Genomic DNA, 144,179 nt, shown 5'->3' with positions numbered 1-144,179 from the left:
GCGAAAAGACAGGCAGTGATAAAGTCAAGTTTTGGTCCTGGTGTTGAACTTTGTGAATGGCGAAACATGTCTAAAAACAACTATGATTTGTAAGCCACATATTATGTAAACACAAAGTACAAATGACCTGTTATACCTCATTTGGCATCGCAACAGGATGAATAGTTTATTTCTCATTTCCTTTTGTTTTATCTTGCTGTGGCTAACCTCTGTTTACACTTGTATGCATGACAGTTAAGAATGTTCAAATGTAATGTTCAGGGAAAAAATGCCTGGAGTATTAATTATGTTATTATGTAGGTGACAGTTTAAGCCCATAACAAACAAATTACATTTTTCACATGGGGGAGATGAAGGTGTGAATTTTGGTTTATCGATTGCCAGTTGAACCCGGGGTTGACTGAAGATTTTAGACATTCAATAATGGATGGTTGGAATATGTGCAGCTGACCACACAGGTGCCTGCAAAGGGGAATCTGCCCCAGGGAATCAGGTGGACTAGTTGGGAGAGGACCCCTCTTAAGGGGCCTGCGATGTGTTTTTTGCATCGGCATCGCCCCGAGTGCTCAGGTGAGCTTCGGTGATCAATCACTTGATTCTTCGGCGTCAGGTGAGTTTCTCCCATCAGTCTGTCAGTCAGTGAGCCGGTTGAAGGGAGAGCCTCGGGTAAGGAGGCTGAGAGATCAAGGCGAGTTCCCGCATGTACAACAACAACACTGATCCTTTGCACAGGTGGAGATTTGTCATGTGTTGCTTGAAGCTCAGTTGGGATTGAAAGACACGGGCAGACGCGCCGTTGCCTTGGTTGTTCTCACTTTGTGTAATGACCATGTAGAACAGGGATGCCCAAGCCTTTTTTTCCACTGAGGGCCCAGACAGGTCAACAGAAGACGAGAGTAGCCCCTTCACAGTCTCAAAAGCTCTTTCGACAGGCATAAGCCATTCAACAACAGTCTATTCTCCTATTCACACGTTTCAATGACTAACTATGTCACCTGTTTGGGCCAAAATGTATCATAAGAAGGACCACATACCTGAACCAGATGCTGAAAGTCCATTGTATTGAAAATGATATCACAACATACTTATTTTCCTTTTGGGTTTTCCCTTCAGGGGTCGCCAAGGTGAATAAATGTCTTCTATTGAACCCTGTTTTGGGCATAATCTTCTCTCACACCAGCTACCTTGATGTCCTCTTTAACAACATCATCTTTGGTCTTCCTTTTGGTCTCCTGCCAGGAAGTTCAAGGCTCAGCATCCTTCTCCATCCATCTCCTCTCCTCTGGACATGTCCAAACCATCTCAGTCGGTCCTCTCTGACCTTCTCTCCAAAACCACTAATACGAGTTGTCCCTCTAATATACTCATTCCTGATCCTATCCAACCTGGTCACTCCCAAAGAAAACCTCAATATCTTCATTTATGCTACCTCCAGCTCTGCTTCCTGTCTTGTCTTCGCTGGCACTGGCTCCAGTCCAAGCATCATGGGTGTTCTCAACCCAGTTTTATCCACATTTCTTTTCATATCACAACATACAGATCATGATAATGTTTTTGTGGTAAGTCTAGTGAAACAGAATGTGGTCCATCTCATTTTTTTTCCTCTAATGGTAAACACATTTTCCCCATGACTAAAGCTGTGCACTATTGGGATCTTATTTCCATGCATCGTGCAATTCTTGCACATAATTGAGGGAATGGGAGGAATTTTGTTTAATTTGGACTGACATACAATTGAAACAGTCCCCTTGTTACCTTGAAATTTAGGAGGTTTGCGCTGTCCAAACATCATGAAGATGTAGACTTGCAATTTACATTTAAAAGTACTACAAGATCTCAATATGCAGATAATAAAGTTCGCTGCTGTGGAATGACCACACAGAGGCCACTTGCATCACACTCTGATCTTAGTGTGACAATACCAGCAGTATTTTCCTGCCTTGATCAAATCCAACATACAGTGATACCTCATCTTATAAACGCTTTAGCTCACAAAATTTTTGCCTCACAAACATTAAATTCAAGAGCATATAGTCTTCGCTGACGAACTAGTTTTCGGCGGACGAACCAAATCACACAGCGCCACTGTGGCTGGCGGACTAGTTTTCGGCGGATGAACCCCAAACTACACAGTCAAACAGCGCCACGATGGCTGGCAAGCTAGTTTTTGTCACCCCCTTTCTTTGAGTGCAGACATGGTTTGTTATCGAGTGGAATACTTTTGCTATTATGAGACCGAAAAAGACCACAGGCTAGTGTTAAGCAGAAGATGACTCAAAAGAAAATTACGGTCGAGCAGAGGAAGGAGATCATCGAAAACCACGAATGAGGTGTGCGTTTGTGCGACTTAGTGTCCCAGTACCAGTACGCTAAGTCGACCATTGCTCCGTGTGGCTGAGTGTTTCTGTGTTGTCTGAGCAATGGTCTCGACAATAGAAATAGACAATGTTGATTTGAATTAAGGAAAAGCAGCTAGCAGGGGACAGTGTGAGTGAGGGTATTATCGCAGAGAAAGCACGACAACATCACTTGGATATCGGCTACTAACTGACCACATTACAACTCCTTCAGGTTCTTTTCAAGATGTCCAATGATCACGCCATTGATCATCATCCTAATGTCAGTCCTATTTATCACATTATGTTACTGTAGTTATGACTGTATGAATATAACTGCCTGTATGAACTGTTTTGATTTTTCATCACAAAGGTAAATAAAACGACTTTATTATATAGTATAGTTCATTTGTTTAATTACAATGCAATAGCACATTTATTATACATACAATAAAGTATATTTTTTGTAGTTTTAAGGCTTATTTAGTAGAAATGTATGTTTTATGGGGACCTGGGAATGGATTATTCTCATTTTAATGGTTTCTTATGGGAAATAAATGTTTGGAAGACAATCTTTTCGCTTTACACACACTTTCTGGGAACCAATTAAGTTCGTAAACTGAGGTATCACTGAACATCATATGCGCCACAATTTAAACCTACTTTTAGCTGGTATACATTTTAAACTGTTCTCTGTCACCAAATAATCGGGTACTCTGATGGAGTGTCGTAAAAAAATGCCCTCTCTCTGCCAGAACGCCCAGGGAGGCGCAACACGGTGCCGAACACGTTAAACTAGACTTGCCTCGGCACAAAAATAAACATGCAACAGTTTGTAGGTCGAGTGCACCTGCACCTGGCTACACGGAATAATTAAAGTACATATTTGATTTTCATTTTTTCATTTTAATGTATACTTAGGAAAACAGAATAAAATTACATTGATTCACCACATTTTAATTTGCAAACAATGTTCAAATTAAGCAAAGCTGAAAGAATCTTTATTTTCTTTTCTCAACATCATTTTTGAAGGAACTATATGCGTTTTTTTTTTTCAAGAAGTGCTACTATTGTTTTAAGGGATCAGATTGGCTAAATATATCCCCATATCGCCATTTTCATTGGACGTCACTTCACATTTTGTTGGCTCTTCAAATGTCATTTCTTCAGGGGAAAAATGTCAAGTGACTCATCAGGTCTTGGAAAAATACATGTATGGGTCTTTTATGATAACTTGCTTGAAATGTGAGTTTGCACATCATTCAAAATGAATCAAGGTGAGGAAAGATCAAGCCAAGAAAGGAACAATTAGAACAAAATCATTTCCCCCCCCCCCTCCCTTTCTTGTACTGTTGTTGCTTTATTTTAGCAGCATAATGACGACTGGTGCAAAAACACGTAAAGCTTCAAATTATTGGAAGAAGAAGACAGAAAAACCCCCATTTGGCTCATAGCTATGTCTGGATTGCCTTCTGCGCCCCAGATAGGAGTCAACATGTTTAGCGACATCAAAAGAAAAAACCTGATACCTTAAGTATAAGAAGATTAACACTTGCGGTGATCTCGAGCTTAGGCTTCCACCAGTACTTTTCAACACGACTCCACCAGAAGGGACAATTACTGACGAATTGGCACCGGCGCCGTTTCATAGTTATTTAACAAAATATGGCACACTGTATAAGCTCTCGTCTTTAAGTCGTTCCTTTTAAGTCTGCCCGCCCTATCGCTAACTGGCTAACAGATTGGGGCAGTGGGGTCTTGAAGAAGGGGGGGGGGTGACGTGAGACGACAGCAAGGACATCTATGGAAACACTGGGAGAAAGCAGGTGAAAAAAAAAGAAACAAAAGCCCTAGTGAAGATAAAGAAGAATGCTATCACTCTGCGGTGATGTTTCACAACTTGGGGCCTGTGTGTCATATCTCAGGGTGGATATTTGTGGTGTGTCTAAGCTCGCTGGTATGCCCTGTGGCTGTTTCCCCCACCTCGATGTGGACATCGCGTGACAATGCGAAGAATGTGACATTGTGAAAATGTCTTACCGACAAGCTGTCAGCTACCAAAATATGAACAATGCATCACCTAGCCAAAAGCAAACACACACTGAGTGTATTAAACATGTCATTGTTGTATTAAAAACCACATTTTTTTCTCCATCTCTGCGATTTTGGAGATAAATTATGTGCGCCTCACGGAGGTGTGAGGTTTGAGGCCGTTGGGTTAACTCCCACATTCCAAATACATGCACGTTAAGGAAAGTGATTAATCTAAATTATTCTTTGATGTTATTGTAAGGATGAAAAACTAAACAATAACACCAACAAAAACAGTGTAACAGTGTTTAGTCATTTCAAAATGACACAATAACAAATAACACCATCAAAATAGAAGCGTAACTGACTTGGTTAATGTATCCATCATAGCGAGATACTTTGTTTTGTAGGTGGCTAGGTTAAGAGCTAACTTGCTAGCTGCGAGTCGTTAGAGAGTTGAAAGTTTTAGGTCAGTCAATAGTTCAGTAGATGGAGTGCAAAAGAGTACAACAGTACAGTAAGGCTTTTTAAAGTGAACGGCATGCCAGGTAGATTTTTTCCGCTGCTCAACACACACCTGAAACAGATGTCGCCACAAGTTCTCGGTTAATTCTCAACACCAGCGCTACACGCTCACCACGGGGCTTCTTGAGAAGGCACTTCAGTCTTTACATATATATTATCACTTGCTATTAATCCAAAGTACATGCTGCATGCTTGTACCTACAACAGTTTCTTACAGGCTAAACTAATCCGACTGACATCGAGCCAGGGAGAGGAAGACTCCGCAGGGGAAGTCGGGGACAAAGATGTCTCCATGATCTGCCTATGCGAAACCCTAAAACAATCTTTTCTTTGTAGCTCCAAAAACATGATGCACTTTATTAACGGAAATGTGGTTATTTATTTTTGGAATCATGAACAAATGAATGCTAATACAGATGGTCCCCTACTTATGAGCATTCAAGTTACGATCAATGGTCCATACGAACATTTTTGTAGTAACAAATGGAGTATTCTCTCCAGTTGTACATGTACATATCTTTATAGCACATATATTTTATTAAATGTTTATTTTTCAGTACACACCAATACAGGTTACTTATACAAGCCTTAAACATTGTTATATAAACCTTAACTATACTTATATAAACCTCAAACATGTGTTACATACAAAATATAGCACAGAAACAACTTACGAACGAGTTCAACTTACGAACGACCATTTGGAACGTATCTCATTTGTAAGTTGGGGGGCGCCTGTACAGTAAAAGGATGCGTAGATAGTAAATTAATGACTGCCAGTAGTCGGCTTATGGACGGTAAATAACTGACTGCAAATGTTCCAAGATTCTTGAATAGCTCAATAATGTTTCCAATAAATTTCCATATACAATAAAGTCTCGTTATATCGATATTCAAGGGAGTCCGAAAAAATATCGATATAACCGGGACTATCGATATATCCGACCCTGTTTGCATGTAATTTTCTCCGTGCGTGCATAGAAATAGTATCGATATAACCGGGACTATCGATATATCCGATATCGATATAACGAGACTTTACTGTATGTGAACATTCCTAGAAACTCCCTGAGCCCCTCACGACTTTCCTTGCTACATCGGAATTGCACGTAGCGGCCAAACCAAGATCACACCTGTCAAAAACCTGAGATCATGAGTTTGATGAAAGTATGTTACAAACAGAGTTGGACCTTCTGTCCCTGCTATGAAGTCGTATGTCCTTTTGTCCCAGATGAATACCCTCTTTTGCGGAAGGAGGGCAAGAATATATTTATTTTTTTAAACTAAGCCAACGCACGGATGAAAGTGGCATTTCATGCGTTCATTTATTCGGCCAGTTAACTAGTTAAAGGACAACCGAAGCCTCCGGACAAGTTGTGTCCATAATTTTTAAAATCACTTCAAATGACTTTTACTGAGTGCATTTTACAAAGATCTCCATCTTTTTATTTTCACAAAAGTATTTTTATGGCAACACTAACACCTAGTCTAGAGTCAAGGAAAATAAACTACATAGACTACTACACGAATGTATGGAGCCAAGTAAGCTGTCTTGTCTATTGGGTCTTAAATGCCCCACCCAATGTCTCTCCTCTCGCGTCACACTTTTCTTTGTTGAAAAGATAACACACAAATTCATACCCACAAAGTTCAACCACTGGGTCAATTTGCCATTCAGGGGGCTTTGCTTCCTAAATCCAAATGTATCATTTCTAATCGACATGAACAAAAGTCAAACTGCTCAAGTCAGTGCGTTTTAAACGAAATCTGGGAGTGATCAGATGCAGACGTGTGAGACACGCCAGAGATAACAGGTGACAAGACGTGAGGCGCCACTCGCCTGTTGGATCAAGAGGCCGGCATGGGACAGCGTGACTAACGTCAGCTCCTGACACGTCTTCCAGTTGGAAGAGATGAAGAGGAAGAGGAGGAGCCGGAAAAAAAGAGTGATTTGGAATTGTTTGGAAGGGTAGAAAAAAAAATCCCTCTAGTGGTTCATAAAGAGGCTTTTGACGGATAGATGACGTCGACGTGACCCAAAAGGCGTTTTGATCATGTCTGCATCGCTTCCATTCTGTCACAGAGTCACCCAAAAATCACTTAATATTACAGAAGATTTTAGTGTTATTAGAGGGAAAATAAGCTCAGCGCTGTCGTTGCATTATACATCAATAGTCGAGTGACAAAAACAATTTGGTAACTAAACTGACAAGCTCGAGAACAAAGGGAAAGTGTGACGAGTTGCACAAGTATGTGTCAGGCAGACAGTCAATTTCTGGGTGGATCTGAGACTGGGTAAAACAGGGATTCTATTATTAATCGAGTCCACTTTCCAAGGTAAATATGGTCCTACAAAATGCTACATTTTCACAGCAGTGAAAAAAAAAATAGCAAATTATCCTGCCGGCTTATAAAGTCAACAAGCAGTGACGCCCCTCACAAATTGAAAACAAACACAGCGCTCGTTTGTAGCAGACTACATTTTAGTCTTTGTCTCTTAGTTTTTATAATGCCTTTGCTCAGTTTGGTCTTAGTTAACTCATTCACTGCCAGACATGTGCAAAAATGTGTCCACTACAGTGCCAGGGTTTTTTTCATTGTCACTTGGATTCCAGGACCCACATAATATCGAGTTTTAGGACTACATAAACATTCAATGCAACGTAAGAAACATTAGACTCTCTTCTTCAATCAGAAAAAAAGAGTTAATTCCTAAATCATATGGTCTGGAGTTATCTGGTCTTGAACTGGGGGCGGTTATACAAAATACAATGCAATACATACATATTTGTTTATATGGCGCTTTAACAACAGCTGAATTTCCAGAGGCCATGGCCAGCACTTTATCGGCACCCAAGCAAGAAAAAAAACAAAACCAGAATAAATTCGGTAATGGCGCTCTACGTCATATTTTCAATTCCTGAATACATTCACGAATGGCAGTGAATGATTAAATAACCAGTCTGCACAATGAAAGTTGGTCAATAATAGGCGGATGTACAAAAAAAAAAAAGACTCAAGAAGCCATTACTGGAAAAAAACAAATCCCAGCAACTTTGTTCATTGTTTTAAAGAGTCAGCCAAAACAAACCGAACCAAATGTAATCAATTCATGCCAGCGTGGGCAAAGCATGGCAGTAAATCTTGGTGACTTGCCGCAAAACACAAAACCTGACTAACTCCAATGCTCCCGAAGACGGTTTCATTCTGCATGATGAACTTTGGCAATCATGTCTAACATGAATAGACTCATCTAAAACGTCAAATGGACATGTCTGATATTTAAACCACACATTTTGGTCATTTCCATGAGTGATGACTGATGTCCAGAAACCCTCTCCAAACTCATGCAGAAAAGACTCAGGAAATCATTTTGCCCTTTTCAAAGATTCCTTAAAAAGAAATGAAATAAGGGCCGCAAAAATGCTGCAGACCACCCTAAAAAAGCAAGACAAACTCACTCAAACATGATAAACCGTACATATAAGGAAACAACATACTGTAAGCACTGACAACTCTCCTCCACCGCCTGTAGACTCTTCTCCTGCCGACTTAGTTGGGATTTATGCAGCCCAGTCACAGCGTCTCCATTTATTGCCGAAAGTGACACCGTGCACGGTTATTACACGATTACAACTTGACAGCTCTCATTTTTCACTGTTAAGACTGCGCAGAAACTGTCGGCATACATGATGTGACTATGGATGAGTGATACCATGGAGGTGTGTTTGCACACGAGTCCTGAAGATGGAAAGGGCCGTCCTCTGACCACCCTATACAGTCGTTGTTTGACAATAAGTAGCATCTATGAACTATGATAATCAAGTTACTTGATTTTGTTTCCCTCCTCATTGTCTAAGCATTTATTGGGAGAGAGGCATTTGTTCATTTTGGTCTCTGTGTCTGTTTGATGAAGGACCATTATTTGAAGAAATAATGTGTACCTAGGGGAGCTACAACCTGAGTCATCATAATGACAAGCATTTTTGATTGTGATGTCCTTAGCAACTGTACGCCTACTGACATTTGAGTACATCATTATGGCCTTGCCGTTAAGTAAGGGAGACAAAATATCCGGCAAGCGCTTCTGTTAATTGGCTGCTTGAAGCCCCAACGTCAAGGCCGGATAGATTTCCTGCCTGGCGAGTCGTCTGCGGCTGTTCCTCCAGTGATGCGAGAGGCTTGAGCTAGCGAGTGTTGTGGTGGGCGGAGGGAATTGCAGTAGGAGGATGTGAATAATGCATTACAAGGTATGAGGCTGGTAAGGAGCTGGGGCTCTGGGAATTTAAAAGCATTTGTGTTTGTCACACAAATCAGGGAAGTCTCGCAGCTTTCGCCGGCAAATCCGAACCGACGGCTCAGGGAAGATGGCAGTCTTTGCCTGTAGACCTACACCGCTCTGGCCTGAGAAGGCGACGTTTCATAGAAAAATAACAGAAGGATTGTCTGAACATTTGATCAGTATTATACTATTTCTCACAGAGGGATGCCATGTCCTCTCTGAATCAAAGCTGCATGATGCAAAAGAACAAATAGTGGCCTCCACCTTAATCGGTACCATAGCAGTTTATTCTTTTCAGGTATTATTTTTTTTTCATGCTTCACTTCATGTGGTATTTGATAAACTTCCAAAAGCATGTCTCACTGAACCAGATTTGCATTCAAGTCATATTTAAAAATATGAATAACAATAGAGGCGTATGTATTCCCCTTGACTTTTGACTTTTGAACGTGTCAAAATGTTCTGAGTTTTTGCTTTGGTGATATTTTTCTTGGTAGTTACTTTTGAGCGAGTAGATATGCTGTCCATCCACCAACTTGGATGGGCAGAATCCACTTTAATAGTGAGAGAGGCCAAATCTCTTGGAATTTATCGAAGTGGAGTGACCTCAGCAGGTCACTCCTGTCATCAGTGGACCTTGATTCACATTCCGACATGCTTTGACAAGAGCATGAGGTTGACCTTTAGCTTTTGAGCCTCAAAGCCAATGGCCCATTTCGTGGGCGCATTGCATGATGACCTTAAATGCACTCGGGTTTAAAATGATATTCACGTCGCACAAACAAATTCACACGATTGGACTTTTAAAAACAGATACTTGTATGGCAGACTCTTAAGTGAACTTAGACACACCAGCGAGGTTCAGACACGGTAACGATAAGGCCGTTGACCCTTACTGATGGGGAGTACTTATCGTGCCTGGCTGGCTTTGCTGCTCTGTGGCCTGTCAGAGCGCCGATGTGTCAGTGCACACGGGCCTGCATATGATCATGCGTGCGTGTCTTTCTGGGTGGCAGCAGGCGTGCAAGGGGTGGATGTTGGTGGGGTGTCGGAGTGGTTCTTTAATGAACCAATAAAGCATGTCCGAGACAGTCTGTCTTTTCACCTGGCCTGCCTTTTGGAAAAGGATGGAATGACAGAATGAAGGGAATGGACAAGTGGGTGGGTGGGTGTTGGGCAACAGTACTGGTTGTCTGCCAATAATCCGCGGGGTGTGGAGTGGTGGGTGTATGGTGGTATGGAGGGTACAAAAGGTGTAGACAGACAGGAAGCAGATAACACTGCCTGGGAGAATGAGTCAAAACAGTCTGAGTCTTTTTTGGGCGTCTATGAGCTGAGGCTAACAATTGCATGAAGGACTCTTTGGGTGACATTGAGGAACTAAAAAATGTTGAATTTTTTAAATTGATATTGAACTTTCAATATCACTAGGAGCAAATGTTATAAGGGTAACTTTACATGACAAGGGTAGGATTTTTAAAGGTTTAATATGACAAGAGTAAGTTTGCAATTTTACCCTCGGAGTATATTTCTGAGTGACCAAAATGGTAATATAAAAGTTAAAGTAAGACGGCAATATTGCAAAAATGATACTTGTGAAAAGAAATCGATGAGAAGGTTTCTTCAGCCGGCTGAAGAAACCTTCTCATCGATGGACCACTCCTGTACGACTGAGAGCTTACACAGACGTATTGTGAAAAGAAAGTTGTAAAATGACAATTCTAAGAATCAAGTTGCAATACAACATTCAAAAGTTGTTTTCATTCTGTTTTATCTTTATTTAGAAACATTCAATTTATCAATGAAAATTCCAACAAATTTTCTGAAATTTGTAATTGTTGGTGACAAATTTTCACATTTTTCCAACTGTGTGTGAGTATTTATTTCTCTAAACTTTCTTACTTTTAGTTCCCAATACCAACTTGTTACAGTCACAAAACCTGAAGGGACAATTATAAAAAATATAAATATAAATTAAAAAAGTAAATTAAAAAGTAAAAATAAAAAATAAAAATAAAAATAAAAATAAAAATAAAAATAAAAATAAAAATAAAAATAAAAATATTGTGAGTCTCAAAGAAAAACTTTTTTTCAGCATTTTACATAATTTATTTGGTCCCTGTCCTAAATTTCTGTTTTTTTTATGGCTTTTGACCGTAACTTTTTCAATATTTTTTTCTTTATTTTTCATTTTCTAATATATATGTATAATTATTATAATTTTTTGCAATTACAATTACTTTTATCATGTTAGCTATTCACCACAAGCTCTACTATACAACAGTTTCCTAAAAATAGCATCAACATCAATGATCAAAAATTGGTGTCATTGAGTGAATAATTTCATTTTTTTGTTCAATGAAAAAAAAAAAACAGACCGCCATGTTGGTTCAAGTCAAACAATCTTGAGAATGAATCCGACCAATTGAAGGGTTTACCCCACACCGCTCCCCTCACCAACAGCCGCCTCGGGTGTTACTTGAGGTAATGGCACAAAGCCGTTGCTGCCAAGTGTAGGCTGGCAGACACATAGCAGACCTTCACTTAAAAGGCCGTGTCAGGGGTTAAGTGGTCATGGAAACGGGAGGCCGCAAAGTCACGGCTGAAGTTACGAGGCGGCAAAGTCTGCGTCGTCAGCAGGTGGTAGGTGAGATGTGGTGTGAGAAGCAGGTGCAGCTTGGGGGGGTTGATGAGGATGGCGGGGGTGGAGAGGGGGGCACTAAAATTACACTACCGCACTGATGTAACCCTGCAGGGCTTGGGCTGGCGTGCGTGAGAGAGAAAGTGAGAGTGGAGTGTGTGAGTGTGAGTGTGAGAAACTAAATCTGACGCATGAGAATGTTGTTATTTTGCCCCCCAAAGGCAAACGGTTTTAAGAGCTGTTTAGTGTATATACAGTAACTTAACAAATTTATCGGAGTAGTAGCTTTTGCAAGGTTCATGTCACAGCTTGTCTAAACTACCTAAATTAGTAATTACCAAATTAGCAATATTATTTTTGTGTTTCAATCCTTTTTTTTACTTGAGGACTCTGTACCCAGATACCCTCTATGTTATCAGACATTTTAACAGTTATATTGTAGGTTCAGTGGCGTAAGAAGAAGTCCCGTGACAAAAGTTTTATGTTTGATTGCTCATATTAATCGATTACAAGCATTTTTTTGTGACAGATATTGACTGTAATTGTGTTTTACCCATTGCCATAGCTTAAGTTAGGGTGCATTCAGCATTTCGATTTGGCCATCGATTTGACAGAAAGAAAAATCAAACAAAGGTTGCAAGTGTCAGCGTGAAGTACTGTAGGCATGGTATCAGGGGCAAACCATTTTTATTTGAGTATACCTTTTAGTTATTTTGAGCCTCTGGAGATCCAGGCAGCAGAAACGAGCCCATTCTTTACAGACAAATATCCAACACACACAAAAAAAAGCAAGAAAAAAATGTGGAAAACCGAGGAGAGTAGAGGTTTGAGGGCCTTTGAGGATGAGACGAGGTGATGTATCGATCATCCATTGACAAACACAATAGAAATTTTAGATGTGAGATGTGAGAGGTCCACATCCATAATTTATCGGCGGGCCAAATGTGAGTGACGTGGAGTGTGGATAGAGGGGAGTATTGATTAGTGGAGAGGGTTAGGAAGGAAGGAGGGTTCCGGGGAGACATGAAGGGAGAGTCTGGGGGGGTTGCGTGCTAGGAGGTGGAGAGGCGAAGATTGAGCACGAGAAAGCCATTAAGGATGGCAGTGTTACCAGACACTGGCAGAGTGCAAAGAGAGAGATGAGCAAAGATTGGAGAAGCAGCAGAAGGAATGATAAAGAGGTCAAAAAGCACCCCCTCCACCCTCCGTCACTGCGTCTCCCCCTCCACAACATCCCCAATCAATATGGTCATGTCAAAACATAAAATGCATGCTTTTGCTCTTAAGTAAAAGATTTTTAAAAGCATTGATTCAGGTGCTGGTCGATGGAAATCAAGGCAGATTTGGCAGCGCAAAGAGGGGTAATAACACTCTGTTGATATTAGCACAACAGAGGGGACTCTGTCGTGTTAGCGCAGAGTGGGCCAGCGCAGATTACTGCATCCCACAGAGACGAGCGAAAGCATAAGGTTAAGGGCCTGAGCAGTGTCTACACAAGCCGCCTCTGAGATTTATCTATGAGGAAAACAGTGGCGAGTCCGATAAATGGAGTCAAGATCAAAACGTGTGGATCAAATGCCACTTCTTCTTCCCTGTGTTGACCAAGTATCAATTCCTCAAGATCACGAGACTGATTTAGTTTTAACCATTTTTTGCCTTCAATCTCCTTATAATTGCAAATGATTTGGTCGTGACCTGCCAATTTCCCAATCTTGATTTGCTTTCTTTTGGGCTTAACTAGGTCTCAACTCTATAAAGACTTTGACTTTGTCAAACATTGCTGAAACCATCAAATTGGTCTTCACCTGCCTCAAACTTGACTTGACTCGGAGTGGGTCTGTAATTGTTTTGGCCTTGACCTGCTCTTACACTGCCGCTGAATTGGATTTGGTTTGGTATCACGTCGGCATAATGTAAGACTTGCCCAAGTCGTGGCCTTGATTTAATCTCAAATTGCCTCTCTCTCAGTCTCCACTTGTACTTGGTTGCTGAAACCCTGCGTCTTGACTTGACATTATATTGCTTCAGGGATGGACTTGACTTGGGCTTAATAAAATAGTTGATGTGTTCTTTTTTCTTCATCTTCCATTCTTTCAAACTTGATCTTTCTTGTCATGTCATTCCCGCATTCTTGTTCTTTACTCGGACTCAACACTCCAAAGTCTCTGTCTTAGCTTGGTCTTAATATTGCTTTAATGGGCCTTGAGTATATCTCACTGTAGCCAAGCGACCTCTGAAGAATGGAAACGATTTAGAGAGGATTTCCTGTGAATGATATGTTGTTTCAACCAAAGATATCCTTCGACCTTGATGTAACATTGCGGCACCCTTCTCTGAATTTCAAGCTGACTTTATTGATTTTTATTTGGCTGTGAAGATTCTGTGTGTCCTGAATAAATGCCACTCATCAGAACGAAAACAGAACCAAGGTAGCAAAACTCACGGTGAGATCAGTATTATAAAGGGGTGAAAAAAATCCACTAATGTTCACATACATAGAGACTTTGTTTCAAAACATTATGTGTGTGAGGGGTGGGAGGTGTTGCTTGCATCGCCGAAGAATAATAGGGAAGGGAAAAATGCCGGCATGAAAATGTAATTATATACAGTACAATGTTTTTTCATAATTTTGGAATTTTTGTACATCAATATTTTACTGAAATAACAAAGAATTACTTTGTGAGAATAGTAATTGGTCATGTAGGTTAATGAACAGCCTTTCCGTACAGATTGGGCCAATGTCAACAACACAACTCCATCCTAAGCAATGTTATTAGCTGGAAATTTCTCGCAGCTGAAGGATTATGAAGTTCAAGATAAATGAAAATATATTGATTTTTTTGGGCGGGGGAGTCAGCTACTTTCGGAACGCTGAGAATCAAGAGTTGAGTTGATGTAATCTGGTACACTATGAATTAGATGAGTGAACACAGCCAGCTGACAGCAGTTGGTCATTACGGTACAAACACATCTACATGAGCATCTTGTATTATTACAGCGGCACAAGGTAATTGCCCAGAAGTGATAAAGGGCCAGGCTACCTCATAAATACAGATGTTCTACTGATATGCAACAGATGTCTCCTCACCTTACCTGATTCCATTTAAAAGTCTACTACGGCGCTACCAAAGAGCATTTGAGGAATCCGACATATAAAAGCACGTTAGCAGCATGGAGGAAATTCAATTGTGCGCATTAGGAGGCATTCTGTCAGCAGGGACTGCAACATAACAACATCAACCAATCGCATCCTGATTGAAATGCACTTAAAACGGATCATGCTGACAAATGTGATTGTATCAGGGCGCTAATGAGTATGCCCTTTCACTCTCCTCTTTACTTGAAATCCAATGAAATTCAAATACCCTCTGTCACTTCCTGATACCATCAGCTGCCAGTCAGCAAACTACTACTTAGATTGAGGGGATGAAGCGATGAAAAGGGAAGGTGAAACAGGGCAATAAATTTAAGTCAAAGCATCTCTTTGCTATAAACATGTCCAGAGGGTTGACTGAAATACATTATTTAATGAAGCAATTGAAATTATATCAATGCTATGATTAATTTATGTATGTATGTATCTCTTGTGTTTTTATCCCATACCAAAACGGAGTCAACAAACAGGTTGCTTTTGACCTGAGTTTCCACGATAGTTCTGTAATCGTTAATTGTACGGAAAAGTATCTATATCTTACTCATTTGGTGTACAAACTGCTTAGTAAAATGAAGTACCAAGACTAAACTTTGTGGTGCAGCACATAGCTACAGGGCAGCCAAATGCAAATTCCACACAAGAGTAGCAGTTGAAATGAAATTAGGACAAGCTATGCTAACTGTTGTCAGCATAACTGTCCTGCACACATGAGGATATGATGGATAGTTAACCGTTTTAACATTTTCCTCATTCACTGCCAGATGTGCAAAACTATGTCCACTCCAGTGCCATGGTTTTTGTCATTGTCACTTGAATTCCAGGACCACAAATATACAGAATATTGAGTTTTAGGACTACATCAACATTCAACGCAGCGTAAAAAACCTTACGCTATAATTTAGTTAATTCCTAAATTATATGGTCTGGAGTTATAAGATCTTGAAATGAGGGTAGCTGCCCAAAATACAATTCAAATAATACATATTGGTTTATATAGCACTATAACAACTCATGAAGATGAAACAAATCACTAACATGGAACAAAGGGAAATGCTGCCCTTTTGTCAAAGGGAAATAACATTGCCAAAGGTCAGGTCATGCTCTTCATCAGCGCCCAAGCAAGAAAAAGAAAACCCGAACTAATTCATGAATGGCGCACTACATCATATTTTCAATTCACGAATAAGTTTGTGAATGGCAGTGAATGACTTAAGATGGAATGTGATGTATTAATTTGATTTAATATTTTAGTTATCTTATTGCAAGAAACATAGACGGTAAAGCTCATTCTAAGTTTAAAAGACAAATAGGGGGGGGGGGCTTCTCAGTGGAATTGTGTTGGGAAAAAGAAGCACAAAAATCAGTGTTTACACTTAAAATTTGTGTACACATATGCCTCCCTCAACGCTTGTATTTTATTTAGTAGTGCATGATGAGAACATTGTAGTTACTAAATAGTGACACAGTATCGGAGCTGACTGCAAACAAAGCTTTCCTCCACAAATACATATATAAGCAAACCAAAATAGCCTGCTGTTATGAAAACAACAAAAAAGTATTGCGTTTGCTATTTTTTTTTCCAGTATTGTGTGTTTGCTGCTGAGCTGAGCAAATCTCTCTGAGGTAAGTCTCTGGAGAGGCCACTAGGGGAGCTTATAGCCCCCTTTTTTCCCCATTCCTGATAAAACTTGCACACGCAGTCTGGTCAAAGGCTTGCGGGTGTCAAAAAGAGAAACAAAAGAAAAGGAAAACGTGAGCTCACAACTTCATCTTTTTGGTATCAAGTGGTAAGCTCGTTGACGAACAAGCCACAAGTACTACACGGTATCGTAATAGGAGGACCTTCTTTTATGCATGGCACATTAAGATATTTAAGCTCTTTGTGCGGGTTAAGACTTGGAGCAGTGCCGTGTCATTCAGTGAGGGATGATAGGGAGCTTTAGTCGCGTCTGTATTAAGCGAGATGACTTCCAAAAGCCTGTGTTACAAGCCCTGTAGCTCCAGTCGCTCGCCGTGTTGACACCCAATTCTGTCTGGGCCTAAGCGCCAGATGAGAGCCCCAAATAGGCCTTGCATTAAAGACGGCCTTACCGCTGGGAAGCACTATTTAATTCCTCTCTCTTGTGCGAGTCTCGGAATTACTTTTCGGTCTCTATAGAAACGTCTCCCTTTTGAAAATATATGACAAACAAAAAGCACACTTCGGTTAGTATTACAGCTAGTAGCTATTGCAAAGTTAAAGACGTATGTGGTTATTATAGCGTAGCTCCCATCATAATCAAGGTACCGCTCTAGATGTATAATCTAAAGATTAAAAATGAAACGATGAAAACAAGAATCATTTGCATGGTTTTACTGCAGAATTTTTATGAACATATGTAATTTCATATTTAAATAAATTAAATTATTTTGTCATCTGCAGCTTTCTGGCAGTTTTTACTGGTCGTGATGGCAATTAAAAAAACAACAACTAAACAGTCAAGTCTTAAAAGCAACAAACTAGGCGATGTTTGATATGTATGATGTATGTTTGAAATGTTTGACTTGAGGAGAAAACAAATTTTACCAGCAAAATAACAATACAAATTTGACACAATTATCTAACGAAATATCATAAAAAGAGGAGAAAAAAACTGATTTTATTTTGTATTTTTTACACTTGAATAATATTTTAATGAAAGAAAATATATATATATATATATATATATATATATATATATGTATTTTTTTTTTATCCAACATTTTAGAAGAGGAATAATAATAATAATAATAATAATAATAATAATAATAATATTAATATTAATAATAATAATAATAATAATAATAATGCATTTTATTTATAAGTGCCTTTCAAAACTCTCAAGGTCACTTATAAAAAGTGCCTTTTAATTTACATATTGTAATAGAAAAACAGCAAATTTAAATAGAAAAAAAATAATTCTCCAAAAAATAGTTTAAAATTGAATAAGCAATAAAGAAGACTGGAATATTAGCTCAAATAGACACCTTACTTCAAATCAAGACCCAGTACCGCCCAATTGAATAACTCAATAGAAGAGTCACAATGTAGTAAATGAAGCCACAGCGCAAAAGTGTTTTCAAACATAACATGAGGAAGTGGGAGAAGTGCGAACGTCAAATCACACAAATTCCGGCACACGTGTTGTCTTTTCCAACAGCAGAATATCCACCCCACCACCCCACCTTTCTCTTTCTCTCTCTCGGTACATGAGAACACGATTCCCATTCGGTGATAAATACCGCCCATCTGTCTGGTGTTGCACGGCATGAGTGCCAACAGCCGAGTCCTTCAGGAGACACTTTATGTCTGTGTGTATATTTTCAGAGTGTGATTGAAGTAAAACACGGCCTTTCAATGTATCCTTTCCAGTCAACACTGTGACCAAATGAAAACAACTCCAAACCTCCACTCAAGTGAAGGCGACAGCTTTTTGCATTCAAGGCATTTTTTCCCCTTCTCTCAAAAAGCGAGCACTTTTTAAAAATCAATATTCTCAAGTTGTTTTCCAACAAATTAAAGCTGCCATTCTAAAGGCTGCTCTCACCAGGGACGGGCAGTGAGAGACAGACTGCAGTGCTAAGTTTTAAATTTCAAGCAAAGGGTGGATGGGGGGGTAGGAGGGCGGGATAGTTGAAACCTAAACCGGCATTATCTCAAAACGACGGGAGAGATGGTGAAAATAAATACACCAGAAGGGAGCGGTGGATGCTATTCCTGTTTTTCAGAAGGGCTAAGAATATTCACAAAGATGAAACTTAAAAATATCATGACATGATCATAATTTCAATGATTTTCAGTGATCGTCAGACGTTTATCATCATCATATAAAATGAGAAAGTGTGTCACCGTAACTTGCAGTTGACATACTTTCACTTGTTGGTAGATACAATACTTCTCCAAATTCAGCTCAACTACAGCAAAAATAGCCAATCTGGGAAAAACACACAGAAGGGCCATAGGTGAGATTCAAACGCTGATCCACTATTCGAGGGGGACGCCTTCATCAAATCACTCCATCCACTTCCATTATGTGGAACTGTCGCAACATGGAATTGAAGCGGATTTACGTGGGACAGGAGATGTGAGGCAATCTCTTTTCATCAATGGATGCTACAGCTTTGTGTTTGCTTTCAGCATTTAGCTTGAAGCAGACGTGCACATTCCTCCATGACGTCGCTGATCCACTGGTGAAAAGGACGCTTTGATCCTCTCCTCTTTCATCTAGAATTGCTTCATGTCACAAAGAGGGTACAGAAAGTGCTTAAGAATGAATGACCGTGTCTTTGTGTTGCCATATTGTCTTTGTGTTGTCCTGTTAATTGTTATTTAGTTTTTTTTGTTCTTTTGACTTCAAGATGGCAGTGTGAGAGTGGCTGCCTTTCCAGCAGCTCCTGTATTTAGTTTTTTGACTTCTTCCTTTCCTTTCCTTTTCTTTTCATAACTTTGCTGCTGTGAAATGTAAATCTATGCACTGCGAGACTAATAAAGGTAAATCCAAACCAATCCAATCAAGAAAAATTGTAACGGGTTTGAGAAAAAAGGCAATCCAATCAACCAACCTTCCAGAACAGTTATTATTATTGGATTGGATCGGATTTGCCTTCATTAGTCTCGCAGTGGAGAAATTTACATTTCACAGCAGCAAAGTTATGAAAGGAATGAAAGGAGAAAAACTAAATGCATGAGCTGCTATTGTATTACATACAACAGTCTCTTTAACCGTACAATGGGGTGAGTTAGACCATTGTCAGTCATTTTGCGGACAAGCCTGTTCCAATATAGTATTTCCATTATTTGCAATAGAGGACAAATGTTTCACAATAACATCTGTTCCCGCCGTGTTGAGCTCTCAGACACAAGATACCCATCTCTAAGAAGCAATGCGCTACCTAAAAACCTCAATTAGGTCCATCAATATTTGATAGAAGGGGCTGCAATGTTCCCTCCTTTCCTCTCCTCCACCCCCCCCCCTTCCACTCCCCTCCAGAGCCTCCGTGCTGATGCCTGATGTCTTTAATTGTTGGCCCAAAGCGCTGGAGACAGACACGACTTTGTTTTGCTCAGTAATGGAAGGTTGTGTCCCAGACACAATATTGAGTTTGGCTGTTTTGTATGAGCACGGCAGGTGCACTCTGGGCCTGCAGGGACATTGCAAAGAAGAGGTGGAGGGGGGGGGGGGGTGGAGATGGTTGACAGTTGAGGAGATAGAATTGGAGTGTTAAAAATTGAATGCTATGCAATAACACGTTATGATATTTGTTGTACTACTTACTTGCAAGCTGTTAGATCAGACAGAGATATCAATTCAGTATGTGCAGATAATTTGACAAAACCTATGACAAATATGTTTTATTGTTTTGCAAGTGTTCGATTCATTTGAAATGTGTGAAATTTAAGAATATAATGAGAAGTATGAATTACACATTCATGTCCAAGACTAAGAGACTGATATCTTTAGCTGTTAATATTATAGTACAATACAATACATATTGATTCATAGCACTCTAACAACTGCTGAAGCTACCTTAACATGGACAATTATGTCTGTGTAAGGTCTCAGTTGTACACGAGTAGTCCATCGATGAAAAGGTTTCTTCAGCCGTCATCTGTACTTCGTCAACAAACTAAAGTCTTACTGGTAGTTTCAGCCTTATATATATACAGTAAAGTCTCGTTATATCGATATCGGATATATCGATAGTCTCGGTTATATCGATACTATTTCTATGCATGCATGGAGAAAATTACATGCAAACAGGGTCGGATATATCGATAGTCCCGGTTATATCGATATTTCTTCCGACTCCCTTGAATATCGATATAACGAGACTTTACTGTATATCCAAAACTACTAGTAAGACTTTCATTTGCTGACGAAGCTTTTTGGATAAGAAGCGAAACGTCCAACGCCTTCAAAAAAGTACAGATGACGCTGAAGAAATCTTTTCATCCATGGACAATTATAATATACAGTAAATAAAGCTATGGCAAATATAGTAGAAAGCACCACTAAGATCATGTCCGAATCATGCTGAGCCAAAGGCCAAAGAGTACAAGTTAGTTTTAAATAGGCGGGTTTCACAAATGGACACCAAGGGGGCTTACCAAATGTTCAGTGGCAGGTCATTCCAGAGTGCGGGACCAGCAACGGAAAAGGCTCGATCCCTTCTGAGCCTCCGTTTAGTTCTTGGCACATCTAATAATGTCTGGTCAGCAGACCTGAGGTGCCGGGAAGGTGTGTAGGGGTGGAAGAGCTCGGAGAGGTAAGGAGGAACGATGCCATTTAAAGAGTTTAAGACAAATAATAAGATCTTGAAAAGAAGTCTAAGATGTATAGCAAGTGAAGGGATGCCAGAGTAGGAGTTATGTGCTCCCTCTTACGAGTACTAGTCAAGAGGCGAACAGCAGTATTCTGGTGACTAACTTCATTTTAAAGAATATCAAACGGCAAATGCATTGATAACCACAGTGCTGTACAATGTTAACTGTTTTTGTGACATAATAAAATCTCTGAGTAAGTGATATTAGATGGAATCTGATTGTTTGTCTATTTGACATTAATGTTTTGCTGGCGTGGGTTTGAACCCAACTTATAGTCACTACATCGTACAGGATGATCACAGTTTCATGGACCAAGCCCTCAACGGATTTATTGGATGGAAATATGGAAGGATGATTTTTACAGTTGGGCTGGAAGCATGGACATAGAGGATCCAAGCTACTTTGAGTTCCTTTTGAGAAGCATATTGCTTCCACCTCCTTGGCATCAGGCAGCGGCAGCTTCACATGCCAGGGCCACTGAGATATCCCGGGAGAGGCCTTCGCTCTGGGATTTCTCTTCATGTACTTCTCAGTAAATTGATTTAATAGCCAACACTTTGGACACCCATTTTTCTCTTTTTCTCACGGTCTCCTTTTTCAAACGGTGGCAGGCTCCGTCACACCCTGCCATATTTTACCCCTGTCACACTCGGGACGGCTGGGCTATTTTCCAAAGCTATTGGAGTAAGAACTGACGAATCCCTACCAAGGTCCCAAGGAGATAATCTCCTGTCATTTCTGATTTGCATAATATTATTTAAAATTTAATATAATGGCATTAAGTTATATAGTACCCCCCCCCCTTTCCTGTGAGCCCACATCTGTTTGTGATGTGGATGTGTGCTTGCAGGGACAATACTGTGAGAGTTTGCCTCTGATAGGGAAAAAAAGGAAACCCTCGTCTTCTCTGAACGACCCCCATTTTCCAATCTTTGGCAGCTAATACAGACCCGGGCCGCGGTGTGCAGAGATAATCAACAGATAGCTCAAAGCAGATGAAAGAGGCATCAGATCTCTCCCTACGCACACACAAAAGAGGCACACGGCGAAGTGCTATCACAAAGCAATGTGGATGTACTGTCGCGGGGGAGGTACGGGGCCAAGGCAGAGCCCAAAGGACAAGAGGGCCGGATAGCATTCCATTTGGCAGATGTGTTTGTGTCCTACTTAGGCAGCTGCGATGGGACTCAATTAGATGGAAGGCAAGACGAACTGTTCAATGAATGTATAATATGAATGAAGACAATAGAAATGGGGGGGGGGGGGGGGGATGAGCTTGCTCCTTTGTTTTAGGGTTGGCAGGGCCAAATGGCTCTAAAAAATGCCTGGATGATTAGCAAAGTTATGCAACTGAGATTTTTATTACTCAACTGCATTTTTATCTCACAAAGTGAAATTTGGTGTTTTTAAATATCTGTTTCAGCATTAACTGTGTGGAATAGCACATCAAGTGACTGAGAAATGAAGTAGTGCCTACATAAGTGAAAATGCAATACATGATATTGTATTATTTTCAGATTATTGGTCGTGTTTTTTCCCCACATTTTCCTCTTCACAATATCTTCGCTTTGGGCATTATAGTCACAAAATCCATGCCAATTTTTCCCCCACAACTTTAAATTCTATTGGATTTGTTTCCCTCTCGAAAAGACATAAAAACTACATACAGTATGTACACAATGTAAAATATACAGGTTTGTTTTGTTTTTTTAAGATAATACGTATTCGGAAATGCATTTTTTCCCCCTGTCAGTGACTTTTTCCATTTCAGATCTTGGTTTCACCCCCTGGTGCTTTCTACTATCTTTGTGACTGCTTTATTTCCTGTATATGCTAGCTCTCCATTTTAAGCGCTTTGTTACAGCTTCAGTTTTCGTTAAAGCGCAATATAGAGTAAATCAATATGTATTGTATTAACAGTAGCCAAAATGGAACTGTATAGTGCAACTTAGCAGTTTTTTTGACAACGATACTAGTGCAGCGTGTTCTACCGGAAACAAATTCCTTGTGTGTTCTACATACTTGGCAATAAAGATTATTCTGATTCTGATTCTGATTCTGATTATATCTATTTCTAAAATTTGAAGGAAGATGCACATTCGAACCTTGTATACACAAAACCAAGAATAAAAATGCACTAAAAAAACTGGCATAGGCACACATGTATACACACTCACAGACACACTCGCACACAAAGAGTATCTCTATTCTCCACGGTGGAATATTTTACACACATTAGAAAATAAATTCATTCAGAGTTAATTTGGTGAATGTTTGCCAACGCGGGGCAGGAATACAATGCATGTGAGCTCTGGGAATTGCAGATTGCTTTCCCTCTCCCGAAGGCATTCCCTTTGTCTATCTATTTGGTGTGATTAAAAATACAATGATGAATGCATATTTCTTCCAGATGAATAACTTGAAGCAGTTGGCAGCAGATGAGTCGTGGAGCAGACTGTTGGAAGTCGGCGTGTGTGTCTGTGCATGTGTGTGCGCATGGGTAGAGTGCGTTCAGAGTGTGGCCAGGTCAGAGGGATTCACAACCAGCAGACTTCCTCAAATAAATTGGTCACCTGGACAACAGTCCTCCCCTACAGGGTTGGCTTCTATCCACATGAAACCATCAGGGAGGAATATACGCTTTCTAAATGTTTAATGGCAGAAAGGAAATACCCCAAGTGGTCTGTATTTCAACTCTCACCAACATACAGACGCAACGCACTGGACAAAGATGCGTCAAAGTCTGGGGAGGGTTTGGTGCTGATGAAGGGGAGCGGTTTAGGCTTTGTATCCTCCCGTTGAGATCCATCCTGGCTGGGCTGTAGCGAGTCAAGAGGCGGCCCTCCCTCCCTTTACATGTCAACTTCAGAGAGCATGCCTTTCGCAGCCTCTGAGCTTTGATACCAAAATAGTTCAGGAAGTCTGTCTTAAAAAAAGCCCCTACAGACCATGAATGCAAGGATGGTTGGGTAGAGGGTTGTGAGCGAGAAGATTGACTGACATAACACAAACAGAATCGGAGAAGTATTGCATATAGTATGTGAAGATTTGGCGGAACTTTACACTTGTATACCGTTGAACTTTTGAAGTTTTAGTGCCCACGAAAGACTAAAGGATTTCATGCGAGCACTCCATTTGATATGGTTTGAATGATCAGTTGGATGTGTCTGTATTACTTTAGTTTTTCACTGCCACTGTCAGTGTGATATCGGTGTCCTCTATGGTAGATAAGTACGCCTAGCGTAAAAGGATGAACTCTGAATGAGTCCACCCTGTTTTTTTTTAATTTGTCATTGGTCATTTTTTTCTGCTGCACGTGTAATGCTGCTTTCTCAAGTGAAAATACAATTGGTGCTTGTACTTCTTCATAACTGTTTGCTTTACGTGGAAATAAATGGGAACAGGAAAAATAGTTTGTCAAGATTCCATGTGCAGATCTATCTAGCATTATTAGTATATAGTATGATTACATATGTTAAGCAGATTCCTTACTTACAGACAGTGTATTGTCGGTGTTCAAATACCTGACATGTTTCGGCGACTACTTCCGCCTTCGTCAGAGTGTCACGGATGTTGCTGTGACGCGCCATTTTCAGCTGGTGTTGCTATGAGGGCGTGACCTACCTGTCAGAACTGACAGGCAAGCCACGCCCCCCGCTGTCCGCTCGTCCCTCCAGGATGCTGCTCCAGGTAGTAGAGAGCATGTAAGCTCCCTCATCCCTGTTGATGGTCGTTGGTCCTCGCTTTCGGATTTCAATGGCCTCCCTGATCCAGCGCTGATGTTTGTTGTCTTCGGTGCGGATGACTCTGGCCTTCTCCCAGTCCATGATGTGGTTCTCTCTTTTGCAGTGGTCCGTGATGGCTGATTTATGGTGCTCCTGTTGTGCTTGTTCTTTTATTGCTCTTGTTTGGATTGTTGCCAGCGGGGGGCGTGGCTTGCCTGTCAGTTCTGACAGGTAGGTCACGCCCTCATAGCAACACCAGCTGAAAATGGCGCGTCACAGCAACATCCGTGACACTCTGACGAAGGCGGAAGTAGTCGCCGAAACATGTCAGGTATTTGAACACCGACAATACACTGTCTGTAAGTAAGGAATCTGCTTAACATAGTTATCAAGTAGACAGGATGAATTTAGTACAACGAACGTAGTATGATTACAATTGTAGTAGATTATAAGTATTACAAGTATGATTTTTTGAAGGAGCAAATTAACTGCAAACAAATTCAAAATCTATTATATCAAAGGCCTTATGTTTCTGAAGTTGATCTTTATATTGAGGCTCTTTCACTAAGCTTAACTGCAGGGCAAAGTTTCAGTGCTTTGATGATATTCATTGACATTTAACCCAATCCCACCAAATCCATCCATTCATCAACCTATCCATCCATCCATACATCAACCCAATCCCACCAAATCTATCCATCCATTCATCGACCTATCCATCCATTCATCCATCAACCCAAATCCCACCATCCAGCCATCAACCCAGCCATCCATCCATCAATCAACCCAATCCATTCATCCATCCATCAATCAACCCAATCCCACCAAATCATCCATTCATCTGTCCATCCACCCAACCCACCAATCAATCCATCAATTCCTCCATCCATCCATCAAACCAATCCCATCAAATCCATCCATCCAAATCATTGCACCCACCCAACCCACCCATCAATCCATCCATCCATCCAACCATCCATCCATATATTTCTTCCTCCACCCATCCATCCATTCCTCCTTCATCCATCCATCCATCCAACCAACCCACCCATCCAGACAGACAGACAGACAGACAGACAGACAGACATTCCTCCATCCACACACACATCCATCATTCCTCCATCCGACCATCCCACGATCCATCCATCCATCCATTTTCTGATTCGCTTATCCTCACAAGGTTCACTGAAGCCTCGCCCGGCAGCAAGTGGGCAACACCACAAACTGGTTGCCAACCCATGGCAGGCTTTGATAAGGAGAAAAGACATTTTGTGTACTACATTTTCATTTAACAACAGAATATTAGTAAATTAAAACACATCATACAAAAGTTGGACTTTGAATCCGCTGTGCAGTTTTAGAGTAATTTTTTTTTTCTGTGAGATTGAATGTGGTTTGGTGCACAGAAGGATTTGGATGGGACTTTGAGGAAAAAATGAAGACAGTGTCAAAAAAAGGGGTTTGTAAACAAACGGTGTGCTTTGTGTGCTTTTCGAACAAGTGCTTTCTCGCTCTTTCTGTTCTCTTTGGCACATTTCCCAATCATCCTCCGTTTATGTTGTCCAGGCATTGTGATGAGGCGCAGCTCATCTTGTATGCACGTATTCGCATCCTAACGACCGGGCTCCACTGCTGGCCTTTGATCACAACAGAGGGAAATTAAAATCATGACACTGAATTATGAATACAATGACAACATGGACTGTGACAACTCTTTCCGCACACTACTTTCTCTTTCATGTTCTTTCTTGTCTTTCTTTTATTCAACGCCACCTCCCTTCTTTTTCGGCTGCTCCCCTATTCTTTAAGAGGAGGGAGATGAGGAGAAGGGGGAAGTTTCAAACGCCAATAACACGCAGTTTGATAAAACTGACAAGGGACTCAATTAAGGCCTTCCCCTGTCAAAACTGCAAGTTATATTTTATTAAGTGGCACCGTGCCACGCTACATCAAGCGACAACATCTGTAGACGAGAAGGCTGCAGTCGTCGGGTAAGAGGGACACGTGTTGCCACTTTTGGGAAACATCAGTCGCGGGGCATTTGAAATAGGCCTCGCCGTTTGGATGCTCGTCGAGATTTTTCCACAAAGTGTGTTTGAGGCAAGGAAAGACGCTTGCCCTCGTTTCCTCTCTGTGTTTTGAACACGCTTAAAACAAAAGACGAATTGTGCTGGTTTTTGTTCGAGCATCGATGGAACAAGTATGACGGAACAATTGTGTAAATCTAAAAAAAAAGAGATATCCAATAAAAAGTTGCCTCAGGGAGGGTCAACAAACCTGTTTTGTGGTCATGTGATGTTCACAAATTTAGTCAAGATACTTCACGCAGGAAAGGCCGTGATGGGAACAATGAACATGATGTGAGAAGTACTTGTTCAAAAAGATTCTTCTTGAATATACAAGAACTAAAACAAAGATAAAATAGGAAGATGCAGTCTGAGATTGATCGATGAAAAGGTTTCTTCAGACATCATCTGTACTTCTTTGAAGGTGTCGGATGTTCCGCTCATCATCCGAAAAGCTTCGTCAGTTAACTAAAATTATGCTGGTAGCTCTGGCCCTGTATATATCCCTAATATCCAGGTGTGGCGGTGCCAGACCTCTGCTTTGATAGGTCCATGCTCTAAGGTTGGGGGGAACAGAGGACTATTTCCTCAAGCTAATCTGATTACTTCTTTTGTCCTGTCTGATTATGTTCTATGACTGGCCCTGATTGCCCTATTCGCCCTGGTATCACCTCATCAGCATGACTAAGCCTATGCGGTAACGATCCAAGTAAGCACGATCCACATTGAGTCTCAAACCACCATGACGATTTAGTGAAGGGTTTTACATTTTTACCAAAAATTGCTTCTTTTACTCCCCTTTCAACTACAGATGACGGCTAAAGAAACCTTTTGACTGATGGACCCCTCCTGTACAATTGAGAATTTACACAGGCGTATATGTGAGATTGACTAAAAATGATTGAAAGGGATTGGGAAGGGTTGTAGAGTGACACTGTCAACTGGGGGCTTTTTATTAAATTGTTGTATGTGCCCAATGGGGGTGGGCTCCTTATTCCATGGTTTTTTTTTTAAACAGAATACATTTTTTTTGGTTTTGTCCAAAAGACACAGTTACTTTTTTTTTATTGAAATTGCCAATTTTTTTGAGCATGTCCTTAACGTTATTTCCGATTCTGTTGCATAAAGCACACAGATTAAAAGACAATCAACCTTTGTACTCATTTAATGTAGCTTTCTGAACAAAACATTACAAACAACTCTGGCGTTTTACAACAACAGCATTGTATAGGATGAAAGCTCCTTCCTAGTTTCGATTCTGCTCTGAATAAAAGGGAATGCTTTTGAGGCAGGGGAAAGAAAGAGAGCAAGCAAACACTGATGTTGCAGTTAGATGAAACTTTAATGCCTTTCTTGTAATTGGGATTGATCTTGTAGGATGGTGTGCTCACCAAAAAAAAAAGACCATGTGTGTTTGTTCTGAAGCGTGTCACCTGACCTGCCGGGGTTGTTTGCGCATGGCCGCCTTCATCTTCAAAATACGTCCACGCGAGCCCGTGACGGAACTGACACTTGCTGCTACAAGATCTCATTGCTGCTGACCATACATAGTCTGTTTCATGTAGAACAAAAGAACCAGCGGATGACACAAAAGGCTTGGGGGTTCAAAAGCACCGTTGGCGTAGGGTTGCCCTCGTACCGCAAACATGAAACAATCAGTGTACGAGCGTCCGCAGCCAAGAGGCACACACCTGCAGCAACACTGCTCAAATACTGCCTGTGTGTCATTGTAGGGGTGCTTCAAACACAAAGTTAGCGATTAGAGCAAATGATGTAATTAACATCATCCTCTTCTGCTGTATTGCTGGCATTGATTTCGGGCGAGGTGTGATTTGGATATATCAGAGCACCACCAATATCTTATCATACTTTAAGACACCGGGCTATAACTAAACACAGTCTGCAAACGTGTGAAAATATACACACATACACACACGCACACGCACACGCACACACACACACACACACACACACACACACACACACACACACACACACACACACACATATAAATAAATAAATAAATAAATAAATAAATAAATAAATAAATAAATGACACCCCTCAAATAAGCATTTTCAAGAAAATATGACATCTGTAAAGCAGAAGTGAAAGGTGGTATTAAAGGTCACCACAGGCAGACATGCAGATCCGGGATAAAGGCAGTTTCCAAGTGTTCACTTTTTTACTTTTTGAAAATTACATGGACGAACTCTCATTCACAAAATATGAGCATAAACAGTGGTCGTATCGATGCGTAATGTTCAAATTTGTGGGAATTTTAGGTACCTCAACCTTTGCTATCAAATCACGTTAGCGAGTTCTGTGAGCGATAAACAATATTTGGTCGAATACACTTCAGATTTGAACGTGCATTTTTTTTAATGGGAAAGGACTACAAATTTTGTGATTTCATAATGATTTCTAATGCCTCATTGCTAATATGTTTTAGTATGCATAATAAATTGGAAGTGGGGCAAAATAAAGTCATTGCAAATACGGTGTGTGGTAGTGTTTTTAGTTTCCTGGTACTACCTGCGGGCTGCTGTGTCCTAACAAGGTAGCAGGTGTGTTGTCAGCCCAGGGGCACTGTGTCTGTTCTCGGCCAAGCTTTTGGTTCCCTCACTGACGGTTTTTTTTTTTTTTTTCGCAACCAGAATACTTTCACAACTCTGCAGCTGCTGTGTTATGCATGTTGACTCGCGATGGCTTTTTCCTTTGTTCTTTTTCTCACACAATGTCACCCTGATGCTGGCCATATGTGAGGATTAATGGCAAACACTAAACAAATGGAAGCATGCACATGTGATGAGTTAGCAACTTTAAACAATAGCCAGGATTCAAAGCCAGGAAATATAACAAATTACTTTTGCTCTGACATCAAGACGCGTAAAGTCAAACAATGTACAATAAGAAAAAGAATACAAACAAAACAAATCATTATTAGCTTTGACCCGACGACTCTAATTGGATGCACACATACTTGCGGGGGGAATACTTAAGTGGTCTTTAAATGTTGCATTAATCAAACATTGGTTAATGTGAACTGACAAGAAGGTAGGCAATCTGGCAACCATCTGGAAGACATGCCGGTCAGTCACGGCGAAGTGAGAAAGAGGGATGGTTGAACTTTAGGTTACACCCCCCATCCCCCCAGAACATGCGACGACCGAAGAGGCAAACGACAAAGACAAAGTATCGCAGAAAATGCAAAATTAGACGACACATATGTTTTGGGTGCCTAAGTGTGGACACAAAAGTACTCTAAGTCCGTTTCTTGTCACACACAAACACGAGCTACAAATGACATTCCGAAAACACAGCTGAACACATTTAACAGGCGACTTGTGGTATGACTGACTGCAACCAGTAACTGTGGAATCTTGTTTGCACGCAGCTTTCTGTTGCTCCTAATAACATTATTGCCTGCATATGGCTGTGGAAATCTAAAAAAAACTCTTGTCACAAAGCGCCCTATTAAGGAAAATAGGTTGGGTATACATTGCTCTTCAATTGCTGCTGTGGACTGCAAATTTCCCCATTGCGGGACGAATAAAGGTATTCTGATTCTGATTCTGATAAATTATCTGACAAAATCCATATTTTTTTTGCCCGAGCCAGATGAGGCATCTGATCAGGATGCCTCCTGGATACCTCCCTGGTGAGGTCTCCCTGGTGAGGTCAGAAGAACCCACGGATGACCGAGGACACGCTGGAGAGACTAAGTTACCCAGCTGGCCTAGAAATATCTCGGGATCCGCCAGGAAGAGTTGGAAGAAGTGGTTGCCCCCGTGACCCGACCCCGGATAAGAGGCGGAAGATGGGTGGATGCATGGAAATGGAATCGGGCAGATTGGATATTGCACACAGTCAATGCCAAGCGTGAACATAATGCACACTATACTAAGATTGCTTCACAAACAAATTGCTCAGAAAAGGGGGATGATCATTTGAACATGTTAATGCGGTACAAGACTTAAAAAAAAATCACCCCAAATCCATTTGTGCGTCCTCAACAACAAATTTAGGATAGTCACGATAGCGTGATGTTGATCTGAAATGGACCTGTAGCCAATTAAGACATGACTTGATCCCGACGCTGTTTTCCAGACATGAGTAAATGAGTAATAAGTTGTTCAGAGTTTGTGCGATGAAAATATTTACCACAGAAATGTCATTGTCATAAGATTGTTTTGTTGAAAAACGTTCACTGAATTGGCGACACATGAGACATAAATTCAACTGTTGTAACATTCACACAATCCAATACATATTGATATATTTATTTAGCAGTTGAAGCTGCAACAAAGAGCTGAACATGGACAGGTAATATATACAGGAAATAATGCAGTGACAAACTTAGTCGAAAGAACCAGTGAGTAAAACAAAGATCACGTTGGAATCATGCCGAGTCGAATGCCAAAAATTACAAGTGAGTTTTGAGACAGGTTTTAAAGATGGGCAGCATGGGGGCTTGCCGACTGTGGGACCAGAGCGAGTGGGACATGCAACGGAAAAGGCTCGATCCCGTCTGAGCCTCCGTTGAGTTTTTGGCACATCTAATAATGTCTGGTCAGCAGACCAGAGGCCCCGGGAAGGTGTGTAGGGGTGGATGAGCTCAGAGCGAGGTTATTTAATGACTTGAAGACAGATCTCGAAAAGAACTGTAAAATTAAAGGGGAGCCAATGAAGGGATATCAGAGTAGGTGTTATGTGCTCCCTCTTACGAGTACCAGTCAAGAGGTGAGCAGAAGCATTATTGACCAGCTGTCGACACTTCGTGGAGGATTGACAGACTCCAAAGTAAATTGCATTATACTAATCAAGCCGAGATGTGACCAAGACGTGAATTACTGATTCAAGGTGTTCATGAGAAAGGAGAGGTTTTATTTTAGCCAGGTGCCCAAGATGAAAGATGCTAGATTTAACAACCACACCATTGTGTTGGTCAATTTTAAAGTCAATTGAATGTAATCAATTTTTATTGGTCCAATTATTTAATCCAGTCATATCTTCAATAACATTTAAAAATAGGTATTTTGCAATCATCTTGCTGCATCAAAAGCAAATGACGAAACTTGCATATTTTCCCTATGCACAGCAGAGCTCATGCCTCACAAATTTACACTGAAGTGAGGTTGAGTCACTAGCGGTGGATCCCTGCGACGCTAACGAGGCGAACAAGAAGAAAAGTGACTAGACTGTGATACGAGCAACTTAGGATTCTTCTAGTCTCCTTGCCACACTTTGATTCGATCCCTCCAGCGGTTAGAGCCATTTTGATTTTTACCCGCCCGTAGCGTACTTAAGACTTTTATATGAAATCCTTGAGTCTGATTTCACATTGTTCTCCACCTAAGTTATGTATGACAAACGCCCGGGGGCCAAATCACCATCAAAGAAGCTCATGGCAGGGACGCAGCACTTCCAAAGCTTCTAAAGTGATGACAGATGTCACTTGCGAAGCACGAGCGAGGGGATGAAAGTGGCGGGGATGTGACGGGGCGGCGTGAGGACGGTGAGTCCGTCGTGACCTGCTGTTGAGGTCTAATGGGAGAGACTACAGGCGCTGAAGCACTCGGCGAATACCGAAAGGGTTCATGGCTCTTAAATGTCACAGGCACCAAGATTACAAGCTAACTCCCTAGAATCCCACCAGACAGACACCGGACCAGTCGGTTAGCATTCAACATGCTGTCAACTGATTGGGATGGAAGTGTCTCCACCGGTTATACTCATTGAATTCGTCGGGGTACACAGAGAGAATAGTTTATATTAGGCAATGAAAAGGGGGCCACGGGCTTCTCTCGTCGCTACGCTCACCTGGGTACTCCTCCCTGGTGTGACAGCACGAGAGGACTCGACAAACAAGGAAGAGCAGTGAAGCAACTTTGAAACAAACAGGCAAGTGAGCGCAGGCGAAGCAAAACAAACTTAAGAAATTCACAGAATGCGCCCACCACCACCGCCACTACCCCTTGCGCCCGCCCCACCCTCTTCCATTGCTTTCTCCGCCGTGTCTTTATTGTGGCTTGATATGTCACCACTGTATATATCTTCTACTTACTCAGGACTTCAAGTGGCTGTCTGTATTTTGCTGCGCCATAAATTATTCAGCGCCGTGTGTCTTCTTAGTATCTGTGCCTTCCGCTGGGTTGCCATCTTATATCCCCTCCTCTGAAACAGGGAGGCTTTGAAAGAGAGTTTGCAAAAGGTAACACAGGAACTTCAGCTTCGACAACCATTTCATAGTCATAGCTCTTGTCAAGCACATATATTTGTTCCGGCACGAGGAAAATGTGTAAAACGAAAACAGCAGGGAGGAAAAAAAAGTTGTACTTGAATATGACAAGGAGACCAACAAGCCCCACGACTACACCGACAACAACTTGGACGAGAAGCATAACTAAAAATAATAACATTGTCGTGCAGCCTCCAAAGTCAAAGACTATAAATTCGGTGCTCCAAATTCCACAACGATTTCAAGAGGTTGTCACAATAATGAAAAAGGGAACCGTCAGATGCGTTGGTGAAGCGTTCATGGATTGATTAATGAACTCATTCACTGCCATTCCCAAATGTATTCGGGGATTGAAAATTCTTGTTTGGGTGCCGATGAAGCGGTGTCCATGAACTCTGGCAATGTTTTCCCCTTCCACAAGGGGCATTATTTCTCTTTTTTCCATGTTAGCGCTTTGTTCCAGCTTCGGCTGTTGTTAAAGTGCTATATAAATCAATATGTATGTAGTGGATTGTATTTTGGACAGCTGCACACATTTCAAGTTCATATAACAACCGACCCATATAATTTAGAAGTTAATTATTTCGTACACTGCATTGAATGTTTATGTAGTCCTAAAACTCAATATTCTGTGGATCCTGGAAGTGACAATGACAAAAACCCTGGCACTGGAGTGGACACTTTTTTGCACATGTCTGGCAGTGAATGAGTTAATAAACATAAATTCCTTTTTGAAGTGCTGGTTCATTATCCGGACCCCCGTTGAATTGGAAAACCCATAGCTTGGACTCAAAATATACATTTTGTGACATTGGTCCTGATACTTTTCTGTCACCCTGCATATGTAAATATCCATATGAGACTGCATAACATTACTGTCCAAATGTGGAGAGGTGACTTGATCCCAATTAATCACACAATCCCGGGGAGAAGTGTCACATCCCATCTCCATCTCTGTTCTGTCATCCTCCCCGGTTGCTCCTCGATCTACTTTACTCTTTCTTTTACAGACACACACACACACACACACATGAACATACACACCATGCACAACCAAACCTAGCCACAACCCTGTCTTACAGAGACTCTCCCTCCCCTTCTTTTATTTAAAGCACACAAGGGTCTGAAGTTGACAGGTCTTCTGGCATGGGGCACTTGGTCCCCACCTGTCCCCCGGCCACTTCCCCCAGAAGGCTGAGTGCCAGAAGAGCTGCCAAAACAGGATGAAGCCTTGGGCACTGTATCCCCCAAAGAGCGACGGTGTTTGCTCTGCACTACAATCAGTGAAAGAGACGGTATTTTGTACACCACAAAAACAACACATCTACCTGAAAATGTAAACTGAAAGATCTCATATCTGCTATAGTTGCTATCTCTCAATCTCCTTATCTCTCTATTTTTCTATGTATCTCTCTGTCTGTCTATCCATTCATCTAGCTATCTATCCATCTAGCTAGCTATCTAATTCTCTATCTAGCTAGCTATCTAGCTATCTATCTATCCATCCATCCACATACAGTACACATACACACAAAAACGGCAGAGCAAAATCATTCATTTATTAAATATATATCACTCGACAATGTATGAGAATTTACATATACATTAATATTCACTAATGAATTCAACGTTCTGTCATCCAAAGGTTTCCTTTAATGACACCTGTAAGGTGAATCTATGGGTAACTGTGATTAAACATAGACCGTGTTATTTTATTCTATTTGTAAGTGCAGATCAAAAATGAGAGGCAAGGATACAGCACATTGGATACAGGAGTCGTGTCATAGCTTTGTCTTGATTTATCCCGATATATCCCTTTCTGGTATTCCCTTTGAAAATGGAAAACTTGCATCTCGTGAAATCACACACAAAGTCGGCAGAGTGTGTATTACACGTTGTTGTTCCGCCTCGCTGTTTTTTTTCTGTATCAGCCTGCTCAAGGTTTTTTTGCTATATGTTATCAGAAGTGTAAGGAAAAGGAGAAATTGAGTTTTGTGTCCTCATTCAATCCATACATGAAAGATGATGGTTAAAGAAAGCTGTATTTGTTACGCTTCCTCCAACTCCCAAACTTTTGGCTTTAGATTTATTGAAATGATTCTCTTTGGAAGCAACGTAAGTCAAGGTGTTCAAGCCTTTATTAATTGAGCGGACAATTGATATGTCATAACTGTCAACCAAGTGGACAGTGAACTGTATAACTTAAAAGGTGAAGTCTCATAAGATTTTGTGACTTTTCTAATGAGAAAGATTTGAACAGCACAGTTTGTTGATGCTGGTTGGATTCCAAATCGTCCTACTTTTGAATGCTTCCACGTTGGAGTTTTGACAGTGTTTGAACAAACACAGCTGTTCTTCTTCTTTTACCTTCAAAGTCCTCATTAATGTTTGTTTTTTTTTTTGAAGAAGACTGCAATGGAAGAAGCTTAAGAATTGAACAGGAGCCCAGGGAAAGTGATCCAGGAAGAAGCAGTCCATGGGGGGGCACAGAAAAACCTACATTGGGACCTGAGGAGGAGGGAAAGCCCGCATCTTGGGAACCAACCTTGAGGGAGAGGAGGAGTAATAAGAAAGGTTTGCGTTCCCCAAACAGTGAAAACTCCCACCTCCTTTACCATCTTTCCAATCGCTTTTCACTCTACAACGCAGAAAAGGGAGAAATAGTAAAAATGGAACAGTGGGATATGTATTTATGATGCTAATGAAGCCCCATGTGTTTTCCACAGGTGTAAATCTTGTTAATCATTCGCAGGTGAGTGAAAGCTGCTTGAAACGAAATCTACAAAGGAGCTTGGTGAGAGGAGGTGGGCCAAATATTCAAATATGTATCTTGGATGAAACACCATAAAAGTAGACGTTGCACTGGAGAGATATTAACCTTCAACAGCCATGGAAAAACTGTGAAACAAAATGTAATGATTCTAAACGGTTCCCCAAAAAAAAACCACAATGTGTCCATGTTCATTTTATCTTTTTCTTTATGTCTTTATTTGTTTGTTTAGTTATTATAGTTAGGGTTCAGGTTTGGTTTGATCATGGCTTGGTGAAGGTGACATTGAGCGAAGGTAAAAGAACGGATCCAAATATTGAATGATGGTTCGAGGAAGGGTGATACAATGTTTAGCAAATCTACCTCACAATGCAGAGGTCCTGGATTTCGCATGACTGTGTGGGTGTGTTCTGAGTACTCTGGTTTCCGCCCACATTGTAAAAACATATTCAAGATTGGCTGTATAACTATCTCAGTGTGTCCCCAGCCTACTGCTCTACGAGAGCTGGGATAGCCTCACAACCCTTGTGAGGATAAAACAGTCCAGAAAACGGATGGATGGATGGTTTATAAGAATGGGACAAATGAATCAATGATGGTGGTTATAGATGCTGTTGAGGTTTGGGTAGTGGCGTGAAGAGATTTAGGTTAGTCAAATGGGTACTTTTGGGGAACTGGGTAGATGTAAAAAGAGGAAGGGGGCAACCATGTGGCATACTGGACAGCTCCGTTCTTTAATATTACGACAATTGCAAATGGGCAACGACGGGCAATGAGGTTTGATGATTCGCCATCCCCAGACATTTGTAAGTGCACCTCTATGGTGGGAATATATCCATGTAAAAACACAGTTCCAGATGATCCTGTCACCTGATTTCTTTTTTTTAATACTTCTTACGATTTACCAGATTCCGGTCCATCTCTCTTAACTACCTTCCCTTGCGCACGCCTTCCATGCGCCAGCTGCTTTGAAATATCTACTGTAGACTTAGACTGGGTAATTATGAGTTACAAAGCTCACTGACCTTGTCAAGATCCCCCTGCCCTTTCCCGGCAACAGCAGTGCTTGGCAGGGGAGGAAAGGGTGGGGAGGGTGTACATTCTGTGTCTTGTATGGTTGCCCGTGACAAACACACACTCACACACATACACACAAATAAATACACACCAGCAATAGAGCACTTTACCAGGTAGGGTAAAGGGCTGAAGTCAGTGACAGAAGGGAGTTTTAACAAGGATGCAGGGCAGGCAGAATATGCAGCAAGAGGGACAGTACAAAGAAAAAAACGGGTGGGGCAGATGAATGGGGTCACAAATTGATGCAGGGGTTAAATGCCACAAATGCCATGCCTCAAAGCCTCATAAAGACAAGCTCTGAAGTGCTCCCAAGGTCAGGCCGTGCACCTGTGTGGGGCTATCGGCAAGGCTAGCATGCACAAGTGCTTCCACTGAGCCTATTAGTGAACACTGTGTGGAACAAGTGGCTGCACAAAAATAAAGGGATGGATTAAAGATAAGTTGATTATACTGCGCAAAAATGCAAGGGGGGGGGTGTGGGGGTCTGGAAGGGGGGGGGGGGTATGGAGTAACGTCAAACCACACGACAGTCAAAAGGGATAGACATTACACAAACTTTCCATGATTGGCTCTCTGGAAATGTAATAAAGACATGTTGTTTTCAAAATATTGTTTTGTTGTGGTAAGTTGTGCTCTTATGGTAGTTTTTTAGCGACAACATTAATTGATTCAACACTCAACAAGCCTATAAGGAAAACCCCAAACAGGTACACTGTGGAAAGCTATCATAATTTCTGGGGGGGATGAATTATATGTATACAGTAAAGTTTCGTTATATCGATATCGGTTATATCGATAGTACTGCTTATTACGATACTATTTCTATGAACGCAAGGAGAAAATTTACATGCCGCAGGATCGGATATATCGATAGTCCGGTTATATCGATATTTTTTCCGACTCCCGAGAATATTGATATAACGAGATTTTGCTGTATATATATATATATATATATATATTTCTCCACTGTGAGACTAATAAAGGCATATCCAATCCAATCCAATATAGTGGCTGGATGAGGTCAGAAGACACAGCAGGACTCGTAGCATGACAAGAAAAGTTATAAACCCCTCCTTGAGCGCGACAGTGATGAAAACATCCACATTTATCCTGGCGGCTAATTCTTCAATTAGATTCTGTAAAAGGAAAGAGCTCAGCGCATGCTATCTTCAGGATTGTCCAAATTAAAGAATGGACAAGAGGACTTGATGTTTAAAGCACACCACACGGCCCTCGCATGACAGGCCCTAAAAACAGCACCCAAGCCAGACAACCAATGTGAGATGAGTCTGATCCTTTGCTTAGGTCCAATATGCGCTAACGTTGTCACCTAAACCATTATTGTCTCATGAACTTAACAGGCGGGAGGAGCCTTTAGCCAATTACAGGGTGGCATTTGTGTTAAGCAGGAGTGTGTGTTATTTGAGACCAGCCAATTAAAATCACTTATGGCTCGGGTAATATCCAGTGATTTAGGTTGGGGGATGGGGTGATGTGGGATTATCCTCAGCGTAAACTGATCTCATTCTCTTTCACTCCAACACACACATACACACATAAGCTACAGACTTCCCATGCACATGCATTTCAACACACGCAACCGACAAATGACTAGGCAACCTTGGCCGTCGTTAGTGTGCATGCTTTTGTCATTCCCAGACAGGCAATGATGCGGCTCACTCAAGATCGAGACAGAAGTCATTAACAACACAAGCACTCACATAGTTGATTAGATCCACAGTTGTATTTGTTTATTTATTTGTATTCACTTAATGCAAACCTGATTGGGAGAAGAACATGATTTTAAACAGTTGGGTTTTAGACATCACGTAATATGTATACCCACTTTCAAGGACATCTATGCTGGATAATTAAAGATTAAATCACTGTTAAATACAGTGTTCCATATCAGACCACAACTTGCAAAAAATCTGTCAGTATGACTCTTGTAATATCGCATAGTGTCATAAAATGTTTGCAGGACTTTTGCTGCCTTTATGTGTCCAATAGAGTGTGCAGACCTCCGCAGAACATGAATGTGAGACTTACTTCCACGAATGGACATAAGTCATACTTTACTTCCGAAATTATCACGAAAAGACATTACAAAGTACTTTACTTCCGAAACAACAAGAACCCATTTTATTTTCACAAAATAAATATAAAATGAGAACATGAATCAGATGAACGGTCGTAACATACTGTATATGATCTCCTACATTGAAATGAGTTATTACACCGCTTATTAAGATGCTTCTCGCAAATAATTGTGTCATATCTTAGTTATATATTATAAGTTCGAATATAAACCCATCATGCAGCCTGGTGCACTGAGAATGACACCATCAATCTGTGGGCTGTGTTTTACTTTCACCTACTTGTGGCTTCACTACGCTTACCAGTGCTGCTTTTAATTTTCCCCCATGGGTCCTTGAAGGCATCTTAAGAAAACCAATGAAATGCATCCTCAAACCTCAAACGAACATGTCTGTGCAGGCTAAAGTGGCAAAGCAGAATGTGTTCTGCGCAACAGATTAAGGGATAGTCAATGCTGTTCACTAAATGTGTCCACTGACTCAAAGTGACTAACTTCTTGCCACCACAGGTGTCTCTCGGATCTCTTCCATCATAAAATATAATCAATTTGAAATGTAAACATGAATGTTGACACACCTTCAGGCTGTCCAAGAGAACTGGTCAGGGATCACACTCTGTAGTTTTCAATCTTGAAATAAAAAAAACAAAAAGCAGTTGAGCCGCACAAACGGTGTCATAAAAATATGTCAGTCTATAACACAATTACAAAACATTCACACCCATGCAAACAGTAATCCCGAAATTTAAAACCTTTTTTTGTTCATAAACGAGTGTACAAAGCGCAGCGGAGTTCAAAGCTAAACTGGCCTTTCAAATGATTAAACTGAAATATTATCATCATGTTCCCATGTATGTATATTTTTTGGTATCCCCCGCATCGGATGGGAACAACTGCTCTGCCAGTTTCATGTTGGCATGGACAAAAGCCCGTCTATGATTTCAACATGAACCTCGGTGGGCCAATCTGGCCGCTGCCCATCTAGAACGGGCCAAATTTCAGCCTCGCTCAGGCTCAATACACACTGGTGATTACCGCGAGGGTCAACAACAGTCATGCTAGCGCGGTTATAAATATAAGCCCCGGTGTGATCGCTGTAGTTCCAAAACAGAGGTTTTCCTGCTGCTCTGGGAACCGAGCACACAGACCTTGTTGGCCTCCGAGGGCAGGAGACTGCGCATCGGGTTTGTGCGGCCAGCTGTTGGCTCTCTTGCCAGCGGAGGATCATTAGGCCGTGAAAATGGAGGACACGAGCATACGGAAGAGAACTGCTGGCATGAAGAGAGATTGATGAAGGAAGTGATATCTGGGTTGGACGACAGTGAGACAGAAACAAGACGTAGGGCAATGACTGAAGTTGAATTAGACGATATGTTGTCTACTTTTCACAGACGTTCACATGACTTCACAAGAGATGAATCGGATGCAAGGGACAGATGGAAACAAAAAACAACATACCGACATACTGTAGGTATTCTTATGCTGAAGGTTCTTGCAGTTCAATAGACGTCATCCACGGCTGTATTCGACTGTTAAGCAAACTGTTAAGGGACATTAGACAGATATGTTAGGATTAGTGTAGGACTTTGGGACTTTCTCAAAACGGAATTACAAATGATAACTTTTGAGATCTCCGGCTGTTCAAACATGTTGGAGGTGTTTGTGGAGGTACTGGCACAATAGTACTTTGTTTGTGCTACTCGATGAGACAGTGAGGCAAAAAGTAGGCTGTAGCACAGTTTAAGTGTCCGAGAAGTTATAAAATATGAACCAACAGCTTTTCCTTAATACACCGATTTAAAAATGATTTGCACATTAGCCTCTGTCACAAATTCCCCACTGAGTGCTTACTCTGAGGTGGCTCCCCCACAGAACGACCTTCGAATAAGTTCAACTGATCTTGGAATTTTGGCAGTGATATTTGTAAGGCCACAGACTTTGTTTATATATCAAATCTATGGAGGCTATTCTCAATGCATCCTATGATTAATGGGCAACTTGTCCAGGGCGTAATCCTTGCTCCCCCACATCCCTGAACAGCATGAGCAACTCAGGAACACATAGCCTAATCTAATTAGAGGGATAGTGGTGAAATTAAAAAAAATGTTGGCAATGATCTCACATCAACTCTGCCATGTTGCTTATGAACCCATCTGCGTTCAGATCAACACGGGTGGCCCTCATCCACTTTCACAACCCTGAGTCAGTGGTCAGTCATATGGCTTATATTGTCCGTCCTGACCCCTACATTAGCATTAGCATGGAGGCTTAAGCCAACTAATACCGCCAGCTGTGCCGGTTTGCTCCCCCCGAGCCCCCTCCCAACCACTGCCGGGGATAAAAGCAAATGGAGCAACATCAGGGAAGGGCCATTTGGGCGGGGTGAGGTGGCATCCCTGGGGGGTAAGCGGGACTGTGGTGCCCTCTTGTGCCAAATGCTAATATTTTTGTAGGACAGTGGCAATGGGAAAGAGCAGAAATTGCGTAGTGTTGCTGTTGGATGAAATACTTGGTGTGACTGGTCTTTAAAAAAAATACTGAGTTTATTTTTACATTCTCTTCATGTTCGATTATACACATCAATAACTAACAGACTTATTTGAAGTACAGGGACTAATTAGCTTCAACTTTTTGTTCATAAAACGTGATTGAGTTGGATTTTACTACCCTAATATCAAATTTGGCCAGCTTTCGTCAACAGTCTTATAGCACAACACATGCACTATTTTCTATGTCTTAAGTTTATATTTTCATTTTATTTACTCTAGCTTGGCAAGCAGACTGCCGTCACAAAATCACGCCAAGGCAGAGACAGACAGACAGACAGACAGACAGACAGACAGACAGACAGACAGAAAAGGGCAGGGCAGGGCTGAGCTGGCTACACTGCCTCCTCGGTTAAGATGATAATTGCCCTCAGTGATGTATAAAAGATATCCCACAGAGCCTTGTGAAACACTATTAGCAGGCATCGGTTGAATTGTTCATGAGCTGCCTCCAGATGAGGAGGAATAACTGTGGAAGATTAATAAGACTTCCCTTTGAGCGCCATAATCATAATGTGATGCATGTGTGTGGGCCCAAGTGTACATTTGTATTTTCAGCCCTTGCCTCTGAAGACCTTATTACAAAAATACACATTTCCACAAAGATAATTCCAAAGCTCTACAATTATGCAATGGGGTGCAACAGTCATAGCAAGGGTCATTATCATTGTACTCCAATCTGGCTAAAATGACTGGATGCTTAAGATGGGCCCCAGGAGCTCTGATTAAAACGGATGCTCACAAGGCAAATTGCGAGGTCAAATCTTGCACCGGGATGTAATTTTATCGCCGAGTGACATAAAAGTGGCCTTATTACGGTGAATTTTCACTTTTGTAGGTTCCTGATGCCTAATAGAAGGTTGAAGTTGGCGAATAAAGAAGCCACAAAGGAGAATTATCTCATTAGAAAAATATAGAAATTAAATTAGCAATTAAAAAAAATTGTGTAAAAACTTTAAAACCCATTAACAGAAAAAAAGCATTTCACAAATCACTGTTTTACCTTGGAACAAGGGATGTAAATTAGTTGTATCTGTCTTTTACAGTTGTTTTTTTTTTCACCGTTCCCTTGAGTTCGGTTTGGGGGCGGAGCTAAGGTTTGCAACTTGTTGACCACAGAAAAGATAGCTCTATATCCAGCCAAGTTGATAAATCATGGCCGAATAAAAGCAAAATAGTCCTGGGTAAGTACAATTTTCTAAGCCTCCAAAATTTTCAGTTGCCATAAAAAGTTTGATGTTTCTCTTTATTTTTTTAATGGTAGTTATCAGATCTCCCAGGGAAGTGACACGCAGATGTATCCAAGAGCTTGATCGTGGCGTGGAGTCGAGGAAGTCGTACTGTGAAATTACGTCCGATCCTCCGATGCTATATGTTGTATGGAATGTATGTTTTGAGGCTTATATAAGTATGTTTAAGGTTTATATAAGTATGTTTAAAGCTTGTAGTATAAGTAACCTGTATTGGTTTGTACTGACAAATAAATATTTAATAAATTATATGCTCTATAAAGATATGTACTTGTACAACTGTAGAGAATCCTACATATGCTACTACAAAAAAGTTCCGTTGTACCGTTGTTCGTAACTCGAATGTTCATAAGTACGTAAGCGTCTGTATGTCACTTTTTTTTTACATACAGTATTTGTACGTCAGTAAAATGGTCACTCCCCATTGTTCACCCCAACTCATTGGTAAAATTGTTTAAAAAAGAAAAAAAAGGAGAGCGCGAGCGAGAACGAGGGCCGTGTGTCACATTGTCTCTCTGAACTACCTATATTTACCAGTGAAAGTGAATTCTTTATGAGCACAGAGAAATCAAAGACGAGTCCGATCAAAGGGGATTTAATAAGCTACCTACTGTTTGACGAAACCCGAACTTTAATGTTATGCGAAGCGTTAAGCAGGTTCCTCCTTTTTGAGCAGGGGTCCAAAAAAATGACACTGACTGCACCATGGTACTTTAATGTCTTAGTGTGCCATTTATCTGATCATACTGTCATGTTATTTTGTTTTCAATCTGAGACATGGTTCTGTGTGATATTTGTTGTGTTAATATATACACAATATTGGTCAATATGGAAACAGTGTCATCACTCAAGACGAGCTTGTTTTTTTTTCAAAATCATCTTAAACCAAGCATGCGCCTACTCCGGAGGATACACCCTGACTCTAATCTCCCCGAGTCCCAAGAGTAGGAGGTTCCCTGCAGAGAGACCTCAGAAGCTCTGTAGTGTTATGTATTCACTTCCTAACACCCTGGGGAATTACAGTATCACGTCTGCATGTCATCTGGTGTCTTAAGGTTGTGACATACACGCGAGTGACTGAACTCAAGTGTGCTACTGTGGTGTCATGAGAATACAGTGTGCAAATAATGACAGGGAAAATTTTCAACATAGCCAATGGAATGAACTCTGGCGAGTTGTAGATGCGGGAACTCTTCCGATTCTGGATGTTGCTTTGGAATTTTTCTCTTATTCTAGATTAGCAAATATAGACTCAAAGCACAGATTGTTGGATTCTTAATTCATTGACTGCCAGACGTGCAAAAATGTGTCCGCTCCATTGCCAGGGTTTTTGTCATTGTCACTCGAATTCTAGGACCCACAGAATATTGAGTTTTAGGACTATATAAACATTCATTGCCGCGTAAGAATCCTTAGACTCTACTTTCATCAGAAATAAGAGAGAGCTTCAAATGAGGGTGGCTGTCCAAAATACAATGCAATACATATATATTGGTTTAAATAGCGCAATAACAACAGCTGAAGCTGGAACAAAGCTCTAACATGGTAAAAGGGGAAATGTTGCCCCCTTGTGGAAGGGAAAAAAACACAGCCAGAGGCCATGGCCAGCGCTTTATCGGCACCCAAAAAAGAAAAAACAAAACCCAAACAAATTCGGGAATGGCGCTCTATGGCATATTTTCAATTCCTAAATAAATTTGGGAATGGCAGTGAATGAGTTAATAAGGGCAGTGAATGAGTTAATAAGGACACCTTTATTGATGCAATTTAATCTGAGATTACCAGTGACCAACCATTGTAATTCAAAAAAGGAGATATATGATCCAAAATTCTTAACTACTAAGTCACTGGGTGGGAATGAGGTATTCTAAATAACGATGACATTCATTGCTTATCCTAAATACAGAGCACTGGGGTTAATTGACAATCACGGTTATAACATCTGAACAAATATAATGAGTTAATAAATGAAAACTTATTCAATTATGTAACTAAAAATGTGATGAAAAATGAGTGTAATCAACGCGCCGTTGTGGATTTCGGGTGAGGTGGAAATCACTAAAATGGGGCCCTGATGGGTCGGGGTCGTCATCTATTAAGCTGTGTTTACTGAGACGGCGAAACAACATCATCCATCATTCTTAAAGACTTGTGCTCTGATGGGGAGAATTAGAGTGCATTACACATGTCATGCATCATCAAGCTAAACATGGCGCTTCAATCTTGCTGTGAGCTTTTGTCTGCTCCTTGTCTGGCTCTTTGCATCTCACTCATTTGTTTCTTTGTGTGTAGTGTGTGTGTATGTGTGTGTTTACGCTTAAGTGGTCTCATGGTCGTCCTCCCCGGGGCGAGGTATCCATCACCATCCAAGCAGTGTGTGACTGGCCAGGCCCTCGAGCATCCTTTGCCCCAATGAATATCTCCCTGGGGGGCAGTGGGTGGGGGCATCCATAATGTCAAGGGATACCACCTGCCCCAACACTCACAGAAATCACTCTGACCCTCACACTCTGTTAATGCCCTCATTAGGTGATTAGTCCCAGAGGTGGGACAAAAACCAACATGGGCCTTTCCCAAATATACCGCAGCCTACAGGGTTAATGGTGCATTCGGGTGCAGGTGCAATACACAGAAATACTAAGACGGGGTCACATTTGGATATTTTGTGATATTTAAAGGACAACCGAAATCACTTTTTTGTTTCTTAACTGACATCAGAAAAACGTTTTATAGCATCTAAAATACCCAAAACACGCAGTATGATATTTTTATTCAAATGCAAAAAAACAATAAAAATGATTTAAAGTGTCCAAAATCTGCAAAAAAATGAGCTGTGAATTGGGCATTTTCAGAAAGTCCCGCCTCCAGTTTGTGACATCACGCCAAGACGTCTTGCATTGCTGGAGAATAAAAACATCAGATTCGGAGAATATGCTTTCTCGTTACACATCCAGTTATGAATATGATTCAAATAGATCTGAAGAGGAAAGCATACATATTCGCAATTGATTAAAGAAATTATTCCGTGCCATTTTGAGGCAACATTGGGGAGAAATGTCTCACCCAAAAAGTTTTGTGAGGAATGAATGAGCCCGTTTCCACAGGCTGATAAATTCCCTCCATGGAGCTTGGCCGCCTTCTTCTGGTGGCTTTTGGGTGCAACATGAGGTTTTCAGACCAAACAAGTACAGCAAAATACATTGACATGATGGAAGGACTGCTACAATGTGTCTTTTTTCCGGTCAGGGGCGTTCCTTTAGTGACGTCATGTACGGACTTGTCACCAATTCAAAAACAAGACTTCCTGAATATTCAGCGCAAGTCTTAAAACCTAAAATATAGCGAGATGCGGTGGAATCTCATTAAAATATGCAGTAGAAGTCATTTGAAGCCATTTTACAAATTATGGACACAACTTGTCCGGAGACGTCAGTTGTCCTTTAATGCATTCATAAACTTCTTCCACAGTGATCCAATACACCCTAAATACAAAACACTAAACAATCTACCACAACTGTGACAAGTAATTGTGTTTGTATTTTTTTTTTGGTGGGATGTTATTCTTTGTTTCATGTCAAAAGTAGTAAGGTGTCGCACCCCCAAAAATGCCAAAGAAGTGTAAAAAAATGCAGGCTAATTATTTGACGATACAAATGCGATTCATGCAAATTAATCCTTAATGTACACACCCCATGTCCTTCGCATCAAAATGACCCGTCTTCAGTAAAACCCCAAATAAGCATCTTAATACACTTTTTAAACACACATTTTAACTTTGCTTGAAGAAACAACTTGTCCTTCACCACAATATGTGATATAATTCTCCCTCCTCACCTGTATTTTTATTGATTCAGCAAATGATTTGTTTTGTTATTAAATGACTAAACTTTCTTTTGTTCCCCTCCAATAAACATTTTAGAACAATACAGTCCAAAACAAAACAAAAAAAAAACAAAATATGAAAAAAAAGTTCACCCATTCAAATAAGTGAACCCTCTCCTCCCCTCATATCCTCTTCCTCCCTCCACCTCTGTGTGCCCCCCTGCCCGTTTCAGCACGATGGGGGACAGAGCTTTCAGCTGCTCAGTCCCCAAATGCTCGAACTCACTTCCTCACAACATTCGTAACATCGATTCTGTTCCCACTTTCAAATCCCATCTCAAAACCGACCTATTTAAAATTGCATTTTCTGTGTAACTCTCTCTTTTTTCTATTTATAATTGTATTTAATTTTTTTATTCTATTTTGTGATTGTATTTTATTTATTATAGTACCTATGCTTGTCTGGGACTGAAAGTGTCCTTGAGAGCTTTGAAATGCGCTTAAAATAAAATGTATTATTATTATTATTATTATTATTATTATTATTATTATTATTATTTTCCCCACATTTTTGTTCAACTGCCAATTTGCACGTATTTTTGCTTTCGTTATTGCCTTGTACTCTGCATTGTACGTTAGATTGACAACGTGACTTAGAAAGCTGCTCTTGGTGTGCGGGTGCGCTGTATGAAAGTTCAATAATGCAATTGTAAAAACAGATTAACTTACAGTATCAGTTCACTGCGTTGTAAGAACAATCATCTGAGACAAGGCACAAATCGCCTCTCCGGAAATGCTAATAAGCTTGTGGCATTCCTGTCATAATTATGTATTAAATATTGATGTGTATAGGGTGGACCCTGAGAGAGAAGTCTTATGGGAACGTTGTTTATTGAGGGAAACCGAGAAATCTATAAGTATTGAAAGATGGAATGCGAATGAATAATTGACAACGGCACAATTAGCCATTTCAAAAACAACCTGGGGACATTTCCTTACTGTGAGTGCTTTGTAGATGGCAAGTGAACTGCATAACGTGCATCATGTGCTCATTTTCGAGATCTCATTGGAGGAACTTTCTGAAAAATAGTTGACTGCTCAGACTTGTGAACAAAGATGGCACGAAACAGGCTGACTCTTGCACTTGCACGTGTATGTCGCGATGGAAAGCAGAGCACAGACACTCCCCTACTTACAAACATCCGAGTTACGAACAACGGTACATATGAACATTTTTGTAGTAACATATGTAGAATTCTCTCCAGTTGTACACGTACTTAACTTTATAGAGCTTATATTTTATTAAATGTTTGTTTTTCAGTATGAACAAATGCAGGTTACTTATCCAAGCTTTAAACATACTTATATAAATCGTAATCATACTTATATAAACTTAAACATACATTCCTTACAAAATATAGCACTGAGGCAACAAATTCACCTTACAAACCTATCTTGTTCTTAAATTGGGGAGTGTCTGTATCTCTGTTCTCTCTCTCTCTCTCTCTCTCTCTCTCTCTCTCTCTCTCTCTCTCTCTCTCTCTCTCTCTCTCTCTCTCTCTCTCTCTCTCTCTCTCTCTCTCTCTCTCTCTCTCTCTCTCTCTCTCTCTCTCTCACACACACACACTTCCCTTGTCGACTAAATGTCAACTTTTCTGACATATAGCCTTCTTTGGAGCCAATGATTACCTCATAGCTAATTCATCCTCAGTCAGTCAGATATTGTACTATATTGCATAGATGTGTGTGCGTATATGTGTGTGTGTGTGTGTGTGTGTGTGTGTGTGTGTGTGTGTGTGTGTGTGTGTGTGTGTGTGTGTGCGTGTATTTGTGTGTGACAGAGTAATCAGAGGGGAGGACCAGTGGGGTGAATGATGAATGATGCGTGGCACTTGGTCAAAGGCTTCAAACGTTCTAATCAGCAACACCTTTTGTCTGTGCTAGAGGGGACTGAATATAAGGCGGCTTTTTTCTCCTCACATGCCTTGGAGAGTGTATTAAAAACTGTTAATTAATGATCCGAATCCCCCATTCCTAGTTGTCACAAGTATGCATTCTCGCACCCAAATAATAGCTGTGTATAGTGTATTATAATTCTTAAGCAAACTCGGCACAGTCTTGTCTGGGTGAAATTAGTTTTTGATGGTGACTCACTATCATGCAAATGAGTAGTTTGGCAAACCGACCCATATATTGCTGGGTGAGAAGAGATTATACAATACAATACATATTGATTTACTGTATATAGTGCTTTAACAACAGCTCAAGCTGTAACAAAGCGCTTAACATGGACAGCTAAATAACATACAGGAAATAAACCAGTGACAAAGATAGAAGCACCAGGGAGTAAAACAAAGATCAAGTGCTAACATTAGCGTTTCCGGTATCTTAGCGCTGAATGTGATTTTGTTGAGATGAGTATCATTTTCGAAGTGGCCATTCAGTGCTAACATTAGCTTCTACAGAATTTTAGCGCTCAATGTGATTTTGTTGAGATTTGTAGCATTTTTGAATAGGCCATTCAGTGCTAAAATTAGCTTCTCCAGTATCTTAGCGCTGAATTTGATTTTGTTGAGATGAGTAGCATTTTCGAATGGGGCATTCAGTTCTAACATTAGCTTCTCCAGTATCATAGCGCTGAATGTGATTTTCCCTTCTGAGTCTTCATTTAGTTTTTGGCGCATCTAATAATCTCTGGTCAGTAGACCTGAGGGGCCGGGAAGATGTGTCGGGGTGGATGAGCTATGACAGGTAAGGACGAGCGAGGCCATTTAAAGATTTGAAAATAAATAATAAGATCTTGAAAAGAACTCTAAAATTTATAAGGAGCCAGTGAAGGGATGCCAGAGTAGGATTTATGTGCTCCCTCTTCCAAGTACCCGTTAGATTATGAATTATGAATAGAAGTTTATGAATTATGTTCCTACAATCATCTAGGGTACAGCCCAGAGTGTGGAAAAGGGGACTGCCCATAAAGACAATTAAATACATGTTTTGACTGTTTTTGTCATTTGACAATAGCTTTAATGATGGCCTGAGTTTGACCCTTCAATAAATTGATTAATGTTTCTTACTATGTCAATCCAACAGCAAGCATGTGTCATGGACTATTACTTTGGCATATGTTTCAAAAAAGAGCTTGTCATCAGAGAACTGCTCTATTTATATTTTCCCACTCTGAACATCACAAAACCACGAGAGGTCTGTGTATACATCTTATATCAAACAACCAAACAGGCGGAGAATTAAAGATGCTTGTCGCCACGCGTCTTCTATTCATTAATGGCACTCGAGGAACTGTCCTCCCCTGGTAGTTTCTCTCAAGCTGTTTACTGGACGCACTTAAGACGAATTGCATCAATGGCCTGTTTAAAAGAGCACTTTTACAACACAAACAAGCTGACTTCATTTAAAATGTCGAGGCACTGTTTGTGTTTGTTAGGGTTTGTTTGCATTTGAGTGAACATGGACGTCAAAAACATTTTATAAATATATGAGTGTTCTACTTTTTTTTCTTTTTTCATAATCTTGAGTAATTAGTTAGTCAGCATTAATAAATAAGGGGAATAGCCATCGCTTTGTGCCTATTTTCCCCGCACTGACTCTAAAGGGGGAGCCAGAAAAAACAAATCAGACGCATGAAAATATCTTGATGATTTCTATTATGAACAAAACAGTACTTTGTCATTTGACAGCAAATATGCTAGAACTTTGCCTGGAGATCAGAAGCTAGTTGTTTTGAGGGAGGCTATTGACGCAAAAACTGCTGGTTTTACAGTTGTGGACGTAGTCGTACTAGCACACTTGGTTAGATCGTTATCACATAGGCTTGGTTATGCTGATGAGGTGACACGAGCGCAAATGGGGCAATCAAGCCAGTCATAGACCATAATCAGTCAGGACATATAGGGGTAATCAGTGTAGCCTCAGGAAATATTCCTCTGCTCCCCCCAACCTTAGTGCAGGGACCTATCATAGCAGAGGTCTGCCACCCCTGGACAGTAAGGCTGTATATATATATATATATATATAAATATATATAGGGCCAGGGCTACCTGCAAAATTTTACTTCGCTGACGAAGCCTCTTGGATGAGAAACAAAATGTTTCAAAGAAGTACAGATGACGGCTGAAGAAACTTTATCGATGTACGATCCTGTACGACTGAGAGCTTATACAGACTAGCACACTTGCTGTCACAATTACGTGCAACACGAGCACACATATCCCTTTGTTGACCACAACTTGAGATATAGGAGAGACAAAAAGGTGGAAAGTGTTGATTTCCTGAATAGAAACTAGTGTCCAGTCTACTCAAAATGCTCCTTTGTAGAGAATGGAGTATAGTAGTATATTAGCCTTTATTAGTCTCACACTTTTTACAGTATTTCACAGCAGCAAAGTGATGAAAAGAAGTGACAAGGAAAAAAAGTAGAAAAACAAAATACATGAGCTGCTGTCAAGGCAGACACGCTCGCGGTGCCATCTTGAAGTCAAAAGAACAAAAAACAAAATAAATATGACAACACAAAGACACAGACAATCATTCAATCCAAGCACTTACTTCACCCTCTGTCATATGAAGCAGATTTAGTTGAAAGAGATGAGAATCAAAGCATCCTTTTCACCAGTGGATCTGGGATGTCATGGTGAAATGTGCACGTCTGCTAAAAGCTAAGTTTTGAAAGCAAACACAAAGCTGTAGCATCCATTGACGAAAAGAGACTTTCTCACATTTCCTGTCCCATGTAAATCCGCTTCGATTCCAAGCCGCGACAGTTCCACATACTAATTGACACTCCTTTCTTCTCATCATGGTCTCCTCTAGCCATGCATCCATCCAGCAGCAGACTGTCCAACAGCAACAACCTTTCCCCTGAACGGAGCGGGCTGCGAAAATGTTGCCCATTAAAGGCGCAAAAAAAGCACAATCGCCCCGGAGCGATTAGTTGGCAAAGGGTGTCTTGTTTCTTTATTTCATGGCTGAATCTACAGAAACATACCGCTACACATCTATTTCTGCTTTTGCCAAAGATGGACAGCACAGACTAGATTTGGATAACAGATGTGCCGATGTGGCAGCCATTTTGGCAGGACTAATGTTCTGAGCAAAGGCAATGGAAAGTGTGGTTTCCAAATGATTTAAAGAATTGAGTTATATCTCCACTCTTGGAACGAAAATGTCATAAAATGGGTTCCCCATCCACTGTGTTTGAGTGAAACTGTGAGAAACTGTGTTTACTAATCATTAAGGTGAGCCTGCCATCAAAAGGCAGCGCTACAGAAGCTGTTGATACACTTCAGTAACAATCATTACATTCGCAACCGTAATGTCTTCCTCCGGAACGCAACCTGGAGGTGGATGATTACACAGGTGCTTCTCAAGATCCATAATGACACGCAGGCAAAGATGCAGTTGCACACAAAGCGACGCCCACGCGGCATCATTTGCTTATAACTTGGCGAGAGAGCGGTACAGGTGGAGCCTCACACGGGAGGACTGACTCCACATCAAAAGAGCACCTCTGACATCCCCGATTGCTCACAAATGATGACGCGCGGGGATATTTTGCCACTGCAACGGCACAACAAAAGAGGCGACATGAAAGGGAAGTCAATAAACACGTGGGCGCTTGATAAAACATTTAGTTTTAGCGTCGAGTACAGTGCAAAGGTTGGCACAGTTTCCCTGTCAGACAACACAACAAACAGATCAGGAGAAAATTGGATGACAAGCATCCGTTGTGGTCCATTAATTGGAGAAGTAAGGACACGCCAAGGAAAAATGATCATGTTGCTAAGAAAGAGTGATGCGGGGATCTCCTCTCACTTGATTATCAGATCATTTAGGCACAAACAAACCTTAAAATGTGTGCATTTATTTTTGGCCATTTTCAGAAAAAAAAAAACATGTCTTAACGTCGTATCATTTGATTTGACAAGCTCAACCGTGAAAGATAAGTATTTTGATAGTATCCTGTGATAATCATTGTAGCTCCTGCTCTGTACCTACTTGAACAATTGTTGCCTACCTATATACTCTCCAGCACCAGACCCTTTGAGGCACTCAAGGTCATCTGCATAATTGCATACTTGATTTACGACAAATGCGGCGACTGATCACTTTAATGTATACAGTGACATTCCCAAATTTATTCGGGAATTGAAAATATAACATGGAGTGCCATTCACGATTTTTTGTGGGGGTTTGTTTTTCTTGCTGGGACTGCCGATAAAGCAATGCTCGGACCTCTGGAAATGTTTTTCCTTTCCATTAGGGGGCAGCATTTCCTTTTTTCCATGTTAGCACTTTCTTACAAATTCAGCTGTTGCTAAAGCCCTATATAAATCAATATGGATGTATTGCATTGTATTTCTGACAGCCGCCCGCATTTCAAGCTCATATAACTCCAGACCCATATGATTTAGGAATTAACTCTTTTTTTAATGAAAGAAGAGAGTATAAGGTTTCTTATGCTACAACGAATATTATGTAGTCCTAAAACTAAACATTCTGTGGGTCATGGAATGTGAGTGAAAATGACAAAAACCATTTTTTGCACGTCTGGCAGTGAATAAGTTAAGTACCATATTGACATTTATGATGACCATACATAAAAACAAATGTGACTCCCTATAGGAAAAAAATCTAAACAATAAAATCTAAAAAAGTCCTTGATTTTGATAGTGAGCAAAGGCGTGGTTCCATAAAACCATTTCCACAAAATTCCAAACTACCCAGAAGGCAGTGAAGAAGTTGAAGGGGGCTTGTATCCATGACTGAAACACACTCGACGAGGTAGACAAGCTTTTTAAGTTGAAATGGGGAAAAGAGTTCAGTAGCATGTTAATCAATACATACAAAAAAAACTTTTTTTTAATGAAAGAAGAGAGTCTTTGGTTTCTTACGCGACAACAAATATTACGTAGTCCTAAAACTCTATATTCTGTGGGTCCTGGAATTTGAGTGACAATGACTAAAACCTACAGAACCACCTGTTGCTCCAAAACAGATTCACCAGACAAAAAAGTATATTTCGGGATCCCCCCCAAATTCAGGACTTTTCCATGTACATTATTCCCCCACTTTAATGTGCAACCAAAGTTCAAGTGAGGGGCCTATATGCAGCCTGCAATAAAATAAAAATGAAAAAAAATATTCTGGAGCCCTGTCCATTGCAGAAAAAGTACGACAGCACTCAGAAAATGGAGCCTGTCAAATCTCAACATTGTTTCATTTCTTGCTCTATGTCTCTGTCTTTTTATAGCGTGTCCACGTCGGCAAAAAGTTCCTTCATCAGGCTCTAAATTTGTGTTCTCCTTGTTGTGCGGGCCTTTGAATTGCTAATAATTGCATCATGTCCCCACAAAGACACTTCCTCATGTGCGACAGAAACATTTTCATATTTTTCAGCCATGATTACACGCACACGGTGTGACTCACAGCACTTACAAGCAAATGCGACTAGTTTAAAAATATGCTGCAAAACCATTCAAACTACACCCAAAGCCACCCAAAGCAATACCAACCAAAACAGCAACAGCAACAGCAGCAGCTGTGCCGGTGACCAGTATGAGGGCAGCTGTGGACGATGTACAGATGTTCACCGTCCCACAGCGGTTGTCCGATTTAGGTCAGAATGCAAACGTCTGCCCGGTGGGATGGCGAAGGCAGAAACAGAATGGAACATGAGATGAGGTCACGCTCACATCTTCAAAGTCCAACAGCAGCTCAATCTGCCAGCAAACAGTCAATGGGTAAAAAAGAAAGAAAGAAAATAAAAAATAAAACATCCAGTGAACTCAAGGCAGACCATGACAAATCTGAAATGCCTCACTTTCAAGTACAGTACTTTGATACGTATATTTTTTTTTCCTTTTAGCACAAGACATGTCTGTATAATAAAGTAATGGTGGGATGATATCCATGTGGAAGGCATCAGAGTTGTATTTCTCTGTTTTTTGAGAGACAATGGGTAAAAAGCCAACCACGTTTGTTATGATGAGCCAAAGATGACTCTGGCAGTTGAATTAAGCGCAGTTCATATTTACATTTTGTGAGACATCTTGTATTTTAAATTAGAAACATGCATAGTTGAAAGACATGTTTTGCTTCGGGCAGGTAAAATATGTGATTCAGAGTTAATTTTAGCTTGGTTTAGCGATAGTGACTTGCTCCTTTCATCTAAAAAATAAAAAATAACTAAAATGTACAAAGTACGCTACACACATCAATATACAAGACTGTGATATCATAAAATTCAACTAGATCATGAGCCATAGCTCCGACATGCACCTTATAGTATAGAGGGAAAAAAATCAGACTAAAGACTGAACCATGCTAGATTAAGTTGGCCATAAAATAATAATATAATAAAATGACAATATTTTGGGGAAGAATTAATTTATGTCTTGCTGTCCATTCATCGTTACTTTAACCTATACATTATGCATAACCCATCCCAGGTGTCTTCGGGCCGTCGGTGGGGTACATTCTGAATTGGTTGCCAGCCAATCGGAGGACATACACTGACACTATATATATATATATATATATATATATATATATATATATATATATATATATATATATATATATATATATATGTGTGTGCAAATAAATAATAAATAATATAAATACAATATAATAATAATTGTAATACCAATATTAACAATACAAATATTATTATTAATAACAACAATAATAGCAACAATAATAATAATCAACATAATTATTATTATTATTATCACACCCAGGAAATTTTACAGTGTTCTTTGCATCTCTTGTGAATGTTTTTGGAGTACCCGGAGATAAGCCAAACAGGCTCAGGGAGAAAGTGGAAACCATTCAACCACTGTGGTACCAACATACAGTATTTTATATCTATTCATATGCAAACATTATGTTAAGAAAAATGTGCCACAAATGATGTTTTGGGGGATTTTTTTAATCATTCTTATGTGACAGCATACACATTGTGTTTCCTTCGTGCATGAATATATGTAAAAGCAGATAGATCACACAAACACACCTTGTGTGTGTACCATGAATATTTTGCAAGGTTCTCCCTTGGTACGATGCGCTTTGTAAGCGGAAAAGGCGGTGGTTTGAGGGTGGGGCAAGAAATGGGTCGTGGTTGTTTAGGACGTAAGGGTTGGGTCTAATAGGTTACCAGGGGACCTGACACGACTCTCTTGAGGGACTTGGGGCTCCATACGTAGCAAGTCTGCAGCCTTTGTCAAAATTCACACTTCCTCAAATATTCCTTTTCAATTCAATTAAGTCCAAATCCAGATCCACATCAAATTTGGCAAAACGGGTGAACTTTTGATCAATCATAGACAGATGGATTGGGATAAGAGTTTTTGTAGCGACTAATTACAAACATGAATTGAAGAATATGTTGATTGTGTGGCTTTAAGTGGAAATTATTTCAAATGTTAGATGCAAATTTGAGTGTACCTCATGTCTGCAGGCTGCAGAGGCGCTGCTGCTATCATCTTAACCAGGGGTCAGGAACCTTTTTGACTAAAAGAGCCAGAAAACAAAATATTTTGACATGGTTTTCAGTGAGAGCTACACACACCAACATATATGTGATTTCAACAAAATATCAGAATGTATTATTTAAAATAATTTTGTGATAATACTCACCATTAATATGAATGGTTACCAGTTCCTCACAATTGGTAAAAATCCAGTCAAACTATCGGAATGAAAGTCAACTTGCCGGATCCATACGCAAAGTTACTGCTAGCTAGCCTGCACACTGCTCATTAGATTGCACGCTTGCTTTCTGCTCTCTCACGCAGAAGTATATTAATGTAAGTTCGCGTGGGGCATGTCAAAGTGCCACTGACATTCGACTGCTTCATCGACGACATTGTTTCATTGCAAATTGGAATAAAATACAATACATATTGCTTTATATAGCTTTTTAACAACAGCTGAAGCAGGAACAAAGTGCTTAACATGGACAGATCATATACAGGAAATAAAGCAGTCACAAAGATGGTATCACGGCAGAACCTGTTCTCTCCACGAAGGCGAATCCTTCGGTCCATTCAACCTGAACTGTACAATACTCGTCATCATTTTTTTTCTTTTCGCCATTTTATTCAAAAGGGGGTGTTTATCACTTTTGACAGCAATGGTCAACATTGGTCAGTAGCATCATTCAAAATGGCTCTTTCAGCCAACTACAGCTCAAACAGGAAATGAGCAAAGAAAAACCAGAATAATTCTCTGTGGAAATTTGATCTGCGATCCAGATGCAATCATTAAAAGAGCCATTTATCAGACTCAGAATCATTTTTATTGCCAAGTATGTATAACACACACGGAATTTGTCTCCGATGGAACACGCTGCACTAGTATTATCATAAAAAAAATGCAAAAAGGCACTATACAGTTCTATTTGGGTTACTGTTTAGTGAGTTAATGGCTTGGGGGAAGAAGCTGTTTAAATGTCTGCTGGATTTGGTGGGCATGGATCGGTAGCGCCTCGCCTGCATGAGGGGAGTAGCTGGAAAAGGTGGTGGGCAGGGTGCAGAGGGTCCAGTAGGATTTTCCGCGCCCTTGTTTGGATTCTTGCAGTGCGCAAGTCCTCGAGAATGGGTAGGGCAGTGCCAATGCTTTTTTCCAATGTCCTAAGTGTCCGTTGAAGTGGGATTTTGTCCATTTTTGTGGCGGCCCTGAACCAAACCGTGATGGAAGAACACAGGATGGATTCGATGACAGCCATCTAGAAATGTTGTAGCACCTCCTGTGGCAGGCCATGCTTCTTTAGCAGCCCTACCCTTTCTCAGGATGGAGTTGGTGTTGACCTCCCACTTCATGTCCTGGGAGACTGTGAATCCGAGGAACTTAAAGGTCTCAACGGTTGACACGAGGCAGTTGGATTGTGTGAGAGGCAGCTGTGGTGATGGATGTTTCGAGAGCCATAGGTTTCCGACCCCTGCTCTTAACTATTCCCAAGCAGAGATTCCCAACCAGTGTTATGATACATCTTTAGGTGATGAATGTGTCATTATTTGTACTTCTACTAAGTGTTTATTTTGAATTTCCACTTTGATTAATTAGCTAGTTTTTTTGGGTGTTTTAAAAATGGTCACCTAAATCTCGAAGCGACTACTTTACACTCGCAACTCTTCACTTTATCATTTATCATTTTTACATCTCCGTAAGAGGAAAGGAAAGCATCCATGTTGCCGCTCTACAAGGAAGAGCATGCTCTCGGCATATGTCATCACAGTTCCACACATTTTTTGCATGCCTTCTCGTGACCGAGCGTGTGGACTTCACCTGGCCCTTTAATCAGAGTAGCACAATAGCAAAACTAAATCCGCTTTATCTCCACGCAATCAGATTAGAGAGGATTTCTGCTCCGCTAAGTACCACACATACATACCAAAAAAAAAAGCTCAAACGGATCAAGATGATTTGATTAATAATTTGGGAGAGTATTATCCTTTAAGAAGCATAAATTGTTTTATTCTTATTTGTTTATTCTCCATTTGTGTGTGTGTGTTCTCCCCTCTTATCCTTGTTCCTAAGGCTCACAGAGATTGAAAGATTAGCTCTCCCACCTGGGCTAAAAGCGTTCACGGCTCACTAGCCAGCAGCGCTACCAACAGTGACCAGATGGAGGAGCAAAGTTTGCTGCTGTAAAGAATGTTTTTTTTTTTTTTTTTTTTTTTTTTTTTGGGGGGGGGCTTGGTATTCTAAATAAACATGGCAAGGGTTGTCAGATTTTGTGGGTAAGGAGGGCGGGTGTGCGCTGCGCAGGTCAGACTAATCATGCATATAATTGCATTTTGACATTTTGGGCTACTGGGACCAGACCTTTGGATATCAGCTTCTCTTCCGAGCACTTAAGTGATTAACAAATGAAAATGCGGCGCTGAAACTTAATTAGATATTGTGTTTTCTCCGCGCTTATGGAACGAGGTTGGAAGGTTGGTGTCGTCAACGGGAAAACTAGGGAAGGTTTGTTGTCTTATGTCTGAAGAAAAACATCAAAAGGGGTGGAAAAGCATTTTGGAGCAGATTTACAATTTAGCATTTTTGATTCTTTTTTAAAATAATAAAGTAAAACAAAATAAAATAGTAAACAAAGAAGCTGTGGGTTTTATGTCTTTGCGAAGACATTTCTCCACGGTTGTCATCGAATCAATCCTGTCTTACTCCATCACGGTTTGATTTGGGGACGCCACAAAAATGGACAAAATCCGACTTCAACAGGTAGTTAGGACGGCGGAAAAAAACCATAGGCACCAACCTACCCACTCTTGAGATCTTGCACACTGCAAGAAACAAGGGCACAGAAAATCCAACTGGACCCGCCACACCCTGCCCACCACCTTTTCCAGCTACTCCCCTCAGACAGGTGCTATCGATCCATGACACCAAATCCAGCAGACATTTAAACAGTTTCTTCTCCCAAGCCATTAACTCTCTAAACAGTAACCCCAATAAAACTGTATAGTGCCTCTGCAATTTTTTGTGATGATACTAGTGCAGCTTGTTGTACTGCAGTAAAAATCCTCGTGATTTCTACATACTAGGCCAATGAATATTATTCTTATTCTGATTCTGAATCACAGACTTTGGGCTGAAGTATTAACCCCCCCTACACCCCTTTATGTATATAAAATGTAATAAAAATGACACAAAATGGCCGCTTTTACCAGCGTTGTCAAAACACTCAATGATTCATCATAATACAAAAAAAAGAACAGTTGTTACAACCCCACACAGTCATGCCGGATGGCAACTGTTTCACGACAGAGCAGGAGGCATGAGCCAGAGTAGGGGGTCGGGGGATGCTCAGGAGGGTTGAGGTTGCAAAGGTGGGAGGGTGGACCACAGAGGACCACGTCTCAGCTGTCAACTCTGTGACATCACATATGCTTCAGTGTCCGAGTGGCACCGTGCTAAATGACAACCAGCCTTCCTGCCGCAGCATAGACTGTTGTGTACTGTACGTCTGTACAGTGCAGACGCTCGCATGTACCATGCACACAAACACAGTAGGTGTTTGTATGCATGGTAGTAGACACGCTCGTTCTCGACAATCGGCAGACTGGTGTACATACATGCAAAAAAAGGCAACCACTCTCAAGTCAGTCTTGCTCATCTCCTGCATTTTGCATAGGTGACACTTTTCATTATTCAAAGCTTCCTTCTCAGGATGCGCTATGCACATGGGGAGGCGACATGCACTCTCTCCAAACAAGTCATGTCTTAATTATGCATGCATAGACTCACCGATAATGCATCCGGATGTGTGTGCACGTGCGACTATCTGTGCATTTTGTTCCTAGGTGTTTAATTGAAAGTGTTTATCTCAAACACAATCACATGTGTGTTGTCGGAAGATGACTAGATAATTGCACTCTATTGAATGGCTATGAATGAAGTTGCATACAATATCCGTGATGGTATCTGCACTCCTGATAGTTTAGGTCGATTTAAATATCACCTGCAGTGTTATGATTTCGTGGAAGGTGACGAATGTAAACATTAATATCGGACATTAACCAATCCATGGATTGGATTAACCTTGATTAGTCTCGCAGTGGAGATATCGACATTTCACAGCAGCGAAGTAATCAAAGTAAGAGGAAGAAGTAGAAAAACAAAATACAGTGCCAGCTGTGAAGGCAGCCACTCTTCCGGCGCCATCTCGAAGTCAAAACAACAAAAATACCTAAATAACAAATAAAAAAGCACAATCCGAGCCCCAGAGCTGTCCAGCGATGACAGTCAAATGACACTGACATTTGACCCAAATCAAAACAGTACCGGCATATCCGTACTGGCGCAATTGCTCAGCACAGACTCCTCCTTGATGTTGTGCCCAAAAATGCTGAAAAACAATGGTGAGTGGTCCTGATAATTTGGAATGACAGACAGACAAACAGTCATAAAACAATATTACTTTACAGTATGTTTTTTTGTGAAATCTAATTACAATAAAAAGTGGGGAAGACACGGACAAGATAGTTCGCAGTTGGTGATAAACAAGCAAATGACGCGTTCTAGCATTAGCCATTCATTCCATTAGATGTGCTTTGGCATTGATCTCAACTATCGGCAATAGATGCCTTTTTGCCTGGAGCACATGACCCCAAAATGTATGTGCATGTACCTGTTTGAGAACCAATACAATACAATCCAATACAATATATATTGATTTATATAGCACTTTATCAACAACTGAAGCTATAACAAAGCACCTTAACATGGAGAGTTAACATATACAGGAAATAAAGCAATGACAAAGATAGTAGAAAGCACCAGGGAGTAGCTTCATACAGCCATATGCATGTTTATTAAGATTCAAATATACAGTACTGTCATATATCCTTGTTGTTTTTGGTGATTTTAATTTTATAAAATATAAATTATATATATATATATATATATATTTTTATAAAAAATATATTAATCACCCACCTATATACTTATACATTAATGTATATACAAGTCACCAACCATATTAGTCAACCCCCCAAATAAAAAACAAACTATTCAGGTGTCAAATTTCCCTTAAGAGGCAAATCCAGTGCCGCAGCATCAGAGTCAGTGTAAAAACACACAGTTGGGCTTCCATTTAGGCGTTGATCCCGGTTTAAAAATACCTTGAAAGGCTTAATAGAGTGCACTTGCACATTGGAAAAGGTATTTTCCAACGTGGACATAAGAACACCAAGCAACTGGCAGCTCAAAGGTGCAGCAAGACAGGGATTTTCAGCTTGATTGGGTTCTGGTCTCGGAGTAAGGGTATGAATTATTTATTTTTAGACTTGAATTTGTGTGCACGAGTGCAGATGTGTTCATACAGTCGGTATGCGTCTATGCGTGTAGGTGGGCACAAAAGCCAGACTGAGGTAAATACTTTGAAAACATTCTACCTTTCACTTGAAGCAGAAAAACAACAAGCTGCAGGGTCAGAGTGCGACATTCCCAAAAGTGAAATTCCAGCAATTATTCACAGGAGATCCACAGTGGGCGCTCAGGGCAACATGCCCGCACCCTTGAGTGGGCAGAGGAGACTGACAGTCCCATTATGAGACGGCCCGTGTGACAGATAAATATTTCAGACACAAATAAATAAAGGATGCACGACGTTTTCCTTCTGAATGACTTTTCACAGTTGAATGCCCACGGCCGCTTGCCCGGGGATCTCCTGACGGCACAGTCAACCCCCCTCCCCCTTACACCCCTACCACCACCTCTCACACACATACACTTCTGAGCTCAATGTACGACCCTCAAACAGCTCGCCAACCCCTCCTATTTTTGGACACGTGCAGGTAAAGATGCAGTTACTCCATTTCAGGCGTACAAAGAAGCAATTAATGGATGTGGCTGAGGGGTGTTGTCATCCTTTTGTGTTTGTGGATCTCTCTCACCACTCTATTGTTGTCCCAGCAATTACGATCATATGAAGAATGTGTGTAAAATTGCAATGCTGTGTTATTTTTTTCAGGGGGGGTGGGGGGACAGTATGGAGTGGTTACAAATGGATTAGGTCATTAAATAGATTTCATTGACAAGTACATCAAGTGGAGTAAACGTCTGGCTGTAATGGGAATGGCGAAGTGTCTCCTTTGCGAGTTCAAATAGTTTATTGATTACTTTGCTAGACAAAGCACAATGTGATAATTCAATTTAAACAAACTGGCTCAGCTATCACTGTGGTTAAGAAAGTCCAAGAGAGAATGTCTCTCGCTTAACAACTAGTTTGACTTTCTCACGAATAGGCATTTTCAGGTGTCTTCAAGTCAAAACTCAAAAGTCAAAATAGGATCTCAAGTTATCATGTTTTTAAATTGACCGCAAATTGTGGACACCAAAGAATGTAATTGTTTCTTTTAAAAAAGTCTCAATGCTTCCAAGGCAAGTCCCAAGCAATGTCTTAGCAAACAAGAGAAAGGGAGTGTAATGTTTTGAGAAGGTGAATGACATTTTTTTCCCTTGTTGAAGTAAACCTGCGTGAAGGAATATGTATTCATTTATGCTTTTAGGGTTAAGTTCAGCAACAGACAATTTTATCCATGTTAAGTTTCAGAAATCATAAATCGGGATATTTTCGTACTTGCGACTCGGTGGTATGTGTTAAAATAATGTGAGCATGATAAAGGTGTAATTTAGAAGTAAATAAAACACAATACTGCTTTCATTGTTTATTTATAGATTCAAATAGTATAAAAATGTATTTTGTGTTCGGCTACGAAGTTGGCAAAGAGAACCTCAGTTTTTGTCACTTGATTAGAGGAGTCGTCTTTACTTCTGGTGAAGAATGTGTTGGGTTTTTCGTTTGTGGATCGACTGTTTACTAATTCCACATGTTGCGCAGTTTGGTTGTGTTTCGCCACATAGTTTTTTTCCACCGTGGCTGACTGAAATATGCACACAACATATTGAACAAAATGCAAATGATACTCCGCGATCGCTTGCTCTTATCCAAGAATATTCAGTTTGCCAATCTGACTAAAATTTACATTCATATCTTCATTTTTTTTTTGCAGGACGCTTTGGACTCTCGCTGCTACTATCTGCCATGTTTATTTGTCTGCTGTTCTCCAAAGTATGAGATCATGTGCACTGTGAGACGAGCTATTCTCTATTCTCATTTTTCGAGCACCGGCAGAAAAGGATTGAGGCTATTCTTAGTTCAGTCACTTTTCTAAATGGTATTGTCACAAAACTGTAAAAAATGAGAGGCAAAAAAATAAATTTTTGGGGGAAACTGGGAGATTTGGCTCTCTAATCGTGAGTATTGCGGTCAAAATCGGGAGTCTTCCGACCAAATCGTGAGACTTAATTTGTATCACTTTTTTTTAATCAATGTCAAAATACGTTTTGGGAAATCTCAACACAACCGAGACAAAAATTTCTTGGTGACCTTATTTATTGTTTGGAAGTGTGTTATTGCATTCTGTGTATTTCTTTGGCCGGCAACCACCTCAGGATGAACATCGGCTCTCACTATAAGCCCACCGGCAATACGCTCCAACTGACCCTAAAATCAAATGTAGCCAAACTGAATAGAACGTGAATGGATGCATGTCACGCAATACAACTCTGTTGTTGTTTTTTTTTCACAAAAGCGCAGACGCTCCCCAACTTACAAACGAGATATGTTCCAAACGGCCGTTCGTAAGGTGAATGTGCTCGTAAGTTGCTTTAGTGCTACATTTTGTATGGAATGTATGTTTAAGACTTGTTTAAGACTTATGTAAATATGTTTAAGGTTTATATAAGTATGTTTAAGCCGTATATAAGTAACCTGTGTTGGTTTGTAAAAAATAAATATTTAATAAACATATGCTCTATAAAGATATGTACATGTAAAACTGGAGAGAATAACACCTCTGTTACTACAAAAATGTTTGTATGTACTGTTGCTTGTAACTTGAATGTTCATAAATAGGGGAGAGTCTGTAACTCGAAAGTCATCAACCACAGTAGCAGTCGAATACTTTCCAATCCAAAGGGAGGAATCAATTGCTTTAAAATTGAGTAGTCATAACTAGGACAATATGATATTCAATTACCCCCTTCCCCCTACACACACAAACAGAGAGTGATGACAATGTAGTTTTATGTCAAAAGTAGTAGACATCAACTTTTCTTTCCCTTGGACAGTCCGATCGTAACTCTTTTACCAGAGAGAGGGGTTCAAATCCCAAGAACACGTCGTCCTTACACATGCCTCTCATTCTTTTGCTTTCTCCCATTCCCCTGATCTCCTTCCCAATTCTTCCAATGTCTGCCTGGCAAAAAAATTGTTTGGAGTGCTGTTGAGCATTGAGATAAAACGAAACTCTAAAATATTAATGCTGGCATGCTTTGTTCTGGCGAGCAAGGAGATGTAAAAAAACAGGTCTGATTCATTAGCGGAGGTGTCTGCAAGGTTGTCCACAGAGGCCTGCCACATCCTCCGAGATTGCCTCCAAGCCCTCCACCCCCAGCGCTCCTCCGACTCCAGCACCCTCTTTCAATCAAGCATCTCTATAAATTCCTCCTGTCTCTCTCCATCTTTCATTCTCTCTATGATTATCCACCACTTTCATTATTCTCGTCTTTCAACCACAAGTTCTTTTAAAACCTTCAGACTCACCTGATTTTCTTCAAGCAAAATGTTCGGTTTGCCTTTCTACTCCCCTCGTACGCATGTTCTATCTGGTACTGATCCACAAGAATGAAAAGAATGTCTCGACTCAACATGAGAATCAGGTAAACAAAGGTTGAAAAGGTTGGCCTACTAGACTTTACCCGCAGTGACTGCGTTTGAGATGTCTTTATTGATAGGGCTCGGATTTGCGCAGAAAGATCATACCGCCGGGAGTGGCCATGTTGTTTGCTGACATCTTTTTCCACACAAGCTCGCCATTTGCTGGTGATACGTAAGAGATCACAGAGTACGAATTGGACGCAGTATCTCCGTAGGGGGAGCCTTGAGAAAGTGGAACGGTCCTGTGTTACTTGCTAAAACGGGTCCCTTGTGAGGGCAGGTCCACGGAGGTCGTCCTAAAAGAACATTTCAAATGTTCAAATGTATTGACCATCAAAATTGGGGAAAGAAAAAAAAGATGTAATGAATTCATCAATCTGTCCATTTTCTGATCCATTTATACGGGTTGCGGGGACTGTTGGAGCCTATCCCAGCCGCCTTTGGATACCTGGGGGTGCGGGGGTTGGTTACCAGTTTATTGCAAGGCACACATTGACGAACAACAAGCCACTCTCACAGCGAGGGTCAATTTAGAGGCTTTCCCTCCCTCAACTTAGAGGTTTGCAGGAGCTGCTGTAAAGGCAGCCACTCTTGCAGCACCATCTTGACATCAAAACAACAACAAAAAACAAAATAACAAATAATGTAACGCAACACAAGAGACAGACAGTCATTCAATCTCAAGGACTTTCTGCAACTTTTTTGTTGTATGAAGTAGTTCTTCATGAAAGAGGAGAGACTCAAAGTGTCCTTTTCAGCAGTGGATGAGAGACATATGGGGCAATGTGCACGTCTGCTACCAGCTAATTGATGAAATCAAACATGAAGCTGTAGCATCCATTGACGAAAAGACATTCTCACATCTCTCGTCCCACGTAAATCCGCTTCTCTTACAAGCCGGGGCAGTTCCACATATGCATTGGCGCTTTGTGCTGACGCTCCTCTCTTTTCATCGCGGACTTCTCAAACAATGCATCCATCCAGCCACAGACTGTCCAGCAGCACCGAACTTTTCGCTGAAAAAAGCGGGACTGTGAAAATGCTTCCTATTACAGGCGCAAAAAAAAGCATAATTGCCCCACAGCTGTCCAGCGATGACAATCAAATGGTACAGAAATTCCTCCCGATCAAAAACAGTGCTGGCATATGACATTACTTTTTAAACACAATAAGCCCCCCCCCAAAATATGTTCTGTGTAAATTCATCTTCAATTTCAAGAAGTTTAAAAGCACAATTCATTAACAATCAGTTCCACAACAACCATCAGAGTCAGTGTAAAAATTAGTCAGTGTAAGAATTTTAGTCGATTGTCGTACTTGGCCTGCCGACTCAATGCCAAAAAAAGCAGCAAGGGGATAAGTAGAAGCAACGAGATTTGATAAATTTATATATATGTTTTGTTCTTTGTGAGAAACATGTGCACGCCTTGTGGATTATTAGGTTGGAATTCAGAACAGATGTACACAAGCTGCAATGTCTGTTGTGGTTTATGCTCATCCACTGAGCTTTGTTGGCATTCGGTGCTATTCTTGTTCAAATGGCTTGTAGTGGTCCAGCGGGAAGCCAGGGAAATGCGGGGGACACATGTTCAACTTGTTTTCTGTGTAAACAAGACTTGACAACCTTACCTGCTGCAAGAGCGCGACGACGGCAAAAAGCCAACAGAGAGGCTTTATCATAAGATATAAATAGTTATGAGATGAGACTTGCAAATGAGCTTTGCTGTATGTTCTTTAAGACTTATGTTACATCAGGCTACCTGGATTCATCAAGAAGCGGTTAACTCCCTACTTGGTAGGTGTTGGTAGATGTGAGATTTCGAATTTCTCAGTAATCTGCCGAACCCAACTGCGATGAGCAGGGAAATTATTTTTATACCCCACGTTTTAACAGTCAATGTATGACGGTAGTATAACCTTCATATAGTGTGGCACACGAGAAAGGGATGCATTGTTTGATCAATATTTTGTCACACTGCAAAATCCTTTTTTATGCCGTGTTAAAATGCACAGTGTTGTGCTTTTGTCGTCGTCTGCTTTGTGTTGTCATTGACTGCGCCCCCCCTACACACAAACTGGTCTCACACACGAGCAAACAGATGAGCCGATCCGAGCTCCAAATCCTTTTATGAGCCCTCTTTGTGGAAAGGCTGCAGAAGTGGCCCGCCAAGTGCTTTCGCTCGCTGCCTCAAACCCCTTCGAGCCTTGTCCCGCGCCCAATGAAAGGCTAGTGCAATCTGTACGTAACCCTGTTCCCATATGGGCCAGCCTGTCACAGGCCTTGTCTGCCTTTGTCCTGTAGATCTCTGAGGTCCGAGACCCCCGCACCGCCCTGCCTAGCTCCAGGCATTTATTAAATATGCACCTTCCAGTTGCTCTGAAGAAAGATCCCAGACCGGCTAATCTCATCACAGGCTGGGGACTCTCCACATATGTAAATCTACATCTGTTCCCCTTCAAAGAAAGAGACTGGCGAGGATTATCTCGCGCGCAGGCCTCAGCGACATACACATGAGGTAATAAAAGCTAGCGCAAACACTTAAATTTCTTTCATAAGGCTCCTACCTATCAAAGTTGACCATCTCAAGACCCCAAACATAGATCCCAATTTTGAAGTACCTGGCTTAAAAACAAGTCATTGTGTGGCTGAGTGTGACAAGACAGACCCTTGCCTTCAGCCTGAAACTGGCAGTACAAAGTTAGGGTAGGACCCAGGGTCCATAAAGAGAAATATCAGAAGCTAAAGAAGCTGGCGCCATACAAAGAGTGATGGCGCCCTGGGATATCATTATACAGCCATGCAACAATGGGATTAACTTGCTCATAGGGCTGGACCTGCCACATGGAAGTCACAAGCAAAGACGGCTTCATCAGGTATCAGTGACTGACTGACACTGGATTGTAATAAATGAAATATGAAGCGCTCATAAAAGTGTACACTTTATGATGCAATGATCTGCAAGATTAACCATTGATCTAACTGTAAAAAAGGAAGAAATCAAAACCAAAATGAAAGCCAATCATTAAAAACAGCCCTAAAATGTCTTTACGTAAAACCGATCTGAAGTGCAAAACGGTTTGGTGGATTGTTGTCTCTGTCTGAAACCTACATTATCCCGACATTCCCTAACCTGACAAAAAATATCATGCATGCAAACAAAGCTGACCACATGTATTAAAAGTAAAATTAGACATTATCCATGTCTGAGGCACATATTGCCTGCGGGCTGTGGAAAAGATGACTATGACTTCTTCCCCAATTCGCCATTATGCGCACCATGATACCACGTCCGTTGTCAAGAAGCATGAATCCATCGATCATCTAGACATGCTTAAAAAAACATAAGTGCTTTTCACCAGGTCTCGTAAGCAGTTATTACATATTGTTATGCTAAAAGTAGCGACAGTGCTAAACGTGCTTGCACATGAATGTCACTATTTAAGTGAATATATGAAAACATGATTAAACTGTTTGTTTTAAAGACGAATGACCAATCTGATTCCAAATTGTACACATGAAAGAACATTCGAATCTTGATTGTTCACAATATTTTGTGGTTGTGATTAGACAAGAAAAACTTTCAAGAAGCTCTCGCATGTTTAAAGAGTGTATCGTAAGGTACATGAAATATCGAATTAGGGACACAAATGATGTTTGATTACACTAACCTTGGATCAGACAGTGTTTCATTGGCCATCCTACATACTGCCAGTGAGGATATGTTAAAACTTTAAAAACATATTTATGTTGAACACTTTGGATATTTTCATTTACCAATACATCAATGGTACAAATAATTATCATTTCTTTCCCTGTGTATTCAAGACATAAATGGCCATAACTCGGTGCATGCTTGTTGGAAATCAATCACATTGTAGCATTTAATTTAATTTATGTTCTGAGGCCCCATGTATTTTTCCCCCCACTCACGTTGGTATTAATTAAATTCAAAACAAAAACCCCAACACAAAGAAGGACCATCTGACATGACACAATGGCAACGGCTGAGATGTGTTCGATACTAGATCAGATTTGCATCTTTAATTAAGATATCAGCGGCGTACCGCAGAGACACCGGGAATGTAAAAGCCGCAGAGTCAACAGTCCCTGTAATAACACCTCCCTCCGGTCAGAAGGGCTGAGTGGAAGAGGAAGGAGGTGAGGCGCACTCAGTGGCTAATTTAGTGAAAAGAAATGCGCAAAGCTTTTCATTAGTGCCTTGTGAAAGGTACACTCACACCCCAGCCCACTAATTAAGTCAGGCCTTGCCCACTCGAGAAAAAAGAAGAGGGTAGGCGGAGAAAAATTAAGAAATATGGGAACATAAAGGTTGTGAGAGGAAAAAAAAAAACGGAAAAGAGCAACTCGCTTCGCATGGGGACGTAGAATGATAACGGTGTTGCCTTTAATCAGGTCGATTTTGAAAGTTGCCAGTCCACCGCAGGCCTCATTAGCTCGCCTCTGGCTGGCATCATTGTTCGTGCTGCGTTTGAAATCCACCAAAGAGATGGAGATTTGCTTTAATCCGGAGCCCATCAAAGGTAGCACTGATTCTGACGCTCTCTGGATTAGGCCAAGTTTGAGAAGGAGAGTGGGCGGTATTAGTGAGAAAGAGAGACCCATCCCCACCAAAAAAAAAGGAAAAAAAAAGGTGACTGGTCTCAAAAAAAGGCACGCTAGCACAACCGATCACATTTTCAAGCAAAATTTGAATAATCTGGATGGTCTAGGTTACATAATGATGCAATGACAATTTGGGAACATGTGGCAGCCATTTTATGCGGTGCAGGGGGATCAGCGCCACACTGTCCCTGCCTTTACTCTGCTGCTCGCCGCCGATTTGACAATATTTGCAATTCAAAATGGCTTCTTTAAAAAAAAAAAAGAATATTTCTTGCCTCATGAATACAGGATTGCCTGCGAGGACGGCGAGACTTAAATCGCACTGAGACCATTTGGCAGTTAGACTACTCAAAAGATGAACACATGTGACTGGCAGCCCATCTGGGAAGTGACAACAGGGCGGTAATTTACGCCATGTCCTATGCTTGATTTGCAGACAGGGTGGTGTTCTGACATCATCCAAAATGACAGCCGATCAATAATGGAGCAGTGGAATCATAATTGACACACTGTTATGATGTATGTTTATTTTATTCTGTATTTATTGAAATTAATTTTTGGGGCAATTGCCTATTCTTCAAATAAAATGAAACTGATATCTACAAACACAAAAGAGAACCTCAAACCTGATTTTTATGTCCGCTTCCCCCGGTGAAAAAAAGTTTGAACTGCCGTGGTCTTAGATGGATGGCTCGCTTACATAGTGCACAGTGATAAAACAAGGCATGCTAAAATACTGAATATTTTTCTCCCTTTCCCACGAGATCCGGAAAATATGATTCCGCTTCCCTCAAAGGGAGAACATTGCATTCTCAGTAAAGATTACGTTGATAAAAATACAAAGTGACATCTCATCTTTATTCATGAGCAAAGCCACTAAAGTCCTGAGCGGTGCTGAAATGGAGTCAACAATCCGTTTTTATACGGACGTCAACTAAGGTGAGTCTGCTCAACAAAAGTTTGGCAGTTGAAGAATGGAATTGAAACTGAAATTTACCATATGTAGCAATTTATTTTTATTTCTGGTTTTGCCTTGAAGCTATTTTGGTGTGTATGGGGGTTTACGACAGTTTTGTTCCTACAGAATTTGAATAGTTCGGAAAGTGGTGCCATCTGTCAAGAATTGAAAGTCAAATCATTGTTGCAGGAAGTATTGACATGTAAACAGTTTTTTGTCATAAATATAATACAGTGGGACCTCAGCTTACGAACGCTTTAATTTACAAACTTTTCTCTTTACAAACATTAAAAACACAAGAATATAATCTTGCCATACGAACTATTTTTCGGCAAAACAAACCAAACCACACGGAGGGGCCACGGTGGGTGGCGGACTAGTTTTCGGTGGAAGAACACCAAACCACACGGTCGAACAGCGCCACGGTGGCTAGCGGACTAGTTTTCATCACCCCTTTCTTTGAGTGCATATGAGTTGTTATCAAGGATACTTTTGCTATTATGGGACTGAAAAAAGACCCCACCACAGGCCAGCGTTCAGCCGAAGAGGAAACAAAACAAAATTACGGTCGAGCAGAAGATCATCGTGTAACACGAACGAGGCGTGCATTTGCATGTCTTGGCGTCCCACTACAAATATGCTAAGTCGACCATTGCTACGTGTGGCTAAGGGTGTTTCTCTGTTGTCTAAGCAACGTTTCAGGCATAGATGAAAATGTTTCTTCAACCATCATCTGTACTTCTTTGAAGGTGTCGGACGTTTCGCTTCTTATACAAGAAACTTCGTCAGCAAACTAATGTTTAGCTAAAAGCTATCATCCACTCATTTGACGACAATGAAGTTCTTCATCCATTGACAACTACCATCACAAAGGTAAAAAAAAAAACGACTTTATTATATAGTACAGTTTATGTCTTTAATTACAATACAATAGCACAATTATTATGCAAAAAATAAGGTATATTTTGTATAGTTGTAAGGCTTATTTAGTAGAAAATTATGTTTTATGGGGACCTGGGAACGTATTATTCTAATTTTTGATGTTTTCTTATGGGAAATAAATGTTTGGCAGACAGACTTTTCGCCTTACACACACTTTCTGGGAACCAATTAAGTTTGTAAGAAACAAAGAGTATGTGGTTAGATGTGTCTTCATCTTCTGTATTCATATCTTAGGGCCACATCCCCAAGTCCCCACCGTATTTAAGTTTATATGGATAATGAGAATAACAAGCCAAAGACGGAAAAAAAAACATTTACAATAATAGTCTTTTGTTACATAAGCATGAACAATCAGGTCCAGATTTCTTTCAACTTCGGCGGGGCCACTCTGGTTTAAGGATGTGTAGGAGTATATATCTTGCTGACACAGAACATGCTTGTGGCATGTTAAACATGACTTTCAGGTGTCACCGCTCCACAATACTTGGCCACAGTAAAAGCCCCGGCGATGCTCAGGATTCACAGGCGACTTAAAGGGCCAGTGAAGGAGCTGGGGATAAGTGAGAGCGGTGAAGAGGCCAAAGACAGCGTGGGTACCGGGGCGTGAGGATCACAAGGGGAGCTAGGTTAAGCCAGTTAAGGGCATTAGACCTCCAAGCTGATGAAAGGGGACCCTCACAGATAAAATTGAAGTAAATCTAGCCTAAATCCTGGCAACAAAGGGAGTTTAGAGTTTGCCATTGTGGAGGCCAGAGTAAACAGGGAGGTCCTTGGGTAAGCCTTCCTTCGCAGGGGTAACAAAGGCAGGGTTGACAAACTGATCTTAGCCCAGTAGGCCAATGTTAGCACACAGATCACAGGGTTAGACACACTCAAACCGATCAGCTGAGTCACAATGTGCTCTCCCCGGTGTTGGTGACACTTGCATTCGAGCACATTTTACGGCCGAGCAGAAATAAAAGCAAGGTGACATATTTTGCAGGGTGCTCGCATTTTTCGCTGAACAGTATCACACATCCTGACATGTTGCTGTCAGAGGCTAAATGGATTGAGTTTGCATTGTGGCACGAGGAGATATGACGAATGGAGCCTCCATTTGCTTCAAAGTATGAGAACATTTTCCCACATTACCACTGGGTGCTTTAAAAACCAGGAACCAATCCGGCGGGGATGAAAAAAAAAATCTTCCTTGTTGACTTTGAGCGCAATCATCTTGTTAATGGTTCTAATTGAGGCCTCATCATAGCCGTCACACTCCAGCTGAACCTAGCATAATAAATGTGTGTTCGATTAAAAGCCGTCAAGTGCTCACAGCCACAAAAAAAAAAGAACCCCCTTCCCCACCCAATCTTACCAGGCCCACGGGCCTTGTTTAATTCACCTGGCAATCATATTAAGATGCTCTCATTTTTGACCTGCTTCAAATTATCTCAGGGAGAACAAAAGACTACACTTCAGCATTTGTGCCGAGATAATTCTTCTTCTTCTACAGAGCCAAAACTTTGTCTTTTGTGCTACAGAGCTACTAAAACAAGTGTCAGGAATTATTACGGTCAAGTCCCTCAAAGGTTAGAGGCCCGGGAGGTATTTGTGTCAGGTCCTACAACAACATTGCTTTGGCAATTATCAGCCGAGGAAGCCATAATTGTGTTCACACAACAGAAGAATGTGAAAACAGAGCTAGCTGTTCACAGGCAGAAACACCAGAGCTGCTCTCACGGTGACCACCAACATGCGGGTTGACACTAGCAGCTGAAGAAAATGAAAGATAACCACCTCAGGCTACCAGATGCTGCTTCATTTTGTGTTTGAAGCAAGAAAAGGCCATTGTTGGCTTTGGCTAATACTTTAAAAAATATATATATATATTGTCCACTGAATTATGTTGGATTGGATTGACCTTCATTAGTCTCGCAGTGGAGAAATTTACATTTCACAGCGGCAAAGTTATGAAAGGAAGATGAAAGGAAAGAAAGCTGCTGGAAAGGCAGTCACTCTCGCAGCGCCATTTTAAAGTCAAACGAAAACAAATAAATAACAATAATATTGGGGAATTTTCTGATCTACAGTAGAGATAAGTCGCTGATTCCACAAGTTAAAGTACATTAAAGTACGTTAAGTAATGTTTTGGGCGTTTATAATCTTTGGCGATTAATTCATTCACTGCCAGACATGTGCAAAAATGTGTCCACTCCAGTGCCAGGGTTTTTGTCATTGTCACTTGAATTCTAGGACCCACAGAATAATGCGTTTTAGGACTACATAAACCTTAAACTCTCTTATTTCTTCAGATAAAAAGATTTAATTCCTCAATTATATGGGTCTGGAGTTATATGAGCTTGAAATGAGGGTGGCTGTCCAAAATACAATGCAATACATACATATTGGTTTATACAGCGCTTTTACAGCTGAAGCTGGAACATTGCGCTAACATGGAAAAAAATGGGAAATGCTGTCCCTTATGGAAAAGAAAAAACATTGCCAGAGGCCATGGCCAGTGTTTTATCGGCACTTAAGTATGAAAAAACAAAACCCGAACAAATTCAGGAATGGTGTTCCACGTCATATTTTCAATCCCCGAATAAATTTGTGAATGGCCAATGAGTTAAGCAACTCTGTATACTTTTTCAGACACACCAGGACTATATTTAATTGTTAATCTTATCTTGAAATGTGAGTTTTTCACACAAGGCAAAAGTTTTCAGCTTAAGTCCTGTTTATTTTCCAAAACTTTTCGCGGAATGCAACATCACTTTCATCCATTTTTTTTTCTTTCAGTTGCAAAAGAATGGAATCAGAATGAGCAGATATTTGTTGATTTGCACATCACCGGAATAAACACAGTAAACATGCTTGGAGTGAGGGAAACTGTAGGCTTTTGGGTTTTTGGGATTTCTGACAAATCCATGTGTCAGCGAACACAGTGCACACAGACTTGAGCTCCAAATGAGCGAGAGCGCAGTAGAATGGCTATATGAGATAATAAATAATCCAACTGGAGTCGGCCATAGGCAGAGTTTGCCTGTCAGTTCTGTTGGCCCAGAACAGCCTAGGGTTATTGTGATATACTGGCACATTTGGTCAGAGTGTTTGACTGCCTCACCTCCTAATCGTGCCTCCTCTGGGCAGCGCTCTCTGGGGAAACCCGCCATACTTTCCTTTTCCTGTGCCGCGATCTTGCAGCACACTGCTACTTTAGTTTGCTGACGAAGTTTCTTGGATAAGAAGCGAAACGTCCGACAACCTTCAAAGAAGTACAGATGACGGCTGAAGAAACCTTTTCATCGATGGACCGCTCCTGTACGACTGAGCCTACACAGAAGCACACTGCTAGGTTGGACTGAATAAATATGCGTGTGGATAGAGGGCATTTGTTTCGTGAAAGGTTTGTCTTAAAGCAAACTATAACATGGCAAAAGGGCATGATGTAGTCGCTGAGGTGGTGTGGGGTGGTGAAGTTATTTTTAACTGCAATGGTATGGATGGATGGATGGCATCCAAGTTAAGTCTCACGATTTGGTGGGAAGACTCCCACTTTTGACCATAATACTCACGCCTCACAATGAGAGAGCCAAATTTCCCAGTTTCCAAAAATGTGAATTTTATTTTGCCGCTCTCATTTTTCACCGTTTTGTACCAATACCATTCGCCCCGATTGGGAAAGTGACACAACTACAAATAGCCTCAATCGCCCTCATTTTCTGCCAGCGCTTGAAAAATGATGACGATGACGAGAATAGCTCAAGTTTCTCAGTGCATGTGATCGCATATGTTCGAGAACAGCAGACGAATGAATATGCCCCATAGTAGCAGCAAGAGTCCAAAGAGTCCTGCAAAAAAACTCAGATCTGAATGTCAATTTCCGTCAGGTTGGCAAATTGAATGTTGTTGGATAAGAGCAAGCGATCGTGGAGTATCATTTGCAATTTGTTTGATATGTTGCATGCATATTTCGGTCAGCCATGGTAGAAAAAAAAACAACATTGCAAAACATACACAACATGTGCAACATGTGATATTATTAAATAGTCAATCGATGAATGAAAAAAATAATACATTCTTCCCCAGCTGTAAAGACGACTCCTCTAATCAAGTGACAAAATCGGAGACCTACTTCGTAGCCGAACACAATCGGCCTTTCGCCTATTGACACAATACAGACAATTCAGTTGTAAGGTGAACCAAAAGAAAAAGTAGAATACATATACATATACATATACATACACATATATATATATATATATCCCATTTGAATGTATAAACAATGAAATCATTTTTGTATGATAGGCGCTTTGTGTTTTCTTCTTTTATATTAGTTGTTGCCTTTTTCACCAAGTTTTGATTTATATTGTGGTATATTTTTAACCATCATTTGTTTATCTTGATTTGTGTATGAATAAAACCTTTTTTTAGGCAATCCATATCTGAATTTCCATTTGAAGGATCCAATTGTGTCCGGAGAACGCGAGAATAACTTGACATAAAGGCTCAGATTGTGATCGTCACATGACCAAAAATCAAATGAGGACTTGATTGAACATTGGTTGTAAAACAAATTGCCTGTGAATGAGAATCCACAAAATGCTTACTGAATTTTGTTTTTTTCATTTTACTGAAGCTGTGAAAATTAAAGTACCTCTGTACAGTATAATCTGCCGTGCGTATGAATGTGTCATTTATGCTCTATTTCCACACTGCAACTGACTGACATGGTATTTCAGGGCAGTCAGGCTTTCTTGAAGTGGCCCATACAGGCCACATCCTCCTCTGCGGCTTGTCGTTTCTAACCCGACCATTTATTTTGGTTTCTGTCTTAAAATATATTTGTCTTATTCCTCTGACAAGTGGAATGGGGTAGAAAGAACAAAGACTGAACAAGTCTTTATAAAAACAGCCAAAATAAGCACAGAAATCCTACTGCGTGTGTTTATATTTAATGTGTGCAAAAACATGGAAGTTGTAACTTAAAGTAGTTTGCCTGACAAAGCTCTGAAGAACTGTGCAGACATAGGAAGCAAAAGCCACAAAACAATGAGAGAAAAAGGAATGCAACTAATTTAAAGTCATTTGTTTTTTTTTCCCTCCAATATATAATACTTTGCTGCTCACCTCGATTTTACTTCCCGTCCAAGGACGGGCCCGTCTGCTTTTATTAAGTTGATCTGAGTCAAGAGCCACCTAGATTCATACCGCTCGTAAAAGAATCACGCGGGCTTAAAGAAAAGACAGTGTTGTCCAGAAACTTTCCTCTGAGAGCCCCAAAAAATTGACAGCTCAACTCGAGAAAGCATCGCGAAGACAGTACGAGTGAGCCACAACAAGAACTCAAGAGACTTAAATCATGCAGGAGGGTGGGCAGCTACTCAGGAGGATGAATCAGAATTTCTCAGTTCATGGGTATACACTCTAAATATGAATTATTAAGGGGCTATCATACCCTTATAGTATGAAAATAAATCTAGGGCTGGATGGAATGAGAAGGGTTGAAGTTGTGGACTGGAATACTGATGTGGGGAGAACTCCCTGAGGAGATAAAGGTACTAACAGACCAGTAGAATGGATGCTTAGATCTCTTGCACTATGTACTTGATATTGTCTTTTCACAGGTGCGCCTCTGGACCCACACAACAATGATGTGACGATGCACTTTTAAACTGGAATAATTAAGCAAAACCAACATGTATCATTTGATAGCCCTCCTGAGGCTTGTGGCAAAGTTGCTCAAACCAGAAGTAGGCAAACACCCTTTTCTCAGTTGTCTATCACAATGGGATGTGTCATCACAACATAACTAAAAATGACAAATTCTCTAGGGTAGGGAGGGCCTCCAACAACTCCATTAGAGACAACATTTAAAGGACAACCGACGTCTCTGGACAAGTTGTGTCCATAATTTGTAAAATGGCTTCAAATGACTTCGAGTGAGTGTATTTTACAAAGATTCCACCGCATATAGCTATATTTTACGTTTTAAGACTCGTGCTGAATATCCAGGAAGTCTTGTTTTTGAGTTGGCGACGAGTCCGTACGTGACGTCACTAAAGGACAGCCCCTGACTGTAAAAAAGACACATTGTAGCGGTCCTTCCATCACGTCAATGTATTTTGCTGTACTTGTTCGGTCTGGGGACCTCGTGTTGCACCCAAAAGCCGCCATAAGGCCAGAAGAGGGCATCAATGTGCCATATAAGGAATTTATCAGCCTGTGCAAACGGAGGTGGCCACAGGAGGTCACCATTTTGTGCCTCTTTTTTGGGTGAGAGATTTCCCCCCAATGTTGCCTCAAAATGGCACAAACAAATTCTTTAATCGATTGCAAACATGTATGCTTTCCTCTTCAGAACTATGTGAATCATATTCATAACTGGATGTGTAACAAGAAAGCATATTCTCCTAATCTGAAGCCATTGTTTTGCAAGACGTCACGAACTGAGGGCGGGACTTTCTGAAAATGCCCAATCCGCAGCTCAATTTTTTGCAGATTTTGGACACTAAGTCATTTTTATTGGTGTTTTGCATTTGACTAAAAATATCATACTGCGTGTTTTGGGTATTTTAGATACTATAAAACGTTTTTCTGATGTCAGTTAAAAAACAAAAAAGTCAGTTGTCCTTTAAAACACAGGCAGCTAACAAAATATTTAAAAACGTATTTTTTGTCACAGTATCATGTATGTAAGCTCTCAGTTGTACAGGAGTGGTCCATCGATGAAAAGGTTTCTTCAGCCGTCATCTGTACTTATTTGAAGATGCTTCGCTCCTCATCCAAAAAGCTTCGTCAGCTAATTAAAATTATGCTGGTAGCTCTGACCCTATATATTTGAAGAAGCTTTTCGGATGAGGGGCGAAGCGTCCGACACCTTCAAAGAAGTACAGATGATGGCTGAAGAAACCTTTTCATCCGCAGTAACATGTCTAAGAAGCTTTTTTATATCGAAAAATGTGACTCATGTTAATGAAAGTACCCTCCAAACGGTTATTGAAAAAGAAATTGCGTGAATGTAATGAACGGATGATGCGACACTCACAAGTCAGAGTCAGTGGCGCAGCAGCAGTCGGTATGCAATTAGTATGCAATTTTTCCCCATGCCTATGTGGATTTTCTCTGGGTACTCTGGTTTTCTTCCCACATTACAAAATATCTATCTATCTCTGTCCGTCTGTCCGTCTGTCCGCCCGCCCGTCTGCCCGTATAACACGCTTTGTTTGTGTGTGTGCTAAAAACGTCTGCATTTCACTCGTATATCTTATGTATTGGATGGGATTTTACGGTTGCTACTTTCATTTCCACATAAAAGAATCTCGTATAAGCCTGTTAAGAGAAAAACCAGGAGCATCTTCCAAGCTCCCAAAGCATTCTCACTACACAAAACAAAATCCTGTACTGCTGCCTACATTCATTCTCGGGCTCCACTTTCCACTTTCACTTCCACCAACAAATGACGATGGGATGCAAGGGTTTTTTTCCCACCCACAAATGTATATCAATAAAGCAGAATAACGAATGAGGTTTGGAGGAGACAAGTAGTGTGAAGTTAAAAAAAAAACATATTTAGGGCAAAGATACTAAAAAGTGATAAATTGACTGAAGTTGACTTTTGTTACTGTGTATTTTACCAGGATATTCTCATGTATACTGTGAAGGGATCATAAGACTCTTCGAAATCCAAATACAGAAACGGTTGTGTAACCTCCAGTGGGTGAAGAGATCATCAGACCCTTTCGATATTTGTCACTGTTCTGGACAAAATGAGACAAAATGGTGGGATGAAATGTGTGCAATGCAGGCTACAGATCACCTGTCTGATAAAATGGAGTGAGAATGGAACAAATTTCATGAAATTGACTGCAATGTGAGTGGTTTGTTTGGTCAATTCTGAGCAATATTTCTCCAATCAAAATAAATTTGGGATTTTTCATTGTTTTTTTTCCTCACTTAATCCATCACAACCACTGTGACTTTAAATCTACTTTTCTTGGTCACCTTTGGTCCAATGATGAAAAAAATGTGTATGAACTAAACAGAATGACCTCGCTATGCATCTTTCTTTTTTACATTGTTCTGGAGAACAGTGCTCTTCGAGAACAAGCCCACCTAATTCCACTGGTAAGACTTGTTTTTTGCCTCTTTCCAGGTGATCCAATGCAGGCAAGTCATGTTGAGGAGGAATCGCTCAAGAATGGAAAGGCTGTAAATTGAGATCAACCTCCCTGATAGGAGGCTTTAATCAGGCTGTCTCTGAAGAGATGCTGAAGGCTCTTCATTGTAGGGGAATTTAACATCATTGCGTGTGATTGACTGGACTCTCAAACATGGGCGTTAAGGGGGCTCCTGGGGTTAACCTGGTCAGACAGAACAAGTGCAGAAAGGCAGAGAGAAAGAGGAACAGCAAATAGGTGGTCTGGAGAGAATAGGGATGTTGGTCTAATTGGCCATCACAAAATGTCTGTCAGTCTGTTGAAATGAGGTCTAACTGGGTTTTAATGAAGAAGGTTTCACACCAAGGCAGAAAATGCCGAAAGACTTTACTTGTAAACTATGATCTAAATCTGCTTGAAAATTAAGAATGTGCTTGTTGTTCTAAAATGTCGTCATAATTAATTGGGGCAACGCGCCCACATATACGTTTAATATGCAATTGGAGGTCTTGAAAGAACATCTTATACATTTTGCAGGGAAATGTGGCTGTTTTAAGTTTACACATTTTGAATGGTCTGCGTTCCAGATGTCCTTCAGTGTTTGTTCACGGTATTCACTGGTGAGAACGAATTATGGGAAAAGGTAGCAATCCATTTCAGGGAAAAAGTCGTCTCAACGATGTCTCAGGCATAAATGTACAATTCAAATAACCATTCACGTTTTTATGCTTGGATTTTCATAAAAGAACAACAACAGAAACACAAACAAAAATCAATTGGGAAAACTCCTATGCGAAAACAGTGTTTAAAAGCAGACAAATCGTCAAGACAACAAAAAGGCCAGTCAAACCATTCCGACTCTTACCTGGATGCATGCTAAAGGTCATTCAAAGGACATCACAAAAATCGGGAAATACTTTTATTTATCTGCGAACCTAAGATAAAAATTCAGCAGCCTCTCTGTCCATCCCAGCCCAGTAGCATTGCCTCGGGACACAGCCTCTGGGTGGGACCTCACCACAACTTGCCCTGCCATCTCCACGCTAAGTGCTTTGTCACAAGTGTGCCAGGGGGCTTCACATATGCCACCAAATCCCTGGTGTATTCAAATGGTAGACAAGTGCACTTTTCATGGAGCCAACATTCCGATTAAGCTTTGGAGTGTGTTTGTCCCCAAATTGGGGTTGATCTAAACTCTTCATCTCCACCAAAGGGATTCATAGCTGAAGGGTGCCAAACTGTTACTTTTACGACGAACACAACCAATATATTTTGGGTTTTACTCCGTCCAGAGCAATGTTCGCGGTGGTCAGGGTTAAACTTCTTCACTTTTACAGACATCTTTGATCTTATTTATATAAAACAAACAAATCATAGCTAGCTAGCTAGCTTGATATATATACTGTACATACACACGTAGATAGCTAGAAAGCGATATATATACAGTGTACACACAAACACATTTCATTTATAAACGGCTTTTAAAACTCTCATAGGATAAGAATTACGGCAGTAACTCAGCCTTCATTTTTGTCCATGTGATCACATATTGTCATGTTTTCATAGTGATAGATGGAGGACGCCAAAAAAATGAGAGGCGGGGTAGGAGGGGAGTAGGCTGGACTGATTAAGATGTATTTCACAAAAATGTAAACAGAAGCAAAAGGGGGAAAAACTTACCGAAAACTTGACAGGAGCAGACAGAGACTTATAACTCACAATGACCCAACAAAGACTGATAGGACTCAAGGAACTCAATACAAACAAAGTGACGAGCTAATGAGAATCACCTGGACACAAAGAGTTCAGGCAGGTATTTGCTGAAACACAAGGACACAGATAACGAGAACAGGTGGCAACAAAAATGGACCAATGAAGGACCGAAAGCACAGGTAAGCAAAACAAAGCAAATACAACTATATGATTAGGCTTATGTAAACATGAAATATATGTTTTCACAGATAAAAACTGGGTAGCCATGTTGTAACTCATTGTTATGTAGACTTAAAGGACAACCGACACATTTTTTTTGTTTCCTAACTGACATCAGAAAAATGTTTCATAGCATCTAAAATACCCAAAACACGCAGTATGATATTTTTAGTCAAATGCAAAACACCAATAAAAATGACTTAAAGTGTCCAAAAACTACTTCAAATTAAACCCGGAAGTGGCCAGTTTCAGAAGGTCCTTTCCCCTTGTTTGTGGCGTAACGTCAAGACGTCTTGCCTTGCTCTATAACATGATGTCAAACATACGGCCCGCGGACCAGAACCGGCGCCCTGGTAGGTTAGATCAGGCCCGCGGGATGAACGACATCAAATTCATATTTTGAATGAGGTGCAATCCAAGGATTGTCCACTAGAGGCAGAGTGGTGGTTTCAACACCCTCATTAGCCAAAATGTCATTATCCAAACGGGGAAAAATAGATAAGGAGTGTAGAATTTTCAATGAAAAATGGACATTGCGTGTTTTCCTTCTAATTTCGTCATCAACACAGATCAACACGAAGTTTTCAGACCAAACAAAGTACCGCAAAATGCATTGTGTGTCCTTTTTCAGTCAGGGGCGTTCCTGACGTCACGTCAGGAATCGTCACCAACTCAAAAACAACACTTCTGGAATATTCAGCGCCAGTCTTAAAACGTAAAATATAGCTATATGCGGTGGAATCTTTGTAAAATACGCTCAGTAGAACTTATAATGGTACCTATTTAGTGTTTGTTTTTAACAGTGTGGAATTGTCAAAAGGGTTCCCTGTAGTGGCTTTTCAAAGACATTGTTTTTTTCCCCTACGTGACAAAAGTTGTCATTTCCTATCGAAGAATTGGGACAGGTTTAATTTTACATGAATTCTTATATCAATGGCCCGCCAATGTCTAAAATTATTTCAACTATGTGTTATCTGTTCTTTATTAGGTTAGTTATACTGACAGCTAAAACGACACGTGGATATGCTCATTTTGTTGGCTATTGTACAGACAGTCATACGTAACATCTGTCCGTGACCATGACTTTGTCTGGTTGCAACAAACATGTGTTCCCCAAATGTTTCGAATCAATACACGTACATGTGTTTTCTCTATTCCAACACCGGCCCTCGGTTGGTCAAACACACAAAGAAGAAGAAGTCCTACACCGGAAGCCCCCGCAGCTTCCCAGAGAGCATTCATAATTGATAAGTATAGAAATCGATTAGATAGTGTATAGCTAGTCATGAAATATTGAAATCAGCTCCAGGGTTGTGTGTTAACACGTTGATTTGTCTGTCCAGTGGCTGGACGTAGGAACCATTTTAAATCAGACAATGCATCGACAGTATTACTGGACTAACATTCTAAGTAGCCTTGCTCAAGAATGTTGTTAACCTGAAATGATGTAAAAAAAATGTCATATAGTCTGGACACAAGGCCAATGTTGTAAAACTGAATCAGAAAAAGAAGTAAAGGACGTAATATATGGGAGTGTGTGTGGGTGCGGTGGAGAGTGGTTGTGCCCTTGTTTCAATTATCAGGAGATGTGAAAGAAGTTTTCATCTTGAGGTTCGTGGAACAGAGCGGTTTGATTTCTTCAACTTTCATTCCTCTGAAAGAGCACTTGAAAGCCTTTCCGAGGTGAGGGGTACTGAGAAGCGGGAATTAGGTATGTCCAGGGGAGTGTAAAATAGCTACCTCTTGGAAGACTCAAATGTCCAAACGAGTAGTGGTCCACAGCATCTCTACACATTCTCCAACACAATCTCCATTGTTGGGAATAGGAAGAATTTCTTGCAGACTGCATTTGAAAAGACGTCCCCTTAACTACTCTGGCGCTTTTGTAACATTGCAACATGTTGACTTTCCCTGAAATTGGCTTGTTTACCCTTAGAAATATGTTCCGGGTGTCTTCTCTTGCAGTCCAACTTGAACACATGGTGAATTCATGATACTATTGACTCATTCACTGCCAGACATGTCATAACATGTGTCCACTCCAGTGCCAGGGTTTTTGTCATTGCCACTCAAATTAGGGGGTCTTAGGTTGCTGACCTATGAGCCCAACAAGGGTCCTTCCTCTTCATCCAGATCCAGTGGCTGCTTCTTTCTGCCGCTTCGGAGAGTGATCTAACTGTGTGCCGCAGAGCCTGTCCATGGATGCCCAGGTCTTTTAGCAGTTTGATGGTGGTGGAAGCCACAAACCCTCTGCATCAACTTCAAAGGGATAGACCTTGCCATTCCAACCTCGCTGTTGCGCATCCACTGCGACTTCTGTGTAGCGCAGCTTCAGAATATTGAGTTTTAGGACTACATAAACATTCAATGCAGCATAAGAAACCATAGACTTTTTTTCTTTCATCAGAAAAAAACAAGTTAATTCCTAAATTATATGGGTCTTGAGTCATATTAGCTTGAAATACGTCACTACCTCACTTTCCAGGTGACACTACCTCACTTTACATTCAGAAATTACATGTATTGTCTGTTGTCAATTGTATGTCTTTTTAGCCACGTTATAAGTGCCTTGCATGCCTTGCACGCTGGGTCCGAGAGGACATTAATTTAATATGTGCTGTATGTCATGCATATTAGCATATTTAACAATAAAGCTGACTTTGACTTTTTGACTTTGAAAGGAGGGCAGATGTCCAAAATACAATGCAATACATGGGTATTGGTTTATATAGGGCTTTAAAAATAGCTGAAGCTGGAACAAAGTGATAACATGACAAAAAGGGAAATGCTGCCCCCTTGTGGGGAGGAAAACATTGCCAGAGGCTATGACCAGCGCTCTATCGGCACCCACACAAGAAAAAACAAAGCCCGAACAAATTTGGGAATTGCGCTCTGTCATATTTTCAATTCCTGAATACATTTGTGAATGTCAATGAATGAGTTAATGAAAGTTATAATATTTAAATATTTTGAATAATAAATATTTTACATTGCGCCTTTTTTATCTAACCCCCACAATTTTTGATTGTATTTTTTCCACTGAAGGATCAAAAACAGCAATGCCGCCTTTGAACCACTGGTCAGGCAAGTTAAAACTATCAATTATAGAAATCAGCTTGAAAGCATGGAGTCAATTTTCTGTCAATGGAGTTCTCTATGATGAGAAGATGGGATGGGCTAAAGCCGCTATGTGGTTGATGACTTACAAGCTTTGCTTGATCAAAGTGAAGTTATTCCAGAAAAGTCAACACCACATTTTCTTTCCAAGTCTTCACACACAATAAGGTATCCAGTAAGTAAAGATGATTTTTAATCTGCATTTCAACATTCTTTCATTGGAGCGGTGCATCGCTACATGAATGACGCCTTCAATCTTGACCGACCTCGCTCCCCAAAAGCCGCTTTTACAAAACAATCATTACAAATTGATTGCAAAATAGCTAACAATCATGATTAAATCATTAAATTATCGTCTATGGTTAGGAGAATCGGGCGAAAATTAACTTCCCGCAACCTCATTTTTTTTCTTCTCTAAACACGAAATAATGATTTTCTGCCAGTCTAATTACAAAGCCAACATCTTATCACGGCTGCATCCAGAGGGGATTATCACATGTGCCGGCATTAGACCTCATTACCAGGCTGAGTGCAGAATTATTACATCTTGTAATTGGATGGTGAGATTTATATACAGATCAGGCCACTTTCTGTAAGATTGTAATTACAGGCTCTGTTGGTTAGCTACTTATCACCCAGCAGCGGAGTGCCGGAAATCGCGTTTGATTAACCTCTCACCCTGTCGATGGGAGGGAGGGAAAATAACCGCTGTAGCTTCCATGTCTGTTTTCGGGACAACAGCATCAAACAATTTATCGCCATTTCGCGCTCTTTGCTACTCGATTACACCCAACAGCTGGCATTTCTGCCGTGAATGTGAATGGTGCGGAAATTATCGACTAATTTGCCACTTACTCGGGTTAACCTTAAGAAGGCTGTGGAGGTGAGGCAGTGCGCTTCCAATTAGCTGGTAGCTTTTCAGTGGCTACAAAGGTAATTACAACAGGTTGGAGTATGTGCAGGTCTTATATTAAGCAGATTCTTTACTTACAGACAGTGTAGGTGTTCAAATAGCTGACATGTTTCGGCGACTACTTCCGCCGTCGTCCCATTTGAACACCTACACTGTCTGTAAGTAAAAAATCTGCTTAATATTAGATATCAAGTAGACAGGATGAACTTAGTACAACGATGTGCAGGTCTTGTTTCTATTTATCTGACTTCAAACTAGTCTGTATTAATTGTTTCTTACAATATTGTTAAACTGGGTGAATGGATTATATATTTTCTACAATGAGAAAAGCATTATAAATGACAAGAAATTGCTCCGTTTGGTGTACAGACGCTCCCCAACTTACAAACATTCGAATTACGACAAACGGTATATTTGAACATTTTTGCGGGTACAATATGTTGATAGATGTCCGGACAGAGATGCTGTAAGTTAGATTTTGTATTGCGTGCATTTTTCCGGCCGAGCTCACTCACGATTCATTGCCTGTGTAGACTATGGGCGAGGAGGAAATCCCAGTTAGCTCCAGGAGGAAGCGATGCATAATAAAAAGTAAAGCCTGCTGGCACGTAATTCAGTAATTACTTGCCAGCAGATTCAGTAATAGCTTATTGAAGACCCAAGGATATATGTTGTCGTACTACAGTAGGCGCAAATTTATTTTATGACTGTTAGAGCGTCTGTGTTTTATACTTCGTTTTCGGTGTAAAATATAGCACTGAAGCAACTTACGAACAAATTCACCCTACGAACGACCACGTATCTCGTTCGTAAGGTGGAGAGCGTCTGTATTTATCTTTAAGGGTCCATTATAACGACGGCTTCTACATGTGGCTGCGCCAACATATGGTAATAAAGAGTAAAAACAGGACTAATGCCGACACACAAACTGAAAAATGACAAAAGGGGAAAGAGAACAAGACGTGCGTTCGTTGTAAGGTGAAGCTGATGAACACCGCAGCTCATTTAGGGTGCAGCATCCTGCAACTTCAATCCTACATGTCACGATGACACCACGGCGAGGAAAAAGGAATGCATCAGCACCTCCTACTCACTTCACCCTCCCACCACCCTGCACTCGGTTACAATCAATACAGGCCTCCATTTTATGAGACAAGGAGTTAACTTGTTCAATTATGCTGCAGACAGCTCTATTCTTTTGTAACAAGTAATCTGGATAGTGAAATCAATAGTGACAGGCTTATGGCACGCTAGCTAATTACATATTAGCTCCAACCAATGGCGGGACGGCTCATAATGGAGATGTAGTTCCACTTCATTATGGGAAAGACTGTGGAGGGAGCGATGGCGAGGGTGGGTGGGGGAGGGGTGGGGGATCAATACCGGCATAGAATCAGACATCTTCCAACACACATGTAAAGGGTCTGCTTTTCTCCAACCTTGCTACTTCAGAGGCTTCCTCATGGGGCCACGTGGCGTTGTCTGATGGCAGGCAGATGGGGCGGGGGGCGTTTGAGGGTCCTGGGGTCGCAACCTTCCCTGAAATAAATTACTCTTCCAGTCTCACACCCAGTCTCACGCACAAATGTGCCACGTTCTTTGCCAAACTGTCAAGCAATCAGGAGGGTAAATATCCCTTTTTTTAGTTCTTGCTTTCGAAACACACACACACACACACATGAGCTCACACGCAAATAATGCCACACACTTCACAACAAGGTCACGTTTTGAATCAAAGGTTGACGACTTAGGGGAAAAGGGAGGATTTAAAACAAACAAAAAATGAAAAAAAACTGCATAACCTTTCAAAACCGGATTTTATCTGTGACCTCTGCAGCTAATTGCTAATTATACTGCATAGTTGCTTTTGTTCTTGGGAAAAGAAAAAAATAATCATTCATTTTCTCCCATTATTGTTATCAGCTTGGAGGATTAGCTGGGGACTAAAGGCGATGATGCCGTCTAAGCCGATGTCAGCTGTATGTACAAGTACGCATTCATCCTTTCTGTGAGAAAATTGTAGATTAAGATAAAACATCTTGAGGGAGAGTGGCAAAGCAAAGCCTTGAACAACCAAGCAAGATACAGAGTCATGTTTATCAAGGCGGTACCAAGGTCAAATGGCAACAAAACCTACAAATTTGGAATCCAACCTAAAATTTTCATAAATAATTTTACACAGTTTGGGAATATGTTCCGCTGGTTTGGTTATAAAAATACAGTACGATTGTTTTAAGTGCATTAGTAATCCATAGTTCACTTGCATTTGTATGTTATAAAAAAAAACACTAAATTGCAACCTACCTTGTCACATAAGGGAGGTGACATTGAAGTAGTCTCCTACCATACTAAAAGTACGCAAAATAAGAGGAAGCCGTGATCTTAATGTCATCTGATGCAATTTAGATTTATTGAACTCATTAATTAATTCACTGCCAGACGTGCAAAAATGTGTCCTCTCCAGTGCCACGGTTTTTGTCATTGTCACTTGCATTCCAGGACTCACAGAATATTAAGTACAGTGATCCCTCGCTACTTCGTGGTTCACTTGGCGCGGCTTCAGTGCATCGCGGATTGTTTTTTTATGAGAAAAAAAACTTTTTTTTTTTACTTACTACATAAACTACATAAACATTCAATGCAGCTTAAGAACCCTCAGACTCTCTTCTTTCATCAGAAAAATAGAGCTAATTCCTAAATGATATGGGTCTGGATATATATGAGCGTGAAATGAGGGCGGCTGGACAAAATACAATGCAATACATAAATATTGGTTTATATAGGGCTTTAACAACAGCTGAAGCTGAAACAAAGAGCTAACATTGAAAAAAGATGACCTTCCCGCTTGTGGAAAGGAAAAACATTGCCATAGGCCATGGCCAGTGCTTCATCTGCACCCAAACAAAATCCTATCAAATTCGGGAATGGCGCTGCATGTCATATTTTCAATTCCCAAATAAATTCAGGAATGGCAGTGAATGAGTTAATATCCTTTAGCATATTCATTGACAATCACCCTGACAGACGTATCATTTAATGCTTGCAGCAGAACAATGAGGCGACACGGGAACACAGCTCAACTGCATTAGGCCAGAGCTCAATTAGATGCATTTTAATCTAAATACGCTTCAATATGCTTTATTGTCCCCCTCTAATTTCCTCACTCTTATTCCATATGGAGCTACCGGTTATCAACGAAGCAGGCTTTATGACTTGTGAAACACTGCTGCTCATCGGTCTTCAACGCTTAATGCGCTAGACATGAATAGCTCGGCAATGAGCGCAAGGGCTCGGAACAAATGCCGGGAATTTCTGGTGATAATGTGTTTAAGGCTATGAACTATTAGCTGGAGGGATCCAAGCGCCATTAGCGCCAACTGGTAAACAGGATTAAAAATGTGCAGAAATGTGCACATAAGCAGCCCTTCATCGGCAATGATGCATGAGGCATTTGTTCAGAAAGTGGTAATGTCGTTTCGATCTTACGAATGAAATATTTTTCTCATTAGAATAAATTAATCAATTGGACATTAATTTTCAGAAGACATAAAAGGTCTTCTGGAGGAGCAATGATGTGACAAAATACTTGTGTACTACATTGGTTAAAGACATGATTAACTCATTCACTGCCATTCACGAATGTACTCGGGAATTCAATATATGACGTAGAGCGCCATCCCAGAATTTGTTCGGGTTTTGTTTTGTTTTTTTTTTTTTTTTTTTGCTTGGGTGCCAATATAGCGCTGGTCATGGCCTATGGCAATGTTTTCTCCCTTCCACATGGCAGCATTTCCCTTTTTTCCCCATGTTGGCGCTTTGTTCCAGCTTCAGCTGTTGTTAAAGCGCTATATAAACCCATATGTATGTATTGCATTGTTGGACAGCCGCCCTCGTCTCAAGCTCATATAACTCCAGACCCACATAATTAAGGAATTAACTCTTTTTTCTGATTGAAAAAGAGAGTCTAAGGCACAGGTGTCAAAGTCAAGACCTGCGGGCCAAATCCGGCCCACCACATCATTTTTTTCGGCCCGCGAAAGCAAATCAAACTTGTTAAATTCCATGATGATTGCTATATTTTTGGATGTCAACCACAATAAAAGTCATTATTCTTGACTTCAGATTTGAAAACGAGTTATTCATTAATTTGCTGTGTCCTCTATATGTAATATTTGAAGGGATTTAAACATTCTAATGGGTTCCCCAAATTCATAACGGCCCTCGAGAGGAAACCATAACTACAATGTGGCCGGCGGCAAAAAATGACTTTGACACCCCTGGTCTAAGGTGTCTTATGCTGCATTGAATGTCATATTTATGAGTGGAATATGAGGCGATCCAACACATATGTTTGGTCAAAATCTCCCCATACTTTAATTAAATTAATCAAAATCACAGTTCACCCCGTGCACCACAAGTTAGAACTGCTTAACTCATTCACGAAATTATTCGGGAATTGTCAATATAACATACAGCACCATTCTCAAATAAGTTCAGTTTTGTTTTTTCTTGACTTGGATGCCGATAAAGCGCTGGCCATGGCTTATGGCATTTTTTTTTTACTTTCCACAAGGAGGTAGCATTTCCCTTTTATTCCTTGTTAGCGTTTGACAAGGAACAAGGAATGCTTTGTTTCAGCTTCAGCTGTTTTCAACGCGCGATATAAACCAATATGCATGTATTGCATTGTATGTTGGACAGCTGCCCTCATTTCAAGCGCATATACCCCCAGACCCATATATATAATTTAGGTATTAACTCTTTTTTTATGATGAAAGAAGAGATTATAAGGTTTCTTACGCTGCAGTGAATGCTTATGTAGTCCATAAACTCAATATTCTGTGGGACCTGAAATTCGAGAAGACAAAGACAAAGACAAAAACCCTGTCACTGGGGTGTACACATTTTGGCACACGTCTGGCTGTGAATGAGTTACACGTATAAGTAATTAATGGCTTTCCATGATGAATGTTCAGGCGGAAATATTCTGTGTGTGTTCTTTTTAAACTGTAGCACTTTGACTAGCATGTGTTGAAAATTGCGTCTTGAAATTTACACCCAGTTACTGCCATTTACCATCAATTCTGGGTTTCGTGCAAAAGGCAATCTTGCATCCATTATTTTCCGCCCATATTAAATTCATTGACCTGCATGATTAAAGGTGGAAATGGTCAGCCCAGGTGGGGCGTGATGAGAGGGCTAAACCATTTGAGGCGGATGTGGGTGAGCGAACTATAAATCAGTAACAGCGGGAGCGAAGAGCAAGTCCGGATTTATAAAGACGTTGCGCTCGGTCGGCCCACTTGTGGACGTCATGATGAATTGGCGACTGTGGTGCCAAGGTAAACTACTTCATTATGGCATGGCCGAGTGGTCATTAATCTCCCAGGGAGGCCGGCATCCTAAAGGGATCGCCAGACCAGAGAATTTATTCAGGCCTGGAGGTAGCCATTTCATTAGGCATTCAATCTGTTCACTCCCCACCCTCACTCACTTTTCGAGCTTCATCTCTCTCTCAGCACGTGCTTGCCGTCATGACCGTTTAAATAATCTCTTTGGTGACTTGTCTTTATTTGTGCAAGTTAGACTCTCCACAGTTCATTTGGTCTTCTTTTTCGGCTTAAGAGAGTTAATACCATGAAAGTCACCATTTCATCACGTCATTGTCAATCATACATTATGTATCATAATTTATATAACAGCTACTGTCGTTTTACTACGACAGTAGTGCTACGTCCAAATCACTCCACAGCTGTGAGTGTGCTGTGATTTATTACACGGCCACTGTAGTGTGCCATTGGCCAGGAAATATATTGTGAAATAACTGAAGAAATACTCTTTGAACTGTTCGAATTTTTACGATGAGCATGTGGATTTATGATAGCCTTATAAAATCGCAATATTCTTTGCTATTTTTCCTAGCTTCTGAGCTGTCCAACCTTTCTTAATGATGTCCATCTATTCTTGAAAAGTCCATCTTGAAAACGGCTTTCACAGTATATCTGCAACCAAATCCTTTTCTTCTCCTTCTTCAGCCATTGTAGATTGAAAAAAACGCTATGAAAATAACACAAAAATGCTCGCTACAGATACAGTGTGCTAGCTCTTGCCAGTATGCGCTTATTACTAGCAGCTAGTGATACTTTGATTTGCTCATCACTAGCCAATCACAATTTCCAAAACCTCTGACATTGCCAGCGCCTTCATGCAGTCCATGGGTTGCCAACTCCAACTCTGATTGGTGAAAGCAAGTGCTTCATTGGCATTGATTTTTATGCTCCAGAGCATGCTAACATGTTAACTGATTGTGAAGGTGTTCTGGTAGATTTCCAACCCTGTTTACAAATAATGGCTGAAATGTGATTGGTCAAATGCTTAAATACGAAAACACACATCGAGACGCAGCGCAACAGTGAAAAAGCAAAGAAAAGAAGATGAAAGACAACTTGGAATTATGTAATAATTCATGGACAAAATATAATTTACATTAGACTGTGATGCAGATATTTTAGGCCAGCTGGGAAGGCCTTGCAGGCCCTGATCGCCCACCAGTGTTTGAATGTTGCCGATAACTATTATCTTTGCTATCACTGCCTTTTTATCCATATTTAGTAAGTATATTTCATAGACAGGTCCTTTTAATTTGACCTGCTTCTCTAATGTCCTTCGGTCCACAATTGATTATACAATTTGTTCCTTGAAGGAAACATATCTATGTCAGATAAACATACTTTCTTCCGTGGCAACTCAGTCATTAAAAATCAAATTTCAGGAACATGTTTTTGAAATTTTCTCCATGGCCAATAAAGGAAATGCAATTGATGTGGCATCATTGAGAACAACCAATAGGTACACGTTTGTAATCCAAGCATAGACATGACAACTTTTTCAATCAATTCAAAACAATATAACACCCCAGAAGGGGTGAATAAAAGGTGAGACAGAAGAGGGACTTCCCCTAGGTAAACAAATGCTGGCTACTTCCAAAAATGTAATGGTGTTGTTACATGGGGCGAGAGCCTGAACCAACATGTTATGGAATGGCCAACACACAGCATTCAATTATTAATGGCCACTATTCAACATGTACATGGCATCATAACAAAAGATCCACAACAGCTCTGACCAAACATTAACAAATACATCTATCCGTCCATTTTCTACAGTCTTCTGAATCCCAGCTGAATTTGTGAAGGGGCGGTGTACACATCCTGGAGTGGTCCATTGCAGCACATACAAAAAACAACAATTTGCACGTTTTACAACATTCACACTCTTGGTCATTCGTATTCTACAAGTAACCGAAAATGCGTCTTTGTCAAAAATGGGAAAAATCCTCAGATGACATTCCGCGTTTAAAAGCTAAAGATAGAGAATAACTTGAATCTCCCGCTATGAGTCAGACACCGCTGTGTCACACATTAAACCACTCGACCACCAAATACAGAAACACTGAGCGTTGAGTTATTGTTGCATACAAACTGTCTATAACTGTCTTAAGACATGACTGAGGTGGTTTTGTGTGAAACCGCTAACATGCTAACGTGGTTCGATAACGCCGATCCTCGCGCTTTATCCCTGCCTCCCAGATGCATGTTGTGGTGTCGGGAGTTCCACCATATCAGACTCTGTGTCATGTGACCTTGAATCTACAAACGCAAGAATAGAAAGTCTTCATCTCTGTGTATTTCCTCGTTCATCTCCCAAATGGATTTAACCATATATATGTGTGTTGGAATAATTTCATCAACGATGCCGTGTCCCAGTGGGTCCTTTCCACTTTAAACACTTAACGGGTTAAATAAATAATGATGGCTCGGGCGCCGCGTGCGCTAACGTTAACCAGCCACTAGCTTGGCGTCCCACAGCAGCAGGAGTCCTTAAAGTGAATCATTCGCTTCCGCTAAGGCCACCGCGCCGCAACTATTCCGCCAGCAGATTATGAGCCTTTAAGTAGCAGCCGTGCCTGAAATGTGACTCGAGGGGCTGTCGGGCTGTCAGAGAGGAGATGAAACTCTCTCGAGAGAGAGATGCAAGGATACCGCAAAAGCAAGGACGAACGATAAATCTATAGATAAGAAGATGCAAGGAAACAGGTCTCGCGGATAATAAAAATATTATGTAGTGCAGATAGGGCATACAGTATAGAACTAAGAAAATAGCTATTTTGACCCAATGCCCATGGAAGAGACAACAACGGGAGCCACAAACATTTTTCCAACCCCGGTACGTCCATCTTGATTGACTTTTTGATAGATTAACGGGTGAGGATGAGGTACGGAATGTCCGTCACCTTCAAAGAATTACAGATGATGGCTGAAGAAACCTTTTCATGGATACCTTGTGTGATTTTAACACTCAGTACTTGGCCAATAAAGAGTCATTTCCCAAACGACGTTTTGACAAAATAGGTTACACTAACTATTCTGTGTGCATTGTAATGCATAAATCACCTATATCGCTCCCTGATCCTTGCTTTAAAGCCGATAATCGTATTAAAATATCAGCATCCAATCAAACAAAAAACAGTCAATAACATATTTGCCTAAGTCTTAATCACATTCAAGTTTTCATCTTTAATGCGAGTGGACCGTTTGACATCTGGTGTCATCTCATTGCAGAAAAGGAGAGGGGAAACATCAAATGTCCCTCACTCCCATCTGAAACGACACCTGGACATCAATATGTGGTCACCAGCCATCCATCGTGAGAGTAAAAGCTCTATTGATTTCTTCGCAGATTAAGGATACTGCTGGGAGCAATTCAAATCCAAGAGATGAACAAGGTAGCATGTATAATCTCAAACTAAAGTTGGTTCAGAAGATGCAGAGGATTCCTTTCTTTCTTCCTTCCTTCCTTCCTTCTTTTGGAGGACAGTGGCCTTCTTTCCTTTGCATGTTCGTTAATATCGAATGATGAGCATTTTGGATATCCAAATACAGGGTGTAGTCGATGAACAGTGCCTTCGAATTTGCAGAATATTTACGATTTACAGACAATGGCTGCTTGATCACGAGTGTGTCCATAAAAAAGGCACACAATATATTTCTTCAGAAGGGCAAATATCAAGACTATGATGCGACATCGAGGCGACATTTCCCCAAAATGATTCTTTGTTTTTATCTGTCAAGGTCTGCAAGGTGTTGATGGTGGTGGATCCCAAAAAAGTAGGCAGGTGGGAGAAGCAGGGTGTAATTGAAAAGTTGTATTAAATAAAGTCAGCAGGAACAAAATCTGACACGGTGAAGCAAACACATGTAATGACCCGACAACGAATGGTCGAGCCAGGAGTCCTTTTAACTGCCACTGATTGGAACGACCAACACTTGTGCAGGTGCAGGTGGGGCCGACAGCGCCACCGTTGGTCGTCAACCACATTGTGACATTATCAGTCTGTCTCCACAATGTCTCCAGTAAGCAGTGTTTCAAGGTTAACAGATGATTCCAAGAATGCACTTGGTTCACTCCGCGTATAAGAATGGTATACAGGCTAGTCTAAATATGGCGGAAGACACACTTCATGACATTATTTTCATGACATATTATTGAGAAAAGCAAAATACCATGGCAGAGGCTTTACTAAAAAATATAATCAGAAATCATCCTTCTTTCCTTCCTTTCCTCCTTCAGAGTTTAATTCTATTATGCTCTAAAATTCTCCCTTTGCTTAAACCTAAATTTGTGCCTGTTTCTTCATTTCCTCTATTTTTTAACCTCTTTTCTGCATTCTTTCCCATGAGACATGTTTTATTTTCTCAGCATCCTTTCTTCCCCGGCCTCTTTCCTGCCTTTCTTCATTCCTTACGTCTTTCCTTTATTCTCTCTTTTTTTTCCACACATCCATGCCTTCTCTCGCGTCACTTACACATGATGCGCTGCACTTTTTTTCAGTTCCTGTGCAACATTGCTTTAAAATTCACTTTCTTTGCTCTTGACTCAAATAATTTCTTCGGTACTTGTCAAAATAATAATATGGATAAAGTATATAAAATAATAACTTTAGGCCACCCAAGTCATAAAAGTCATCATGTTGCAGTAGCATTATACAATACAATACAATACAATACAATACAATACAATACAATACATATACAGCTATCATATACAGGAAATAAAGCAGTCAAAAAGATAGTAGATGCACCAGATCATTGTAAAAAAATCATTGTATCACAAACTAGTGATCCTAGATCCAAACTAGTGACACATCCTGATGATGTGTGACGCTGTCAACTCATATGACCTCTGTATCCCCTGCCTGCTTGATGACTGCTCGGATGCAGAGACTTATGCCTGTAAATGAAACCTGAAGCCGAATGGCAAAACAGACAGTTTAGTTCGTGATTTGTGTTTCATTTTTAAATGGTGTCCTTTGCTTTCAATGCACATGAATTAGCCTACAGTGTTTCCCTTATTTACAAATGATGTTTGATTACATTGGTCTGACTCCCCTTAAGCTCTCAAAACAGAGACGATTGTTGAAAATCACTTGCGGTGGGATTGAATTGATGTTGTCACGTTTAGTTATGTGGTCCTCATATTATATTTGCAGGTCTACATTGTGGTTACACAAAGCAGTAAATAAAGGGACAGGAATCAATAGCAGTCAGTGATAACTGCCTAAAGCTGCTAAATATGAAATACAACCGAACAAAATGGTATGGATTTCCAATAGGGGGCCACGTGACATGGGCTGCTTTGAAATGCAAATATTAACTTATGCACAATGTCCTTCTCCAGCCTCGCCACCTATTGATCGGCTAAAACAAATTCCATTGATCAGTGAATATTTAATAGGGATAATTAAATCTCTCCCGAAAGTGCTTAGAGCCCATTTCCACTTTTCAGGATCTTACAGCTGACGCCTGACGCCAACTCACTTAAAGATTCAGCGTGACACTCAATTAGACATAATGGATAATTGGGTTAAAAATAGAAAATGAACTTTGTTAAAATCAATTTCTTTTCAAAATAGTGTGCACACTATCATAGCTATATAGTTAGCTCTCATATGACGGCTGCTTTTGTGTATGCATTGGAGTTCAATAATAGTCAGCTCAATATGCCATTTTTGTGGTAAAACATGTTGTGTAATATAATTTATTCATCACATGCTCCACTGAACAGCCAGATGTGTTTATCCTAATAAATCATATTTTTATTTTTTTATGGTTATCACATATTTTCCTCTTTATCATCTGCAAAACGCCTCAAAGTAGTCAACAAGTAAAAACAAGTCATAGAATACATAATCACTGCGATAATGTGCATTTTCTTGTACAAGGTGCCCCCGCCCCAAAAAAATGGCCCCAAATCTAATTAGGACCCGTTTCTTAGTGTTTTGTCCGAATGAAATGATATGTATGTCATAATTAGTTTATTATATTAAAACCATCATATCAAAACACTAGGGTCTTTGGCCGTTTTTTTCTCCGCTCTACAGCATATGTGCTACATGGCCTCCATGTAGCTCCGTGCATTTGTTGTGGCGCAGCCTGGAGTTGTCCATGACATTCAGACAGACTGAATTGGTAATGGCTTGCATCTCCTCCCTGATGGCTTTCTTGAGTTCCGTGATGGTTCTGGTTTTCCCTGCGTAGACTCTGTCCTTAAAATAGCCCCAAAGAAAAAAAGATGGGGGGCTTAGGTCCGGGCTATAGGGTGCCCACTTAAAATTAGTCTTGAGATTGATCACTCGAATTTCTCTTTCATCAAATCTCGGGACAGGTTTGAGGTGTGAGAACTTGCTGCGTCTTGCTGCAACCAGAACTTGCTCATGGGTGACGGGTAGATGGACCAATTCATTCTCTAAGAACGTCATGGACAACTTCGTGCTGCGCCTCAAGAAATGCACGGAGCTAAATGGAGGATGTGTAGAACATATGCTGTAGAACAGAGAAAAGAAGGCCAGACTCTAGTGTTTTGATGAGATGTTTTTAGTATAATAAACTAGTTATGACCAAAGTTTAATTCTATTCGGATAAAACACTAAGAAATGGGGCGCCTTTTTTGGGTCACGCAGTAGTACACTTTGTTGTAGAATGGCTAAATCTGTGATCCACTTTTGTGACATATTGCGCTTTTAACATGTTCAGTGTTGATTTCAATCATTTGATGGCAAATGTAACACTTGTATCTGTAAGAATGTTCAACGACAGACTGTAATTTTTCTCCAGAGCCTCATTTGAATCTGAAGGGTGGAAAAAAAACATCCCCTTCATTGAGCGACATGATTTATGACAATAGCAGACGGGCAAACAGGAAAAGGTTGCTGTCAGGATCGTATGAGAGGGCAGCTCTTACTTGCATAGACCGCTGTTATACAAAGTAGCAATCAATAGCTCCTTTATTAGTGACTGCAATCAATGTACCTGTGACTGAGTGGGCCAATTAATGCTATTGATCCACGGGACAAGAAGAAAGCAGGAGATGAGAGCAGGGCAAAGGGGAACCACGGAATGGGAAGGGGACGAGCGGCATCCTACTCAGGTCATGTTTTCTGTGGATTGTGGGGAGGGGGTGGTGAGATTCCCACAGAGTCGACCGCCGAGGTTGCCCTGACAGAAAGCAGAGATCGCATATCTCCTGAGAGGAAGGGAAAGTGTGTGTATTGGTGTGAAGGGTGGGGGAGGAACAGGTCTACAAACAACCCTTGCAATGCCATCTGCGGATGTTGCGATGAGATGCACTGGGAATGCACCATTCTGAATCTTCTCACCGCTGCTTCTGAATAATAATAAAGTCATCAGGTCATCGCTGTGACATGTTGACTTTGGTTCACGTATTATATCACATGCCGTATACAAAACTGCATATCTCAACTGCAGATTTAGTGTCTTAATATTGTGTAATAGCCATCAATCCATTTTACACAGTATTTTCCCTGATTATAATACATATTTTGAGTATATGGAACAATGGCTGAGTACCAAATAAATCATAGGCATCAGTTTTTTTGTAAAGAGTGAACATGCATTCGGGCGTAAAAAGTTGATTTTCGTGTCGGTGTGAGTTTTTTTTTGGAATGTTTGGGAATTTGGCCAGGCTAAGCGTTCCGGCTTACAGAAAGCATTTTGTTTTTACATGGCCTTTGCACAACAGGTTGGTGTCTGAAAGTAGGCTAGCCTCAAAATTAGACCTACTTTAAGTCATTCACTGGGTTTTTGTCATGGTCACTCGAATTCGAGGACCCACAGAATATTGAATTTTAGGACTACATCAACATTCAATGCAGTGTAATAAACCTTAGACTCTCTTCTTTCCTCAGAAAAAATCGTTAATTCTTAAATTATATGGTTCGGGAGTTATATGAGTTTGAAAGGAGGGAGGCTGTTCAAAATACAATGCAATACTGTACCTACACATTTGTTTATATAGCAATTTAACAACAGCTGAAGCTGGAATAAAGCGCTAACATGGAAAAAAGGCGAAAACTGCCCCTTTGTGGAAGGGAAAAACATTGCCAGAGGTCTGGCCAACGCTTTATCGGTATCCAAGCAAGAACAAACAAAACTGAACTGATTCGGGAATGGTGCTCTACATCATATTTTCAATTGCCGAATAAATTTGTGAGTGGCAGTGAATGAGTTAAGCAGGACTAAATTGTGGTGCACGGGGTGAACTGAAAAGTATGGGCAGATTTTGACCAGTTAGACTGTATGTGATGGATCTCCTCATATTCCATTCGGAAATATGACATCTGCATTATTTTTTTTAAATCATCCCTACAAACTAACTCGCGGGATTCCAGTGATAAGATTGACGCACAAAATTCGTACCTACGAGTCGAGGGCAAAAAGGTTGGCCAGGTTGATCACAGTGCACACATACACAGTGCACACATACATGATCAGCCTTCCAGCCTGATCATGAATATCATGAAGTCAAAAAAGTTTGAAGTACAAGGCCAGGGCGGAGGTGCTCTACATACATGAATCCCTCTCAGTATTTGCACATGGGCGTCCTGTTCCCGAAGAATCAGAGGTCAATGGTTGTCTGCCTCATGTCAGTTGGCAGTGTCACACTCACATCTCCGCCTCCCTCTATCAACGTTGCACTCTAAAACACCAACCTCCCCTTCCTATCGGAAACTCTAAGGGCCGGCGTGACGACGGCTTGAGGAGGTGTCATGGAGCGAGAACCGGAGCGAGGTGGATGGAAGAGGTCATGACGGAGGAGGATGAGGAAAGAGACTGTAGGAAATGACAATGTGTGTGAAGTGATAAGCCCGCGGCAAAGACCCCGGCACCTTGAGGGAGGACTGAGGGCTACAAGACTTTAGCCTCAGTGCTCAGTCCGACCACAGTCCCCAATGACTCCGGACAGTCTTCTTATTGCCAAGTATGTATGGACCAGACAGAGCTTCTGTCTGAAATTGTGTGTTTATAAGAAGATCCATCCATCCATTATCCAAACCGCTTATCCTCATGAGGGTTGCAAGCTTTTTCCTCTGTGTCGAAAAAGATCAGACTTCCTGTGCAGTATAAAGACATCCTAAAGTAATTCCCTTCATATAACTGTGAAGCAACATCTTTTTCTAACAGCAGCAGACATTCAACAGATACATGAAAATGGTGTCCTATATATTTCTCAACTAAATCCGTTAATTGATCCCATTTCATGACATGATCAACATGTAATATTTGTGTGTGAAAATGCAGATTTTCGATTATAAAGAAGATGAATATAAACTAGTCAAGTAGTTCAAGTCAAATTTAAATTGAGTGTCTTGGATACAGAGTCAAAGTCAAGACTTTCGAAAATTTTTGCCAAGCAATTTGAACCCCCCCACACGTCTCTCGTATGCACCAAAGTAGAGAACAATATTTTTTCTGAATTACGACAAAGAAATTACCGATGTTCATGTCCCATTAGAAGCAAACTTTAAAGATGCCTGCTGAAGTTAAGGTACCTACTGTATCTATCTATCCATCCATCCATTTTCCGTAGCGCTTTATCCTCATTTGGGTCGCGGGGATGCTGGAGCCCATTTCGCTTTCTTGTCTTTTCTCTTGACTTTATTATTATTTCTTCTTTTCCTCTCTTCACTTCTTTATATTTATCTAGCTATCCAGCTATCTGGCTCGCTGACTAGCTAGCTATCTGGCTAGCTACCTGGCTGGCTAGCTAGCAGGCTATCTATTAGCTATATAGGTAATAGATAGCTAGTTAGCTATTACCTAACTACTTTTCTTTTTATTTGAGTGACTTCCGAGTTGAGTGAACGCTGGCGCGTGTGGCTGCCGCTGCTCACCCTCAGAAAAACTTATCCTGTGACTGTTATGTGACCTTGAGAGTTTTGAAAGGCGCTTATATATGAAATGTATTATCATTATCCCAGCCGTCTTCGGGCACTAGGCGGGCAACACCCTGAATTGTTTGCCAGCCAATCGCACAGCACACAGAGGAAAAAAAAACAACAGTCACTGTCACTCTCACACTTAGGAACAATTTCTAGTGTTCAATCAGCCTGCCATGTATGTTTTTGGAACAGCGGAGGAAGCCGCAGGACCCGGAGAAAACCCACACGCGCCCGGGTAGAACATGCAAGCTTCAAACAAGGAGGCCTGACCAGGACTTGAACTCAAGACCCCTGCAATGTGAAGTTACTAAAGACTCGACTACTGGGCCCACTGCATCTACGCATAGTAAATTACTATACAAATATTTACTTCATGGAGCCGATGAATAAATCCAAGCATAATTCTTGCACAATAGTACATAATGTTGATTGGAATTTGGTCTTCTAGTTACTTCTTTTGAAAAATATGACATCTTGAAGGAATGTTGTGACATCATCAGAACGAAATGTGAGTGCACTTTATCTGAACTTACAATTATTTAAACAAGGACATTGCGCAATAAATGTGTTGCACACACCACACATAACTACAATTTTCATCTGTAGTCCCTGGGCAGAATTATTGAAATACTCCAGAAAAAAAAAAACAGCAAAAAAATTATTTATAAAATAGCCTCTACTATAATATAAAAATTTCCATATATAAATATATACATTTTTAACAATAGTCCAAATCCAGTGAAAGTGGGCATCAATACTAATTTTATTTATTTATTTATTTATTTATTTATTCGTTCGTTTGCTTGTTTGTTTTAGTTTGCTTATGGTCAACCATGAAATTTGATGATCCCCTTAGCTTTTCAGATTTGATTTTTCTTTTTTGTTGGAATATGTTGTTCTTTTGTTCACAGCATCGTAGTGTGCCCTGGTATTAAAATAACATGTGGTGTTAGCACTCTGTACATATTTTACTTATTTGTCCTGTCAAGCCTGATTTACTCAAAAGTACAAAACATGATTTTTCTATTACGCTGAACAACTGCATGGCACAAACAACATACCTCTGAACTCTTCGTGGCACGTTGAACATTTGTTCAATATTACATAATCAAATTAAATGTGATGCCACAATGCATGAACAAATTCAGAAATATTCACATGAATGAGGCAGGGAGAGGAAAATCCCAAGCAATTTTTTTTTTCAAAATAAGAACACATCAAACTGTGAGAATTATTCACACCAAAAGTGGCTCCCTTCTTGATCTTGTAATCGACCCCAAATGTTATTTATGATGCCTTTCTGAACACTTTGTTCACGCAAACATGAAGCAAGGTAGTTTTATTTTTTTAATTTTTTTATTATTTTTTTTTGAAGAACTTTTTCGGCTCAACACTCGTGAACCAAGACCAGATGGTCGTTAGGTTTTTGTTTTTGTTTTGTTTTTCCTGCTGTACCTCTGGAAACTTCAGAAACGCTCACATGTGCCATAGAATCACCTCCTTGAATGAAGGCTTTCAATACTTCGACAATCTCTCATCACATTTGCTCCTTCTCAATGAACAGTTGCATTTGGGGCAGTTCCGCGCGTGTCACAGTTCAGTGCAGCCTCAGAAGTAAAACTGAATTCACAACGCAAGTGCATTAAGAAATAAGAGAATGATTACAGTCATGTAAAATATCATTTGTCAAAATGATCATCACATACTGTAAGAATAGACTTATAATAGACTTAATAGCAATTTAACTAGCATTAAACCATTGACAGTCCTTATACAGAAACAAGTCTGCATTCCAAACTGTAAAACTCAAGCATTGTGTGATTAGTTATTATTACAATTAACTCATTCACTGCTAGACGATGTGCAAAAATGTGTCCACTCCAGTACTTGGGTTTTAATCTTTTTCAGTCACATTCCAGGACCCGCAGAATATTGAGTTTTAGGACTACATAATTATTCAATGCATCGTAAGAAACATTAATCTCTCTTCTTTCATCAGAAAAAATTATATTGGCCTGCAGTTATATGATCTTGAAATGAGGGCAGCTATCCAAATTACAATGCAATTTATATTTGGATTTGAATTCGCAGTGGAGAAATTACATTTTCACAGCAGCACAGTGATGAAAGGAATGAAAGTATAAAAACAAAATGCATGAGTTGGTTTAACAACAGGGAGAAAAAAAGGGAAATGCCGCCCCTTCGTGGAAGGTAAAAAACATTGCCACAGGTCTGACCAGCACTTTATTGGCACCCCAGCAAGAAAAACCAAAAACCCAGACAACTTCGGGAATGGCGCTCCACATCATATTTTGAATTCTCGAATACATTTGTGAATGGCAGTAAATGAGTAAAAACATGAGAGAGCGACAACTAAATCTAAAAGGACAAAGTCACAAGAAGTAAAAAGAGTCCAAAGTAACAAACAAAAAACATGAGCAAAACATGACTCAAAAGCAAACATGACTAGAACCAACAAACTTTATAAGATAAAACAAAACAATGACCTTGCAAATTTCCCCATTGTGGGACGAATAAAGGTTTTCTGATTCTGATTCTGATTCAGACACCAAGAACTCCTACAGGTTTCCCCAGCAAGAAAAAAACAAAACCCAAACAACTTCTGGAATGGCATCCCACGTCATATTTTCAATTCCTGCATAATTTCGGGGATGCAGTGAATTAGTTAACCTCTTTATTTTTACAAACATCTACCTATTCATCTTATTGCATGTTCAGGTTTTTTGTGTTGCCAATTTTAAAAAATAATACTGTGATCAGCTAGCTAGACTTACTGCATGTAGCACTATTATAATCAGGTAGTAGGTAGTGCCTTAAATTGCAATACATATATTTGCAAAAGCACCACAGCATTATTCACACCCTGAATACACGCACAAGTCACCAGATAAAGGCCCCAAGATAAAAGCGAGCACATGATTGTGTGTGTGTGTGTGTGTGTGTGTGTGTGTGTGTGTGTGTGTGTGTGTGTGTGTGTGTGTGTGTGTGTGTGTGTGTGTGTGTGTGTGTGTGTGTGTGTGTGTGTGTGTGCTTGTGTGTGTGCTTGTGTGTGTATGCGTGTGAGCAGACATGTTTGCATGTGTGTCTTTGTGTGTGACAGACTACAAATCCCTGACACGACCACTGATGGGAGCTTTACAGTTGAGCCTGAAGGGGACTCTGCAAGCTAGTGAGAACACGATCCAAAAACAAGCACACGCACGCACACACACACACACACACACACACACACACACACACACACACACACACACACACACACACACACACACACACACACACACACATACACACATCCCATTGTCACTCTCACCTTTTCCCAGGAGCCCCCGGGGGCCCTCTGGGATGCAACACAAAATGCCTTGGGTTTGTTTGAGTTAAAACACGACAATACAAGCCATGGCAATGACAGCACTACACATGAAACAAGGAAGGATTATGCCTCTTCATTCATCCACGGATTGTTCAAGGAAATAATGGGAAATAAATTTCATGTGCAATTATGCGCTTTTTTTGTCTTTTTGGTGTCCAATCAACGTGATTAATAGTGGAACCTCTAAAGTTGAAAATCCGAAAAATGATAAAGTGTGTTCAATCTAATTTTTCGGGAAAACTGTCATTCAACGGGTGAAAATTGGTTGGCTCCGTGTTCATTTTTAAAACATTTAACAACCAAACTGTAAAACTCAAGCATTGTGTTATTAGTTATTTTTACAATTAACTCATTCACTGCCAGACGTGCACAAATGTGTCCACTCCAGTGCCAGGGTTTTTGTCATTGTCACTCCAATTCGTGGACCCACAGAATATTGAGTTACATAAACATTCAATACTGCGTAAGAAATATTGGACTTTCTTCTTTCATCAAAAAAAGAGTTATTTCCTAAATTATATGGGTCTGGAGTTTGAAATGAGGGCAGTTTTTCTGATGTCAGTTAGGTTACAAAAAAATAGTGTCGGTTGTCCTTTAAATAAGACTTAAAATGGATTGAATTGGATTGCATTTATCTTTATTAGTCTCGCAGTAGATAAATTGATATTTCACAGCAGCAAAGTTGTGAAAGGATGAGGAAAGGAAAGAAAGAAGTAGAAAATAAAATACAAGAGCTGCTGGAAAGGCAGCGACTCTCGCGCCGCCATCTTGAAAGAATCAAGTTATGTTGATGGTGACTGGTTGAAACAAATTGGTTTACATTACATTTTATTTGATTGAGAGATCTGTTTTGGAATTTGAACAACAAACACCTCAATCAGCGTCACAAAATGTATGATTGTGTCCAACTGTCACTTGGACTGGGAATGCATTCAGTAATTATTTTTATAAATAAAAATCTGATTGCTTGAGACATTTATATTGGTGACCCATTTTGTTGGCTGACTGTAAATAATTATTGCCGCACCGGTCCCATTGTTTATTTTAGCATTATAGGCCATGATCATTGTGTTATTATTTTTTATTGGAATACTTATTACTTTTTTCTTTCCACATTGGCTAATTTAGATATAATACTCACTAATCACCTCTGTGCATCTAATAATTCCACATGACGAGGGGCTCCTAGTTTATTGGCACATAGCAATTTAGGATGTAATGAGATCACACACCTCCAGGTAGGTGCTGCTTCCTTCCCCTGCTTGGCTTGTGCGTTCAATGCGCTTATTACCATTTCATACTGCCACCCATTGTATTTGATTAAGAAACTCCCCAAAAGAGGATTTGTAGTTCCCAAAGTCCGTAAAGGAAATGTATTAAATACTGTCGGAGAAAAAGGACAGAGTGCGATTGAATGTTGACTTAACCTTTCCGGTATTTGCACCGTGACGTAGCAATGCTTTGATTGGAAGATGGAAGTGTCACTCAAACTCATAAGTCCCCAATAGATCGAAATAGAGGTGTAGTTTGTAATCGGTGAATCTGATGAAGGAACTTACAACAAAATTGGTCCATTTTAAGCCTGTGACTGAGGTGGACCGTAATGGAAAAATGAGAGTCGCTGAGCACACCAAATTCGCTGAGCGCCGTGCATCTACCAACAATTCAAAGTGGAAAAACGGTGAAAACGTATCGGTTATTGATTTCATGTTTCTGAGTATAAAACGAGTACCCGTTGGAGTTCTTGGTGTCAGGTGATTGTTTGTTTTATCCTATGAAATGTGTTGGTTCTTGTCATGTTTAATTTTCAGTCATGTTTCGGTCATGTTTTGTTTGTTTGTTTGTTACTTTAGACTCTTTTTGTTCTTATCTTCTCTTTTGTTCTTGTCTCTCTGTGTCTTTGTTTTGTCATATTGTCTCTATGCTGTCATATTATTTGTTATTTAGTTTTTTTTTTTGTTCTTTTGACTTCAAGACGGCGCCGCGAGAGTGGCTGCCTTTCCAGCAGCTCATGTATTTTGTTTTTCTACTTTCATTCCTTTCATCACTTTGCTGCTGTGAATGTACATTTCTCCACTGTGAGACTAATAAAGGCATATCCAATCCAATCCAATCCAATCTTCTTTTCCTTTCGGCTTTTCCCTTCAGAATATTTGAATTTTACTTTCCTGTTTGTATAATTTTTGTTCAACTTGTTATTTCTAAAATGTAATTTGCTCATGGCCCCTTAGGTCACCGTGGCGAATAAGTGAATAGTAGATAAATCAATGAGCTGTAAACGTAGACTTTGTAGTCCTGTTTGTGATGTAATATAGGGAAAGACATGCCCATTTCATGGTAAGATCAGAGCATTGTCATCAAATGGTGAGTATAGTTTTGCTTTTTTGATTGTTGCTGTGCTGATGACCATTTGGTGTTTGGGAGCCTTTTACTGAGCGAGTTGCTTGTTCTGTAGCCACAAAGGGACATAAGTCTTCTTGTGCCGGTCCCAAGCCCGGATAAATACAGAGGGTTGTGTCAGGAAGGGCATCCGACGTAAAAGCTTGGCCAAAACAAACATGCGTATCATACCTCTGAAGATGGAGGTTACTTTTTGTTCTTATGAATTTTGGATTTCGCTGTCATGGCTATTTAATACAATGGATCAAGTATACCCTGCTCTTCCCTCTTGCCCGCTTTTTTGAGGTCCACCGCCGCCTTGCAAATAATAATAAAAAGAATACATTTAATTTAAAAGCGCCTTTCAAACATCTCAAGGACACTTTACAGTCACATGATTTTTTTTCCTGTGGGTGAGCAGCGGCAGCCACACGCGCCAGCGTTCACTCAACCCGGAAGTAACAAAGTAAAAAAATAATAATAATATTAATATGTAATAATAATAACAAATAATAGTGACACTCAAGCAATACTGTACTTGATATTCATTGTAAGGTGGTCCACCACCAACTTACAATGTGACACTTCGGGCTGCACAAGCAATACTTAAAATACTAGTTATTTTAAGAAATACAAGACTTCCTTAAGTCCAGTTTGGTTTCACATGAAGCGGTTGAATCTGAATGCTGACTGATTGATTTTGTTATGCTTAGAATATCTTGTTTTCTATCCTTTCACGCCCACCTCAACCCCATCCCTTTTCAATTGCTGCTGTGGACTGCAAATTTCCCCATTGTGGGACGAATAAAGGTATTCTGATTCTGATTCTGAGAGTAAAATGTGCTTTTGTGTCATCAAGTCCAAAGGCAAATGCAAGTGAGACTTTTTTTTCGCCATGTTTTTGTGTTTGTTACTTTGGACTCTTTGTTTTTTATGACTTTGTTGTTTTAGATTTAGTTGTCGCTATCTTTATTTAATACCATTTGTTACTTTTTAGGTGTCCACCACCTTGCAAATTGACACTTTGGTTTCCATAAACAATACTTAGTTATTTTATGACATCTGATTTCCTCAAGTCCAAGATTAAAATGTGTTTTTGTGTCATTAAGTCCAAAGGCAAAGGCAAGTGAGACATTTTTTTAGCGTCATTGTGAGGATTTGACACATTGTAGTAGAGGGAAGGGCAGAGTGGTCAGTGTGCCATTACAATTAGTGTTCATTTCAGCCAGATTCAGGGAGATGTACGCTGACTGCTGGGCATGCATTATGCATGAGTGTCCAGGAGTCCATATGCACTTGGGCACACTTGTATGCCCTTGTGGAAGTATATCGACCACCGTCAAGAGACATTACATTTGGGTTGCTGCAATCTTCTCTCGCTGCATTTTTCCGTCAACAAATTTGATCATGTAATTTTCTCTACTGTGAGAATAATAAAGGCAAATCCATCCGATTCATCCATCCATGTTTCTCTTTGGAAAGATGCCTGATTTTCAGAGAGAACAGATGACTTGGGACGAAAAAAAAAAGACTTGTTACTTTGTGGTCATTTTTTTCCTGGATTTTTGTGCAAGTACAAGCCTCCTTTAGTGTGACTGTAGCGTTCTGGCAGATGTTACAATTTTGTGGCTGATGGTTGACATTTCACATATCTGGCAGGTTAATGGGACACTGTAAATTGTCCCGAGGTATGAATGTGAGCATGGATGGGTGTTTGCCTTTGTCCGACTGGCTAGGAACCGGTTCAGGATGTCCCCTGCCTACCGCCCGAGAACAGCTAGGATAGTCTCCAGCGGCCCTTGTGAGGAAAAGTGGGAACTGGATGGATTGAATTATTATTATTATTATTATTATTATTATTATGATTTGTTATTGGATTGGATTCACCTTTATTAGTCTCGCAATGGAGAAATGTAAATTTCACAGCAGCAAAGTTGTGAAAGTAAGAGTAAAAATGAAAGTATTGTTATTAACTTTTTTAAATCACCTTTCTGGCTAGTGGCTCAGCTATTTGGTTGGCTGGGGTTGATTGGATCACAGACGGGCACGGACAAACCAAGTGGAAGGTAGAATGCAGCCACTTATCATAGTTAATCTGTCCCCAGTTCATCATTTTTTTCGTCTGATTTGCAAAATGTTGATAATCTGCAGCTGTAACATTAGTCTCACTTTGCAATTCGACATCACACTAAATTGAGAGGCATGTCTCATATAATGTTACCTTATTCGCGAAGCCCCCTAAGAAATTCAAAATTTTAACAACAGTTTAGAAGATATTAAGATCAATTCTACATGGCCTACTCTTGCCCACAATAATAACTATTGTCTGACGTGTAAAAAAAAAGAAAGATAAAGATTGGCTAAACTTTAAATTGGAAAGAAAGGAAGACTGAGAACCTACACAGACAAGAAACATTTTCTGGAAAGTCTCATTGGGGAATCTAGTGGACCTCATGTTGTGTCCCTCGATGTGATCTTATCAAAGGAGATCTCAATTTTCTTCGATGTGACTCTTTAGTGCCGCCCGAAGAGAGGTTTTATAACTGCAGGTTTAAAATCGGGCAAGGAGGAGGGAGGAAACATACTTCAGTCACGGTCATGCCCACTGGGACCTTTTTTTTGACACGTCCACGCTGTCTTTCACAATTGTAGCTCACGTGACTATAACTTCAGATCACAGAGTGTGCAATGGGGAGGGGGTGATTTGTTTACTGGTGATGCTTGATAAAGCTTAAAACGATTTCTCTTTTCAACGGTGCGAGCATCATTCAATTAAAACGCATTTTCATTTACCCCACTTCTTATTTAATTAGCCTGTCTTTTTTTGACTCGTCAGTCTTCACCTCCAAGGCATATTTTCACTTTTACTCGTTGGTTAAACAAGGGGGCGTGGCGTCTTTTTATTTTAATTGGGACTATTGCGCACGTGGTGCTTAATGGTCACGCAAGTCTCGAGGCGCTCATCAATCAGGGCTCTATTGAGCTGTCAACATAAATAAATATATACATTAAGAAATAAATACAAGCAATCCTACACGGGAGGGGGTGGGGGATTCCCCTCTCGATAATAGAGAGCCAAGAGTGGTGAAATGCATACCAAAGTGTATTTCACAGCAAATTACAACAAAAATCATGCACATTTTGTTTCTAAATTACTTAATAATAAGCAAGGTGTCTATAAATGTCGATTAAAGGCAGACGTGTATCTAATGTTGCAACATTTTGTCACTTCAGTAATAAAAGAACTAATTATATTCAGTGTTAATAATTATACTGACTCTGATATTTTCAATGTTTTAAAGACATGAGTATTATTATTATTTTTTTGTAAATCACTCAGATGTTACGAATAGCATATTATATGGTGGAGTGAATTTGCATAGTAAAACTAAAACTGCAATAAAATATTTTAGTTGAATGACTTCCTACCTCTTCCAGTTGTTAAAAAAAATATCTGTGCAAAGAAACCATTGCATATATTTAGATGAAGCTATCCTAAAAGAGACACATGGTGGAAAAACGTTGTTTTTTTTTATCATTATAAAATTATATGAAATACATGGTGTTTTTCTTCAAATTTGTCAAAACATAATGATTGAGTAATATGTTGCCATGGCGATTAATTGTCCAATTGTATGTGTGTGTACTTTAAGGAGGGGGAGAAAAGCGCATCTTTGTATCGGATGTGCCTGGCAAAGACCCCCCCATCCCTGGTACAGCACCGTGGCGTTCCGGGATTATAGTGACGTCACACCGCTACCCTTGCATGGATGAATGCTAAAGAACTATAGAGGCACAAATAATAGCACAAGCACAGCCCATATCTTGCAAGACTTACGTTATCCTTTAAGCCTCCTTCGCCTAACATAACATACCCCCCTCAACTAATGACGCTTAATTTCATTTCTCATCAGATCCACTGAGGGGATTATTCATTCGTATAAAACAATCTGCGGCAAAGTCTCTCCTCCTATATGGGCGAAAGTCATGTATTATTGAAAGGGGCGAAGAGAAAGGCCGTGCGCGCGTGGAAATGCATGGAAGAGCGCGGATTTGAAGTGGAATTGGGAGCAATCGATCCGGGCTGCATGAGGAGGAATTATATCTAATGGTTACAAAAGAAGGCGCGATGTCTTTCTCTCAGTTTGGATACCCTTATAACGCAACTTCACAGGTAAGTGTTTTTCCTCCCTCCTTTTTTAACTCTTAAACATTGACGACATATTTTCTCTACTTAAATAATCATCTTCCTGAAAATGTGTGATTTTGTTGACTGTTCCCACCCTCTGCGTGGTGCTTTGTAGTTGTGCCAAATATTGACATACACGCGCTCGTGTCCAATAACACTGAATTATGAATGAACTCACGTGCTGTCTTTTTTTCCTGGTGACAAAATCGAGATTGATGTCACCCTGCGTGGCGCGCCATGCGTAATTACGCATCTTTCTGGTGAAATAAGTCATTCAGAATTACGTGACTGCATGTGACCAAAATTCTCCACTTACTCTTCATTGTATGTTTTCATTTACAGTTTTAATGGGAGAAGTTAGTCACCGGAAAGTTTGAACGTTTTATTTTTTACCAAGTACGAGTTTAAAGTTTGGATTTTAACATAAAATGTAGGTTAGCTAATAGAGTTCACAAATAATAATAATAATAATAATAATAATAATAATAATAATAATAATAATAATAATAATAATAATGATAATGATAATAATAATAATAATAATACTTTGAGGGTTTCTAAATTTACTACGGCCATGCATGTGTCACGTATTATCCAAAACTGTCACTTACATGGTGCAAGCTAAACTTTGTCCTAAATCATGTATTGTCATAAAAGTGACTTACCTCCAATAAAGATAATTTCTCTGTTTGTTTTTTGTATTTTTTCTTTGTCTTTTGGTGACAATCGTATTGCCCTTCATTTTGCACAAGTTATTCTTTTTTTATTCTTACGCTTATTCTTTCTTTCCTTCCCTTTAAGACTTATATCCACTTGTTTTGTCCATCACTCTCTCTCGCAGTTTTTCGTGTCGGCAAACCCCAGTACGACTTGCTGCGATTCGATTTCCAGGTCGGTACCGCCCGAGGGCTCCGCTGGAGGTGCCCAGACCCCGGCAGCCGTCGCGGCAGCCGCTGCCGCCGCCTCCTTCTGCTGTCCCGCGCCGTACGAGAACCGGCTGCTCGCTGGAAGCCGAGGCGAGCTCAACGCGGCTGCTCTGGGCGTGTACGGCTCCCCCTACGCCGCGGCAGCCGCGGCTAGCCAAAACTACACCAACTACTTCCCCTATGGAACAGACCCCTCGGCCGCCATCTATTCCTCTCTGGTGGGCTCACTTATTTTTCGCTTTGCACGCGTCGGAGACGGGGGAGGAAGGGTGGGAGAAAGGGGTAGTGGGCGAGTTTAAATGAATCGATGTATCAAGGAAATTGTGGCAACAAACTCTTAAAACTCGGTAAAGTTATGAGAAACGAAGGAGCAAAATGAGCCAAATAATGTCAGATAAATAATATTCATGTAAAACTGTTTGGATAAACATTTTACTTGGGGAAAGTGTGTCAAAAATGTCATACATAGAATTATGTGTCTTGAATCATGTTAACATTTAATATTAATATTAACATTTTTTTATTTTGCAATTAATTTGAAAAAAATGTGTTTTGAAGTTCATCAAATGAAACCACTGAAGTCAATAGTAAAAGTTTAAAAAGTTGATCCATCATTGTCATTAAAAACAGCAACAAACTAAGCATGTACAAAGAAAATAAAGTTTGCCTTCAAGTCATTTTGTACTTCAAGAATAAATTAAAAGTTTGTTGAGTTTTTTTTCTTTCTTCTTGAAAGCAGTCACATAACAGAATGAACAATCACATAATTTTCAAATTGTGTCACGTTATCATTGCGGTTTTTCAAAATAATGAAACTGATAGAACTACTAAAATATTCATTCAAAAGTTACAAAATTTTGGGGGTATAATTTTACTACCAATAACAAACTCACCTTTTCAAATATATTCTACCGTGTACCAGAGCTTGTCAGTGCCCATGAAAATGTTTTTTTTTTTAAGTTTCATAACATTGAAATATCTTTATTTTTGTGTGGCAGAATCCGCAGTACGACATGAAGGAGAGTGCAGGCACTTTACACTCGGGAATCAGTCAAACGGCTGCGTACTATCCGTACGACCCGTCGCTCGGCCAGTATCAGTATGACAGGTGAGCTTTTTGACGCACTTTCTGTCCACTTTGTGTCATTTGAGCTCACGTGAGGTCGCTTGCTAAAATGTAATATGTTCCCGTTTGTTTAAAAGCCAATTGCATCGAGGTCAATGGTCGGGAGGTTGTTTCTCGGTTACCTGGCTTAATTTATAGCTGTATACATGAAAGGGGGTAGTGTGCCGTCCTTAAATACAACACCTGTGTGTACAGATACGGGACGGTGGACTTTAACAGCACAGCCAGACGAAAAAATGCCACCCGAGAGACCACCAGCACCTTGAAAACGTGGCTATATGAGCACCGCAAGAATCCGTATCCCACCAAGGGGGAGAAAATCATGCTTGCCATCATCACCAAAATGACACTCACCCAAGTTTCCACTTGGTTTGCCAACGCTCGTCGGAGGCTCAAGAAGGAGAACAAGATGACGTGGTCACCTAAAAACAAGGCTGGCGATGAAAGGAAGGACGATATCATTAAAAGTGACCATGATTGTCTCACCAAAGGTTTGTCTCACTTATTTGTTCAAATGTGTATTTTTTGGCATTTTTTTGTGCATCATCAATTTGAGAGTTGTTTTATTGTTGTTGTTGTTGTTAGTACTGTTGCTTTGCCATTCACTGCCACTCTCGAATGTATTCAGAAATTGAAAATATGACATTGTAGAGCGACATTCCCAAATAAATTAGGGTTTTGTTTTTTTTTCTTACTTGGGTGCCGATAAAAGGCTGGCCAGACCTCTGGTAATATTTCTTCCCTTCCACGAGGGGGCAGCATTTCCCTATTTTTCTATGCTTGCGCTTTGTTCCAGCTTCAGCTGTTTTTAAAGTGCTATGGAAACCAATATAGCCGCCCTCGTTTCAAGCTCATATAACTCCAGAACCATATAATTTAGGAATTAGCTGTTTTTTTTCTCATGAAACTAGACAGCTTAAAGCAGGGGTGTGAAAGTAATTTTTTGCCTCTGGCCACGTTGTTATGGTTTCCTCTCGAGGGCCGTTATGACTTTGGGGAAGCCATTAGAATGTTTAATCCCCTCCAGATATTACATATGGAGCGCACAAAAAAAATAATGAATTAGAAGTTTCCAAATCTGAAGTTAAGAATAATGACTTTTATTGTGGTTTACATCCAAGCATATGAAATTTGGGTTCGGATATTAGCAAGCATCATGGAATTTCACAAGTTTGATTTGCTTTCGCCGGCCGAAAAAAAAAAATGATTTGGCCGGCTGGATTTGACCCCCAGGCCTTGACTTTGACACCTGTGGTCTAAAGTTTCTTACTTTACAACTTTCTTATGTTGTCCTAAAACTCAAAATTCTGCAATTTGAGTGACAATGACACAAACCTTGGCACTGGAGAGGACACATTTTCCACGTCTGGCAGTGAATGAGTTAAGTACCATATTTTCCGGTATATAAGGCACACCCAAAAGCCTTCATTTTCTTCAAAATATGACCCTGCGTCGTATAAACAGGCTGCCTTATGCAGAATGTGAATTAATATTGAGCCACAACAGGTCTTGCAACGACTGTCAGCTGCCATGACTCCATTTCCCCCTGTAGAAGAAGTCGTTCGTAAACCCAGCCTCTACTGTAGCGCCTTATAATTGGATTGGATTTACCTTTATTAATCTTGCAGTGGAGAAATTTACATTTCACAGCAGGAAAGTTATGAAAGGAAGAGGAAAGAAAAGAAAGAAGTAGAAAAACAAAATACAGGAGCTGCTGGAAAGGCAACCACTCTCACCGGAAAATACAGTACATAATACTTTCCATCATGTTTTATTTTTGATTGGTGATGCAATTTTGGGACAGTTGTAGCATGTGACGGCTGAATGTTTTTTCTACCTATTTCAATCGCATATTTTTTATTTTTATTTTTTGGCTTTGGCGTCTGTTATAAATCACTTTTGGGTCTCAATTTGTTCAACAAATTAGACTTCATGGTTTAACTAAACATACACCCTAAATACAAAGGTCCCTCACTCCAGACAATCTGGCTGCAAACTGCTCGGTAGCCTGCGAGCTTGCAAGGCTGGTAAAACATGCACTATGTTTTGTTGAAGCATGCAGATTTGCAATATTTTGTCTTTGGGACTCGATCGTCTGGTATTTGCTCGAAAACCAACATCAGTATTATTTTGGCTTCATGATGCCATGGAAATACCGTATTTTCCGGTGTATAGGGCGCACCCAAAACCTTAATTTTCTTCAAAAGATGACCCTGCACATGCAGATGAGCCTTATATGTGAAGTAATATTGAGCCACAACAGGTCTCGCAACTACTGTAAGCAGCCAGCGACTTAATTTTCCCACTGTCAAAGAAGTAGTGTATAACCCCAAATCTACTATAGCACCTTACATGGTGTGCGTTATATTTTGCAAACTTTTATATATTTAGGTATTATATTTGGAAAACTTTTTTTTTTCATTGAAGTGCGCCTTGTAGTCCGGTGTGCCTTATATATGGAAAAATTGAAAATACACCATTCATTGGTACATAATACATTTTCATAATACAGTAAAGTCTCGTTATATCGATATTCAAGGGAGTCCGAAAAAATATCGATATAACCGGGACTATCGATATATCCGACCCTGTTTGCATGTAATTTTCTCCGTGCGTGCATAGAAATAGTATCGATATAACTGGGACTATCGATATATCCGATATCGATATAAAGAGACTTTACTGTATGTGGTTTTTTTTGGATGGGTGATGGGTGATGCAATTATGGGACAGTTGAAGCTTGTTGAAGAATGTTTTTATTTTACCTTCTGTATTTTGATCGGATATTTTGTATTTTATTTTTGGGCTTTGGCATCTCTTATAAATCAGTTTTAGGTCTCAATTTGTACAACAAATTTGACTTAGTGGCATGTGTAAACATGGTACTACCTTGTACTCTAAGTATCACGTGCCGTTATTCCAGTTAATCTGACTGCAATCTGTTTGATAGCCTGCTAGCTTGCAAGTTTGCGAGACTATATTTTGTTGAAGCATAAAGATTTACAATATTTTGTCTTTGGGACAATATCCTCTGGTATTTGCTGCATTTCCTTTCTTTTTTTTGTACTCACATAAAAGCAACAAAAGTATTATTTTGGCAACATGATGCTAATGAACTATGTTGACCTGCTTTGTGGATCTTCGGCTTGACAGTCATATTTTTGCTGTCTCCTTGTCAATTATGTTGAAATATGCTGACACTAATATTTAATCTGACTTTTCATTTGTTGTAGATTCCAATGACTGCAAGGAAGAAAAAGATATTCATTTGAGTGATTTGGAGGACATGGATGAGGACGATTGCGACAAACTGGATGGCGAATGTGAAAAGGGGGTCCCGGACGAGACTGTGCCATTGCCCGTCTCACCCCACAAGAGAGACTGCACCTCAGAGCTTCACTTGAATATGTCCAGTAACTTCCAACATGCTTTCCCCTGTGCCATAAAACCCCTCCTTCCCACTCTTCCTACCGACTTCCTGGATCCCGTCGCCTCCAAGACTCAATCCACTCCGGGAACTTTGACCCTATCTCACTTTGAAACGTCGGACAAACCTCGGATTTGGTCTCTGGCCCGGACGGCGGCGTCCGGCGTTATTCTGAGCCCGCAGCACGCCTCCGAGCTCAGGACGAGCAATTTGAGCGGGGACTGTCAGCTCCAGAGGTTGACGGGTGCTCCCTGTATTCCCACTGAACAATGCGGGCCTGTGAGAAGTCACCAGGAAGCCAATAACATCACCGGTGCTGTGAACCCTTTTCCTGAAGGCCCCACTTTGCACTCCAAAGTCTATGGCCCAGGCAGCTTCAATCACAAAGGCCTCCAGCTGCACTGCCCGGCTTACGGCGCCCTACCAGACACGTGCCAGTATTCCACCGCTGAAGGTTAACGGCATAACTTTCCAACGATAATGGACGTTTCACAAAAAGAAAAGCACATTACTAAAAATCTTTGGGTTTTTTTGTTTGTTTCTCGGTTGTACAGGATTTTCCAGTGCGAAAGCAACAGAGACATCCTCCGACATCAGTCAAGTGTGTGCGACCTTGCAGGATGACAAGGTCAATGCATTCAGGCCTGTGATGAAGAGGTGACGGAACGCGTTTGAAGCATAATTGGATTGCATGTAAAGTGCATCTTAGTGAATTTGCATATTGTGGGAAAAATGTATTTCAGTTGTTACATTCAAAAAGCAAAGCACACGTGCAAAATGAGAAGCATTGAGATGATATTCACAAAGAACTAGCCAGTCATCATCTCAATGAGTAGTTAAACCAAGTACAGTGATACCTCAGTTTACGAACTTAATTGGTTCCCCCGACAGGGTGTGTAAGGCGAAAGGTTAGTCTGCCAAACATTTATTTCCCATAAGAAATCATAAAAAATGAGAATAATCCATTCGCGGGTCCCCATAAAACATAATTTTCTCCTAAATAAGCCTTAAAACTAGACAAAATATACCTTATTTTATGTATTATAAATGTGCTATTGGATTGTAATTAAAGAAATAAACTCAAAGTCAAAGTCACTTTATTTTTGTGATGGTCATTGATGTTGTTGTTCTTGATGATATCAGAGTGAAGTTACCGTGCTTTCTCGGCGATAATACCCTCACTCACAATGTCCCGTTTTCAACCTCTTCTATTGCCTGCTTAGACAACACAGAAACACCCTTAGCGACCATTGCTACGTGTGAATGGTCGACTTAGCGTACTTGTACTGGCACGCTAAGTCACACAAACGCACACCCCGTTCGTGATTTTCAATGATCTCCTTCTTCTGCTCGACCGTAATTTTCTTTTTTGTCCTCTTCGGCTTAACACTAGCCTGTGGTGGGGTCTTTTTCGGGCCCATAATAGTAAAAGTACTCCACTCGCTAGCAAACCATGTCTGCACTCCAAGGAGGTGTGGAAAAGTAGTCCACCAGCCACCGTGGCGCTGTTCGACCGTGTGGTTTGGTGTTCATCTGCCAAACCTAGTCCGCCAGCCAGCTGTGTGGTTTGGTTCGTCCGCAGAAAACTAGTTCGTATGCCAAGATGATATTCTCGCGAATTTAATGTTTGTAAGGCGAAAAGCTTGTTAGCTAAAGCGTTCGTAAGATGAGGTATCACTGTACAGTGAGATTGGAGTTCAGTGCCTCAAGAGTATTTTTTATTTATTTTTACTTTTAATTGACATTTTAGCGATTTGAATGACCTATTTCTTTTTTCCTCATTTAGATAAATGGAGGCAATTCAACAAATAGGAGGGTAATTATGCACTAATGGGCATAGGGGGCCTCAGTGGGGCAGTTATTAGCACTGCATGTTGCAGTGGAAGCTGTCAAACTGTGGAATATTTTGCACATTTTTTTTGTTTATGACGTTGAAGAATTTATGCAAAAATCGTTCACCCAAGATGGAATTTTTGTCTGTGGCAATCCTGCATCATTTGTGAAACCAATGTATTTATATGTTTATTTTTCATCTCGTCTTCTCTGTCCCGTTTAAGTATTATGTTCAAAAAGGTGTATTGTCGTGGCGGTAAAAATGGTTGAAGATGAACTCATTCACTGCCATTTACGAATTTATTTGGGAATTGAAAATATGACGTAGACCGGCATTCCCGAATTTGTATGGGTATTTCTGTGTAAGCTCTCAGTCGTACAGGAGTGGTCCATCGATGAAAAGGTTTCTTCAGCCGCCATCTGGACTTCTTTGAAGGTGTCGGACGTTTTGCTTCTCATCTGCAAATTTCCCCATTGTGGGACTAATAAAGGTTTTCTGATTCTGATTCCGATCCAAGAGGCTTCGTCAACGACTCTGAAATTGTGCTGGTAGCTCTGGCCCTATTTTTTTCTCTTTTGGCGTGGCCTCTCTATAATTTAAAAAACACCTGTTTGTCGATTAGTTTTCCTTTCTCTAAATTTTGGAGACAGTTTATAATTTCTTGTATCTATTGGAAAGGTCCTTTTTTATGGTCAGAGCTACCAGCAATATTTTAGTTCGCTGACGAAGCCTCTTGGATGAGAAGCAACATTTCCGACACCAACAAAGAAGTACAGATGACGGCTGAAGAAACCTTTTCATTGTTGTTTGGATATTTTTTTTCTTGTTTGGGTGCTGATAAAGCGCAGGCCATGATCTACGTTTTTTTCCCTTCCACTAAGGTTCAGCATTTCCTTTTTTCCGTGTAAGCGCTTTGTTCCAGCTTCAGCTGTTGTTAAAGCACTATACAAAGCAATATGTATGTATCGCATTGTATTTCGGACAGCAGCCCTCTTTTAAAGCTCATATAACTTCAGACCGATATAATTTAGGAATCAACTGTTTTTTTTCTGATGAAAGAAGAGTCTAAGGTTTCTTACGCTGCATTGAATGTTTATGTAGTCCTAAAAGTCAATATTCTGTGCGTCCTGTAATTCGATTGACAATGACAAGAACCCTGGCACTGGAGTGGACACAGTTTTTGCACGTCTAGCAATGAATGAGTTCAGTTAAACGCTGTGAGTTGTCATTGTGTTAAAATGTGGAATGTGTTTATTCCCTTTTTTTTGTACAAAAATAAAAAAAAAAGAAAAAAATATTCCTTTTCCCAAAGATGTTTGATGTGTTGTGGTTATTTAAAGGGCTGTGGGGTGTGTTCAGGGTGCTGACATTCAAACAATGCAGAATGCAGATTTGATCAAAGTTGACCACGTCAGCTCGAAGCGAGTGGGTCGTATCTACAAGTCGTAGAAGAAAGGCGTCATCAGCTTTGTTTTAATCGGCGGTGGCGTCGGGTGCTTTGTAGCCAAAGTGCGGCAATGCATGCAGAATGATGGCGAATCCCTTGTGCGCTGCGCTAACTAGGCATTGTGTTCATTAAAAGGTCATTTGTAGCATCAATCTGTTCACACGGCCCATCAGAGTGGCTTTGATTCCGCTCGTTTTTAATCCGTCTCATTTTGGCTAACTAGTAGATGATGATGGTGAGTAAAAGGATTATGATGAGATGAAAATAAATAAAAAGTTTGCAAGACTACTGATACATTGGTAGAAAGTGACAAGTGATTTGCTTTGCGGTCAGATGTTTGAATCCGACCTCTAGCGTTCTTGTGCGAACTTCGCATGTTCTCCCTTTGCTTCTATGGGTGTTCTCCGTATGTTCAGGCTTCCTCCCACGGACATTTTAAAACCAGAGGTACTTTGAGACAACTTATAAATGTGAGAAGCAGTTCGATAAACACTTTTGAGAGAAGAAATTTGTTCAAATTACAGGGATACCTTGGTTTACGATCCCCTTGGCTTACATACTTTTTTGTTTACGAACGTTACGTTTATGAAAATTGTACCTTGGCATATAAACTTTTTTCGTACACGGAGCTGCCTCAATGAGTGATGTGTCGTTCGCAAACGAGCCCGTATTACTGTATAACTGTACCTGTAATGTATACAAAACTGTTTCCTGTACAGTTCATTTAGAAATGTTACCCTGCTCTTCCTACTAACGGCCAGAAGAGGTCACCCGACACACACGTTCGGACGCCAAAGAAAAAAAGCAGTGTACAGTACGACAGGAGATGTTGCCAAGATGGTATCTGTACTGTATATCTACTGTATTGAGTTTACTCACACAGTAGATTGCTGTGCGAGTGTGTGACATGCTGGCTGGCAAAAAAAAATCTAGTACGCGTTGCCGGCTGCTTGCGCGTTGTCGTAACTCAGAAAATCTCTGGAAATATGTTCCAGCGTGCATTTGTTCAAACTGTCCCTTCAGACGTGAGTACATTTTACAACAGACCTGTAGGTTACTAGTGTGGGCCTTTGGCGCAACCTGGTGACCACAAGCACCATGTTGGTGACCCCTGTTGAAAAATTATCCATCGGAGTATGAACATTTTGCCTATAAGACCCTGCAATTGACGATGAACCAGTCAAAGCACCTTCATTTCACTTGTTTGCTAAGAATCACGGCACACAGTACGTAGAGAAACCTCGTCCACAGCCTGGATAATATATTAGAAGGCATATTTGAGGGATTATTTTTGCATTAAAGGTGTCATATATTTCCAGCAAAGTCATATCGAGGTGCTGCGTTTATCATCCCGGCTGTCCTTGGCCACGATAAATCCTGGCAAAATAGATGAAAATGAGAGGTGTACTAAGGGGCTGTTATTATATAGACGGCTTACTTAGTCGGGTGATTTCAACTTATTTTTGGACCGTTGTTAATAACCTGTTGGGGTCAAAATAAATACACACAATTATATAATGGTGGAATATTCAAACCTGGCTGATAAGCAAACAGAGTGAATGGAACAACAATGACGTAAGGTAGGGTAGAGAAAAAGCTAGTCTGAATGTTAAAAAAGCAAAAAAATAAATAAAATGGCATATCATATTGGGATTTTAAAAAGAAATTACCCTCGCACACAAAGCAAAGTGATTAAACAATGCTAGGGTCATTTGGGTGTGCAAGAATCTGTGAGGCCTGACCTCAAACCCCTTCTAAAACTCAACCTAATATTATGAGCAGCTTTAAAAGGACAAAAGATTGAAATATTTTAAGCGCATTTTTAAGGAGGGGTATGAGGGGTAGGGGGGTCGGGGGAGGGGCATCGTATTTGTTCGACATGTCTAATCTGAGGTCAGACATGAAATCAGTGATAAAGTTTCATGTTTCCTCATAATAAATTCCTTAGGTAGCTTCAATGCGGATGTGCAAATCTCCCCATAACACGTTCATCTTGGTAAATTACATTTTTCATATGGGAAGGGAGGGGGGAGAAGAATGCGAGGCCAGAGGGACTGTGAGTTGGGTGGGGTCTCCCCCATGCATAATCCAAAACAGATTTGCCATAATCTAAGAATGGGGCACACATGAGCAAAAAAAACATGCAAGGATAAACATGACTGGTTAAATAGGTTTGATCAAATTATTCATAAGTGACATCGCTTGTGAAATGTGACGGCAGAAATCAGTCGACCACCATGTGCCCCGCCCTGCTGACATCACTGAATTTCTTGTGGGTCTCATTAACTATGCTCTTTTCCAGTGTCAGAAAACATAGTGTCAGATTAAGCAGGTTAGAACGACCGTCCACTTGTTTATTTTACTTTATCATGGAAATTATATATATATATATATATAAAAAATCCTCGTCTCACCCACCATGGGTGGTGTCTGTCCCCATTTCAGCTCGGGTCCTCCACCAGAGGCCAGGAAGCTTGAGGGTTCTGCGCAGTATCCGTGCTGTTCCCAGCACTGCGCTTTTCTGGACCGAGATATCCGATGTTGTTCCCGGGATCTGTTGCAACCACTATATATATATATATATATATATATATATATATATATATATATATATATATATATATATATATATATATATATAGAGAGAGGGAGAGACAGACACAGAGAGAAAGAAACAGAGTAAGAAAGGAGATAGAGAGAGTGACATAAAGAGAAAGATAGAGAAAGAAAAAGAGTGAGAGAAAGACAGAGAGAGAAAGAGAGGGAGAGAGAGAGAAAGAGATAAGGACAGAGAAAGATAGAGAAACAAAAAGAGTGAGAGAGAGACAGAGAGAGAAAGAGAGGGAGAGAGAGAGAAAGAGATAAGGACAGAGAAAGAAGAGAGGAGAGTGACAGCTGGAGAAAAAGAGAGAAAAAGAGAGCAAGAGAGAGAGAAAGTGGGAGAGAAAGAAGAGAGAGAGAGCGAGAGGGACAGAAACAGAGAGAGAGAGCGAGAGAGACGGAAAGAGAAAGAGAGAGAAAGAAGAGAGGAGAGAGAGCGAGAGGGACAGAAACAGAGAGAGAGAGCGAGAGACAGAAAGAGAAATAGAGAGAGAGAGAGAGAGAGAGAGAGAGGGAGAGGGAGAGACAGAAGGAGAGAGAGGGAGAGAAAGAGAGAGAGAAAGAGAGCGATAGAGAGAAAAAGAGAGGGATTTTTTTTCTAACGGTCCACGTCACGTGAGATTGGATAACCCAATTGTAATTAAAATGTTTCTAAATGGGTATATGCAAACTTCTCACCCACAGCGATGGTTTCTAAAATCAACAGTTATAATCCAAAATGTAAAACACGTTTTCAGACCTTGGCGTCATTTGGGAAGAAGCGTCAACTACTGCCGCATTTGTATTAGCCCCGCGAGCCGGGTCACCAAAGGCTCACGTCCACGAACACAATGCCTGTTTGCATCGTGTAGAGAAATCATTGGATGTCCACGATGGGTTAACTTCTGACAAAGTACCATCGGGTGGCATCCATCATGACCCACTAAGGCCTCCCGTTTAATGAGCCGGTGGTCACCGCGTACAAAGAATCAGAATTATTATGACAGGACAGCGCCAGACTCTTGGCCGAAAGAGTAAGCCTGAGTAACAACAACAACAACAACAAGGCAAACAATCGTTTTGGCCGGACGACTGACAAAAATGCCGGCAAAGAGGTGCCATTTGATGTGTCCCACGCCGGGCAAATCGGGCACTTTCGAGTTCAACGTGCACCCTTCATTACATTTGCTCAATGCAATGAGGATGCCATATTGTTTGGGTTCATGTCTCTCACCGTGGAATTTCACATTGCCGATGTCGCTACAAGGTCCCTGCTAATGAGTTTTGTCAAAGACAATTACAAGCCAGCCCGAATGAAAAGCTGGCTTTGTACGCTTCCTGAGGTCGGATGTTCTCTAGCCTGTGTTTGACCCGTTCCTCATGTCCCAAAACATCCCGGCCTCCATTCCCGAATCAGCGCCGGTCTCTGATCTACTCCAACACCTTTGTCTTGGTCACATTTGTCCGTCGATGTGACGCTAATTGACCGTGGCACAAATTAATGCCGGTGTGCCGCCATTTCCCAGGAAAGTTGTTCTGCGTTTAAACCCCGGACCGATTACGCTCTTTGGGGGCATCGCTCTACTATGGTCCGTGATCTGACCTCTCGCAGCAAATCAGATCATTGACAAACTCTTGATAAGTTCATCAAACTAGTTGCTTTTTTCTTAAATGGGTTTGAATCATGACATTCACTTACTGTCGTCAAAAGGTAACTCCGCCAAACCTCCAAACCCTGGAAAATCTTCTCCAAGGACGACAATTTATTTAAACTTGACCGCCAAATTGGTGGTGTTGTTAAATCCAGCTTCTTTCATCGTCGTCAGCTGGCGAAAATAAAACCTCTCCTTTCACATGAAGACCTTGAAGCAGTTATTCATGCCTTTGTCACATCTCGGCTCCATAACGGTCATATGCTCAACTTTGGAGTCAGTCAATCCTCCATGAAGCGTCTTCAGCTGGTCCAGAATGCTGCTGCTCACGTCTTGACTGGTACTCGTAAGAAGGAGCATAATACTCCTACTCTGGAATCCCTTCACTGGATTGTATTATTTGTCTTCAAATCTGTAAATGACCTCGCTCCTCCTTAACCCAAACTAGCAGGAGGGCACACATCACTCCTGTTCTGGTCTTACTGCACAGGTTAGCATTACTGTGATAGATTACTTGCTTACTTACCTACCTACCTACTTACTTACTTACTTACTTACTCCTCTACCCCTACACACCTTCCTGAGGCCTCAGGTCTGCTGACCAGACATTATTAGTTCTGCCAAAAACTAGACAGAGGCTCAGAAGTGATCAAGCCTTTTCAGTTGCTGGTCTCAATCTCTGGAATGACCTGCCACTGAACATTCGGCAAGTCCCCTCGCTGCCTATTTTTAAAACACGTCTCAAAACTCACTTCTACTCATTGGCATTCGAGTCCGCATGATTCCGACTTGATTTTGGTTCCACTCCCTGGTGCTTTCTACTATCTTTGTGACTGCTTTATTTCCTGTATATAATAGCTGTCCATGTTAAGCGATTTGTTCCAGCTTCAGCGGTTGTTAAAGCCCTATATAAATCAATATGTATTGTATTGTTTTTTTTTTCTCTCTTTCATTTATGAACTACCAATCTGCATAGCAACGAGTGACATAAAAAAATAACCAAAGACAGATGCAGTGATGTTATGAAAAACTCGTCATCTGTAGCTTTGAAATGGTTAACAAGCTGAAGCCGCAAGTGAAATGTTCCATCTGTTTCAAATTTGAGACTTTTTGAAGGCAAACATATCACATAATTATTATTGGCCAAGATCTCAACGAACATCATTTTTACTTACCAAAGACTAAACAGCGGACTCGCAAACAAGTGACAACTATAGCTTGCATCTGATTTTTATAATTTCTGACAGCCTCTGAATATTTTTTTAAACAATTTCCATCAATATTTTGCCATCTATTTGTTTCCATAGAATTTTTTTTAAGCAACTTAGCCTGTCACACTCTCTCCCGCTTGTCAGTGGAAGCAGTGAAATGCAGCGAGAGGTCATTTAAGCTGCTCGGACTGTGTAACTACTGGAAGGAGTGCAAATGGTTCTCTGGGGACGCTGAGAGTTTGGATTGCCGTGTTTTCTTTGAAAACACGCACAGCAGCTCACTCGACGAGTTCAGACCTCGGCTTGGACTACGATCACTCCCTTATGAAAATATCGTTTCTCCCTCAGCAGGAGTTCTGGTCTAACGTACAGTCTATTTTATTATTTTTTTTAATAAGTCAATGTAACATTTCCTGTGGAACGGGGAAGAAGTCAAAAGATGCTTTAGAAATGCACAGTAATAATCCAAAATATGTTTTTCCATGACTGTATGGCATATAAAAACAAAAAAAATCAGCCTTTCGGTTTTTCTTGTGTGCACTTCAGCTCACTGGTGGAAGTAAACAAACCTTTCACGCAGTAAAAAGCAAACAATCTGAAATTTCGGCACCAAAGAGGCTTTGACTTCTCTGTTAAGTGTTAAATTCCTGATATCTTGTTTGTCCGGTTTTGTTTGTCCGTTTTGATGGCCACTGACCTTACCGGGGAATAGCGTCATGAGCATCAGCATAATCTTCTGTGTCATTTTAATGCCTTTTTATAATCCCTATTCCATACACACATCTCCTTTTTAATCTCCTTCGTTCCTTCTGTTTTTCTTCCTCTAGATTTTGGGCATCTGCTTCAATTTTACAGTCACCAGTGAAACAAAACATAACAGCAATTATCCAGCTAAACATTTTGATTACACCATTTATGGTCGTTTTTGGGGTAAGGTCCAACTTCGGTCAAAACCAAATTTTAATTAGTCTTTTAAGAGTTAATAGGATCCATATTAACTCATTCACTGCCAGACGATGTGCAAAAATGTATCTACTGCAGTGCCAGGGTTTTTGTCATTGTCACTCGAATTCCAGGACCCACATAATATTGAGTTTTAGGACTACATAAACATTTGTCGCAGCGTAAAAAACCTTACTCTCTTCTTTCATAAGAAATAAGAATTCATTCCTAAATTACATGGATCTGGAGTTGTATGAGCTTGAAATGAGGGTGTCTGTCCAAAATACAATGCAAAACATACATGTTGGTTTATATAGCGCATTGACAACAGCTGAAGCTGGAACAAAGCGCTAACATGGTAAAAAAGCAAATGCTGCCCTATTGTGGAAGGGAAAAACATTGCCAAAGGACATGGCCTGCGTTTTATCGACACCCAAAATAGTAGAAAAAAATTCGGGAATGGCGCCCTACGTCGTATTTTCAAATCCCGAGTAAATTTGTGAATGGCAGTGAATGAGTTAAGATATTTTATTAAAAACATTGGGAACAATTGTGTTTTTGGCTGGGGTGTGATGAAATAACATTGAAATTAATTTTAATGGGGAATACTGATTTTTGAAACAAGTGAATTGAGCATTGAGATTGGTCATTGACAGCTTCAGGACAACTGAGGATAAAAAATGTCACAATGGCCTTTCTCATTGTCATCGTTATGAAAAGTGAGGTTCAGCTGAGCACTCCATTTGGGCTAGCAGATGGCAAAAACGTCGCAATTGTGTCCAATCTATGTCTCCAATTTCCTGAGCCAGTGCCAACACTACCGGCGCACTTTTGATGGCTGCAGAGCTCCTCGCGAGCTGTTTTTTTTTCCCTCCACTCCTTCGAAATGAGTCGGTAGTGGCACCTATAATGAAGTGCCTGCGCTACCTGCACATTCGCTACTCCTTCCATATTAGCTTCATTGGCATTGGCAAGTACTCAATGGGCTAAGGGTGTTAACAGCAGTTTTTGCACAGTTTTGGTTAGTGGCGGGCCGTGGATTTCATTGCGAGGCCTTCAGTAGTTCTACATCTGAATCAATCCAAACTGAAAAAAGTGTGGTGTGATTTACTACAAGTCCACTGGAGGGTAGCATTGGCAAGTAAATAACTGACGGGCCTTACTTAATGATGTCTATTTTTTCTTGAAAAGTTCATCTTGAAAATGGCTTTAACAGTAAATCTCCAACCAAATCCATTTCATATCCTCCTACAACCATTGTGGGTTGACCAAACTGCCATTAAATCAACACAAAATGTATTTGCGTATGCAGCTCGCTACTGATACAGTGTGCTAATATGTAATTTTTTCATTTATATCTTTACATACCATTTTGGAAATGTATAATTATGCTTAGAGCATATAACATATCAACCCTAGATGACACTAACTTGATCTCCATCGCAACTTATAATTCTTTTATATTTCGCAAGTAAGAGTATAAACCTTAAATGCACGAGGAGCAGCTACGGCCAAATGTTATTACATTTGAGACTGAGGGCTCTATTTTCATGCCCAGTACAAGAACATACAAACTCCACAAAGGAAGCCAGAAAACGAACACAATATTTTCTTCTACTGTAATTGTTTTCTTCCTCTACAGTTAAAAGTGAATTTTGGCAACAGTTTGACGCTGCGAATTCCAAAGTTTCAGAATCAGCATGTAAACATCATCCAGAAGTAAGTTGTGTTCAACTTTGACACGATCATAGTCAAAGCTACGAAAGCATGCATGCAAACACACTGAGTGATGACCTTACGACGACTCAAATCACAAGAGGCCCATGTCGGAATACAAACAAAAGTAATTTATGACATGTGGCCAAGCCTCCCCGACTGTAATTCAAATGGGCCCTTCTTTTAAATGCGCTGCATGGCTGCTGTCGTGTGTCTGGGGAAACAAAATGGCTTTCTTTATAAGAAAATAAACGGCCTGGCATAAGCACGATTGAGACGTCGGCCACAACTCTGAGCTAAAAGCGCTTGTTTGCAGCACTCGCATGCCAACCGTTGACACGGAGGCGGCAACGACTGGGCAGTCCTGACACGCTCCACATTCTGCAGCGGCAAGGTAAACAATGACAAAGAGAAGGAGGGTGCATCCAAAGACCACACATTCTCCACTTTCACCCATTTATAGAGGCTCATAAAAAACACAAGCCTCCACTGTCTCTTGCAGCCCCGAGCTATGTGAAATGATGGCGCATCATGATTATTTTTATTGGCCAATCTTATTCCCGCTATAACTGATGCCTGTCAGCGTTCCAATTCACACTTTCATGTGCGCTGACTGATATTTAAGCACCCAACCCCCACACCCTGTGTCTAACCTGTTCCTCAGGATTTTGGACCCTTTATCTCCCTGATGCTAATAAATGAGACATCAAAGAGGCCCTACCATTATCTAAAATAATAAGTGGTACATTGCTCGTGCTATCAGTCATAATCATCAAGTAGCAACAGTGATAAATTCCCTCTGCTGGTCCGAGGTCAAACTACATTCAAGTCAATCCCGGGTTGGATTAAATAAAAAAAAAAATTAAAGGACTTTGCAATTTGGGTTCGTATTAATTTTTTTTTTGAATAAATTGATATCAAATGACAATCACTATTTTTCTCCCCGGTTTTGATACATTCAAATACTGTAGGTTATTTAACAGGGTGTATTATAAAAGTTTAATTTTTTTTCCTGTTACCGCTTTCAAGAAAGAAAATAATCTAAGTAAAATAACATGAGCATTAAAATAACATTGTAATAAATATACATTGACAAGTACAGTAGAGACAAATATTTTTTTTACAATTTACAATTTTATATATTAAAAAAAATAGTTGTCTGCATCCTTTTCATGGATTGCTTTTATAGACCTTTATTGTGGATTATGTCACAAACTACCTCAAGGAATTAACCCATTTACGTCAAGTGTGTTCATATGAATACTGATAAATTCAAAATAAAATCAAAAATAGTCTCAAATAGGTTACAAAACAATAATCTAATTATATACAGTATCTTATTTTCCTTTCAGCTTTTCCCTTCAAGGTCACCACAGCAAATCAGTAATTAATGTGGCAAAAAAACAAAGAAAGTATCTGTGTTCATATGAATACGCTCGTTATAAATGGGTTAATATAAAAATCAGAATAAGAAAGTCTTTAATAGTCCCACAATGGGGAAATTTTCAACAGTATAATTGATGAATTTTGACATTGCGACAATTCATATTCCATTTACAAGGTCATCAGATTACCGGTTCCATACATATTAATATAAAAAATTACAGTAAATAACTGCTTGTTTTAGGGAAAAGCACACAATAGCCCACAATTTTACCTGTTTCAGATTTTCATCTCGTTCAAAATATTGCACAATGGGCCAATTGGAATTGATAGATGGCCCTATATGGACCACTTGAGATAGGTTTGCAACCCCAGTTTCAACTCATGCTTTTTGTTTATCGTTTTTGGCTTGCTTTCGAGGCCTTGCAACAATAGTACAATGCTGCCAAAAGACATTTTAGCGCTTATGTTAGCACTTCAGCTCGCTTAGCCTCATCACACTCGTCATTTTCTGCATCTGCTCCGGATTTTTGTTGGGGTTTCTATGTTGGGCCATTCGCGCTGGATGCCAGAGGAGCTCATATTAAATTTGTTACTAATTTTGAACTTGGCATGGTGGCCCAATGAGTTGCTGCTGTTGCTGCTGCCACGACCACAACGCAAACAAAGCTTGTGGAAGAGCAGATTTCAGTATACAATACACTGTAGATGTTTGGGCTTTTTCAAAATAACTCTGGGTAATAGAATTAGTGGCAAAGCGGTGCCCCGCGGCATGTTTTTGAGGGCAGGGAAACATATAATGCAGCCTTATACACCATTAAAAGTACTACACTTATTGGATGCAGAGAGGAAGGCGGGTACAGTGAAAGTAGCTTTTATTCTAGAAACAACAAAATGGGGCCTGAAAGCTTTGTGCCCCTACTAAGGAAAAAAACAGACAATCCTGAAATAATTTTGGTGTTGAAAAATAAATGTATAGATAGATGGCGAGATAGCAAGATGGCAAGATATCTAGACAGACAGACGGACAGACCGACAGACCGACAAACAGACCGACAAACAGCTTCAGATAGATGATCCGTAATGGTTTAAATCATTGAACTATGATGGAACTTGAAAATCAAACACTGTTTTCAGAATCCCCCCCCCCCCCCATCCCCCAAGGTTACTCTCGTGTCTTTTAGTTTTCCAATGCTTAAAAAATAGATTCAACACATCCTGTAGCCAAATATAAAACAGTATCCTGTTCTCATGGACACCTTTTATTTCTCACATTGTGCATCAGCAGATATTTTTACAGTGTGTTTCTGACCAGTGTGAAATGACTGCTATTAGCGTCCAACACAGAGGCATGTGGATTTTAATCTGCAGCCTCTGAAAACCCGTGAGTTCGCAAACACACACACACACACACACACACCCTCAACAACCACACGCGAACACGCCCACACACACTTTGTGAGGTAAATGGAAATGAATGTTGTTTAAAGTGTCACCCATGGAACTGCAGTGACCTCTAGAGACAGCTTCCTCCACATACAATGATCATGTCTGTTGAGGCCTTGTAGCACCCATCAGGAGAGGTTTCAAAAAGTACACAGATTTGGCACAGTTCATATTTTGACAGAAGCTTGGCCCATGTCAAAACTGACCAGAAAGCAAGGAAAAAAATAACTTTCAGTTCAAGTCTTAAATGCATCCAAATGAAACTTTGTCTGTCCATTGCAGTGTTATGACCAGCAATTATTGTCTCGCTGTAAAAACTTCAACCGGATTGATCCTGATACACGTTTACCCCGCCCATTTGTTGCTAAGTCCAATTTGTTCCCCATCGCTAATGAAAGAAATTGCCAGCCACGCCCAATCATTGGCCAATGAAAGGGGACGCTGAAAGAGCTATTAAATTGATCATGATAAATGACTGCACAAATAACACGGTAAAGGTTTATTTATCTTCTTTGCAGTTGATTCAGTCCTGTAAGAAAACGAAAATGACACAACAGAAGCTAATAGAAAATTATACTATAATGTAACAATTGATTGCTTGTATTTCCACCTGGCAGAGACAATGACGTATTTCTGCAGAATTGTCACGCGTTTGTATGCCCGCTTTTGGCGAAGTAAACTTGATTGTGACACCGCAGTTCTGCCAAGCGGCAAGGCTCTCATAAAATTTGTGTCTCGACAGAACATGGCGGAAGGATTGGAATGACAAAGAATAGATACAAATATAAAACTTGGTTCAACTATTTCATGCCATTGCAACCGGACGAAATGCATTTTTATGGTTGATCTGGGTGAACGGATAAAGCTTTTGATAATATTTTTTTGATAATCGGCATCCATATTACCTCTAGTTGCACTACGAAAGCAGCTCGGTCGCTTGAAAAAATGATTATATGGCCTCTTCAAAAGCGCTGAATGATTTTCTATGGTGCATCTGTACAGCCCAAAATCCCACCCCATATAAATCCTGAAGAAAATGTTCCAAAACATAGATCAACAACAATCAACATGTGATGCAAATTGTATTTCAAATGCTTGCATTATAACGTTGAGTAGACTAAAACTCTTGAATATGCCACATTGCCTGTGAAGAGGTGTTTGTGCTAGATCTTTGTGCTATGTGAAAGAATTATGTAATTAAATATCCAAGCTGTACATTAACTTACAATGACATTGTTTTAAATATCCAGTAAAGATAACTTGGCTTAAAACTACATTAAATAAAATCAAACCGTTGAAGCTTTCTTAAAATGTGTTGACCAGCGTATTGTATTTTTCGTATTATAAGGTGCACTTAAAAGCATTTAATTTTCTCAAAAGACAGTGCGCCTTATCATCTAATGTGCCTTATATATGCATCAATATTCTGATTTGTTGACTGTAGTACAGTTTTTGAAATTTTCTGAGAAGCTCTTTGTATTGTATTGTATTGTACAGATACTCCCCTACTTACAAACATTCGAGTTGTGAACAAAGGTACATAGGAACATTTTTGCGGGAATGTGGAAAAATTTGCGGAGAGAGATGGTGTAAGTTAAATTTTGTATTGCGCGCCTTTTTCCGAGTAGTGCTTCTTTCCGCCGCTAATAGCGACGTGTGGCATTGAGCCCAGTTCGTCATAGTGACCAAACATCATTTTTTTTTATTTTTAAGTACAAAACAATACACGTTGCTTATATAAGCCTAGAACATACTTATATAAATCTTTAAACATACCTTACAAAATATGAAGCAACTTATGAACAAATTAACCTTACGAACAACCGTTCAGAACGTACCTCGTTCGTAAGTTGGGGAGCGTCTGTACTGTATTGTTTTGTATTCCCTTTGGCATAGCTCCATTTAGTGGATGCATAGATTAATCGCAGCCACTATTGTAGCCATTCTATTCTATGTCTCTTATAATGCGCACTGCATCCATCCATCCATTTTCCGTACCGCTTATTCCTCATTAGGGTCGCGGGGGATGCTGGAGCCTATCACAACTGTCTTCAGGCACGAGGCGGGGGACACCCTGAATTGGTTGCCAGCCAATCGCAGGGCACACAAAGACGTACAACAGTCACTCTCACACTCACACCTAGGGACAATTTGGAGTGGTCAATCTGCCTGCCATGCTATGACCATGCCATGCCCTTTTCGGAGAGTGGGAGGAAACCGGAGGACCCAGAGAAAACCCACGCGGGCCTGGGGAGAACGTGCAAACTCCACACAGGGAGGCCGGACCGGGACACGAACCTCTGCACTGTGAAGCCGGTGTGCTAACCACTCGACTACCGGGCCGCCCTCCGAAGTCGCTTATAGTACGGAAAACAACGTAATCAAAACCGAAATTTCAAGTCAATGTGACATGCCACGTTTCTTCTTTGCTTTTGACTTAACCATCTTGCTTTTATTGTGTCGCGCTACAAGCGGCTGACATCACTACCACTATCCCTAAAAGGTAAGCATGATTTGAATAGTGCCGAAATGAACCAAAGCGGAATGAACCATTTGGGGAAAACCTTTCGTTTTTATGCTATTACACATTTCTTTTACGTGAGGAATCAATACAAAAACATGGGACAGCATGCTGTATATTTGCATTCCCCCACCTGTCTTTCCCAGTAGGCTATTGCGTACAGTCGCGAGGTCGATGCACAGATGCCCTGAGTGGTGCCATACGGCTGATGGTTCATTAGAGCAGCGAAGGAAGACATGAATCAAAACGGTCGAGGAGAGGAAACAATCAATCTGCCTAATGGGAATTCCCTGTGAGGAGCGCGGGCCAGCCGTCCCCACTCCGACATCATGTGGCTGCAGACGCTTTTATATGTGACCCCCGCGCTCCCCCAGCTTGGCATTCCCAAAAAGACACAAATGAAGCCCCAAAAGATGCCATTAGCACAGTGGGTGGCTTGCTCCCGTCGGCTGATGTGGTCTCCCAGTGCGACGCCCCTCGCATATGTGTCCTCATCTTTCACGATGTGGGCCCCGACAAAGGAAGTGATGGGATTTACGGTGTGGATGGCAAGCATATGTGCATGTTTACAGAGTGCAAGGTCAAGGACAGGACATCATTGTAATGCTCTTCAGGGGAACTTTATTGAGGACCGCTCATCTATTCAGCGCCTTAAAATTGGAGTTACGCTAAGCAGAGGCTGATCTTTGAACCATGCTTGGAGGATAATGTCCCAGGGAAAGCAGAGCAAAGTCTTGTTAGCGACCATGAATCAGACCACACGCTGACATTATTTGAAAATTGCTTAGTTGCATAGAACTCCCTTTAGTGCTGAACTGACTTTCATAAAATTGATTTTCCGAGCACACCTTTTAGCAGCTATAAGCTTGAAATATGAACCCTTCATAGCTGAGAGCATTTCATTTTTTTGTGGCCCACTGACAAATGATCCTGACGAACGGGGGGGTGTGTTTGAAATTCTCCTCGGCGAGCCATTTCCATAATTAAACACTGCTAATTATAGTGCTTTGGATGACTTTAAACAAACACTCGCTGCTTTTCACGCCTTCAATTAGGAGATTCATGCAAATAGCGCAACATTGGTGCAGATGTCAACCGTCACCATTTTTATGGGAGTCGAAAATCAGTTCGATTCCCAACATTACATTACAGTTTCCCAATATAACATCTGCACGCTTCTCATTGTGCTCTCACGTGATCATTGATTCTCCTCTCGACTGTGAACCTAATTAAGAGTGCACTTGGTCCGCATACTTTGACTTATTGGTGCAAATTGAAGGTAGATGGACCAGACAAGCTACTAACTTGTTGTCACTGACAGCAAGTTATGATCACATGACTACTCGCTAACTAGCGCGAACTAGCTAGTAGTCATTGGAGACATCCGTTAGCGCTGGGAGTTCTATTGCAGGAAATACCTCATATTTTAATGGCATTGGAACAATGTCAGAGTGTAAATCACCTTCAATTTACAAGATTCCTCACGTTGCGGCTTCATAAATACGTCAGACTTTGAAATAATTTATGAACATGCATATGTAATAACACAATAGAGTTGTTCATGAAAGTAGCTAAAAAGCACAACCCGTATTCTAATTGTAGTTTTGGCATGGAAAGGACCGAGATATTTATGACAATCTCATGTTGCACATAAATGAGATTGTTATTGAATTTAAATATGAATATATAGTGTCCACACTGCGCCATATGGAAAAAAATAACTAAAATGCTGTTTAGCAGTTCATTGGCAAATACATTATACCACATGATAAATTGTGTATTTATTTCGAAATGTGCATTTCATTGTCAGCATGCTGTGCAACACCGCGTATGAAAAAAAAAATACAAATGTACTTTCATTGTTGTTGGTTGTTTGGCTTGGAAATAACCTTCATTTTTACAGTCCTCACAAAGAGGAGTCGCAAGAATATCAGGTGTTGAACGTGTATTAATTTTTTAATAAGAATCTATTCTACACCAGGACTGTGGGCAGGGGGTGGGTAGCCGACCAACGTCCACACGTGGCGGATAGCGGCTGTCAATTTATCTGGCCTTTGACAGCAAGCCATTATATCAGACAAATTATATATGAAGATTAACATCAAGTCATTTGTTAGAATGGGAGCAAGACCAGTAATTCACACATCAACAGTCTTTAAATTATTAAAAAGACGGAAAATCATAAGTGGCTGTATATTTCTCAGCCCCGTTCTTCCCTGCCCTGGATACTTGACATTCACTGTGGGTTTGTAATGTAAATGACACAGAGGGGAAGGGAAATAGGTGCTATCTTAACACTGGAGAGTGATTGACTCATGAATGGATGCGAGGCGTCTACAGGTGGCGGTCAATTATCATTTGAATAATCGAGTATCGGCGCGCTCCAATGCAGAGTGTGACACATTTTTATCGCGATGCATTTCAATGAAGTCTGAAGACCGGTACATAAAAGGTTATCACCTTGGAAACATATTTGCCCAGGCGCAAGTTAAACAGGCGGATGAGATCGGCATAGATATTCAATTTAACCAGCCAACCCTGACCTATAAATATTTTAACAAAAACCCCGGTGAGGATACACCCCCGCCCCCTCTCCCCATCCCTCGCCTCTTATTTCACACAATTTTATTTCAACAGCGGGAGATGCAAGGAAGGACGTACGATAGAAAGTCAAACACGTTGTTGCTTATCTATGGGGATTGTTTAACGCATCTGCTTCTTGCCAGAAGGATCTGCCGAATGTTTTTAAAAAAAGAACAGATTTACATTAAAACGGCCTCCGAAGTTGAGCTAATCTATAAATGGTGAGCTGACAAATCTAGCCTGACACGACGGCGTGTTCGCAGGGAAGGCTCGCGGGATGGGCATTAATCACAGCAAGAACTCGGGTACACTAGGGACGCCTCAAAGTGAGCTGGAGGTTACGCGGGCGAAAGGATTAATCAATACGGGCCCATCACCGGGGCATACCGGCAGCACTTAAAGCCCCCCGCGGTACCCCGGCCGTGAATCACTTATCTGACGCTCTAGTAGTCACAGAGAAGCAGCTCAGAATCGCAGTTCATGATGTACCGCAGTTCACAGATGGATGCTGAATAGCATTCACTTTCACTTACTTACATGTAGTTTGGTTTGTTTGTCTGGTATTTTCAGGAGGGGGGGGTTCTAGGATTAGGGTGTGGAGAGTTAAACTTGTTTTGGAAACAAATAGAGGTTATGGTAGAGGAAAAAAAGATCATCGAAATGAATGGCACATTCTTAAAGCAGGTATTGTTTGTGCATTTTGTTAAGGGGCACTCTTTAGGGTTTACTTTTTAACCGCTCGTAAGTATAAAATTCTAATCATATAATTACAATATATAATCAATTTTACAGTATTTTTGATTAGCTTTAAGATTCACAAGAATTGGAGTAAAACGGTCAGCCAACTATGTAAAGTACCGATACTTGGAAAAGTACAAACCGGAGCTCGTGAGAGGGAGCATATAACTTCAATTCTGGACCCCCTTCACTGGCTGCCTAAACACATTATTGTTAGATTATTTTACAATTTAAAAAATCATTGTGAGATTATTTTATGAGTTAAAATGTTTAACTGATTCACTACCAGACGTGCAAAAGTGTGCCCACTCTAGTGCCAGGGTTTTTGTCATTGTCACTTGAATTCCAGGAACCACAGAATATTTAGTTTCATCAGAGTTAATTCCTAAATGATATGCGTCTGGATTTATATGAGCTTGAAATGAGGGTGGCTGTCCAAAATGCAATGCAATACATACATATTGGTTTATATAGCTGTTTGACAACAGCTGAAGCTGGAACAAAGCGCTAACATGGGAAAAAGGGAAATGCTTCCCCTTGTGGAAAGGAAAAAAAACATTGCCAGAGGCCCTGGCCAGCGCTTTATCGGCAACAAAGCATGAAAAAAACAAAACCCGAACAAATTCGAGAATGACGCTAAACGTCATATTTTCAATTCCCGAATAAATTTGTGAATAAGTTAAATGGTCTTTAAATGGTCTCATCCCAATTTACACACGGGCATCAGCTAATTATCAGCATATGCTAATATATTTCGTTTGTTGTTTTTCATCTTCCTTTGACTCGTATGGGCTTTTATAATATGTCTTTAACTCTCCTACTTGTTGATCTAACTGCCGGTAAATAGATTGTGCTGCAGTTTCTATTGACTCCTTCACACTCTGATTAGCTTCAAATTGCAGTTCACTGCTGCGGAGCGATGACATAGTTGCGTCTGGACAAAGGCCAGTGCCACCTGGTCTTCCTTTGAGATTTGAGTCTTCCACCCACTCACCGAGCTACCCACCCTCATATCCCGAAATGTCAACCCCCACACGTCCATGTGGAACCTTCATTTCATTCAGTCGACGAGGGCCACTGTAGAAGAAAGCAGACAAGAGGGGAAACCTCCAGCTATTTGTCAACTTGGCGCCTGTGTCAAGATGTCATGCCCAGCGACATCACCCCAAACTGCCCCCCGAAACCCCTCCCACACATGTAACATGCAGCCGGCTGGCATGTTAGCAGAGGAGACAGGCCTTATGCTTGGCGCACCGGCAAGCTGTCAAAAGAGCTCCAGTCTGGCAGTCACTGAGCACTTCCTCTCCCTTGCTCTTTATCCATCGAGCGATCGCCACTTCTTATCCACTCCACTCATCCGTCATGACCATTTTTTTTCTCTCCCAGAATACTTTAAGGGCTGCTTGTTTTGATGCTTCTTCCACTAAATCAATCTGCTATTCTTTATCTCCATGCCCCGCAAGAATGGAAAAGAGAAATATTTGTTTAAAATCGCTTTTCCTTGAAGTGGTCCTTTTTTTTCAGACTCCTTGTTTTTATCGATGGAGCATCTTAGTTTTTCTTCGTCCTTTTAAATCATTTGCAAAATGCGGAAAGTGGAGTGAGCAACTTGAATGGAGGTTTGATTTATTTCCAGAACAATGACGCAATGCCTTTGGTTCGTCGTCCACACTGACAATCTATTGGCAGTTGCACTGCTCTCCTTGAGTGTATCAAACTTCAATTTTACAAACAGCCTAAATCATCTTGAATAAGTGGGTCAGGATGTAGCTTCTAAAGCTTCTATTTATTTAGCAAATTTCCAATATAGATGGAGTAAATCTACAAAACACAGTCGGAAAAGGATGCGGTCAGCACATGCTAACTGAGGTTAACATTAGCTTTACAGCATTCAAAATAGACAAAGAGGCGATCTGCACGCTCAACTAGATAGCAACGCGGCTATAGCATCATCATCAAATTCCTCATCGAACAGAATCATTTTCACTAAATGCATAACAAATATGAGTCTTCTCATATTTACACATAAACTTACGGACGGTGATGTCGAAGGCATGTCAAAAAAGAGCCGATGACTTTCGATGAAAATGGTGACTCATATGCTTACAAAGAACCGAACAAAATGACTAGATGTTTACTTCCTGTCAAAACATTATGTCTCAAGTGGCCTTCAAAATACGAGTACTCAACCTAACATGAAATACAGTGTTACCTCGAGCTTTATTTTTTAAGGTGGTCTAATGTGTGGAATAATGTCTCTGAATTTTCTGAACTCCTGTTTCCACAACACTGAGAAAAATAATGCAGCCAGAATGAATTGATGTTATGGTGTTATTCTCTAAACACTGCCGACTAAATCAACAGCGCTTAGTGAACCAAGTGTTATTGTTGGGTCTTGACTGCTACTGTTCAGCGTGATGAAACAAGCCTTCCTCTTGTTGTCTTCTCTGGGAAAAAGCACAAATGTCCCAGTTGTGACATTGTGGAATATCCAAGGTTGATAATGGTCATTCCATTTTAGTTGTCACTGCACCCTGGAGACCTCAAATCCGGTCAGATTATGAAACTGAAATAACAACAAGAAACCAAATCAAGTAGCATATGAGACACACAAAACAACATTTATTCGACATGTATGAGAAGTAAATTGATCGCTCTGGTTTGTCTTTAAGCTCCTTTTGGACATTTTACAGTAAGAGTGTAGAGGATTTATCTGCTTTGAAATACAAACAGCATATTTATTGGTCAGACATGTGAGATTATATCACTTTTAGTTCTTAAATTCCAAAGTGGGTTTGAGAAAAATTTACAGTGTTTTAGAATCTAAATCTATTGTGGTCATCAGCTCCGGCTGCTCTGTATTGACAATGTTGACATGTCTGTGGTTGTTTATGTGCCTTGTCTCATTATCAAGGAATTGTGCAGTCCATCTACCGCCACACCTCCCGCCATCACATTCTGTCTATTTTCATTTTCCATTTTTACCTCGACACCCCAGCCCATGTCCATCTGCTACTTTTGCTCCTCTTTCAAAAAAGACAAAAAAACAGTGGAATTCCCAAGCCTAATTAACGAGCGGACCCTCGCAGATATCCAAGGGGTTGCACTACCTTGCCTCAAGAGGCCCTTTTATTAATAAGGTGAATAAATGAGAGTGCGACTGGACATGGCGCGCCAGACAACAGTGGGAATTGGCATACTGTTTGTTTTTGTTCTTTTCAGAGGTGTGGGGAGGGGGGAATAATAAATAAACAGAACACAATATTAGGCACATGAACTTTTGTCTATCTACATTATAACACTTGCTGTATTTTATTTACATTTTTATTATAATTTTATTTCTCTTGTATTTCATTGTTTACAATTTGATCTGGGTCTTATGTGTGCAGGATCACGTAAAAAAATGCACTGGTCTACCACTATAATATATTTTATGTTTGTGGATTTTTATTTTTATTTTACTGGATGGAACACAAAGTGTTGGCGTGCCTAATGAAATGGCAACCACAAACATTGGAGCAGGAGGATGGACGGGTGTTCTTTGGTGCCACCACGCTGTGCCTCAGCCAGACATCTTGGACAGATCTGCGGCCGGGCCTCACGCCGATCTGCTCCACAAGCTCACATCAAAGTTGTGGTACTGGCATGTCTGACTCCGCTCTCTCTCAACGGCATCTGCTGAGCACGTGGATGATGGTCGGCTGGGAGGCAGCTGAAAGATTCATGGGGCTGGATGTGACATTAGCTAACTGCTTGATTGATGACCCTCATGAGTCACCATTGGAGAGCATTTTAAATGTTGAATTGTGGTTTGGTGGCGCCACAGATAGACTTCGATACAACATGGTTTTTCAGCATGGATCTCCACCCAAGGTCAAAAATAGAAGAAAGTAAAATAAAATGTATTCCTGCCATTGGTTTGCAGTCAGTTCGGGGTGTATCCTGTTTACTGCCTGAAGACAGCTGGGATAAGCAACAGCATTCCCCTCACCGTTGTTCGCTTATGCAGTACATTATTGCTCAGATAATGGATTGATGGATACTGTCAAACATTTTTCAATGTACCCAGTTTTCACCCAAACCACACTCACATTTTAAAGTCCATATTTCACACCATTAACACCATTCATTTTCCCATTTACTGATTTTGCCTACAACAAAAATCTTTATCACATAAACTTGATTATAACGGTCATATTTTACCCACACAATTGTAAAACCGCCATCATAAAGAAAACATCAATTTATTCCTCCATTTTTTTATTGTGTTTGTGCTCATTAGGTTCGTGTGGGAATTGCAAACCTAGCATTGATTATTTTCAAAATGAGAAACCCCATGTCTATTCCAAACTGGATATTTCAACCCGGACCTCCCGACTGTGAGGTAGACATGCTACCCACGGTGCCTTACAAATGCAGTGCTACACTTCGAATTTAGGTGTCAGTAATTGCCATTTGAAATGTCCAACTGCCACGCATAGTAAGATTATTTCACCTCAACTCAATCTGCTAAACTTCGTCAATGTTATTAGTCAATATAACCGAATGAAACTTTATTTACAAACCACTTAAAAAAACAACGCAGGCACCAAAAGTAATGTATACTAATGCAAGAAAAAAAGCCCCAAATAGACAACAATGCCAAAAGGGAAATAAAAGAAGCGCTCAACAGGACACCACATCACCAACCTGCATCGACAAAAATAGCCACAAAATATGGTTTTCTTCCACTAAACTGTAGATATCATTACTTTGTCGCTGTAACACAATATTTTAGAAACAATCTACTTGGATTGGGCCTTTATTAGAATCGCAGTGGAGAAATTTACATTTCAAAGCTGTACAGTGATGAAAGGAAGACTAAAGTGAAGGAAGAATTAGTAAAACAAAATACAGGAGCTGCTGTAAAGGCATCTGTGCGGTCCAACAACAAAAAACAAAATAACAAAAAGACACAAACAGTCATTCAAGCTTAAGAACTTTCTACACCCGCTTTGTTGTATAAAGCAGTTCTAGATGAAAGAGGAGAGCATCAAAGAGTCCTTTTCACCAGTGGATCAGGGAGGTCATGATGAAATGTGCATGTCTGCTGCAAGCTAAATGTTCAAAGCAAACACGAGCATGTAACATCCATTGACGAATAGAAATTGTCTCACATCTCCTGTCCCACATAAATATGCTTCAATTCCAAGCCGCGACAGATACCAAATGAGCAATTGCCAGATTTGAGAAACAGCCTTCACCATTCACATTTCTCCTGACATTTTTTGCCAGTTAACGTGGGCTCCTGGGGGCCATCGGCAGGGGTCCCGTCAAGCCCGTATCTGATGAGGATGCAGACAGCACAGACGGTGACTAGGGTGGGTGGTTGGTGCTGAGCATCGATGACTGGCACCCGCATGAGAGCGTTTTTATTTCATTTCCCCAGACGCACTCCCACACACACATATATGCACACACACACACAGTCCAATGGGCAGCCATACAAGAAAAGCACCAGAGAACACGCCATAAAATACTTTTTGATTGATCAGAGTGGAGTTGATGCTCACGTGACATTTTGGACAGGGACAACGTGGAAGCTGCTGAGAATTAAAAAGACCCCTTTAGAAATGTTCTCTGACCTCTTCAGAACTATTTGAATCATATTCATAACTGGATGTGGAACAAGAAAGCATATTCTCCGAATCTGAAGCCATTGTTTTGATTCTCAAGCAATGCAAGACGTCTTGGTGTGACGACACGAACTGGGGGCGGGACTTTCTGAAAATGCCCAATTCGCAGCTCATTTTTTTGCAGATTTTGGACACTTTAAGTCATTTTTATTGGTGTTTTGCATGTGAATAAAAATATCATACTGCGTGTTTTGGGTATTTTAGATATCCATGCATTCTTATTTTATGTATAGCATACTATTAAATGTCCCAACTGATAAAACATGCAAAACAGTGCAAACAAACAAGCTAACATAACATGTTAACATGCATTAACACCCGTAAAATGTTCACATTACTGAATTAACATTGTTTGTTAATTAATTTAAATACAATTTACTTCATTCACTAAATATAAATGTGTTAATTGTTCTCTATGGGAACATGTGAGAAAATCTAAAGGATTGTCTGGTAGGATACTTTCCAGTTGTCTATGTCCATGCATTCTCATTTTATGTATAGCATATTATTAAATATCCCAACTGATCAAAAATGCAAGACAGTGCAACCAAACCAGCTAACATAACATGTTAACATGCATTAACACCCGTAAAACACATATCTCTCTTCCTCCCCTTAATGGTCGCCCATTAAACATTCATTTAACATTCACTAATGATGAGACAACCTGCAACGAGTTTAATTGGCAAAAACATCAATAAATGAATGGTTCTAACGTTAGAATTAACATTTAAAGGACAACCGACATCACTTTTTTGTTTCTTAACTGACATCAGAAAAACGTTTTATCTCATCTAAAATATCCAAAACACGCAGTATGATATTTTTATTCACATGCAAAACACCAATAAAAATGACTTAAAGTGTCCAAAATCTGCAAAAAATTGAGCTGCGAATATGGCATTTTCAGAAAGTCCCGCCCCCAGTTCGTGACGTCACGCCAAGACGTCTTGCATTGCTTGAGAATCAAAACAATGGCTTCAGATTCGAAGAATATGCTTTCTTGTTACACATCCAGTTATGAATATGATTCAAATAGTACTGAAGAGGAAAGCATACATGTTTGCAATCGATTAAATAATTTATTCCGTGCCATTTTGAGGCAACATTAAGGGGAAATGTCTCACCGAAAAAGATGCACAAAATGGTGACCTCTTGCGGCCGCCTCAGTTTCCACAGGCTGATAAATTCCTTATATGGAGCTTGGACGCCCTCTTCTGGCGGCTTTTGGGTGCAACATGAGGTCCCCAGACCAAACAAGTACAACAAAATACATTGACGTGATGGAAGGACTGCTACAATGCGTCATTTTTCCGGTCAGGGGCGTTCCTTTAGTGACGTCACGTACGGACTCGTCACCAACTCAAAAACAAGACTTCCTGAATATTCAGCGCGAGTCTTAAAACGTAAAATATAGCTAAATGTGGTGGAATCTTATTAAAATACGCTCAGTAGAAGTCATTTGAAGCCATTTTACAAATTATGGACACAACTTGTCTTGAGACGTCGGTTGTCCTTGAAGTGCACACGGAAAAAAATATATACCAGTTCGGTTAAACATCTTCGAGTCCTTGCTGCTATTTTAATGATATTTGAATGCATAGATTTGGGTGAACGTTTGAAATATGTGTGATACATGTTAAAGGCTATGACCCAAGACAAAAACAACCTAAATGTTTTTTATTTCTTGCATAGCTTTTCTATTAGCTGCGGTATTTAGACCACAGATGTGTCATAGGTTGAGTATATTGCTAGCCTAAAATAATGCGATTAGTAGTATAGGTTTACCAAAATTATTACATCCATGAGTCCTAATATGTGTAGACAGGCTGCGAAACACACCCACACGTACAAAAATACACACTCGGCTCAACATGACTCTCCAAACACTCCATCGCATTGAGTGGCGAAACCTTAACCTCCATTCAGAACAAAGTGG

General features: G+C 40.4%; 1 protein-coding gene and 1 long non-coding RNA gene across 5 annotated transcripts; one reads left to right on the top strand and one right to left on the bottom strand.

The window, feature by feature from the left end:
• Positions 1-38,947: 38,947 nt before the first annotated feature.
• Positions 38,948-138,663, bottom strand: LOC148900912 (uncharacterized). Of its 4 annotated transcripts, XR_016114531.1 has the most exons (5): positions 138,601-138,663; positions 113,440-113,507; positions 40,743-40,825; positions 40,433-40,590; positions 38,948-39,914 (listed from the first exon to the last, which is right to left on the bottom strand). It is a non-coding gene; the product is annotated as an uncharacterized LOC148900912 (long non-coding RNA). The 4 variants fall into 4 exon arrangements; XR_016114529.1 differs by lacking the exon at positions 38,948-39,914 and having other exon boundaries at positions 39,954-40,590; XR_016114532.1 differs by lacking the exons at positions 38,948-39,914; positions 138,601-138,663 and adding an exon at positions 137,572-137,634 and having other exon boundaries at positions 39,954-40,590.
• Positions 110,678-119,583, top strand: irx6a (iroquois homeobox 6a). The gene is made up of 6 exons (XM_088992983.1): positions 110,678-111,018; positions 111,875-112,177; positions 112,958-113,067; positions 113,281-113,576; positions 116,319-116,966; positions 117,067-119,583. Exons 1-6 carry the CDS (start codon positions 110,953-110,955, stop codon positions 117,171-117,173), a joined length of 1,530 nt encoding a protein of 509 aa, XP_088849109.1. The 5' UTR covers positions 110,678-110,952; the 3' UTR covers positions 117,174-119,583.
• Positions 138,664-144,179: the final 5,516 nt, after the last annotated feature.

Source organism: Hippocampus bargibanti, linkage group LG03, assembly GCF_051943395.1.
Source record: "Hippocampus bargibanti isolate YZ-2025 linkage group LG03, ASM5194339v1, whole genome shotgun sequence".
In the NCBI taxonomy this organism is placed as follows: Eukaryota; Metazoa; Chordata; class Actinopteri; order Syngnathiformes; family Syngnathidae; genus Hippocampus; species Hippocampus bargibanti.
Note: the sequence above shows the minus strand (reverse complement) of the source record. Positions and strands in the feature narration are given on the sequence as shown.

Coding starts and splice junctions, on each gene's coding strand:
- irx6a (XM_088992983.1), top strand. CDS start 110,953: ATGGTTACAAAAGAAGGCGCGATGTCTTTCTCTCAGTTTGGATACCCT. Junction 112,178..112,957: donor CCGCCATCTATTCCTCTCTG/GTGGGCTCACTT, acceptor TTTGTGTGGCAG/AATCCGCAGTACGACATGAA. Junction 113,068..113,280: donor GGCCAGTATCAGTATGACAG/GTGAGCTTTTTG, acceptor CTGTGTGTACAG/ATACGGGACGGTGGACTTTA.